The 130,775-nt window shown below is 41.7% G+C and overlaps 1 protein-coding gene across 7 annotated transcripts; it reads left to right on the top strand.

Moving 5' to 3' along the window:
• The first annotated feature begins 11,723 nt into the window (after positions 1-11,723).
• On the top strand, positions 11,724-78,964 carry SPRY1 (sprouty RTK signaling antagonist 1). 7 transcript variants are annotated; one of them, XR_012645421.1, is made up of 7 exons: positions 11,724-11,896; positions 12,628-13,093; positions 23,814-23,876; positions 39,691-39,798; positions 50,254-50,407; positions 76,689-76,865; positions 78,372-78,964. XR_012645421.1 is itself a non-coding variant. In XM_074993337.1 (3 exons), the coding sequence occupies exon 3, from the start codon at positions 16,450-16,452 to the stop codon at positions 17,410-17,412; it is 963 nt and encodes a 320-aa protein (XP_074849438.1). In that variant the 5' UTR covers positions 11,741-11,896; positions 12,628-13,093; positions 16,395-16,449; the 3' UTR covers positions 17,413-19,261. The 7 variants fall into 7 exon arrangements, 4 of the variants coding, with proteins under 4 accessions (XP_074849438.1, XP_074849440.1, XP_074849442.1 ...); XR_012645422.1 differs by lacking the exon at positions 50,254-50,407 and having other exon boundaries at positions 11,728-11,896; XM_074993337.1 differs by lacking the exons at positions 23,814-23,876; positions 39,691-39,798; positions 50,254-50,407; positions 76,689-76,865; positions 78,372-78,964 and adding an exon at positions 16,395-19,261 and having other exon boundaries at positions 11,741-11,896.
• The last annotated feature ends 51,811 nt before the right edge of the window (positions 78,965-130,775 follow it).

Raw genomic sequence — 130,775 nt, 5'->3', positions numbered from 1 at the left:
GCTTTGAAGTTTCCAGAGGAGATCAGGTCACATTCTTTAATTTAGACGTGACTGAGAATATCACAGGGCTCCAGTTCATTTCCTATGGAAGTTACTGAAAGTGTTCCTATTGCCTTCAGTGGAAGCAGGATCGGGCCCTTACTTTCTTAAGCTCTGTAAGAGGTAATTGCAGTTAAACAAAGAGCACCAGTTCAAGATGTGACTAGCATACTGTCATACAGTGTTCCTGAAAGCAGAGCACACCAAACCACATCAAACATGTAAGCAATATTTCAGCACTTAATACTTCCATTGCCAAAACACTATATAAAATATTTAGATGTCCCAGAGACAGAAGAAGTAAGAAAATACACATTAATAACAAAAGGGCATAAAATATTCTCTCATATGAGGACACAGGAAACTGGTACTGGGCACACCAATAAGAACAGAACTCACAGAAGTACTGATAAGAGTCTGGTCTTTAATACCTAATGCTAGCCATGTGGGTCAGTTACACAAGCTTATATCATTGTAATACGTCAGTAGCCAAACATTTATAAATCCAAGGAGCAGACCTAATGGCAGAGATGGGTGCCTCTCTGACTATCAGAATATGTCCCAGCATGTCTTTTGGAATTGGGCCAAATCCTAGCCCCAATTAAATCAATGATAAAAGTCACATTTATTTCAGGGTTTGTTCCCTGGATTATTGTCTTTTGTGATTTTTTTCACGTACTTCTGTGGGCCACAAAAGCTAGTATTTTCCTGCCATTATATTACATATTCCTCTCTATTATACAACGAAAGGGAGCATGATGATCTTCATTTTTGGGACAAGCTCCATGGAAAAGGGTTAAGAGTCAGAGAAACCCTGCTCCACTGCCTGAGATTCAAGATCATACTCAAAGGTCTTGCTGAACTTCTCTTTCACTCAATAAATCAGAACTGAGAATTAGTTTTGTCTGTGACATGGACCTCACTTTTAACTTCCCTATGGTAGCTGCTACTGCTGCCAAAACAGTACGGGAGCCTTGGGTCTTTAGTCGTTGACATACTATTCTTGAGAGCAACAAAAGGGATTGTATTCATTAGGCCAGACTTGTCATTCTTACTAAAAGCAGTCTCCAGTTTCCATGTATATTTTCAAATCAAATTAGCAACGGCGTGTCTGAGACTTCATTGATCTGACAATGACAGATTACACCACCTAATGAATGGTAAGCATTCCTCAAAGAGGCAAGATGCATTATAAAAGTCAATCATTTCATTTCAGCCGACCAGGTTAGAAGAGAGCTCCTAATACCCAGGTTTTTGCTAGTGCAGGGACAATATAAACATACACCTAGCAATCTATTTAAATTAGCACTGAGCTTTCCCACTTCCTTTGATTCCACACCCAGGGAGTGGCTGCTGCTTCAGGAGAAATGGGAAAGGTTTGCACTTCAGTTGCTTTGAAGTGCTATGCTGCTTATCAGTTATGGTAGATTTCCTCTGGCTGGTTTTTATCAGCTATAATTAAAACAGCTACCTTCTTTCACCCAACTTTCAGCACATACTTATGCAACTCATTTTACAGCACTTAACCCCACTATGAAAATTTCTGCAGCTCTAGCAGCGTGTTACTTAACTGTGCTGCAGAAGAAAGCAAAAGAAAATGAAAAACAGGTGAACAGACTTTAAAAAGGCCCTCATTTCTATTTGCAAGCTTACAGATAGATACAGTCCTGCTCCGCCCATTGAATCAGTACATGGTTTAAATTGATGTTATGGGGTTTGGGGGTTTTTGTTTTGTTTTGTTTTTACCATTTGTAACAGGACTGGATGTTGTCCGAGTACACGCTTATGGCCAGGAAGAGCGTCTTCAGTGCCCTGCCCTTCTTTTTCTCTTTCAACAGTCTCCATGCAGCCCTTCTTGAGCCTGAAACTTTTTTATCAAATTAACAAAGGTTTCAAAAGAAACACAAAACAATCTTCTCCATGGGCTCCAACTCAGCACAAGTGCTCCTCCTGAGGGACTGTCCTGTCCTTGACAGCTACAAGAGACCTTCTTTCCCTACAGCCTCACTCTGCAGTTCCCTCCCTGCAGCTTCCTGATGTCTTTTCACTGGATTTAAACCAAGTGTGGCTTGTTCTGTACTCAGGGCTGTCTTAGCCCCAGGCTCTCCAGACTATGCGTAAATCTATCTCTTGCCCATCTATATTTATACTTACGTATTTATATTTATACTTCATATAGACCCAACAAAAAAAATAACAGAACACTACATGCCATCAGCTATAGCTCTCAGCTTATAACCCTCCAGCATATCATTGACAATTGACAACCCATACTGGAACATGATTCCTCAATCTCACAGGCCTTGGGTGACAGGCTGTCCTCTCCTACAGGTAGCTGCCCAACCTCAGGAAAATACTCACTTGCAGCTGTAACCCCACACACCTAGGTGTGGTTCACTGTCCCATGTAGTGGTACCTAGACCACTTCACAGAGAAAGAATGTGTCCTCCACAGCCTAAGCTGAGAGCCAGCTGTCCTTTAGGCCAAGCTGTAGAGGCGCCTGTACTTGGCTCCAGATGTCTGGGGTTTGAGTCTGCCTGGGGGCAGTTACACAGACACACAGCGTACCACAGAAACACTAACTCAGGAACCTCTCCCTGCAACACACTCCATTACCAACTCCGTCCTCATATCTATACAAGCAACACCAGCATAGGACCTGATCACATCAGTCACCCCATCAGGGGCTCATACACCTGCAAACCCCCAATGGGATATATGCCATCATGTGCCAGCAATGCCTCACTGCCATAGTCAAACCAGACAGTCAGTGTGCCAAAGGATGAATAGACATAAATTGGACACCAGGAATTGGAATACACATAAACCAGGGGTACGTTTTAACCTCCTTGTGGACATTCAATAATGGATTTAAAAGCAGCCGTTCTACAAAAAGATTTTACCACAGGATTACAGAGGGAGCTGTCTGAATTGGAATTCATTTGCAAATTTGGCACTTTTAAATTAGGCCTGAACAGATATCTCAATTGTCTTATGCATTACAAGGACGATTTCTCCCCCCCCTCCATCTTTGATATTCACAGGAATAGCATAAATCCCACTTAACTTACTTTGCTTCATCTACTGGTCCTACTAGTGACAGGTAGCCTCCTTTTTCCTCCCTCCTTCCTCCTCCAGTATATAAATACTGGATTCCAATGGTCTGCTCCAATAATTTGAGGAAGTGGGTCTTACCCAGGAAAGCTCATTAATAAATTTGTTAGTGTCTAAGGTGCTACATGACTGCTATTTGTACAACTATATTATGTCATGCTGCGAGGGGTTTGTAGAGATGCAGAAAAAGGGGCCAATGCAATTTGGAGCAGGATGTCATGGCTTATACAGGACCAGATCTAGCATAGTTTTGAAACTTTCACAGATGTAGTCATGTATGATAAAGGATCTGCTGTAGGAAGGGGAAACAGGAACTACGTCATATTGCATAATCCTATGTTACGTCCTGTGCCATCAAAATGAGATTTCACATTCAAATGGCTCAGTCATATTTCTTCCTTTCTCGTAAGGAAAACATCTGGAGCTGGGAGTTGCTTAGTCATCTGCCTCTACATCTGGTAAGTCACTAGGTGGAAACTGATTGGACAAAGAATGGCTCTTGAGTCAGACAGCAGATACCGAAGAAGAGGTAGAGCAGAGTAGGCAACTGAGCTACTATTGTATTGCTGATCAATGAATAGATTGTTTATGTGGAGTTCCAGCAATTTGTCTATTTCCGCTCTCTGACCCCCATCTCAATTAATAACTAACTTTTAGAACCACTGTAGCACTTTTCATTTTGCAGTCCGTCTGTGAAGTAAGAAAGTAGTATCTCCTTATGATGAAGCTGGAGAACTGAGACAAAGAAGTTAGAAGAGTTGGTCCATGTTAAAAACTATAAATAAAAGAAATCCCCACTTCTGTCACTAATAGTCTCTCTGAAAACATTTTTAAAAGCTAATTAATTTTCCACTATTGCTGTTTTTTTTAATTGTGGCGTTTCACTCATGAGGCAATATCTACACTATGAGTGCTTTGGTAGGATAGCTGTACTGGTACACTCTACCAGCGAAGTGCTCCTGGTTTGGCCACCGTTTGTACTGGCACATCTGCTCTTCCAGGAGCCAGTCCTCAAGGTGTTGTCCACTCACAATACGGCTTTGGCTTTTTATACTCCATAGGCCTTCAGCTCAACACAGAGAAATCACCTTTGACACAAAACAGCTTGGAGAACTCCACTTACTGTATATGGTAAGAAACCTCTCTTTCTGTGAACATAACACTAATTCAATAATGGATTTAAAAGCAGCCGTTCTACAAAAAGATTTTACCACAGGATTACAGAGGGAGCTGTCTGAATTGGAATTCATTTGCAAATTTGGCACTTTTAAATTAGGCCTGAACAGATATCTCAATTGTCTTATGCATTACAAGGACGATTTCTCCCCCCCCTCCATCTTTGATATTCACAGGAATAGCATAAATCCCACTTAACTTACTTTGCTTCATCTACTGGTCCTACTAGTGACAGGTAGCCTCCTTTTTCCTCCCTCCTTCCTCCTCCAGTATATAAATACTGGATTCCAATGGTCTGCTCCAATAATTTGAGGAAGTGGGTCTTACCCAGGAAAGCTCATTAATAAATTTGTTAGTGTCTAAGGTGCTACATGACTGCTATTTGTACAACTATATTATGTCATGCTGCGAGGGGTTTGTAGAGATGCAGAAAAAGGGGCCAATGCAATTTGGAGCAGGATGTCATGGCTTATACAGGACCAGATCTAGCATAGTTTTGAAACTTTCACAGATGTAGTCATGTATGATAAAGGATCTGCTGTAGGAAGGGGAAACAGGAACTACGTCATATTGCATAATCCTATGTTACGTCCTGTGCCATCAAAATGAGATTTCACATTCAAATGGCTCAGTCATATTTCTTCCTTTCTCGTAAGGAAAACATCTGGAGCTGGGAGTTGCTTAGTCATCTGCCTCTACATCTGGTAAGTCACTAGGTGGAAACTGATTGGACAAAGAATGGCTCTTGAGTCAGACAGCAGATACCGAAGAAGAGGTAGAGCAGAGTAGGCAACTGAGCTACTATTGTATTGCTGATCAATGAATAGATTGTTTATGTGGAGTTCCAGCAATTTGTCTATTTCCGCTCTCTGACCCCCATCTCAATTAATAACTAACTTTTAGAACCACTGTAGCACTTTTCATTTTGCAGTCCGTCTGTGAAGTAAGAAAGTAGTATCTCCTTATGATGAAGCTGGAGAACTGAGACAAAGAAGTTAGAAGAGTTGGTCCATGTTAAAAACTATAAATAAAAGAAATCCCCACTTCTGTCACTAATAGTCTCTCTGAAAACATTTTTAAAAGCTAATTAATTTTCCACTATTGCTGTTTTTTTTAATTGTGGCGTTTCACTCATGAGGCAATATCTACACTATGAGTGCTTTGGTAGGATAGCTGTACTGGTACACTCTACCAGCGAAGTGCTCCTGGTTTGGCCACCGTTTGTACTGGCACATCTGCTCTTCCAGGAGCCAGTCCTCAAGGTGTTGTCCACTCACAATACGGCTTTGGCTTTTTATACTCCATAGGCCTTCAGCTCAACACAGAGAAATCACCTTTGACACAAAACAGCTTGGAGAACTCCACTTACTGTATATGGTAAGAAACCTCTCTTTCTGTGAACATAACACTATGGCGCAAATTTGTAGTAAAGTGATTTAGCATAGGATTACTGCGGGAGGTTATCTTGAGCCAAAGTCTGTCTTCCCATCTTCTCATAGCTTTGAGGATTTTACAAAGTGAGAGCAGAATATAGCTCCATCAGCACGAGTTTGCATCACTTTGCTGAGAGGGAAGGAGTGAATGAAGTGACACTGGTGATTTAGCAGTGCAATAAATGTGGATAAATAGTTATTTGTTTTAACTAAATATTTAGTACTGATAATCTTTCCACAATTATATGTAGGTAATAAAGTAATAGGAAATATTGATAATATTTAATAATTATTTAATAATAAGATTTAATGAATATTTATTTGCTAACTACTAATTACTTAATAAGATTTAATAAATATTTATTTGCTAACTAGTAAAGGGGAAAGGACAATTGAATATAGCACTGTGAAAATGTCATCTAGTAATTCAGTACAGCAGCTAGAGTAAAGCAAACCATGTAGCATTGCAATAACCTTAGAAAGGTGAACAGAAACCATGTAGTTTCACTGCAGAATTGTTATGGCAGGGGGAGGGAATACACGCTGAAGCAGTGTACCAACACACCTTCTGTGGTTTTAAAATGGGACACAACTATATAAATTTGACCTCCATTTATCAATTAATAGAGGCTTCAGTGTGTGTTTTTAGAATGGCAACCATTTGCAGAAAACTGAGCGGCCACTGACTTGCAAAAACCTAAAATAGCCAAACTGAAAATAAAATTCAGCACCTGTAGCCAACGAGCGTGTGGGGCAAACACTTTGAGAATACCCTGGTCCTTGTTCACTGAGTGCTCAAGAGAGTGAAGGGGAGCCAGGTCCAGCATTTATTGGGCCTGAACCAAAATTTCAGGTGTTGAATAGCCCTGTGCTTGGTGGAAGTTTGACTCCAAACTTCATGCTTGCATCGAGTTTTGCTTTCAGCTCTTCATTCTTGAACGTGTGCTGTGCTGCTATAACTTCCTTCCTATCTGTTCTGTTTCTACGAAAAAAAATGCTTCCTTCTTGAAGAACACTCAAAATTCTCTTGCAAGTGAGAATTTCCCATGCCCACTGCCCCTGCCCTGAGAGCAAGTTGTTGTATGCTGCTGCATTTCTTCATAGAAATTCAAGAATGCTCTTTGCACAGAAGCAGAAGAAATCCCCAGCCACTTGTCCTTTTGATCTCAGATAATGATCAATCTGTCTACAGAAAGTGTGACTGGAAACTCCACCTCACATCATCCTTCACTTTCCCTCCCTTGCACTAAAATGCTTCACTGTGACTTTAATGCTCAGCTTCCTTCCCTCCCCCTCAATGTTTGTTTTGTGATTTTTTTTCCCTCCAGCTATGCGTGACAGCTTTATTTCATCTCATCCACCACCATCAATTTTAGTCAAGCCCAGCCTGCCGCCAATCTCATTTTTTCTAATTAGAAAAATGTGTTTCCCTGCTCTTGCTATTAATAATAAATAAATAATGTAGTAACAATATGTAGGTAATCCTTTTTTAAAAAAAATCCACAGTCTCAAACCAACATATAATAATAGTTTGCATCCTTTCACTTGTCACCTAGGGATATCAAGGCATTTTACTAATGTTAGCCCTGATCCTGCAAAGAGATATATGCATGAGCAAGCCCACTGAGTTCAAAGTTAAAATTACTCATGTGCACACATGTTTATAGGATCAGGGTTCCAATTAATTCTCATTATTCCCCATAAGTGTATAATTGCACTGAAATTTATTGCTACAGCACAAGAGGTAAGTAAGCATTCTGCCCATTTTTCAGGGAAGGAAACTGGCACTGAGCAGCTGAATTCCTTCCCTGAGAATAATTTTTAAAATATTGATATGCTAATATAGCGTAGGTTGTTATTACTCAAACACTACATAGCTATAGTTAAACTATTTTGCCAGTCTTTAAAGTGCTACTTGACTGCTTTTTGTTTTATTTACGCAGCTATAGGTACTATAAAGAGGCTACAACAGAGGGTATAATGCACCCCCCCAATTCCTCTCTGTCAGCTACTAGTGTTGCAGCTAACAGCCCAGGTGTGAAAATGGGGATGGAATGCATAGAAATGTGACTTTACCCTGACCCTTTGTGACACAGCTAAACTATTAAAGCATTGATGCAGATTAGATTGGAGGTGGTGGCTAGGAAGTAAAGGGGAAACTGGAAACCAAACAGAAACAGCTGGTCCAGGTTCAGTCCTTGGGACTGCTCCTAGTGTCATGAAATGGAACCCAGGAGTCAGTTAAGCTGCGCCATACAGCAAATTCTTTTATATCCAGCATTCTATCATCTGGAAATCTCAAATAACCAGCATTTTAACCATAAATAAATTTTAGTTAAATTCTCCTTAAATACAGTATAGTGAAAATAAATACAAATAAATACAGCAAATACAATATAAGTTTACAATGCTACTGTTGGTAAATAAAGTACTCTGCACACATTTCTGTTTGTTTCTTAATATCTAATCTTGGTTTTTTTTAGTGTTATGCACTGCTAAGTATACCTCTCTATTCAGAATATTTGAACATCCAGCAACCTTCCAGTCCCAGGGCTGCTGGATATGAAAGAGTTTGCTGTAACAATACTCTCACTGAGTTCAGTGGGACCGGGATCATTTTCTAAATCCAAACAACTTCCAGTTTCTTTAAACAATGTTTTGCTTATAACAATTTTTTTCAGCTTGAAGTGAACCAGAGGTAATATTGGTGGGAGATCATATTTCCTCATTTCCCTTAGCAATATTGCATTTATTTTTGCGATGACAAGGCTTTTTCACTCCCTGGTTTATTACTGAATTAGGAGATTGTATTTATCACTTGTCAGTGACAGTACCACATTAACTTCAGCCTCAGAAACATTAACTTTCATTAGATGTGTTGGATGAATATCAGTGCACCAATGAAGTGTATGATGTTGTTCCACAAGGTCACAGATAAGGTTTTGCACTGTAGTGTTACAGTAAAAAAATATATTGTGTTACTGGATATGTTGAAGTTGTATGGGACATTTTTTTAGTGCATCAGTGAAGGTGGTGAATTTGATGTATGTTGGTTAGGGTATGTTAAAAGTAGATGCCTTTAACTGACAATATCCATGGAACGTCCACACTAAAAATGCATTCTGTCAACATATTGTTGACAGAACTTGGCACTTTTGTCTCCCCCATGAGGCATAACACCTTTTTCAACAGAATCTGTGAACAAAAAAGCCATCTGGATGCTACTGGGGGGCCTCTGTCGACAGACAGGACTTTCACGTCACCAGGCGGCTCTGTCTGCTGTGCTTCCGGTTAGGCATTCTGTCAACAGAGTAGCTGGGCAGTCTGGCCACTGTCTGGTGACAGAGCGAATCAACAGAGTGATCCGTTTGTGTGTGTGGCTGCAATGGAAAATGACAACGTTAGGAAAATATTGCATCTCCCACTAACTGGGAGAGTAAAACCAATTAAAAACTCCTTGATAGCAAATTTGTCAATCATATTAGTCATGCTGATGCAGAAGTAGCCCTGTAAAGTATATGTCCTTAAGTATAAAACAGATGCATATTGTAACAGGATGTTGTCACAGAAGACCCCTTTGGATGTTCCCCAGTGTGCTGATCAGGCCACTGACACCAGCCTTCTTGCTCCAGGGAAGTCCACACCACCTTGTCCTGATGAACCAGATCCTCCGGTCTCCCTCAGCCAAGCCATAGAGTTGGAAGTACTGCCTCCTGCAGAGTGATGCAGATGCTGATTAAGCACAGCTCTGGGAAAGTGAAGTTATAGAGCACAGCACCCAGGAAATCAGCTCCTGAAAGGGATCAAAAATCAAAATAAATCCATCTCTGTGCAGAATATTTGCATGGGAAGGGCTCATTAGGTAAGCCTCCTATATCAATGAAAGAGAAGATATGCACAGTGGTAGCACTCCTGAGGTAATACGAGTTTACACCTGGCTTGATTATCAACAAAGGAGGTTTTATTAAGCAAAATAGTAGGACTTCAGTGGTTATAAGATATTTATATTCATAACTCTTTTTCCATAAAGCGTGGATGGGGGTCCATCACACATACTTTGGGCTAATCCGTAGAAGCTGATAACCTCTTGCTCTCATTCCTATAGCTATATGAAAATCTTGACAGATACTGAGCACTCTCCACTCTTATCTTCTTCATTGCAAGTTGTGGACGCTCAGCACTGGTCAAGATTTGGCCTAAAATGGATAAGAGCGATAATATCAGCCTTGCAAAATTAATAATAGCAGCAGCAGCAGCAATAATTCCCCCATGTAGTCCACAACATGCTAGAAACTGTACAAACATAGAAGAAGGCATGGTTTCAATGCTTCAAAGAGCTCATATTCAGAAATCCCAATCATGCAAGTACTTATGCATCAGATTCACTTTATACATCTAAAGAGACTCATTGAGTAAGGTCTGATCTTGCAAGCTATTCTGTGAGAATGGACCTCTAGTCCCTGTGCTAAGTGCACTGATATCAATGGGATTGTACGGACACAGAGATCTGCTCACAAGGAACAGCGTGCAGGAATGGGTCCTAAGAAGAAGACAAACATGGAAGAATGGTGAGGTGAAATGGTAAAACACAAAGTCATTAGAACAGAAATTGGTCCCACCTTGAGAATACAGAGTTTGATAACAAGACTTTTTTTGTTTAGTGGTTTTTCTAAATTATATAGGCTGTTCAGTTACATCTCAACGTTGCCATCAGTTGTCCCTCTAATTTTCCTATTCATGGGCAGAATAAATTGTGTTATGTGCCCCAAGGCAGACATGGATATGCACCACCAGGAGAAGCACATGTTGCCCTGGGGGGGTGGGCACTTTGTTAATCTGCTGGATCTCACCTGACTCTCTCCTGGGTGGTGGCAGGGAACACTGCTTGTCATTATCAGGCATGTAGATTCTTTTCAGTGTTGCAGTACAAATCAATCCTTTTTTTAATGTGGAAAGCTTGATATCTTTGTGGACCATCTCAGATAAAAGCAGAGGGATGAATGTGGGCAGCAGAGCGTACAGATTTGCATGTTGTCATTTTTACAGGGATATTATTTTGTGGGGGAAGGGAGAGAAGGATGAACAGGTTTTATTCCAGTGTGGTTCTGACAGCATTACCAAGGCTAGCCTAGAAAATATACTTAATTTACAACAATGTTGGTCCTAATTAGTTCTATGGGACCATGTACAGTAACTGTTTGCAAGATCAGGACCTAGGCCCACTTAAGTTCTTGAGATACAGTTAACCCTTGATTTTACAGACCCTGATTTAGTGGACTTTGGGAACAATGGACACCCACCAGATCCCGCTTGTTCCCAAAGCCTGCTTAACTGGGGCCTGTAAAATCCTCAGCCCCACCCCCCAAACAGTAAAGGACTTACCAGCCACCACTGCCTGGATAGTCGCCACTGCCAGAGCCACCATAAGCTCTCCCTACCAGAGGTGAGGCATGAACTCGGGCTCAGGGCACTCGCACACGCCCCCCTCTGGAGAGGAGCATGTGGTGGCTCCAGTGGCCATGGCAGCTCCTGCAGTGGGCTCTGGAAATTCCAGCCTTGTGGCACGGGGTCCCGTGCAGCCAGACAGCTCCAGCAGCGAGAGGCACTGGGCTCTGGCGCCTCCAACATCAGGCATTTTGGTTTGGGATCTCAGTAAACCCTCTGATTTAACAGATGTTTGGGTTTAAGGAACACCCCTTCCCCATTATTAGTCTGTTAAATCTAGGGTTTGCTGTATTGGTATAGATGATAAGCCCAAGTCCATCTCATACTAATTTCCAGGAGGTTCAAACATTGTTATAGGGTAGCAAGTAAACCTTGACATTTGCACGTACAGCTGACTGAAGAAAGGGGCGCCGGGTTGTAGAAAACTCCGTCCCAGGATTTCAGGGAAGCTTTCTGAGTGACACATTGACATCATTGGAGGCGTGACTGAGGGGGAGGCGGGGGCTCAGCGCTGAAATGCTGCCGTGCAGAGCTGGGTTTACTGTGTAATAGCAACAGTAAAGCTCATAGCAGATTGCAAAGTGATAGGAGCAGAGAACAGCGAGCAACTGTTGTCTATACCGGTCGCGGGAATTAGCTCCAGTCACTTCAAATGTGCCTTGGAAAGCGGCTTTTGATCTGTGTTTTAGGTAAGCATAAGCAGCGTTTGCTTTGCCTTTTGAAGACATTTAAGAACAGATCAGGTGCTTCATGTTTGTTCTTGTACTGAAGGGTCTCTTTAAACTCTCGTTTTAAGGTCTAAGCGTAGTGGTGGGTTTGCCAGATGCAGCTAGCATTTATGTTCTGAATTGAAATGCTGTTTTGCTGCGAATGCTTTCATAGGAACCGCAGTGATACACTTTTATTTGCCTCTGTTTGTAGTTCATCTGCAACAAGTCCACTGCATGAAATGAGTATATACGTACTGTGCTGCATGATAGGCAGAAAACTAGTCTCTTGATTTTTCTAGTAATATAGGTAAAGCCACTTACAATTTGCTGGCAATTATACAACTTCAAGTTAAGTAATTGCATTGTCCGCCTTGCTTAATGCAGATTTTGTTCTTGCGTGTTGGAACGTGGTTTGCGCCACTTGAAATGCCAAGGAGATTTTAAAGCACTTCATGCGAGAAGCTGGTGCCTGGAGTTGCATTATATTTTAGTTTTCTGCCTGACATGCTGACCGTGCTCCAAGCCTGTCAATCAGTGTACAACAGCAACAAGCAAGCACATGGCAGTTTGCAGAGAGCTCAGGGGCACAGCCATTGCTTTCTGCCGCTCGCTTGTTTGGAACTTGCTCCAGTTATTGCAGAGGTGGCTTGAAAATAGGCGTCTGTCCATTATTAACTTGCGTTTAATTCTCTTTTTTTCTCCTACTCCAGTCAATCTCCTTGCACTTTGGCTGCACGGAGGGCAGGGGGCTTGCCACAGGGCCGTGCGGTGAAGCAGTGCTGGATCCGGGACGTTGTTGTGCATGCACCACGCAAGTTCAGTGTGGAAGACCCGTGTGACGACCCCAGTGAGAGAAGGGAAATAAACGTGGAAGTCGGTGGGAGAAAGGAGGAACCCTGTATTCCTTGTTGCGCTGTACCTTGCTGGAGGCTTTCACGTTGCTGCCCCTGCAAGTGACGTCTGTAGCTGCCTCTGCTCGTCTGCGGGCGGCAGTTGCGCCCGCATCTTGCGATGCTAGTAGTTTGCTAGCTCGAGACGAACCATTTGCAGCAGGGGCGTGATTGTCGTCACCTCTAGCTGCAGAGCGAGACGGACTGGCAGCCGGAGACATTGCTTTCTTCGGAGGCCCCCCGTGACTTACCTCCCGCGAGGGACGTGCGCCCGCTCCATGAACAAGTGAGTTCGGGTAAAGCACCACCGAGTGTTTGTTTCTTTGAACCAGGGTAACGAGATGGGGTGGGGTCAGAACTGGCTTTCCCTCCGCTCGCTAAATGGGATCTGGTGTGTGTGTGTGTGTGTGTGTGTGTCCTTTGCAGGAGAGAGAAGTACGGAAGAGTTTTCCTCTCCAACCCAAAGGGGGCGGGTTAAAAAAGCGGTGGGGGGGGGGCGAGTGTCCTCCGAGGGGGCAACGAAACCCACCCGCCCTCTCCGATATTTACGCTTTAACAATTGCGCTGCCCGCTGGATCCCAAGTGCGGTTCTTTAAAGGGCTCGATGTGCATTGGGGACTTGGGGGGAGTAGGTCAGCCCTGTATTCCTTGCACAGCTTTGCCGAGCTGGGCTAAAGCGGCGCGTGCAGCGCAGCCGCCGCCGTTTGCACGTGTCGAGTTGGAGGCGGTAGCAGGTGCCGCTTGCATCTCCCCCTTCGGTCTTTGGGGCAGGTGCGATTAGGCTGCTGCCCGCGGTGGGGCCGCCTTAGGACCGTGTGTGCCCGCCCGTCGGCTTCTTTTAACTGATGTTTTAAGCCGAGGGCGCTGGACTTGCTCTGGTGCGGAGAGCAGGCTGGCGTGCGCCGAGGGGCGGGCCGGCTAGAGTCGCTGGCTTAGAAATCCTGGCGAACCTGGGCTCTGCACTGCTCGCGTGGGTGAGAGCGAGCGCCAGAGCCGCGGTTAAAAAGCCCCTCTCAGAAGGCCTGGAGCAGGGCAGGAAAAGGGGCGCCCCAGGCCAGCCAGGCTGGGGCATTTATGAATGGCGGGGCGGGAGGGGGTGCTGGTTACAGTGAGCTTTTCCCTGCAGAACCCTCCAGCCTCCCGGCAGAGCTGTCTAACACCCCCGCCTGCCGTGCCCCACAAGTGGGGAGCGTCCCTCCAGGGCTGGGCCAGGCTTGGCGGGGCTGGAGGGGCTGAAGCTACGGGAGAAAGAGAGGGACGCTTCCCCTCCCCCGCTCTTTTCCTTCCTTTTAGGAAGCCCACAGGGAGAAAACATCTCCTGCACGCAGGCTAACGCGCCCAGCTCGCTGGCAGAGGCGAGCGGGGACGCTACAGCTTTAAGTCTGGCAAGTCCGCCCCCCTGAGGTAATGGTAACCTCCGTCTTCCCCTCCTCCTGCAAAAGGCGGGGGGACAAGCCCTTGTTTTCATTCATAACTTTTCCCTTTTCCTTCCTCTCCGCCAACTGTTTATTCATCGCTTCGCTCGGCTCGGATTGCAGAGGGCGCAGCTCTACCGCCGTAACTGGAAGCGGGGCGGTAGTGTGCTTCCTTCGCCCCCGCACCTTTCTGTGGGGCAGACAGGAGCCATCGCTCCGCAGCAGCACTGCCGAGTTGAGCCGGGTGGCGATTCTGCCTTGGGGAGGGGCCGGGGGGGCAGCCGGGGCAAGCCTGGAGAACTGGTTTGGAGGAAATGCAGACGTGCTGTGGGCACCGGGCTCGAATCGGCAGGGGACCTGTGCGCGGGCACCAAAAGTGGTACCTTACCCTTTTGTTGCCTTTGCCTTCGGGGGATGGGGGCGAGTAGAGATCTGACTGCGGGGGTTGCGGGGGGATCGGTTCTTTCCATCAGAAACACTTGGGTGCTGTGCAGCTGGCTTTTGGTCTGGCTTTTTGTGTCATGTGGCTTGTCAGTGGGCGTGTGCTAGTAATGTTGCCTGTTTTTCAGGCACTTGTTGCCCTCTTTAAAAATACTCTCATTATTCATCCCCCAAATGTCCCACTTCTCCTCTCTGCAGCTGTTACCTCTTCCCCCTTCTGGGTTCATTCATCCCTAGGATTTTGTGTGCCCAGGGTAAGGCTTAGGAAAAGGAGAGCTTGTTATGTGGGATAGGGGGAAAAAAAGAAGTGACTGAATAGGGATGGGGTTGTGTAATCTTAAAACCCTAGGCTCTACACAGGTGATACTAAGTATAAAGGGAGATCTTTGGCCTCTGGATTGTTTGATGCTTTTAATGGCCCAGTGTAAGTTTGAGATAAGTGGTTATTAATATTTTTTAATTCTATAACTGCCTATTGAAGTAGCGTACTTTTGCTCTTCTCCCCTGTCTATTCATCCTCTCCCTCCTTTTCCTTGAATTGGGAACATTGCAGTGTCAGGTACACTCTGGATGTGCAAGATAATTTTCCTAGGGTAATTGGGTGAGTTGATTTGGCATGTTTTACAGTCTGAAAAGGAATATAAAATCATGATCATATGCAGGTATACTTTTCTGTGAGACTGGGGGAAGTAAATCTTCCCTTAGCTGCTGGTGCAAGAAAGCAAATGTGTGTTTTCCCATCACACCCTGTGATCACTACCTTCCCCTCATTACGTTTTATATAGCTACAGAACTTGGAAAATTCTGCAGTGTCACTACGAATGTGTTAGTAATTTGGGACGAGAAATTATAAAAAAAAACAAAAAAAAAAAACAAAACAAAAATGTAATTTGAGCTATTTGTTTTTCCATGTTTTAAAGTGTAGTTTGTGAAAAGATACATTTTTTGTTTTATTTTTTCATGAGAAAAGGTACGTGACAAGTTTAAAAATGTCTGAAAATTGTTCTAGCTTTACTTTACTACCTCATCTCTACACACACCCTGCCCCGTAGTCTCAGATCACTTAAAAGAGCTGTTGTATAACAAGCTGTTATTTACATCTGGTGTCTTACTTTAATAATGAGTTTGCTACATTATTTGGAACATTTGAGCTGTTTATTGGAGAAAATGACCTTCGTTTTTAGACTGTTTTGCAGTGGATGTTTCATTTTAAAGATAGAGCATAAGTGTAAAACAAGGTAGATAATGGAGTGTAATACTGCATTCCCAGACTGACAAAAGTGAGAGTCTGTGAAAATTTCATTATGCAGAATATGAATCTGGTACTTAGTCAGGTATCTAATTTGATTTGGAATACTCAGCATTGCTGTTGCTGATTTGTTCAGTAACCAAGGGAGAAGCATTTATTTCCCATGTCTTGCCAAATAAACATACAGGTTAATACTTCCTTTATTTGTTTTTAATGGAAAAGCTCTGTATTTAAATGGCCCAGGGTCTCCTCTTACATTCCTCATCTGTCATGCCAGACTCAGACTCTCCCTCTCCTCCTTCCCCACCCCCTTCAGTTGGCCTTTGGCCAGGTCTTCAGAAGCATTGTAATCCACTGCCGAAGGAGATCATTACCAAGTGGTTAGGGCAATTTGTGGCTTGCCACGACATTTTTATTTCTAAAAGCTTCCTGCGACTAACTTCTCTTTCACTCTTGATATCTTTTTTTAATTTCTTTCTTAGGATTTCAGATGCATGCCAGGTTCCCACTGAATGCCAGAAGTAGAGATCCCTACTGATGGAGCCCCAAAGTCAACATGGCAGTGGAGGTTCATTAGTTGTGATCCAGCAACCTTCCTTGGACAGCAGGCAAAGGTTGGACTATGAAAGAGAAATTCAGCCACCAGCTATCTTGTCACTGGACCAGATTAAGGCCATCAGGGGCAGCAATGAATATACTGAAGGCCCATCTGTGGTGAAAAAGTCTGGTCCACGGACAGCACCAAGACAAGAAAAGCACGAACGGACTCATGAAATCATACCAATTAATGTGAATAATAATTATGAGCACAGACCCATCCAGCTGGGGTCCATGGCACACCAACATAACGTACAGGCTCCTGTGTTGAGCAGATCAACTAGCACTGGAAGTGCAGCTAGTTCTGGAAGCAACAGCAGTGCTTCTTCAGAGCAGGGGCTGTTGGGAAGATCACCACTGTCCAGGCCAGGTTCAAGCCACAGATCTGAAAGGACAATCCGGACGCAGCCCAAACAGTCATCTTTGCTGGTAGATGACCTGAAGGGTCCCTTGAAAGAGGACTTGACGCAGCACACATTTATCTGTGAACAGTGTGGAAAGTGCAAATGCGGCGAATGCACTGCCCCGAGGGCCTTACCTTCGTGTTTGGCCTGCAACAGGCAGTGCTTGTGCTCTGCAGAGAGCATGGTGGAGTACAGCACCTGCATGTGCCTAATCAAAGGGATCTTCTACCACTGTTCCAATGATGATGAAGGGGACTCGTATGCGGATAATCCCTGCTCTTGTTCCCAGGCACATTGCTGTTCTAGGTACTTGTGCATGGGAGCAATGTCCTTATTTTTGCCTTGTTTGCTCTGCTACCCTCCTGCTAAGGGATGCTTAAAGCTATGTCGAGGGTGTTATGACTGGATCAATCGTCCTGGTTGCCGATGTAAGAACTCCAACACTGTCTATTGTAAACTGGAGAGCTGCCCGTCTCGAAGTCAAGGGAAGCCCTCATAATTTTGGAAGGGAGATTTCACTTTTTCCAATGCTTGCTTTCAGGCTGTGGTCAGTTTCCTGTTGTGTGGGTTTTTCTCACCACCCTCCTTCCCATCCTTCTCCAGTTCACGTGTACAAGTTCTTTCCTTTGTGTGCACCCCTTCCCCTATATTCCTTCTCTTCACTCAGACAGGTGTGGAGTATTTTACTCAGTCCTGTTTATTTCAGTCTTTGGTAAGCATGGGCTGTGTGCCTGTATTTGGCTCCTCAAGCTTAACAGGGCCTCCTAGGTTTGTAAAATAATCCACTCATGAAAGAGGCAGTGAGGGCTAATGGGCTTTTCTTCAGCCTTTTCCTCTGCAAACAACTTCCCCAATGTGCCCTTTTTGTTCTCTGCAGCTGTCTCGCTCTTCGGTTCCAAGGGCTAGTTCCACCTTCTTTCGTGAGCAAGCTGGATTAATCTTGAGGGGTTGGAACCTTAGAAAATTAAAGACCTGGCTTTTACTCCATGGTGCAAAAAACCTGCTTTTCCCTCTGTTTACCAACCTTTCTTGGAATTGTCTCAGTCCAGGGACTTGCCTGACTGGTACACTCTTTTTTTTTTTTTTTTCCCCCTTTAAATGTAGTTTTTGGTTTTTGCTTCACTATATAGCTCTTCACATTGGAGACATTATGGCTGCATTTCTTTCTTTTGCTTTCAAATCTGTGAAGGACATCACCCGTTCCACCCGTCACCATGTTTCTGTGGTTATTGAGATCCTATTGATACTGATGTTAAAGTTGGTGGTGTGTGCATATCTTAGTAATCTTCAGGGGTCATTGAATTAAGTTACCTAAAAGCTCCTGGATCTTTAACACTTCTCTTATTCCCTTTGTTAGTGAATTTAGCTGTGCCTTGTGTTTCATAACTTTTAATCTATTCCATGTTTTATTGCCTTAGCCACAAATTGTGGTCTTTTTTGTATATTTTATGTATAAAACACAAAGTGGAATCCTGACTATTTTTAAGACAAAAGTCTGTTAAAACTTTTTTATTGTAAAGAATATTTATTATGTGAATCTCTATTATTTTATGATATTTATTGCCAAGGACTGTTTGAAAAATGTACTCGCCTGACTATAACAAAATATCAATACTTAACGAAAATAAGGGTGACACAAAGAAAGTACATATGTTAACTATAATGCAGAAAATATATTAATTAATGAAAATGTCTCTTGAGTTTTTCATTTTAATATACTGGTAGTTTGTGTTATGATTTCCATATTGCAAGTGTCTTCCTATTTTTTTGTTTCCTTGTCCTTTATTGGGGGGTTGAATAACCAATACTGTGAAGACACTACTATGTGTTCAAGTCATTTGCCTAATTTTGATGTTGAAAATTCATTATCAAATGAATTTTCACTGAGATATTTAATAAAATTGAATGTGTGTAATTTGCTTGATGTTGCCAAGAAGTTTAGGCCATGTTTATTTACCAGAGCATTCTGGAAATGCACCTGTAGACACGGATTCCTAACTTCATTGATTTTTGTGTGTTTTCTATTGAACATCAAATTACCCTGAATAAAAGGCAGGAAGTTAGAGGGTGAAAATAGTCTCAGTGTTGCTGAAATCTGTTATCTCAGGAATCCTAGGTTTTGTCTTGTCCTGCGGGAACTCTGACTTTCCCAACCACAACTGAACTCACCTATGTCTTATAATTTAAACTCTCTTGAAAGTAATATAAGTGTCACAGTCATTTGCTGAAACACATTCACATCTACATGCTCAGAAATCAGAAACAGGCTTTGGATTAGGATGAGTGGAGAATCTCCCATTTCTATTGGTGCAATGGTAACAACACATTTAAGAAAAGGTAATTTAAGAGTCAGGAGCCTACATCATTGTCTGCAAATGGGTTCTCAGATTTTGTTGGTTTGAATGCCCTCTAATTGTTTATCAGTAACCCCTCAGCATGAAGAATATTTGATTAGACTGGTCTCTTGTAAGTAAATGTTTCAGCACTGACTCCCCAAGTATATTTTTGTTGTTTGTTGGAGTTTGTGTAAAAGCTATAAGTCATTAAAATGTTGTGAGGAATTGCATCTCTTGTTGAAAGAAGTGTCCAGCTTTTATGACAATAAGGTATACAGAATTATAACTTCTTGTTGACACACACAAATATGCTCCTCTGATAGTAAAAGTGGTAGTCCACTTGAGTGCTCTAGTGTAACTTCATTATCATACTGAGAAGTGACCAGTTTAGAGGATCAGATTTTATGAGACATTTGTCTAGTGGCAATGTAGAAATACTAATATTCTTTCTTTTTTTCATGTGGTAGAGCTGATTTTAAAAAAAAAAAAAGCAGGTTTTTTGGGAAGAACTTAATGTTTTGTATTGCTACTTTTTCTTAGTAATTTGGTTCAACACCGAACTGCAAACATTTCTTAAGATATCAAAATCTTTGTCTAATAATCACTAGTGCTCAGATACAACTGCTTTCCCAATAATATGCCAACATTCAAGCCTAAAAGATGGAGCGGCTTCATTCCCATAATTGTGTGCCGCTCTTAATATATGTTGAACAGTTTATTGTATTTGTTATTCTGATTCCTTATGTGATCCCATTTATTTCACTAATCTATATCCGAATCCTTTGTTTTCCATAGCTGAAATTTCTTAGTGTTGTATCTCAATCCATTATTCTTTTCCAGTTTAATCATCACAGACTGTGGTTTCTGAAAGATTAGTTAAGGCTCTTAATAACTCTGGAGAAAATGGCAAGGAAAATTCTTCCTCAAACCTGACATCTCCCTCTTCAATGTCGGTCCCTTTATATTGAAGATAGAAAACATATGCGTAGTTGTGGTGCACTGTTAAATAGGTGTCACGTTTCATGAAAGTGGTGGCTATATTTAAGCAATTGGAGTAATAGCTTTTTGGTCTAGCTAATGTATATTTGACTTTCTAATGCACTGTGGAAGCCTTGAGAGTGTAAGGTTTTTTCATACGAAAATATCTGCAACATCTCAGTCTGACAGTGTCTGTGCTTTAGGCCAATTAGTAGTAGCATGTGGAGCTGGTGAAATGCCTTTTTAGTAGGGGGGAAAAGTGAGCAAATAGACAAAAGTGTGTTTAAACTCTGCACCTGAGAAGCTCCACAATTTGCATAACCTCTTGCAGTTAAGTATCGAAGGGGTAGCTGTGTTAGTCTGGATCTGTAACAGCAACAAAGGGTCTTGTGGCACCTTACAGACTAACAGAAAAGTTTTGAGCATGAGCTTTCGTGAGCACAGACTCACTTCATCAGATGCAGATCAGAGTACATCTGATGCAGTGAGTCTGTGCTCACGAAAACTCATGCTCAAAACTTTTCTGTTAGTCTATAAGGTGCCACAGGACCCTTCGTTGCTCTTGCAGTTAGTTCTTATTTTAAATCTGTCTGCACCAACTGCAATTTTCTGCTTGCTTAGTAGTTAATATTTTTGTTACATTCCAAGTATACTCTTCCTCTCGTAGATTGTAATTGTACAAAGTTTTTATTCAACTACGTGCATAACTTGTTGAAAAGGAGCCCAGGTTTGATGATGCTAAATACATTTGAGATTTTAATGATAAAATTAGAAGGAATATATTCAGCCCAGCCTTTTATTCCATGAAGTATTTGGGACAGGATCTGCCATTTTGTATATGTTTGTGCAGCACCCAGCATAATGAGGCCCCACCCATTTGGCCTCCAAGTGCTATTAAAGTATAAATAAATGATCCTGCTATCTGGATTAGGAAACCCAAGTTTCTTCTGATAGAGGTAATTTTACTTTGAAATATTATACTTTAGTCTTATGCAGGAAGTCTGGTAGGTGAGGGCCCAATAAAAGATGTTACCACTTCTGTCGGCAAAAGTGACAAGTTTTTGAGCTTCACTAGAGCTTTTCTTAGCCATTCCTCAAGAAGAATTGTCTGAAGCTATAACGCTTTTTTCTCTCTCAAAGAGAAAGTGGTCCAGTAAAAGATAATACCTCACTCACCCATCTTGACCCTCTAATAACTGGGACCAAAGAGCTATAATAGTACTGTTCATGTACTTAGTTTTGGCAGAACTTGATTTTTTTTTCTATACATTTGATGGATTGTATCTATTTTTAAGCATTTATTCTATTTATTTAAATGTTCAAAGTTGTTGGAAAGTATTTGGGGATTAGAGTTTTCCTGACAGGAAATGTAGGGATTTAAAATTTTAGTTTTTAACTGTTAAATCACTAGTATATACAAAGTAAATACCCTTAAACTGGTTCTAATAAATTTGCAAGCAGCAATTTCAATATCAAACTTTTTTTTCGTCAAGTGTATGGCAAAATCAATATTTACCAAGAGTTACTGATAAAAAATGTAATCTTTTTAATACTAATTCTGCTGAAAGACTATTCCTTCCATGACATTGAAATTTCAGTGTGTAAAATAATTCTGTTTATAAAGCAAATTCTATCATAAACTGATACACAATAAATAGATATAAAATTTGGCTGAATGACTATCCCAGACATGCTAGTTTGAATATATTCAAACTAGGCAACCTCCTGTTTGGCCTGGTGATATTCTGAAATGCGTGGCGTAATATCTGGGGTAATGAGATGAGAGGAGACTGTGTGTAACTAGGCATTCTAGCTTTGGTTTATCTGAAAATGTCCTGAAAGTCTTACGATGAGAGACAGACAGATTTTACAGAATTTTGCAAGCAGATGGTAAATGGAGAGCGAAGTATGCTATTGGCTGGAGTGCAGGAGGAGAAGGAGGAGGAGTATATTTTGAGGTGGGGGGGGCGGTGATACTGAAGCAATCTCATAACAATAATTCTAACATTGGCCAGTCAAACACTTGCCAAACTGGATAATTCTTAACAAGGCACTTGCTCTTGAGTCTGGATATATGTAGTAATAAAGAGAACCTGTTCGGTTTGTTTTACATTACTGGGGGATGATGTAAGTCAAGTATCTGATTTATTCTGGAGCAGTCAGGATTGTCCTATACTTTTCTATCCCCTACTTTGCTGTTTGTTGCCTCAGAACATTGAAGAATCTCAATGTTTGCTTACTTCCAGTTGGAATATTGTGTTGTAGTGATGGTCTCTCCCAAGAAACAGCAATAAAATCTGACTTAGTATTATATGACTACAGTTAGCATCCATTACACTGTAATGTTTACGGGATGCGAAGGGTTTTGAAAATATTCTTCCCATTGGCAGACCTCTTTAAGCAGCCTTTGTTTTTTGGGACTAATTTTAGAACTTTTCCCATTACTAGGCATGGTAGCTTCCCATTTTATTTCCTGTGCCGGAGCAGAGGTGACAAAGGCATGGCTTTTTACACTGAGGTTTGGTGGTGGTTGTCTACCACATTTGCTTTTTCAGGGGCTCCTCCCTTTGGAGGGGGATTCTTCTGAAAAACAGCAATTCACTTGCAGTTACTCCAGAGGCCTCTCTCACCCTGACTGGAGCATGGACTTTGGGTTATCAGTACATCGGTCTGATGTGGTACCTTCATCTGGAAGATGAAGCCATGAGGAGGCTAAAAGAACAGCTGTGGATAATGCATAGAACTGAAACAGAAGTACATTTAATTCTTGCTCCTACCCCCTTTCTGATTGGGACAGTGTGCTAGTAGCAGAACTACTATTATTGGAGAGATTTTTGGCACAAGTTCTGTCTATTTTTATCAAATTACAAGCACAAACTAAGAGCTATCCTACTTCCCATTTTCCCACATGCACTGTATACTGCTCAATTAAAAACACTCGCCTGTTGACTTTTCTTACTCCATCCACAACTGCATAGAGTACAAGCACTGATGGGCCACCCTCAGCTTTCAATTTAGCATGTCTCCACTAGATGCGCTAAATCAAACCCCAGAAGATGGCTCTCCACAGTGTGTAAGTTTAAATGTACCCTGGTTTCGACAGCTCTTAACACAATGGAATAGTCATTACTGAGTTCTTGGGGCATTACCATTGTATTACTGTTTTTATAGCCAATACAGAACTCATCTGCAGGATGGATTGAATTAATTTCTGGTATAATGCTGCTGGAATTGCTGGATTTACACCTGGGATGAATTTGGCTCTGTAACACTGAACTTGTATCTTATGTTAGTGTCTAATTCAACTATAGGCAGCTCTGAGTGGACTGTATAATGGTGATTTTTACTAAATATGATGTTTAAATTCAGTCTACTGTATGGAATGTATGTATACACTTAAATGTTTTTCTTGGTTATAATATTGAGTACTTAAGACACAATGGAAAATAAGTCATTATTAACTGCTGGAATACAGTGCATATAAGCTTGGAAAATGTATTTTATGCTAATTGTATACAATACCACTTCATAATCAATGAATCTAATCTCAGGCATTTTATTTTAAATACCCTTTTTTTTCCCCTAGGAAACCCTTCCATTAATCCTTGCAGTGCCTAGAAGATTTCCTCTTCCAGCTCCTGTTATTAAGGTAATTTGCCTTCTGTTTGAGGTCTGGGCAAGTCCCTCTTCAACATGCCATCATTCCTAATTCATCCACAAGGATTGATGTGTTTTCTCCATGCCATTGTATCTCCAAGCTCTGGAAGCAGCACTTGTGGAAGTTGAGCCAGAAGAGCCATGCAGCCTCTGGTAACATAGGAACCTTTTGGCAGAGATTATAGCCTGATGTCTTCTAAGAAATCTGGATATTGGATGATTTCTTTATTTTTTAATAGCGAAGTTTGTTAGCTGTCCTTGGGCACAATCCACCTACTCCTGCTTCTTTGTTCTGTATCTGTTGACTGACTCCTTCAGTCTGAGGGTAACTATTTCACTGTTACGTCTGTATCGCAGGCATAGTACTTCTGGAATCGTTTGGCTGAGAGGCACTATTAAAGGATAAGTATCTACCTTTGTGTGGCAGTGCAGATTCTTGCCTTAACCATGCTTGTTCTCTGAACTTCTAAATGTTTATATTATATTTGATGAATCACAATGAAAATGGCTCTGCACAGCCACAAAATCTTGGAGCTGTTTAGGATCTAGAGTTTTTGCTTTGGACCATTTATAAAGATAGCGCTAGGCGTAAAGTTTATCAGATCTGCCAAAGTTCAAGATCATTTGGATTTGGGGGTCTAAGTTTAATGATGGTAAGGAAATATCTTTTTATAGTTTAAAAACACTTTGCTGCCCTGCGAAGAGTCAAAAACCCTCTCTAAAAGTAGGTGCTGGTGTTAAAGAAGAAAATGGGAGATCTTGAAAGACATTTTCATGTGTGTGTTTTTCCATTTATAAAGTTGATGTTTTCATGCTGGAGCGAGAGCACTCACAAAGACAATTGCACAGACATCGGTCACTATTAACAGGTATGCGTAACAGAGTAAAAGTTGAGCTGGTTTGCAATTAGAGCTGAACAGCTTTCCGTAATTGGTTATGGATAACTTTACTCTTGAGGCTCCTAGAATGGCAGAAAATACAATGTTACCTAAACATCCTCCACCTGACAGTCTTCAAGCATTTTATGGATTCATTTCTTAATTAACTAAGCTTCATAACACTCCCGTGAGGTATAGATTTCCCTCTTACAGATGAGAAAACTGAATTTCAAGAATTTATGTGACTTGCCTGAAGTCATGTAGCAGAACCCACACCTTCTGACTTTCAGCCCTGTGTTTTAAGCACCACTTAGGTTATTCTTCCAAAAATACACTTGAAAGAATCGGAACCCGTTGAACCCTAAACTTTGTATTTTCCCCTAAAGTCTTAAGTTGTGTATAATAAAATGTCCTGTTCTTATTCATTTGATTATTGTGACTTAACATTAGTGCTTTTAATTAGAAAATATATAATCCAAACAAACTGAGGAAAATTTTAAATGCTTTTTGGAGTTCTAATCATATGGCACATTTGTACAGTATGATCTAGCTAAACCATCTAATGGACAGATGGCCTCCTATTAGCTTATTAAATACTATTTGAAAATGGCAATGATCCTGATCACTTGACTTTTACCTAGTTTCAAAGGATACTCGGAGCAGAGGTATAAATAATACATGTTACTTTCAGGGGAAGGAAAGAAAAGCCAGATCCCATTATGGTCTTCCAATTAAAAAAGCCCTTTTATTTCTACAGATTTATTCTGTGGTCCTTACTAAACAGATCTGCCTTGGATTTCTAATGGTGAATATTTTAGCAGGAATGTAGCCTTTGTTACTATGAATAGTTTAGTACAGATTAGCGGTATGCCAATTTCCTGTTGCCTTTCAAAGCTGCAATTTGAGCCCTATTTGCTCCTGGCTGTTGCACAATTGAAAACAATGGGTGGCTTCTTTTAGGTTTCACTTCAGAGCCCCTAAAACCAGGGGAAGTGACTAAAGCCCGACTTTACAGGTAATTAACAATAGATAATGTTTGCTCTGCACTTATTTTATTTTAGAGCCAGTGAATGTAGAAGTACACACTGACCTCCCAGTTTAGAAGCTGTGCTGTAGTTTTATGGATGTAATCATTGATTTAGCTTCAGCAAGTTGGCACTGAATATATGGGTCAAACATATGCCCGAGAGAATAAATCAACAGATGATTTTGAAAAACAAAGTCAATACTTTTTTGTTTTTCAAAACGTGGAAATCCAGGCTTCCTTTCAGTATAATATCTCAATAGGCACTGTCAAGAATCATGCTTTTTGATTTTTGAGGCACTTTTTAATATATCCTATATCTGTTTTATGATTGCCTTTTATACTTATTAAAGGCAATTAAATACTTTCTTATGTATTTTCTGTACTACAGAGCCACTTGTCCTTTTAAGTAACCATGTCAAATAGAAAAGTTTATATTTGCCACATAATGTTAGCCATTAGATACAGGTATCTTCCCTATTATATAAAGAACTACCAACATCTAGTAGAAAACTGATAGAATAATTCTCTTTCCATGTGTATAATTAGGATAGTTTCACTAAAAACATAAATGCAGAAACAATTCTGTTTGGTTGCCAGATCTCCTTATAAACAGTACTGGGAAGGCTTTAAGATGTTTCAGATGTTCACCCTCACTCCAAACACAGAAATGAATTCTGTCCTTGTATTTCTCAGGCCATAAACAAACATGTTGGCAAGTTGGACTTCCTACTAGAGAGAGGAAAAAAATTAAAAATCATTGAACAGAGTGCTGCAGGGAAGTCTGCCTATATTTGGTGCTAACTTGTCATTTGGTCTCAGATTTGATCTGGTTCAACAAGTGGGCAACTTTCTTTGCAAATGAGTATATATGTATGTACACATCAAGTATTTATTTGCTTGCTTGTGGAAGTACATTCTGCGCTTTTGAACTTTGCACATGACCAAATTGGAGGTCACATGGGAAACAGAGGTGTGTCCTAATAAACCCTCTTTCTTACATGAGTAGCCTTCCTGAAGTATTCACTGTAGATGTAATGAAGCTTTGTTAGAAAACCACATTTAAACTCTGGTCCCCTCTCTTCTTTTTGCCACTAAACCAGTTTTCAACAGTGTTGGATGACAGGGCTAAGCTGCTCAAAACAAGCCTGTAGTGTAGATGGCAACCTTACAGTATGTCATTTTTTTTTGGAGGGATGAGCATGAACATTGATTTGCACTGGTTACTCACCCACCTGAAGTCAGTTTTCTATTTGTAGTAGTTAAGCTATTGATAGCAGTGGAGAGTGTAGTAACATACAATTTTGATTGGGGAATTAGGAGCAGAAACAGAGGAACTCAAAAAATGTCTTTTGCAGACTTTCTAAGTAATGAAAAAGGTGTCAGGAACAATGTGTGACAGAAAAAGTTCTCAATATTTCCAAGTTTTTAAATGAGGCTCAGTACGCTTTGTTATATTTCGTAAAAATGAGATGTTCCACTAAGAGCTCCCTGCTCTTAAAATCTAAATGGCAAGTGGAAAATTGTCTAACTCGATTGCTCTTATGTCTCTTCCTTCCTGCTCTCACCCACACAATTACCTGATTAGAAGTGTTTTACACTTTGCAATAAAATACACCAAAAAGACACAGAAGGATGCAAAAGCTAGAATTGATCTTTTTAAATTTTGGGGCCTTACTCAATTTGAACAGCTGGTGGAGGCTGAGACTATAGACCTTCCCTGTTGGTTCTTGTTAGTACACCTGAAAGACAGAAGAGAGTGGCCTTAGCTAGAGGCTGAGTTCTAAAGTTGCCTACATCAGTGACGTTGCTTTGTGACTATTTGCCTTAGTTTTCCCACCTGTGAAAGAAGAATATTACCTGTGTATCTTACTTCCTTTCTGGAAAACTCCCATATAATTTAATAAGGATGGAATAATTGAGTTCTACAGAAATGGTCAGATTTCATGCAACTGAATGTATCCTGCTGTAGAACCCTAAGGTTAGTTTCAACATGCAATAATTCTCTGTTGTATTCTATAGTGTTACAGAGAAAGTTCTCAATACTCTTATTAGGTTCATGCTTATTAAATTCTGCAAAAGTTTTTCATCAGGGTGAAGGTCATCCCTAAGTATGTCTTATTGTGCAGCTGCACAGATCCCTGCTCTGTTTGCAGCCATTCCTAAGATGTATCTCTGACCTTCCCCACCTGTGGACTTGCAATAACTCTTCCACGTAACACTGTGAAGCCAGACCCTTCCCCTAAGCTCCCTAATGTTCTCTGTGTTGCAGATACCCTTATTAGGACCAAGCATCTTACTCCATTCTGTCAGGGTAAATGCTAAATTTTTGTCTTCTGGAACCTGCAAAAAATCTTATTTTTGAGAAATGTATGAGGTCACCATTAGTGAGCAGGGATCTGTGAAGAGATTGAACTATTCACCACATCTCAATAAGGTAGGTAAGTATTATTATTTTATTGTCCTAATTTCACAGATAGGGAAACAGACCCCCACGGGTCAAATTCAGCCATGGCATAAGTGAGTAAGCTTCTATTAATTTTATTCGGAGATACACCCACTTGCAAAATGGAATTTGATGCTGAGAGTAAATTAATTGCCCAAGGCTATACCTTGCCTTGATGTTGCATCTAATTTTAGAATCTAGGAGTTCCTGGATTCCTCTCTTGCTTTTTGTCCCCTCAACCATACTGCCTGACATAAGACCCTAGCTCAAGAACATGTAGCATTGTATTGTAGGCACTAGAAAATGAAAAGGGGAGATACTATGGGTTGGCTCTTCAGGTTTTTTGGCTTAAAGATTGCACAAAAATTGGATCCTAAAATTAAACTCCTAAATCCATTGTGACAAAGTCCTGAGCAATCCCTCGTGGTCCTGCGCTTTCGGGCGGTTAAGGTACTGCCTCAGAGGCTCGCTGTGTCCCCTTTTGCTCTGCCTCCCAGGGGGGTTACATACTCATCATAGGCACCGTTATGAATGGGGGAAGTCCCCACATGAATGTTGAGGCTCCCCCTGCTCCTTCTGAGCTGTCCTGGGGAATGTGGAGGGCAGCCTGGCGGGAACCCAGTCCCCTTTCACTTGATCTGGAGTCTGGCTCAGGGACCCCAGGCAGCTGCTGCTGGAGGGGCTGTCTCCCTCAGCTGAAAGGGCAACAGCTGCCTCCCTGAGCCACTTCCCCAGACCCTTTCCCTGTAGCTCCAGCAATCCTTTGCTCTTGCAGGGCTCTCCTTCCTGGTCCATCCCCTTTCTCCTTCCCCTCCTTACCTGAGGGGAAGCCTTTTCAAGGGCTCCACAGGCCTTGATTGCCTGCAGGTGCTTAATTAGCCCCCCAGTGTTGGTTTGACCTGGTGCTGCAAGCTGATCTTTAGTCCCAGGGGAGCATAAAAGCACAGATCCAACAGCTGTGGTCTGTCACACCATATATACACATTTAAATAAATGGTCCAATTTCCAACATGCTAGGAGCTTCTTTATCACTTAAAAAGCAACTCTGCTGGGACTGATGGATCCTGTGGAGTTAGCAGCCTGCATCTGAGCTCCTATTTTTGAAAATTTTGGCCCTAAACTTTTTTTTAATTCTTCTTCTGAAGCTCAAAAGTGAGCTGACCCACTTAATACAGGCTATGTGTCTACACTAGGCAACGCAATTCAACTGCAGATAGGCAATTCTAGCTACAGTAGTTGCGTAGCTAGAATTGACCTATCTGCACTTGGCTTACTTGGCTGTTCATACTAAGCAAGGTCAACCTGCTTTATTCCTTGCATCTTGCAAGGAGTACAGGGATCGACTATGACCCTGGCAAGATTGACCCTGAGTGGGTTGATCTTTCAGGTTGGTGTAGATGTAGCTAGCCATAGTCTGATATGATCAAGATAAAGCCAGGTTGTTCACATTAACATTCATAGGAATTTAAGTGAAAACACGGCTTAGAAAAATTACAATGATTAGAGGAACTACAGAGTGAGTGATTCGTCCCATAATGTTTGGCAAGAATACCCCCAAATCCAGGAGTTCTGGACGACAGGATCTTTTGGAATGCTCTTATATTTAATGGCCCTTCTGTTTGATTCCTTACATTTTATCCCTCTTCATAAATTTAACTTTAAAGACAGTGAAATCCCAACCTCCCTTCTTCGTTTAATACATAAATTCTGAACTGTTTTACTGCACTTACTCTGAATTTGAGTTCCTGTCCTGGAATCCTTTTCTGCCAATTCCTGAAGTACTTCAAAATAGCTGCAGAGAGAGACCTGTTTCATGGTAACTTATGGGGTGCTCTTGGCATCTGAAGAATAATGATACCAAATGATTGCCAAACAGCATTCCTCATTGTCTATGACTGATTTTGCTCAACTCACAGGCAAAGAGCCTCTTATTTGCTTGTTTTTAAGTGGAGGATTTCTGAAACGACTGTATTGGCCTAAATGCAAAGACACTCAGGCTATGTCTTATCCTGCTCCCCACAAGGAATAATGCCTCTGTCAATGGCCATCTGTTGCAGTTCTTCCAGTTGGCCATTTTGCCGATAGAGTGGCTGGGCCATCCAGCTGGTCCCTGTCCCTCTTATGATCTACTTGGCAGTTTGGGTGCGATCTTCTGACATAAACTGTTGACAGATTTCCAGTAATCTAGACATAGCCTCAGAGGAGAATTTGGATATTACAGTATGCTAGATCCTTGGCTGCATAAAGGACATATCTTTAGTGGCTAAATCTGGAAGTCTGTGCTACTTTTAAAAATGTATTAATGTGCTAAAATACTTTATGCTTGCGTGGACATTTCTTCATGTACCATCAAGGATAGTTAGAGAATAAATGGTGTCATATTTGAATGCAGTGGTGTTGGGCATGGAATATTTAGTCATTGTTATGAGAGAGAGAGAGAGAGTGTGTGTGTGTGTGTTTTAGAATGTGGAACATGCCCAGAGTTTAGGATTCTGTTCATCTGAAATAAAATTGAATATTTTCTTTTGAAATCTGAATTGAGCCAATGTAAACTACTAAAGATAAGCATCTTTATATTTTTGTATAAATGAAGCTCAAGGATATATTTTTTCTGCACTGCTCTCAATTAGTCAGGCTACAACATTCCACATACAGCTTGAAAAACTCCATAAAGTAGCAGAGTGTTTAACTTTTATAGAAGTTTTCTTCTGTATCTGGCTGTTTCTACACATGCCGCTTTCTCCGAAAGTGGCATGCTAATAAACGGACCAAAATATGCTAATGAGGCACATATTTTCAGGAAGAAGGGGCCTCCAGAAGAAGGACTTCCTTCTGGAAGATCCCCCATGGGCCGTGCTTCTAAACGGCATTTTGGAGTCTGGAAAAACGTCTTCCAGACTCCAGATCACGTGACATTATGCTAATGAGGTGCAGGGAATTTGCATCTGTGCCTTATTAGCATATTTTGGGCCGTTTATTAGCATGCCACTTTCAGAGAAAGTGTGTCTACGAACCATTATATTTCAAATAACTTCTTTTATATTTTCTTTTTTGAGGATGGTAATCTTCAGCACAGTCCATTGTACCAACTGGTTCTGACTTGCATAATATTCATGCCAATTTCATTGCAAACAGCACATTTTTCTTTAGATCATGTAGCAAACTTTGTAATTTGGTTGACTTTGCTAATAATTACTAGCTTAGCTCTTAGCATTCTGTGTATCCATATATGTCGAATTTAAATAAAAGTCTGCTACATATAGATTGAGAGCTATGATTATCTAGCTTGGCTGTTACACTCAGGTAAACCCTTTGACTATGGCTACACTAGGGAGTTTTGTCAACAAAACCCCAGTTTTGTTGACAAAACTTGTGGAGCGTCCACACACAAAATACTGTCAGCAAAAATCAGCACTTTTACTGACAACCTTCTCTCATGTAGGAGAGACAGAGAGTGCCTTTGTTGACAAATTCTGTCAACAAAAAAGCTCTGGGGGGCTTTTTTTTGACAAATGGCTTCCAGTTTGCTGGACAGCCCTGTTTGCTGAGCTTCTGGTCTGCCGTTCTGTCAAGAGGGGACTGGGCTGTCCATCCGCTCTCTGTTGATCGCTCTTTCAATCCACTTTAGTGTATGGCTGCATTCTGATGACAGACGTTTTCTTGGAAAATCTCCTCCAACAGAAAAGTCTGTTGACAGATGCTTCTAGTGTAACTGTAGCCTTTCTGTTTCTGTAAAGTGTCATGCCCATCAGTGGTGCTTATGTAACAATAATTGCTTCAGTAATAAGTTATTTTTGTTTTTATGGTCTAGGTATATACAAACGATATTTTATGTAATATATGTGTCTACAATGCCTAAAATAATGTCTACATGCCTAAAATATTCAGTCAGCCATTTTATATCAAAAATTTCCATAGAAATTCAGACTTGTTCATCTTGCAAGAGGCAGTGCTAATTTGTATAACATTCTTTTGTAAAACTGATGGCTCTCTCCTCCTTTCCAAAGCAAGTGTTCATCTGAAAAGCAAGTGATGCATGTAGGAATATTTTACTGCTTCCTTTCGATTTTATGTAACCTTGTCAGTATCATTTTACAATGACTTTTAGGTAGGTAGGTGTCATGCCAAAATATAGAATATTTAAAAACTGTAATGAGCTCCTCTGATTTTTCTATTTTAAACAAGGTGCTTTTTGATGGCTTACTAGACATGACATCACAGTTTCCTGTTTCATATTTTAGCTGTGCTGGAGAGAATCAGTTGCCCTAGACCCTGCAACTACGGGGGTTAACATCCCTTAGCAGTAAAATAGTTACTGTTTAATAAGGGGTAGAAGATGGGGAAGAGTGGATGAGGTCTGCAAGGATGTGCTATATCAAGAGCTAGAGGGGCACATTGTTTTCTAGGAGCACCAGCTGTGCTAAAAATTTGCTGATGTGCAAAATTGTTTTTGGCTTAGCTGGGGGAAAAGGAAATTTTAAAAGGATGGTGGCAGACTTTTAGGCCTCAAGGTTCTTCCACAGAAAGAACTTTCTTTTTTGAAAACATAAATATAAAGCTAAGTTATGTCTGGGTAGTTCATGTTCTTGCCTTTGGTGCAAAGAGGCTATGTCCTAGCCATATAAACATGTGCTACTGTTCTGCAGAGGTGTACAGGCCAGCATGAACTGAAGCATGAGTGCAGATTGGAAATCCTGAGTTCAAATCTTGGTTCTGCTATTGATTTGCTGTGTGGCCTTAAGCATGTCATTGCACCACTTTGCCTGAGTTTCCCCAAGTGTACAGTGGAAATAAAACCTACTTCACAGGCATGTTTTCGTGTGGGTTCTCTACTTAATGTTTATACACTACCTTAAACATATAACTCCACTTTCCTTTCAAAATTGCAAAATGTTACTCATATGAATTGTGCTAAATATTTTCCCTCTGCTTGCTGGAGAAATCAGAAGAGAGATTATTGAAAGTGAACTCTTCTCTTTATACCAATATTAAAAAGCAGCTCTTAAGGTGAGAGTTTTATTTTAAGGGACTTGACAGGTTGACTGTCACTTTAAAAGTTACTATCGCCTATTTGAGTGTTCAAAGATGCTGAGAAATTGCCTCCTGTTGCTTATGGACACAGCTGTCTTTGGCATTTCTAGACAGGCTTGTATAACTTTTAGTTTTTTCCTTTCTTTTTCCCATCACACCCCCATAGCTAACCATAACAAGTTTGTCATTTATTATCATGGTAATTTGCACAGGCCCAGAGTGAGGATCCAGTGGAGAGTTGACGAAGTGTTTCTTTGGGAATCACCTTAATCTTAACTCAGTTTTATATTACGACCCAAACCAAACCAACCCTATGTGTCATGGGATCTTTAAATCATTCGCTTGGTGCAGAAATGGAGCCAAGGTGCTATTCTTGGTGCCCCTTGCAATTGGTTTACATTTGCATATATGGCTTTATATTTGCAATTTATCTCTGCAGGGAGAAGGGCAATAATTTAGGTCCAAAATTGTCAAACTTGGGTGCGAAGCAATTAGGCATTTCCATGAGGTAAGTCAGTGGGACTTCTCAAATGTATAGCCACATGGGTATGGTCTGCATTGCCACAGACTCTGCCCCCGCCCCCCCCCCATTTCAGTGCACCACAAACTTAAACAGTGCCCTACAAGATAGGGGGCACAGGGCTGGGTGTGAAGACAGAGCTCCAGATTCTTTTGGCCTTTCTGTTTTAATATCCAGAGAGAGAAGGCCTTGGAGAGGGAGTCCTAGACACAGTGGGCTTTTTTGGAGAGAGGTTAAGGATTGCACAAGCTGATTAGGCTGCTATATTATTTACAGGTGGAGGAAGACTGGAGAAGAGCAGGCAATGAGCTGTTGAGCTTTTCACAGGCTAGATGGCTCCATTCTCTCGTCTCAAGCCCTTTGCGAAGAAAACGTAGAAGTCAAGATTGCTCCCCCCCAAAAAAACCACCCTGCAAACAACTGCCTGGAACCTGCTGCCCACGATATTAAGGGTGTCAGGGGTGTTCACAGAGCAGTAGCAAGGGCAGCAGCTGCTGAGCCTTGAAAAAAAGCAAGACTTTTCTTGATTAATGGTAGCTGGCATAGGCCAACCTGCTTTTCTCTGCCACCATGAGCAGCTGGGGCAGTATATAAAAGCTCAGCCTCTCCTGTGGAACAGATTGCAAGGGTGTGTCAGTTCATACAGGGAGGAAAAGATAGGGTCGACACTTCAGAAGTGAGGAAACAATCAGCTAAGGGAGTAGACAGAGCTTCTTTCTGCCTCTCTTGGCTGTGACCTATTCCTGCTTCATTCTCTTCTGCAGATCCCAGCCAAAGGAAGCCTCTCATTGGAAGGTAACAAAAACAGTGCAGTGGGAAATGGAGGTGTCCGTATTAAAATGGTACAGGGAACGCAGTCCAAAGCTTATTTACCTGCTTGCCTGATCTCTCTCTCTCTCTCTCTCTCTCTCTCTCTCTCCCTCTCCCCCTGAAGCCTGGTGTTGTCATGGGGTTGGGTGAAATAGCAACTTCTGTTACAGTCTGATTTGATGTTTTCGTTATGAACCTGAATCCCAGGCCAGCTTTCCTGCAAGATTCCCACAGGTTAAGGAACTTTTCAATGAAGCTGTCATGAATTTTGTGTGAATTCAGTCTGATCTATGAGTGGGGGGAAAAAGAACTTATTTGAGGTGGTAAGGATGGAAAATGATGTGAGTTTTTGCAGCTGTCCTACTGTCTGGGTGTAGTAGGGACACTGATGAGAACCAATTAGCTTAAGTTCAGGCTAGCCAAACAGACATGATGCTTATTGACAAGGAGGAACAATTTAGGGAGCACATAAAGTCTGTGACCATCTCCTCAGCTGATGGAATATGTCTCTTGCTTTTGTCAAATTAATGCATACATTAGGAGTCCAGGGCTACGTCTACACGTGCAGCCAACATCGAAATAGTCTATTTCGATGAATAACGTCTACACGTCCTCCAGGGCCAGCAACGTCGATGTTCAACTTCGACGTTGCTCAGCCCAACATCGAAATAGGCACAGCAAGGGAACGTCTACACGTCAAAGTAGCACACATCGAAATAGGGATGCCAGGCACAGCTGCAGACAGGGTCACAGGGCGGACTCAACAGCAAGCCGCTCCCTTAAAGGGCCCCTCCCAGACACAGTTGCACTAAACAACACAAGATACACAGAGCTGACAACTGGTTGCAGACCCTGTGCATGCAGCATAGATCCCCAGCTGCCGCAGAAGCAGCCAGAAGCCCTGGGCTAAGGGCTGCTGCCCACGGTGACCATAGAGCCCCGCAGGGGCTGGAGAGAGAGCATCTCTCAACCCCCCAGCTGATGGCCGCCATGGAGGACCCAGCAATTTCGACGTTGCGGGACGCGGATCGTCTACACGGTCCCTACTTCGAGGTTCAACGTCGAAGTAGGGCGCTATTCCTATCTCCTCATGAGGTTAGCGACTTCGATGTCTCGCCGCCTAACGTCGAAGTTAACTTCAAAATAGCGCCCGACGCGTGTAGACGCAACAGGCGCTATTTCGAAGTTGGTGCCGCTACTTCGAAGTAGCGTGCACGTGTAGACGCAGCTCAGGACTCCCAGAGTGACCAAAATACCTTCTTTATTTAGAGCTGGCCTTTTTTACTGAATGAGGAATGGTGATCTGACACCTTTCTAATCCCTGGGCTAGATTAATACAATATACTCTCCCTGATCTGATCATAAGCAGTCAGGGACCCTTGCATACTGGGAACCACCTCTGCCTTCAAGCCCAGAGCAGCTGTTTACCACTGGCCGTCCTTTTCTACAGCAGGTATTGGGTAACTCTAAGAGCGTAGGTTACAGTTGCGCAAGTCATGGAATGCAGGTTCCATCTTGGATTGCCTATTTTGTTTGATTCAGAGCAGAAAGTGGTATGTCAATGCTCTCTTTGTGCTCTTAAGGAAGTGTCCAAATGTGTAAATACACTCCTTTGCATATGTGTTTTCAATATTCTTTGAGATATTCTTTTCTGGCATCGTGTCCTATTACAATCTGAAGTAATAATCTAGGTAGGGCAGTGTTCACCAAACCTTATGGAATATACTCTAGCTATGTAAGAAAGTGAAGACAAAGCTATATGGAGAGGTAAGAAAAGGAGCATGCCACATGCAGAATTTTGCCAGATTTCATTGTTTTGTGACTTTTTAACATGGTCTATTTTAATGTCAGAATTTCTCTGTCTTTCACCTTATTTCTCCAAATGCCAGACTAACTGAAACTCAGGCAGAATTATGATGTAACAGTCTTAGATTAGTGGTCTCTTATAGGGTAAACTCATTTTGCAAATATTACAATATTTTTGTGCCCACTTAGGCTGATTGATCAAACTGGGGGTTTTCTACCTTGTACCTTGTAGTGTATAGACTGGATTCTGTCATGCTTGATATTACTAGCTACTTTTTAAGCAGAGGAAGTATACGTGTATAGGTACACGTGTTTAAAAAAAAAAAGGTGGGAGTGGATTAAATAGTGGACATTTGCTCAGGTCCATATTCTTGAACTTGCTGGGTCAAAAATTCAGGATGTTTATACTGTATTTAGAAACCAATTAATGTCAAGCTCAGTCTCGGAACTAAACCTTCTCTGAGATCAGCCATTGTGACTGGCAGCAAGTTGCAAGTAGCAGAGCAATGCCCCCTGCCAGTCTCTCCAGAAAAGGGAATATTGCCCAAAGCACCAGGGACACTCCTAACTTCCAGGTCTGTGAATTTTGGTTTAGTTTGATTTGGACTGAATTACTTCGCAAGTGAACTGAATATGTGCTAGGTTTTTGCATAGCTGCACTGATTCAGTTCCTACATACAGCGTGCCACATGCATCCAGTGCAAACCATGTATTGAAAGTAAGGACGTGTACTGCTACTGTGGAGGTCACTGCGTTTGTACTGTATTTGTACAGAAATGATTGTAATTCTGCTCTTCCACAGGCCATGGCAACTGGACTGAATGTAATCCTTCTCTTTTATTTTCTTGCTTCCATTCAAACAAGGCCTTATAACAAGTAGAGAGACAAGCAACACAGCATGAGAGATAAATAATACAGAAGACATTTGTCAAAGAATTGAAATTGATCTTTTTTTAAAACAAATTGCTTTAGAAAATATTCTGAATGGATATAAGATTAACTCGAGAAGGTTGAATTTTTATTATTTTTTTAAAAATAATCTGCTTTAACTAAAACAAACAAACAAAACCTGCCTAGTTACCCATGGGGCCTTCTTCATTGGTCTTATCAATCTATCATTGCTGAATTAAAATAGGGATGTGGCTTGTAGCCGGCATTCAATAAGACATGATGTCCCTCTGTTGGGAACGCTCTCTTTTTTTCTGTTTCTTGGTGCCTGGGAAAGCTGTTTTTAAAAGTTTGAATCATTGCATGGAGTCACTGGCCCCTCTGAGGCGGCTTTCTCTCTCTTCTTAAGAACAGACCACGCACAGAGCCAGATGGTTCCCGTCTGCTGGCTTTATTCAATGCACTTCCTCCCACAGACGGGAGCCCTTTTGCCCTCCTTCCAAGCCCCCCCACCTCCCCTTCAACCATCTACCACTGGGCCTTTCTGTTCTGTGGCTGGAAATAATCTTTTATTGCCCAGTTGTTCGGAAGTGACCTTTTGCCCTTGATTAGATAGCACCAGGCTCTATCACCGGATTGCTTTTGAGCTGGCAGTTGCTTTTTTGTGTTCACTGATCCGGTGTCAGGGAGAACAATGCAAGTCTTTGCAAAATTTTAGTACCGCTAAGGCCTCATGTGGGATAGCTGGGGGAAAGGGGGAATGGGATTGTATAAAGCAGCCTCACAGACCACGATTAATTATTTAAAAAAATACTTTAATAAACTGCAAAAAAAATTCGGTGTATTTTTATACCAGTCTTACACGTATTTACAAATCAACTTTCCCTCTTTGCCAAGCAGCTAGAGTTTGCAGTCAAAGCTAACAAAGAGAAATAGGAAACAGATTCTCTTACAGTGTATTGTATGTGTATGTACAGGCATGTGAGCTTCAGGGGTGGTGAGTGTCTGTGGCAGATTTGTGGTGAAAAAGGCTGTCCCAGCTGAGGTTAGACCTCAAAACCCAGTCTCTCTCTGCTTCAGGACTTGAAGAGCTCTGTGTGGCTCAAAAGCTTGTCTGTCTCCCCAGCCGACTTGGTCCAGTGAAAGATATCGTCTCTTTCACAACCTGGAACTGGTATGACCACGGCTACATGGATTATTATACCCAGGGGGCCAACAGAATGGGGGCCTCAGGGGGAAGTGGTGGGGCAACGGCAGGAGGGGCAATGAGACTTCAGTGTGGCAGGGACTACACTACACCCTTCTCTCACCAGCCAGCCCTTAGTGCTTCATAGAGCGAAGTACCCAGGGCTCCAGCAATGATTTTAACAGCCCGAGGCTCTGGCTGGCACTGGTGATGCAGCGGGCCCAGGCTCACGCGTGGGGGAGCAATTGCCTCAGGCCCTTTAAATGACCACCAGAGCAACAGGCAGTGCACTAGGCTGCTGCTGTGTGGGGTATGCTCAGGCAGCACTGAAGGCTGGCTGCCCCCAGTCTCACCCTTTCTGCCTGAGGACCTGCCCCTTCCAAGAGTACACCGCTCCCTCCCCCTGCACATTGCCCAGAGACCTGGCAAATCTGTCATCTGCCACTGCCCAGGGCCTTTTGGATCATCAAGCCCCAGGGCAATTGCCCCATCTGCTGCATGCTGTCTGCTGGTCTGATTATACCACAATTCACTCATGGACTGAAAAGCTGTGGTCAAGGAAGTTTTCAAAATGCGTTCAATATGACAATCTATAGCCCAGTAAAAAAAAAAAACATGCGTCTGGCTTCCGTTCCCAGGGAAGTTAATAAAAAAAAAAAGGTCACCTGTCTATAGAATCTTTGTACCAGCCTATAGGATTCTCTGGAAATGTTATGGAATGTTTAGACTAATTTTTATAGACTTGTGTTGTTTTCATTGCTACCAAATTTGATAGGACATTTATATATGGGATATTTGGCAGCCCAGACAAGTCCTTCAAAATTAGCTTACACTGTAGTAAACAGCTCAGAAGACTTTTTTTTTAAAGTTTTGAACAGTGCCAAAAATAAATATTTTTAAATGTTTGTTCGTACATTAAGTTGGGTGAACTCACACATCATTTGGCTTAGATTTTTAATTCAGAATACCAAGACAGTTTATTATATGTATTAGTGATCCTTTTTTCGTGACTCTGTACAAACACCAATAAGAAGCAGACCCACTGATATGAGCTTGCTAACTAAATAGGGACAAGATGTGACATGACATACAGCAGGAGACGAAGGAAGTGACAGATGACCGTCAACTCAATAATGGCAGTAACAGGACCACAATATTGCATATAATTGCCAAGTGTCAAATTTCGAGGCATTATATTTTTGTTTTTGTTGTTGTAGATGTGTTTGTTCTGAGAAGCAACGCAATGAAGAGTTAAAACTTCTCTGTCAAGCCAACTGGCTAGCCATTATCACGCAAGGCCATTTATCAGGGAAGTCATGGGAAAGGTGAGTCCACTGAATGGTTTGGAAGGAATAAAGAATAGTGGCTACACGCATCAAGCAAGGAAGCTGCTCCATGCTTAAGGGTAAGTCTGGAAGAAGGCAAAGATACTTGAGGGAGAAGCAGGCCAGTGGTGGTTGAGGCTGCTATTCCCAGCAGTGCAAAGCAGTGCTGTGAAATGAGATGAGACTAGAAATGGACATTGCACTGATGGAGATGAAAGAGGCAAAGGACCCAAAGAAGGTGGGATTTTAGTTAGCGAGCTAGAAAGATGATTTATGTACTGAATTGTGTGTACATTCATTTATTATAAGGGTTTCTAAGGTTGCGAGCGTTGTTACATAACGGAAAGTACAACGACATGTCAGAACGGACCAACGCAGCCTAGTAGCACTGTCCACGCCCACTTAATGGTAAAAACCTTATCAAACTTGAATATGTTTAAAAGGAAGTTTCTAACTGGAAACCCTAATAATTTAATGGAAGGCAATTTGAGTATGATTGCCATCCCTTCTCCACTAGGACACTCAGACTGTGTTTAAAAAAGAAATGGGAAGCCCAGGGTAATATTAGGTGGTCACTTAGAACCCAAATTGTCCATTTGATAAGGAGCCTCACTCTGATCTGTGCTGGTAAAGATTTGGAGAAAATTGAGTAAAAAAATGTGGAGTTTTCCTCTTTCCCTGTGTATATTATTTTCTCTGCAAAATTAACTAGCTGTATATGCTTATAGCCTTAACATCTTTCATCATATACAATCAATATAAGGGGTACTGCGTATTGTGTATATGGGATAGTGGTGTGAGAGCAGGACACCGGGGGCAGAGGAAGTTGATTGGGAGAAGAGGCCTAGTAGGAGTATAGAGAATTGGAAATTGGGACTGAAGTTGGATGGTGTGAGAGGTGACTGGGACTTTGTATGGGGAGAAGTCTGGAAGATAGACAGGGAAACGGGGTATAGGAACAATGATGGAGACTGGGACTGAGAGTCGGAGGGGAGGGACTGTGACTGGTTGTGCAAGGGGACTGTGAACCAGTGTGTATGGTAGGGATTGGAACTGACAAGATAAAGACATTGGGGGTGATTATTTGGGGGACAAAGAAAAGGGGGCCGGGGATAGGAAATATGTAATAAAGGAGGATGGTCAGGGTTCAAGGCTATAATGGGCAAGGAGACAGGTACAGGAAGCTAAAGGAATGGAGACGGGGTTGTTAGGTGAGGCAATAGGGGTGAGGAGCCAAGAGTGCTGAACAGACAGGGCTGGGGTAGGGACAGATTGGAAGGGGTTAAGCTTAGTGGGCGCTTGGAATGGAACCCAAGATCTGAGTCTGAGCAATTCCACTTCTGATAAAAATTTTCAGTGAAACCCCCTGTAACTGGTGGGAACTCCCTGACATTGAGCGATGATCCTAGCAGGGGACAGGGAGTTTCCACTATGTTCATACTGCCTGATCCAAACCTCTTTCAAATCAGTGACTCTTTTGCCACTGAGTTCAGTGGGCTTTGAGTCAGGTGCTGGAACTAAGAGTTCCTGGGGTGCTGCCACACCTCCTGGCTTGAAGTGGTTTCCATTATATACAGAGTTTTCTGTTGGCTTCAATGGCTTCCAACACCTACACTATACACATCGTTTCAGAACTCCTGGATCAGGTACTTGCCGCTGGGACACTTGTGTTGGTGAGCGATAAGACCAGTTGGTTTAATTTGCATGTAAAGCACCTTGTATGTTATATATGAGATGTTGCTAAATACTCTTGTAAGACAAAATGAAGAAGGAGGAGGAGAAATTTGGCTGAGATGGACTGTCATGACAGCTTAAAGTCACTGTCAGGTAATTAAAAAGGCCACTGAATTTGCATAAAAGCAGTACAAATGATTTCAGTTGTGGATATTGCTTCTGAATTCATCTGCACAACAATTGGCAGTAATGTGAAACGCGAACAAGGTTTTGGTGTACGCATAGAGGTAGGAAAAGCTCCTTTACAGAAGATATCTTAGTACTATGTGCAGTACAATATGAGGCACTAGCAGCAATAAAACATGAATTAAAATACTGTGTACAGTTCCAGTCATGGTGCCATAAACTTGTGAAGGTTGGACTGCTGGAGCCAATGGGAAGCTAAATGATCAAGGGCTTTGGACTTCTGAAAAAAGTTTGACTAAACTTAGTGTTAATTGCTTAGGAGTAAATGAAGAAAATTCATGAGATCTAGAATTGGTTGAGGTCAGTGGGCAAATACAATTTTCTTTCTTAAAATAACATTTTGAATATCTGGAGAGGTGGGAGACCAAGTAAGGGAACACCAACCATTTTCTCTTTTCTATGCAGCCTTGAAAGCACTGTAGGTGAGGTAATCAAAAAGACATCAATAAAATGTTTTAAAACATAACTTTATTTGCAAGCAAAACTACATAGACTGAGAAGAGCAGACCCAGTCACTGACTGGAAGCAGTTCAGGGGAAAGTTCTTTACTTGAAATTACTGACATATGGGAAGAAAACAAAGAAGGCCATATCTTGTGGCTGAAGAAATTGTAATTGTTTGTCCTTCTCTCACCACTCTGAATTAGTGTTATTACAAACTATTTAAATGATTTACTAATTCTGTCTTAGGTAATTTTTCTTTATTTTGTCATGGTTGGGATAGCTCAGAGCTCAGAACATTCTTGGGCGACCTGCACAGGAAAATTCTTGCTAGCGAATTATTTTTATTTCTTTCCATTTGTCATATCTTTTATGTGAGCTCAGTGATAACTCTATGATATTCATTAGTCAGTCAAGAACAAAATAGAATGTGATATTTGTGGAACAAATAGTATGAAAAGTAAATGATGACTTTTATACAGTGGAAGAATATTTCCCTGAATCAGACAACATACCATGCCTATTTCTCGTCATTAGATATAAGAACCCACAGAAGTGTATTTTAAGGCTATTTCCACCTATCAACAACCCTGTCATCATTAGTAACTAGTTAGACATGATAAAACTAAGCCATTTGTAGCATTTTTAGTGATGTGTGATTGAATATTGTACTTGCTGCACAGTGGACAAGAAGGGGGTAATCCCATACTCTGCAGAGGAAGCGAAACCCACTCCTCCCTGCTGGGCATTGTTGAACTGAAGCCTCAGTGTAAAAGGGAGCAGCTCAGTTCAGTCATGGTTGGTGCATTGTTTGGACTCCTGCCTAGAAGCTGATGGAGCCCCAAGTTGCTGAGGCCAGCCGCAGTAAGACCCAGGCGCATACCTGGCTACTTGTGGATGCCCTGGGGGACATTAGAACCATTGTGAGCTTCACTGGCTGGAGACCCAGGTGACCCATAGCCCATGTGCCTGGAAGACAGTATAAAAAGTAGTCAGGGGGATTAGTCATTGATTTGAATGTAAAACTGAAGAAGAAGTTAGATGGATCCAATATACTTGCCACCCACATGGCCATAGGCTGGGCACGGGTGGAGTAGGGAAGTCTGAGTCATGGCTTACACTCCTCTGGCCACCAGGCCACACAGCCCTGCTAAGGGGGGGCAGGTCAGCCATATTGACTCTTACCATAGGGCCACACAGCCCTGCTAAGGAAGACAACTGTAGTGACGTATCACTAGGCAATACTGCCCTGACGGTAAAGGCAGCCAAATGGACTCTGCTGCAGTACTGTAACACCCTTTTGCACACCTGTTGCAAAACTGTGTTTTCAGATATTTCCGTTCCAACTGTTTACTCACTGAATACACTTCAGAAAGGCAGATGCAAAACAAACAAGAGTGGATAACACTGGGAGGATTTTTGTTAGTTGATTAAATTGTCCAGCGTGGCAAACCTCTTTCTGTCCTTGCAGTTTGACTCTGAGAGGCATTTTCCTTTTGATTTCCTGCTTAATTATTCATTGATGCATCATGTGCAGCTCAGTGAATGTATCAACTACAATTTATTTTAAGAAAGCCCTAGGGAAATCTTAAACTTCCCATTTATTTTGCAACTTATGCCTGACAAAGCTGCAACTTGGAACCCTGCTCCAGACTGCACAAGGGGCTGATGGCTCTCAGGCCCACCCCTTCTGCCCGAGGCTCCATCCTTTCTGGGGGAACAGGGCCTCCCCACATCCTGCCCCCAGGCCTGTGGTAGTTGTCAGCCCCTCTGGGTGCATGAGACGGTATGGGGTCTGAGAGGGAGTTTGGGTGTTGTAGGGGGTTATGATCTGGGGCAGGGGATAAGGGGGCAGGGTCCAAGAGGATTTATGGATACAGGAGAGGGCATTTGCTTTGGGGAGGGATGTAGGAGAGGGTGCAGAGGGTTTGGGTGGTGACCTGGGATGGGGTATTGGGATGCAGTGTCTGGGAGTGGGTATGGGTGCAGGAGAGGATACTAACCTGGGGGAGGGACGTAGGAAGGTGGTGCATGGTCTGGAGGAAGTTGGGGTCTGGTGCTGGAGGAAGGCTGTGGTGTGGAAGTGCTTACCTAGGCAGCTCCTGGCTAGCAGTACTCTCAGGCAAGCTTCCCTGCCTTCCAGCAGCCCCACCCAATGGCTGTTCCATGTGTGTCTCTGCAATGGGGAGGGCAAGGACTTTGCATGCTGCCCCCAGAAGAATCTCTCACCTCCCATTGGCCGGTTTTTGGCCAATGGGAGCTGAGAGATTTTGCAGGAGGAGGGGCAGCACCTGAAGCTCTGCAGCCCTACGAGCCAGTTGCAGGTCTGATCAAAAGGCTTGGCAGGCCGTATATTGCCCACCCCTGCTCCAAGCACTGATTTCAGCTCTTGCTTCCCTTTAGCCCATGGACCATAGTGTTGTCCACCTGTTTCTTCTGTCTTACTCAAAATAGTCTTCTTATTCTGGCTTCTGTTGCAGCAATAGCTTTATGGATTGTGCAGTTCAGGGCCCGGGACCGACTGCTGCTACCGGACCCTGGGACTATGCGTACACTGAAATTGGGAGTGAGGCTCCCAGCCTGGGTCCACTGACTTGTGTAAATGGTGCTTGTGATAGTGCTCTGTAAATAGCTGTATACACACTATGTCTTCAGCTTTAGAACCTGGGGGTGATATCAGTCTTCAGAGGCTTCATGTCACCAAAGCTAGAGGCTGGGAGGCATGCTCACAGATGCAGTGTAGAGACATACTATTATTAGGTTTGCTGCGGATTAAACACCTCGCCAGGGGGACTCACAGAATCACAGGGCTGGAAGGGACCTCAGGAGGTCATCTAGTCCAGCCCCCTGCTTCAGGCAGGATCAACCGCCACCAAGTCATCCCAGCCAGGACCTTGTCCAGCTGGGACTTAAAAACCTCAAGGGCTGGAGAATCCACCACTTCTCTAGGCAACACATTCCAATGCTTCACCACCCACCTGGTGAAGTAGTTTTTCCCAATATCTAACCTACACCTCTCCCTCTTCAACTTCAGACCATTATTCCTTGTCTCATAGGGTAAGTCTGTAGAGTAAACTCTTGATTTAACGGACTCTGATCTAATGGACTTCAGCAATAATGGAGCTATCTGACAACCCCCTCCCTCTGCCGAAATAAATGCTGGCAACTCACCAAAGCCATTGCTGGGGCTGGAGGAGCTGCCAGAGTGGCTGGGGCTGGAGGGGCTACTGAAGCAGCTGGGGCCACTGGGGCCAGAGGAGGCGGGGGGCTTTGATGAGGTGCAGGAGCTCTCCTCCCGAAGCCCTGTGTGTGTTGAGCATATTGGCACCCAGCTGCCACTGCCTGCAATGTCACTGAGCAGCAGCCATGGTTTTGGAGGCTGCTGCCCACTGGCAGGGTGGGGCTGGCCATGCTCTACCTTCAAGTGGGTGGCTCAGAGCCTGAGCTGGAGAAGCCGCACCCTTGAGAGCTGCAGGAGGTGGAAGGAGCCAGGCTGGCGTTCAGCTCCTCTCCTGGTAATTGGGAGAGGGAGATGGAGGTGTGGGGAGAAGAAAGGGGCAGGAGAGGGGAAGGGAAGGTGGGGGCAGAGGGCAGGAGTGAGTGATGGGCTGGGATGGTCCGTGCATCACCATATGGTATAACCATTCGGATATAATAGACTTTTGGCATTAACAGACGCCCCTTCCCCACTATTAGTCCATTAAATTGAGGGTTTACTGTACTGCATTTAAGGATACGATGATGGTAGTCCTAGCTTGGAGCAGACCTAATCACAGTGAAGATCTCTACTGATGTCCAGAATGGGAGATTGAAGCACCTGGCCAGGAACTCTGTAGAAATCACCTAGAAAGAGAACTTCCTTCCCTACCTGGGAATCGTAAGAGAGTGGTAAGAGAGCACAGGCACTGCTTTCCTTGATTTCTGAATATTTAGTTTCACCTCATCAGTTTAGTCACAGTGGGTCTGTCCCATGAAAGCTCATCACCTAATAAATTATTTTGTTAGTCTTTAAAGTGCTACAGAACTGCTTTTTTGTTTTATCAGCAGTTTAGAAATTGTTAAGTGTGAGGTAGTGTTCTTTCTTTGTCTGAACATTTTCTCCTAGTATTTTTCTAGGTGTTTTGATAAAGAGAACATGTCTGAATAAATTACACTGAAGCCATAACACAATATAAATGACATATAAAAGTGTGTGGAAAATAGTTTATAAAAGTAAATGAAAAGAGTACTGAAATAATTTCACAAGTTTGAGGCTATTTTCACATCTGACAAAACTGCATTCTCTAAACTTCTTAGTTTTTTCTTATGCAGTACTACTTTCTTGAGAAACAAAGCATTTCTTTGCATCTTGTTTCTTCACTTAACTTGAAATTCAGACAGTGGGACAACGTGTGCAATACATTTGTCTCTGTGGATAAGTGCTTGTAGGCTTCTGATCTTACTTTTTATATTGCTGAAATCTCACTTATATTTTCCTGTTTTGAATGAACTTATCATTTAAACACAGTTTAAAAAAAATCTAGGCAGGTAACAAGTTTTAAGAAAATTAGCTAAGTGTTGATTTTGATTATTTAGATACAATGTGGCAAGTAGAACTTGTCTCTGCTTTAACAAGACATTCTTGTTGAGTAAATATGCAGGATGCACCTCTCAAATCCAGCATCTGCCCCACAGCAGAGGGACTGAGAGCCAGAACCCCTGCCTGACCTGCAACAGCATGGGGCCAGGAGCCACAGCCCCTTCCTGCCCCACAACAAAGCAGGGCTGGGAGCTAGAGCCATTATAACAGTGCGGGATGGGAGCAGGAGACCCCTGCCTGCCTTGCAGAGCCAAGGGACAGAGCTGGGGAGCACAGCCTGGGTCTAAAGTCCTGGAGGAGGAAGGCTGACAGCTGGGGCCATGGCAGCCCCAGGAGTGCAAGGCTGTATGGAGGCAGAAGCCCTGGACCATCCCTCATCCAGCAAATTCTCTCGTTCAGGACCCATCAGGGCCTGACCATGCCAGACAAGTGAGATTCAGTTTATATTAAAATTAGGAGCAAGATTCTGCTTTTTGTTGCGATAGGGAAGTCCTGTGGAATTTATAGATTAACAAATTTTCTGGAGCATAAGCTTTCGAGGGCAAAGACTCACTTTGTTAGATGCATGTTTTTGCGGAAACAGGCTAACATGGCTATCCCTTTGGTACCTGTTACAATAGTGTAACTCTTGTATATTTCCACTTTGAAGTCAAAGAGATTATTTTAGTGATTAAATACTGTTAACAAAGCAGGCTTGTAGGACTGTGCCCTTACACTGGTGAATCTTCAATCAGAAATTTTGCGGTGGGTATTTATTATTTCCAGTTTTTACATTTATAATATTATTGGCTCTGTCTCCTATTCTGAATATAGAGAACATTGCAAATACCATAATGGCAAATGCCACAATACAGTACAAATTCATTTTAATGACTCATGCTATAGTTACTTTTTCATTGTGAAAAAACACTGCCAGTCATCTTAGTATTTTCCATTTTCTTCCAACTCATCCAAACCATGTTATGTTCTATCTATTTCTGTGACGATGATTATGAAAAGGAAAGAGTAGTAACAGGAAACTTAGGCTTGGCAAGATGGAGAATAATTTAGAAATTGTTGTAATCACTTAGTGGCTTCATAGCAGTTATTTGAGTGCAGTGAGACATGACTTATTGCTCTTGTGAAAGCATCTCAGAATGGAGAAGATTTTGTCTCAGCACAATGATATTCCATTTTAATTTGGAATACTTATGTTTTAAGCATTCTACCTTAATATAAAATATACCTATTGCTCCAAAAGAGTCAGACTTTCTCCAATTCAAGTCTGGGGAAGATTGTTTTGTTCTAATCTTCCAGATCATTTGCAGAAGGCTTCAGTTAAGGTTCAAAAGTAGCTACTCTTTCCCAAGCCTTTTAAAAGACCCATTCAGTTTAGATTCTAAATTCCTTATCTGAAGTAAGCACTGCATCTCCTGGATGTCATGTAGTGTTGCACACTTTTCCAGAACTAAACAATCAACCATCCTATCAAAATAAACCAACTCCAAAATGGTAGTAAACAGAATAAAAGAATGCTATATAATATGGTGCGTTTTGGCTGAGAACATTTCTGTGAAGTCAGCCCTTAATGTTACTGGCTTACAAGATTTACATAAATTAGTCATCATGTTTTCTCATTTTCCTTTTACATATGTATGGCTATTAGATGTGTGTGAAAAAATGTCAGGGGTATCAGAGCTCTATTTGCATTAGAATTTCCAGTGGAAATGTCAAGTGTGACCTTTTTCTTGTTTGGGTGGCTAATCCCATTTGAAATTCTTGCCATGCTCCTACAGAGGGTCAGCCCACTTCTGAATCAAGCCACTGCACCTGCTGTAACTCCCCACTCCTCCTCTTCCTCCCTCATGTTATGACTGGAGGACCTTACAGCTTGCAAACAAAAGGAGTACTCTGTCTGAGTGCCTTGAATGGCCACATTTTACAACAGTTCATGCCTCTGAATTTTGTACTAAATCATTTTGTTTTTTAATGTTACTTATAGAAGTCAAAAATTATTTTAATTTTTCCCTTTAAAAGACTAACAATTTGTGGCTTTGCACATTCAAAGTGGAGGAATAACCATTTGCAACTGAAGCTTTAAAAAGGGACTAGTAAATGCCTTGCCCACCCTGAAAGGAAACAAGGAATAAAGAAGTCTTGTGGTTGATAGACCCTCTTGTATGTATAAGATAAAATATAGTAGACTGACTTCTTTGGCTGAGTCCTATAGGCAAATCAATGCAGGCAATGTAAACAGGTGCAGATAGGCAGGATATCCACACACGCTTAGGCTACTTAAAGACAATGCTGAAATAAACTTTAAATATGTTTTGCCAATGCTTGCCTATGCTGACAACTTCCCCTTATAGGAAACACTAGACTATTAACAGGAAAACTGGTTTTAAGACTATAACACTCTCTGTTCCTGCATACATATTTTAATAAGTTTCTATATTTCCATAGAATGAAGGAGTTTAGTTAGTTAAGCAAAAGAACTTGTACCACATAAGAAAACGTTTACAAATCCCCTTATCTCCAAATGGCATTTTGTTGTTTTTAAAATATCACTTTTTTTTAAATATTTACACTGGGAAATAATCAAAGATTAAGTTCTTGTTTCCTGTAGTGACTTCACTATTATCATATTGTAGCTCCTTGCTGAATCAGATGTCAGTCAAAGCTTTTCAGTTAGATCGCTGCTATATTTTCAGGGTTATACACAGCCAAAATCAGGGTGCCTTTGAAATGAGCTTTTGACATTAAAGAGTAAAGCAAACTTCTGAACCTCTGAGATTTAACATAAAACATGGTTTATAGAAAACACAGGACTGAGGGAAGTAGATTTTATTCCTGGCACTAGTGAGCAAGTAACAGACTTGTGTGTCTTAGATTTTTAAATCTGCACAATAAGAATAAAACACATTATGAAGATAAAAGGTGCCATGGAAATAGTCCATAGGAGCTTGCATGAGATTGGGAATAAAATACTACAGCCTATTTCATAATATAGTATGTGCTATATTATACTGCATAGTCTTACACCTAATATTATATGTACAGTAAACACTATGCTGTGTAATAGTTCTGTACTATAGGAGAGTTGTTTGTGTTGCTGAATAGCACGACGTTGTAACACTTGAACAGCTCTGCAACTTCCAGCTGATTTATTATTCATAATCTCTTTACTGGCTATAGAGGAAAGGTTTCATTAAAAAAAGGTGCAGAACATGTTGCTTGTATGTACTGAAAAATATTCCAAGTGCTAAGCCATTAAGACTGTTGTACTTTATCTTGGCTGAGAATGCAACGATTCAATCAACCACTGGGGATGGCAAACGACTAACAGCCCCCTACCCCCGATGCTGCATACACATCCTGCAACAACTGTGTAGCCGTGTAGCAGCAGCCCTCATCACTTTTTGCTATTTATTTTTTAGAGGCCCACCCCCACGCAACATTTAAATAAAATAGGACTTGTCGTGTACTAACTTCAGCCTTACTGTGCAGAGATCAACGTTTGTTTCCTGGTCCTTACAGTGTGCACGTCGGTGGAATGGATGACATTTTGATCACAGTACAACTTGCAACCCTTTGCCTGAGGAAGCGAGCTGCATCAACAAATTACTTCTGGTTAAAGAAAATAAACAAGCAAACAGGAAATACCCTACACTGGAAACTGATGCAGTGTGTGGTAGGAGAGTTTCTTGTCACAGGTTTTTTTTGTTTGTTTGTAAGCATGAGGTACAAACCCACAGTCACACCAGGGCTGCTCATGCAGGTGCTGTGACTCAAGACAGCAATGATTCATCACTCAGGCCAGGTCTACATTAGACCTGACAGTTGATTTCAGATACTCAATTCTAGCTACAGCAATTGAGTATCTAGAATCGACATATCAGAAATTCTGTTTTGACTGTCTTCGCTAAGGCAGGGCAACAGGAGCATTTCTCACTTCTACATTTCTTACCCCTTGTGATAGCAAGTACAGGGGTTAACTGCTGGCCCCAGGCAGATCAATTTCATGTGTCTTTACTAGAGGGGTAAAACTGAACTCTGGAAGATTGACCCGGTCAAGGTCGAGCCTCATGGAAATGTAGACAAGTCCCCAGGCATGTTGCAGCAACTCAGCTGTATTGCTCAGCCCTCGTGCATGCTGCAGCTACCAATCAGTAAGCACGTCTGGGTCAGATGACCACCAGGCACGGTTATTCCACTGATTCTGACAAAAGCTATAAGTTAGTCTCTGCAACAGCATTGCTCAGCCAGGATCCTGCCTGTTCTGTTAGAAATACCTTTTATGTTCAGCCTGCTCTTGCCTTCTTCCAGGCTGCTTCAGCCTTATCCATGCCCTATTCTGACCTTTTTCCAGCTTTGCCCCTTTCTCCTGATATCTAAACCCCTGGAGTGCCTCAAGCTTGGCTTTGATATTTAAGCTGCATTTGGATTGTCTATGTACTCTGAATATGGTTCAGATCCACAGCTTGTCCCCAGACCCTGCTTTCAAGTGATCCTAGGCCTGGGTCTCATTATAGCTGGCTCCCACCATTGGGCATGAGTGTCTATAACCCAGAGTCAAACAGTAAGGAATTATCTAAGATGACAGGAACCAATCTGTCATGACTTAAATTAAGGGGCTTGGGGAAGGGATCTGTGTGTCAGCAATGTGACATAGCCTTGCAGATATAGGCTTTTTAAATTTCATGATCAAAATCTGTTTCATACTATAGTTCATTTGGATTAATTACTTATTGACTGCTGTCTTCTGAGAGGGATGTTTAAAGGCAGCCTCCCTCTTAGTAGCTTTCATAAAAGTGATCCCATTGGACACCAATGGAGTTACTCTTGATTTACCTCTTTGCAAGTGAAATCAGAATCAAGCTCATTGGATACTTCTCTGGCCTTGTTAGAAATAACGCAGCATTTTCAAGCAACTGGTTTTGTGTAGTACCTTGGGTTTTGAAAACAGACTATGTTCATCACAAAGATTAATCTCCTTCATATTGTTATTCTGGTATGTGCTCTCCCTTCTGAAGCAGTGGAGCCTGATGCACATGGAACAACCTTGCAAAGTCTTTGCAGAGATGGGGTAAGACAATACAGCTAGCACTTTGTTTTGTTTCTGTGATCTCAGTGTGTAAGAATTTGCTAGCTAGCAACCTAAACTTCTACCTGTGCTAACTATAGGGCCGTGGCAGGCATCTTAGCTGAGAGTGGTATGTGACCTTAGTCCCAGTGAGAACTGAGTTTATGGTGGCTCTTTTGTAAATGGGCATTCTCCGTAAATGACTCTGAAGTTTATGCAGTTTTATGGCTGGAAAGTGTGTAAGTGTAATATTGCTGCATTCAAACTGCTTTTTATTATTATGCTTAAACTACTCATTGTCAATTGAATGTTCTATGATTCTATGATGTTTATTTATCATCTTTGCTGACCCACATATTTTAAGTAGGAAGAACAAAGGGAAATATCAACATTTATTTTTAAAATTTGAAAAGTAGTTTATGTCCAAGAATTTTCCAAGGAGGATGCATGAAGCTTTGGGCAAGGGTCATCTTGGGGCAAGTTCTCTTCATTGCAGGGATATGAAACAAAGGTGAGATTCCAAAGGGCACACTTCTTAAATGGCTTGTAGCATTGGTTTTATACACTGCTTCAGTTTCTTCCTTTAGGTGCCTTATTGATTGCTATAGGCTCTCTTGGGTTGAATGGCATGTCTTGGTGGGGGTTGGTTTATTAATATCCCAATTCAACATAAAACAGTCTTTCACAGTCTTGCCTTAAACAGTTGGCTGGACGCAATACTTAGTCCCACAGCCCAGGTCCTGTTATGCAGTGATTCCAAAAACCTTTTCTGCTTAAGACTCTCTTCCTCTCCTTGCCCCATTCCACTGGCCAGGTGGCTCCAGCCAGGCTTCTCCATTTGAATGGCAGGGAGAATGTGTTCCAAGGTCCTTTCTGACCCTGGGTCTTCTGCAAGTGCTTTCCAGCTCCTTGCTGGACTTCCTTCCTTCAGTTGAATAGGCTCCCTCTTGTAGGAAGTGCCATCTCCATAATGAAACCTTTCCATTTATTATTAAGGCCTGCATGTCGGCTCCATACAGAAGACTGGCACAAGCAAAGAGCAGCCCCTGTTACCAATTGCTAACGCTCCTTCCAGCAGGAGGCTTGGGTGGCTCAGGTCAAAGCTGAACTAGTCTTTGAAGCTTTACCTGAAAAGTATTTGCTAATAGCAGCTTGCCGGTAAGTATATTAAATATACTGGCTAGATCAGAATCATATATAATCCACATTCATCTGATGTGTTGTGACAAGCAAGAGAGGACTGTCTGAATGGTCCATTGGAAGCTGTTGGTGAGACCCCTGCTGAAGTTGCTTTAAGTTATTGGGTGAGGGGCCAGGAGAGGCTGAGATAGGATTGAGAGGCCTAAAAAAATGTCATTGGCAATGCTCCCTTCCCTCAACTAGCCTATTCAGCAGAGTTGGACGGATTTAGGCTTAGAGCCTTTCATTTTCAAATAACCTTTTGCACATGGGCTAACGAATCCTCAGAGCAGCCCTATGAGATCACTACTAGGTACAGTACACACGCATAATAATAATAAAAATGGTCCCTGTGCTGGGATTCTCCAAGAATTCAGTTCAACTTCACTTACTTTGATTGTATACCAGTAACTCAACCTAACTACAGTAAAACCCCAAGTTATGTGGGGGTTGTGTTCCTGCGACACCCATGTAACTCAAATTTTCAGGCAAGTTGGGGTGTGGAGCCAGGACCCGGGCTGCCGTTTGATTCCCAGGTCCCTGCCATTTGCCAGACTCAGGAAACTGATCAGCCCACCAGGACTGGTCAGTTTCCTGGCTGCTTTTCCCTGCCTCCCCAGGGAAGGCAGGGAGAAGGGTTTGTTAGCTTGCAGACAGCTAGGCAGGCTAAAAGCTGACAGCCACGTGGCTGGGGGAAGGCAGGGAGAAGGGGCTCTTAGCCTGTCTAGCTTCTGACAGCTGCGGACAGCTAGGCAGGCTAAGAGTCATAGAGCAGCTTCAACTTGTGCTTAACTTGCATTAAAGTGAGTTAAGCACAACTTGAAGCTATGTATTTCGAGGGTTTACTGTATGCTTATCAGTTAGACTCAAGAGGAGGGGTAGATGCCGAGGATACCATGCATCCAGAGTTGAATTAGGAGTGCTTAGTCTTGCTCACTTATTGAATGCTGTACTTTTCTTTTGCTGCAGTCTTCTGTTGAAATGCTTAATACAGATGTCTTTGCCCCAAACTGTTCAGAATCTAAGTTCTTTCCAGTTTACAAATGGAGAAAGTGAGACAAAGGTTAAGGGATTTGCCTGAGGTCACACCAAACAGTCAAGATCAGAGAGTGATGGAGTGCCACTCTAATGGAACCCCCTTACCCACCAGTCTACGTTTCCACTCACATTGCTAAGAGGGAGCCCAGGCTAGTGAGTCAGAGATACGCCAGTTCCAGGTGGCACCCCAGGAGGGAATCAATCACATAGAGATCTGTTAAACTTGAGTTCCTGTCATCCAGTACTTTCCTTACGCTATTAGAGACAACAATCATTCCAGCCTGATTCAGCATAATGCTTAAACGCATGCAGAACTTTAACCATGTGACTAGTTCCCTTGAGTACAGCAGAGGCTCTTCACATGGTTCAATACCTTCCTGAACTGGGACATCTCTGACATGTTGTAAAATCCTCCCTATTCAGGACAACAAGCACCCACGGGTTTTCAAAATTTAGATATAAAATATCTTAAAACACAACATATCAGATAAATGCCACTAAGTGCTGGATAAAATAAACATTAGATTGCTTGACAAGTAGTTTTTTTAAGTTTCAGTATTTTACATTATAGTGATTTCAAACATATGTGGTTATAAGCTTATCAGATTTCCAAAAATGAACTTTCTATAAAAATCACACTGGGCCTTTCAGCTGTGTTTTTCTCCATTATTTATAGACAAATTGAAAACAAATGTCTTTTTTTAAGGGGCACAATGAACTGGAAACAGCTGTCAGAATGTGCCTTTCCTCCAGAATTCATTTGCAGCGTGAATTTATATTAAAGCCAAATTATTTTCTTCTATCTGAAGTGCTAGGTTTCACTCTTTTAATGGTAGTCTCAGTGAATATATGAGTGGAAAATAAAAGGAAAAGTCGAATTATTGCAACAAGACTTATGATCATTTTCAAAAAGCACCAAGTGAGAACTTTCCATAAACAGGCTGTTTTTCTGTAGCCGGGATGTTTATTTCTTATTAGAGTTAACGTTGGCATCAAATTTTTGGGTTAAAATCTGTAGTCTATACTCAAAGTTAGTGGGTTTCTTCTCTTAAGTAAGCGTTGCTGCAGGACTAAGACTATTTGTGCGCATATATCATATTCTAGTCTGCTCTAATGTAGCAATAGTGGCTTTTTAAAAAAATCTAGTATACTTTTTTTTCTGAGAGTACTCACTGCCAGATATCAGAGGGGTAGCCGTGTTAGTCTGGATCTGTAGCAGCAACGAAGGGTCCTGTGGCACCTTATAGACTAACAGAAAAGTTTAGAGCACGAGCTTTCGTGAGTTAACTCTGAAACTCTGAGTGCATCTGAAGAAGTGAGTTAACTCACGAAAGCTCATGCTCTAAACTTTTCTGTTAGTCTATAAGGTGCCACAGGACCCTTCGTTGTCACTGCCAGATGTGTCACAGGAGAGCATAAAACCACCCAACTGAACTACCTTAACTTTACAGTATGAGAGGAAGCGTGGGGAGGATTCCCTGTTGAAGTTTACTGGTTATTAGCTTATGTCCAGAAGCATGTAATATGATTCTGTGGCACATCTGCATTTATGGGAATTGGTTTTCGTGAGTAGGGCCTTGGGTACACTACAGTCCTGGATGCTTGAAAATCCACACATGCTGAAGGGGATTTCAGCTCTGCAGGGTGAATTCTACTGAATAAAACTGAGTTTCTGTTGTGGATCTATCCTACATTCTTACTACACTGTTGTAAAAAGAATGAACGTATGGGATTAGAGAGCAGCATTTCTTGTGCCAAATTAAACCCTGTGGTAATATGCCATTGATGCCAACCAAATTAACTCAGAATGGATCTGGGCTTTTTTTGTCTGTTATGAAACATCTTATTGAGGCAAGTGTCTGTGTGACTGTCAGGGAGAAGTTAATGTCTGTTCTGTGTGCTGGTGTAAGGAAGCTCCCAGCACCTCTGAGGGAAGCCAGTGCAATCTGTCTGTTCTAAACAGCTGTTACGAGGTGAGGCACACTGTTCTCCCCGTCAGGGTAATGTTGCTTGTTCTCCTTACTCTGAAATCATGAGTGGCTGATGTGCTGTGCTCAGAGAACAGGGCATGTGCTTTACCACCACCAACAGTGTGCCCCAGGCAGGGGTGAAAATAACAAATTTCTTACAGGTACTGTCCTATCACAACCCACCCCTCTATGCGGGGGAGGTGGGGGTGGACTTTAAGACTGGGTGAGGGGGGGTTCAATATAACAGTACCGGTGAGAAATTTAAGTGTGGGCTGAAGTCTGGTGGGCTCAGGGCATGGAGTTGGGATATATAGGTAGGTGAAGGAATCAGGCCAGGGAGCTGGAGGTATGGGGTGTGCAGGTGTCAGGGGAGGGAGTAAAGTGTGGGGAGGGGACCTGGGGATGGATTACCATTCCTGTCTGGGACTGGGCTTCTGAAGCTTGGCAACCAAGGGTGGACAAGGAACAGGCCTGGATGGGGGCTACTGTGCCCAGACAGGGCCAGGCCCAGATTGCTGTGCCCAGATCATGGCCAATTCTGGCCTTCCTTGCTACCCCTGCTGCAGCAGGAGCCGGGCTGCTGCCAAGTCCTCCCACACCCAGATGAGGGTCAGGAATGGGGTGACTGTGATGAGCAGAATGGGGCCAATTTGGCCCCCTTCCCCCTCAAGCTGCAGCTAGAGCTGGGGCCACACTGCAGCGCCTACCTCAGGAGTGGGACATCTGGGGGACAGGCAGCATTAGCAGCCTCCTAGTAGCTCCTTTAGGAGCATGTATGTCACACTGACAGTGTGGTCCCAGCTGTCCTTTTTAAATGTGTCTGTCTTCTGAGCAGAGTGCCTCAGCTGGCTCTTACCAGACTGGTGCACTGGGGCATGCCACCTTACCTTCAACTTTACTCCCACATGACATGGAGAGGCCAACTCATTGAATGGGAGGGATATTTGGGTCCTATGCTTATACATTACAGACAGACCAATGACTGCACTCCAAGAAAGATGCATAGAGAAGAGGTGAGTAATGATGCACATGCAGCGATCTAGGAGGCTTGGTAAAATGGGAATATTCAAACAAAATGCAGCCCTGGGCCAGCAAGGGGCCTGACTTCCCACCTGTCTCCAGGCACGTGCCATGGGTGGAAAAGATGAAATGAGGAAAATTCCTGTACGAGCACACACAGATACACCCCTCTGAAAGAGAACTGGATGAAAATATTCACACCTGTTTTGGTCCTGCCATGAGGGCAGGGAACTGGACTCAATGACCTCTCGAGGTCCCTTCCAGTTCTAGTATTCTATGATTCTAATGGGGAACTGTAATCTGGAAATCAGAGACTGTGAAAAGCAGTTGGGGGAGTCATAGCAGACAAGCGATACGACATGAGTTCCCAGTGGGGTGCTATCACAAGACGGGCTAATGAATGTAATCCCTAAGGTGTACACGGAGGAGTAGTGAGTCAAGAAGGGTGCAGTATATTTCGTATATGACATTTGTGAGATGATTGTGGAATGCTGCATGCAGTTCTAACATACACATTTTTAAAAGGATGTTGAAAAATTGGAATAAGTGCAGAAGAGGGCTATAAAAATGAATTGAAGGCTGGGGAAAAGACCTGCTGGTGAGAGACTTAACGAGCTAATTGGATGACCTCTTTCAAAAAGAGACCGAGATGAATTAATTACAGTGAATAGCACCTTCGCTTGTGGAGTGGGGAAGGGGAGAAAACATTTCACTAAAGGTCTTTTTAATATAGCAGAAAAATGCACAAGAGGAATTAATGGCTAGAAGCTGAATTCAGGTAAACTCAAATTAGAAATTTAGGCATAACAATTTAACAGTGAGGGTGATTCACCACTGGAACTAACTACCAAGATAAGTGGTGGATTCTCCCATTTCTTGATGTCTCCCTATTAAGACTGGATGTCTTTCTGAAAGATATACTTCAGTCAAACACAAGTTATTTGGAGCAATACAAAGATAACTGTGTGAAATTTAATGGCCTGTGATGCACAGGAACTCAGGCTAGGTGATCTAATAGTGCCATTTGACCTTACACTCTATGAAATAGGATGACTTTTATTCTGTCAATGTCTGTGCAACAGACACTAGACTGAGAGTCTACGAAACATGTTATTTCACATAGGCCTTGGAACAGTTTGTGAAATCATTTAGATATAGTTCTAGAGGAGAACAGCAGTTATGATATAGCTTCTTGTTATATCACAAGACCAAAGTAGTTCTTCCGGATGCAGGTCCTGTTGGATCAGGTCCAGTTTGAATGTCTTTCATTTCCATAGTAACTCTAAATCTGCATGTTTAAACTTTCTCAGATAACTTTCCCTCTCATGCACAATTACATAAAAATAGGAAATTTCCTTTATTATTAGCCCTTTACAAAATAAATATATATAATCCACAACAGAAAAAGAATCTATTGCTCATATTGCTGTTCTTTCTGCCTGTCTGTGTGCAGGCAAATCTTCTATAAACCTGCGGAAACAGGGAAACAGTTCACAAGTTTGCAAAAGCTAGTAAAAACAGTCTTTACAATGAGGGGCTAAAAATGAAAATAGTGAATGAAGGCTTTGATAGTATAGAATGCTGTAAAATTTCTAATAGCTTAGAAGGGTTATTCAGGAAAAACGAGTCTTTAACCTTTGGTTTAAACTAAAGTGTCTGTCCCCCGCAAATTCTGAGTTTGAGACTTTGGAGAGATCAGTGTATAAACGTTACTTTTGGTTAGATCACATTTGAAAATGCTTCCTTTTCAGTTCTGTTCTAGCTCCTTAGCTCCCACTCCCTAAGGAAACACTCTCCCCCGTACCTTATATTCCAGCAAGAGATATGCATCACTGGCCACAGTCAACTAGCCTTTATCAGCCTTATCAACAGTTTTGGCATCCTTGGCTGGTGGGTTGGCATAAGAACCCTGCTACCCTCTAATACAGATGTAAGTGCCAATGGCCACACTCCTTCATTTATTGGTTGCTCAATTTAGGGCCAACATCATTTGTTTTATGATGCCTTTAGAAATGGGGAAACTGAACCACAGTTGCCAGGAGACTTCACGTAAATCACTGACTTCCTGAAATTGGAAGGATAAGTCTTACCCATTATTATGTGGGATTTATTTACATCATCCTAAGCATGTAGTTCAGGCTGTTAGTGGACGAGATGGACTATTGTTTTGATGCAATGTGTAAATTTCTGTGTTCCACAGAAGCAGCAGAATCAGGTCTAATGAAGACTTCCTGATTCTTAAGCCTGTCTGTGTATGCAGTCACATGTACTTATAAGTACCTGGAGTGTGTATGTATTACAGAAGAACTATAGTGTGCACTACTGTACATCAGTTGTTAAGATGCTAACTTGATCTTACATGTCTTCTCTCTGTGTACTCGGTCCACTGTCTCTAGAAAGAGAGAATGCATCCTTTATTATGTTACACACATCTATTTCTATCCTTCTGACTTACTGATCATGAATGCTAGATTTATGCTCTCTTTTTTCATGGTTTACATTTTACAAGCATTGAAATAATTAAGCAAGGATGTGGTATCTGTCAAGAGAAGACAGCTGAGAATTGCCTCTGTTTTTGTTTTTGATTCTCAACAGGCAGAAAATACTCTCAGCAACTGGAAATGATTGAAGTACAATTTATAAGAACAGGGCTACTGCCTGTAACACACTGTGTAGTCATTACTTTCAGAAATCACTGATTTCAAGGAACTCCATTGTCCCATCCAACCCTAAGATGTCTTATTAACAATGCTCTTTGTCTCCCATTGCAACGGATGATAAACAGGTGGATCTTTAGACACAGAACGAATTCTAGAGAGCCATTTGGGCACAGTGTGGTTTGTATTCCCACCCAGCTGCCTCCTGTTTCTCTCCTCTGGAAACCTCCTGAAAACTGAGTGCTTCTTATTATAATGTAAGTGAGATGACAAATATCTTTTTCTACGGCTTTAAACCCTTTTCCTACTCATGATTTATGTAGCATCTTTAAAAAATGCTAGTCTACCAAAAGATAAAGTTTTGCGAGATCAGTGATAGGTAGGAATTGGTATCTGTCAAGTGAAGAAAGTTGAGAGTCATGTTCACATGAAGTTTAATTCTTGTGTTTGTGTTAGGCAAGAAAACATTCTCCACTAAAATACAGGCAATCCTTGTAATGCTAACCATTCAATCTTTTATTTATATTTGATAGCCATACTGAAAATGACCCATACCAAGTGCTAAGCAAAATTAATCAAAATTAATTTAATGTTCAGATGGTTTAGGACCAGCTATCAGACACACATATATAGTAGATCATTGTCTGATGAGGTATGACGTCTGGATAATTGGAACATATTTTTCAAAGGGGGATTCTACTTGGACTCAGATATGGCATACATTGTCATTTGTGGATGCAGTTCTGTGTACATGTCTTTCTGAGCAAATGACTGTGCATGCAAAAACAAAAGTCTTAGGCCAGATTCAGGCTCCATTGAAATCAAAAGGAAGTATTTGGTTTGGGCCTATAGCTTTAAACATAGCAGGTGATATCCTTGTGTCATGAAATTCAGTGATAAACTCTTCCCTGACTCCCACAGAGCAAGATTTCACCTTTATTCTTAACATCTTAATTTAAAAAAAGAACAAAAAGGGAAATGAGTACTTTTGCGCATACTGTTGTTCAGATTGCTTGGAAGTGGCAGCATTTCTCTGTGTTTGTTTATATATTTGCTTGTGGAGTGCTTTTGAATTGAATGCATAAGAGAAATGTAAAACTCTTAGCATTCAATTGTATATGTTTTTCTAGTGCAAAACTCCAAACTCATTTGAAGTTTAGCTTTAGTAAGAGCTGTGTTAAAACTAACTAAGGGCGTGATGATATGGCACTTAATGAAGTACCTTCCTCACAGACCAATTTGGATGGCCTGGTGATTTCAAATGGAGTTTTGCACGGTCAAGATAGGCAGAATTGTGTTTTGGGAGTGTTCCATCATATTGTCCTTTGGTCGAGCTTGAAAGATCAGGTGGGTGTGCAAAATAGGGTGTAGTATTCCATGTCCTATACTGTACTCACTAACTACAAGAGATGGTTTTGTGTTTGAACTTACCCTATGCTATAGCATTTAAAAATGAAATTGAGTGATGTATAATATGAATTTTACATCAATTTTGGACTCTGCTTGTAATTAAGAGTACGTTTATTTTTTCCCTACAAAACTGATGGTTAATTTTCTTGCTATAATGACCTTCAGGAAAGACTGCAGCAATGTACTCATGAAATAATTATTTTTAGGACAGTGTCCTTCTGATTGAGGCCTCATGGAATCACTACTGTACAAACATAAACAAAAAGACAAGTTTAGCCCTCAAGCAATTACAATCTGAATGGTCTCAGAGAGGTAGCCGTGTCAGTCTGTATCTTCACAAAACAAAGGAAGTAGTTCTGTAGCACCTTGGAGACTAACAATATTATTTTTTAGGGTGATGAGCTTTTGTGGGACAGACCCACTTCTTCAGATCTGGAGAATAACTGGTAACTGAGAGAAAATAATGAAAAAAAATCCCTGATGAATCAGGTTGGGTTGGGGGAGAGAAAAAAAACCTTCGTAAGTGCGTGTTAAGTGAGATGCTTGCCATCTCTGCAACTATAAAAGGTGGGGAAATTGTCCTTGTAATGTGTAAGATAATTGAGGTTGTTGTTGAGTCCATGGTGATAGGTATCAAAAATGAATTCCAGTCCAGATGTCTCCCTTGGTAATGTGGTGTTAAAATTTCTTTGTTTTAAAATGCACACCATTAAATCATCTCTGTGATGAGAAATGATGTCTTTGTCAACAGTTTGTTAACAAAAAAAGGGTGTAGATGCTCCGGGCAGCCCTCTGTTGACAGACAGGGCTTACAGTTCACTGGGCAGCCCTGCTTGCTGAGCTTCTGGTTGGCTGTTCTGTTGAGAGAGTGGCTGCGCAATCTGGCAGCTCTCTGTTGACAGAGCAGATTGCTCTTTCGATCTGCTCTTATGTTTGGATGTGATATATCAACAGAAGTTTTGCCAGAATATCTCTTCCGATAGTAACTTCTGTCAACAGATCGCTGCAGTGTAGATGTAGCCCTAATATCTGATTTGTGTCCATTTGTTCTTTGGCAAATTGATTGTCCAGTTTGTCCAACATACATGGCGGAGAGGCACTTCTGGCACACGATGTTATATGTCACATTAGTGGAAGTGCAGGAATATGAGCCCCAATCATGTGTGTGATGTGGTTAGGTCCAGTGTTGGGGTCTTCAGTGTAAATATGTTGGACTTGGGGAGACAATTGGTGTGAAGGCAAACACACTGATACTGTTTTAGAAGCATCAACCTATGCTCCATGGTCACCTACAACTGGCCATGCACAACCCTCACCTACAGACCAGATTTTGACATTCTTATTCATAAAAAAGAGGTCCCATATTCAAGGAGCGGTTCTACTGATGTCTATAAAACTACTCAGTTAGGTACTATGTACAGTGAAGGAGATCAGAATCTGTCCTTTTTTACCAGGACCCAGGATAATATGTACGCATGTGTTTCTGGGGCCATGAACACTGAAACACCTGCAATAATGACCTCATAGAACCAGAAGGAAAGGCAAGAACAGGAAGCTCTCAATAGTTCCTGCTCTCTCTCTTTTTTTGGGGTGGGGTGCAGCAGTGGGAGTGGGCATCCTAGGCATCTCTAGTGCATACACTGGAACAGTTGATAGTCAGGAGTTGGCTGGATGGCCAACTTTAAAATTGAGTGCCTAATTATGACTTTAATGTCACAGGTTTGAACATTGTGTGTCAGTTAAAATGTATAAACAGTGAACAAATATACTTTTTGTTTAAGAACAGGGTTAAAGCTGGAAAAGTGGTGATTAGTACAATGGAGAAACTGTAATAAAGACCCCAACTGAACAATACAAACGCTATTATGCAAGTTTCAGAGGTGTGGCTGGGTTAGTTTGTAATTTCAAAAACAGCTAGTCCTGTGGCACCTTGGAGACTAACAAATTGATTAGGTCATGAGTTTTTGTGAGTAAACTCACAAATGTGCACGACCTAATCAATTTGTTAGTCTCCAGGGTGCTGCGGGAGTGTCTACTATTATCCAAGAAAACAGTAGGATACAAAAAGACAGAGGTCACTTTATCGTTGTTGCTTGTGCTGTGGGTTTTACCTGCAAACGCTTATGGCCCAATAAACTTGCTAACCTGGAAGTACCACAGGGCTGCTTGTTGCCTTTGCTGTTTCCCAAGTATAGATTTAAAAAAATGCAGCACAAAGAAGGCAGCAGGAAACTTATACTCCTCATTGGGCTGGCTTTATAAATGGAAACTGGCCTTAATTTTGCTCGAGTCCAATGCCCTATGTATTCAGCTTTGTTGTGACAGAGGTCTGAAGGGCTCTGCTGTGTCTGGCGAGAGAGCAGAGAAACACTGATTTGTCTCGTCCCCTACGGTGAACAATTAACAGGCTTCTAAGGCCATGGCAGCGTTGGACTAATGGGACTTTCAAAGGACCCGAGTGCTCGGCCATTCGAGTGGCCCCGCTGATGCTGGTTAATAATGGTTCCCCGGCTGGGGACTCATTAGGACCGCTGGCTGGCGGCGGGGGTTGAAAAGTTAAGGAGGCTGGAGGTGCTGCGGTGTCCAGCGCCTCATTTGCATTTCAATGCGACCTGCTTGTTGACTCAGCGCCCGGCGCTTCGGCAACCCGCAGCGGCATATGCCTTTGTTGGGTTTAGCTCCGGTCAAGTCCACGGGCTGCCGCAGGGGAGCCGGGCGCATTGAGAGCGGGCAGTCGGGCGGAACGCGCCCCGGAGCGGGAGGAAGGAAGGAAGGAAGAAGGGGGCTTCTCCGCTTGGCCATTGTCCGGGCAACGGGGCTTAAGCAGCCCGGTTGCGTCCGTCGCTCGTAAGGTGCATTGAACCCCTCCCCAATCCGCCCAGCGTGCAGCCGGCGGAGCCGGACGGGGACAGATGGTACAAGCGCCCTTTGTTGAGTTTATGGAAATAGTCTTCCCCCCTCCCCCCGCCTGCTCTTTTCACTGCTCCTCCCCGAGCTCAGCCGCTAACTCAGCGCCGGGCTCCTCCTGCAGGGCGGCCCCGCCTTGTATTGCTGCAGTGAGGCCGCTCTGCCCCGCCGCCCCGTACCGGGCCTGGGCTTTGCCTTTTGTCCTCCCGCAGCCCGGCCGCGGCACACGATGCCTGGGGGGCGGAGGGGGACCCCCCCCTTGAGTCTTCGCGGCTGTGCCCCGCACACTTCAGCTCCTGGGCTGGGGCTGCGGGGTTCCCCTGGCAGGAGGGGAGGGGAAGGCGGACTCGCTAGCAGGCCCAGGCTAGCTCCGCTCCGCGGGTTGGCCCCTCGCGTGCTCAGGGTTAGTTTGGGGGAAGTTCAAACATGCTGCCTGCCTGCCCTCCAATATCACAGCAAGGGGGAAAGCACCGCCCCGGGCTCCTGAAACCTGTTTAGTATTTCGCTTAACTCGACGTTCTGCCCTCTTTTGGATTTGAGCCGCACTGAGAAATTCCCCGTCCCCGAAGGATGCAGTGTCAGTTACCCCCAGACACCCCTCCTTCCTCACCCCTGAGAAACGAACAACCAACCAACCAAGCTCCTTCCAGAGAACCACTGGGGGGGGGCACATCCCTGCATTCAATCTGAAATGGGGTCAGTCAGCTGTCAGCTAGTGACCCATTTTCCCAGCTGTTGCTGAATGCCATGCCCCTGCCTGAATTCTAACGGCGTTGCTCAAAAGAAGTGTTAGCAAACGAAAAGAAAAATGAGGATCAAAATGAGTCTGTATTTAGCAAGCAGATGAATGTCTAGCCTCATCAGATGGTTTAAAAAAATAAACCAAAAACCACACCTTAACTCTCTGCAAAAGAGAGGTGTATTTCAATAGTGTTTCAAAAGCAAAACGTTTTGTCCAATTTATATAATGTAACCGTAGAAATTCAGTAGTGGAAGAGTGAGATTAGATTTCCTTCTTGATTTCTCTTCTATTGTTCCTGATTGTAAATTTCTCAGTATTTTGACATGGCTAGTTTTAAATGTCTAAAAGGTTTCAAAGTAGTTTTAGACATTTAGGTCTTGACAATCTTAAGCTAATTTCTGTATACCTATGATTGTTTTTGAAATCAGCTTTGCAGAACACTCTGAGAACCAGATCCTTTCTCTTTGACTCCCTTTACCATGGTTAGTTATTAGCAAATGCTATTTATATAATAAGGAATTATATAAATAAATACTGTGTGAAGTACATGGCCATGCTGCCCTTTTTATTTATGGCCTATTTTATCTCACACAGGAATATTTTTAATATTATGGTTTTCTTAACTGCTTCTGAACAGCCGTGATTAAAAAGGATCCCAAACAGCCTGTTACCAAAATGTTTTCCTTTCTCACTGTAAAATTGACTTTATCCCTTAAAATATACCGGTACACAGTTTGGGATTAAAGATTTTCAGTCCTTTACCCAGATATGTTTATTATCCTATATGTCCTCAACCATCACAGCTAGAAATGCATGCTTTGTTCAACAGGGAAATCTTCCTTTCTAATAATGTAACATAACATTTATCTTTGATTCCTATAGTTTGCAGAAAATTAGCCTTCTAAGTTGTGACCAAGGCAGTCTTTACAGGTGGAGAAGGAATGAAGTATCACCAATAAAATTGTATCGAATGCTCATTTTTTAATTCTAAAAAAAAATCTGTAAAATGTACCATAAAAAGTCATGCTATTGTGGTGTAAAAGTCTTAGTGGCATGCCTTCGTGTATGGCTTTGCCAATCATAAATAATGTGGCTAACTTAGAGCTAATAAAACCTTTATTGTACTTTACTGTGCATCAGGTATTAACATAGCCCGCCTATGAAAAGAATGAAGAAAAGGGTTGTGCGTGGGATGCTTGGTGGAAGTCAGCCATAACCATGCTGGGAATGAGAGGAAGAAGAAAGTTGGATGTGTTACTGCAAGTGGACTGAAGAAGAATGTAGTTGTCCTAGGGAGGGGAATCAAAAAGGGGACTAGCGGTGTAGTCACAGGAAGTGTGCTGTAGGCCTCACTGTGGCTTCCCAGATTCACACGTAGGGCTTGTGGTATTATCATTATTTGGTTCATTATGCTTTAAAACCTTTCAAAGCTAAAAGCTAGAACAAAAACAAGGAAGCTCAAAGTGAAGCTAGCAGTCCATCCTTGGCTGCTCTCATTGTCTCCAAGGATTTTCAGATCACTGAAGGATGTTAGCAATTATGTGGTGAAATAAACAGGCACAATGGGATGAGCAAAGGGAAGTGTTTTAGCCTTGAATTTAAATTTCTTTGCTTTTGTCAGCTCATGCCACAACTCCAGTGGTGCTTAAAATGCTGCTGTGTGCATTTTAGGTGACTACATTGCCCTATGGCAAATACAGGACACTGGCCTGCAGGGATGGGGGGGCTGCTGTTCCATGTTAGGGCTCCTTGGTGATGGGGGCTGCTGTCCATGGTGACGCACCCGGTATGGGGGGCTCTGCCGCCTCCAGATGGGGGACAGATGAGAATTAGAGCTCTGCAATCTGCAGCTGCCCTACAGAGGCTCTCCCCTGCAGCAGGAGCTGCTGCCCCGAGGTGCAGGGCACTAGGAAAGAGGCAGTCACCCCATGGATGACCTTCCTGGCAGTGGAGACTGCTGCCCTGAGGCACAACGTGTCAAGGAAATAGGCAGCTGCCCTGCAGCAGGGTTTCCCAGCAGCGGAGCTGTTTCCCCAAGATACCAGGTGCCAGGGAACAAGAGGCCCAAAAATATGGGACAATTTGCCCATTTTCTTAAAAAAGTTGGGATACCTGTGAGACAGCTTGAATAAGGGATTGCCCCTTATGTATGGATGGTCACCCTATGTATTGTTCAATCCTAGAAGACACAGGCACCAATTTCTGTCCCTAAATTTCACACGAGTGACTCAGGGACGCTACCCTATTTACTGCCGTTTCCCCAATGCCCTTGAGAGCCTATTTTGTGGGCACCACATGGATGGTGTCTTTTGACATTGGTCCCTGTTTTTTGGCAAAGTTGCCTTCGGCGTATTTGTAGACCCATAGACATAGTTACCTAGTCTGCCCTTAAGCAGACCTCACTATCAAATATCATGGAGTAATTCCTGAATTGAGCCTAATAATAAACATTCTTCCCTTGGTCAACATCCATTGTTCTCACTGATGTATGCAATGAGACTGAAATAGTGCAGAGCCTCAAGGACCAAATCGAGGATCCTTTCCCTGTCCTGAGTAGTTCAGCCCCAGAACAGCCTCACCATGGGGAAAGGAGCAGAAGTCCTCCACTCAAAGTTGTGGAATGGCTGTGGCACCAGTGGATGCAATCTCCAGGAGCTCATGGTGACAGCCACAGAAAATCCCATTATAAGCATTGTTTCTTAAATCTCAGAACACACTCTTGAGTTTGGAGTCTGACTTCTAGTCAGAACAGTTAGTTAATCAAAATGTTAACCGTGTATTGTATGAGCGCCTTCATAGTTGATGCCTATATTTTTAAACATCTGCAAAACAGCATTGGCTGTATAAATTTCCATTACTCCACTGGGATGTTATTGTCTCTTTGGAATGAGTGAAGAGGAGCCAGATAACATAAAGAGCAGACAAAATCAAAGCTTTCAACTCTTAGATCCTTGCAGATGGACTTTCTGATGAAATGGCTAAAAACTGTTGCCAGATCAGCAACAAGCAATTAGAAAGCACACATATTTATTTAACTCTTCTAAATTTGCATTAATCAGGTAACCTGTCTATAGACAGAACATAACTCTCAGGGCCCTCTTTATTTTCTCACCAACACAAGTGTAAATTGGGAGTAGTGCTACTGAAATGAATAGAACTGTGAGATCAGAATCAGGCTCATGCCCACTAGAAAAAGAGACCCTTTCACACTTAATGTGAAACAACTGAATCTACATATTCAAGCATGAAGTCATTTGAGCATACATCTCAGTAATTTAAGTGTAAAAATCTTAAGGATGCTCTGGTTGTTGTTAAAAATAATTAACTATCAGGAGTCTGATATAGAATGTGGGTGAGGTAATATCTTTTATGGGACCACATGAAAGAGACAAGCTTTCAAGTCACAAAGAGTTGCTTTTCAGGTCTGGAAAAGGTACTGAGAGTCACAACTAAATACAAGATCCAACAGGTTGGCATAAGTAGCTAGTACATATTCAAACGGCCCATTCAAAGTGAATACCTTTGCTAAACACTAAACATCATGGGCTTAATTAAGATACTGGATTCAGGCTTTATTCCAATAATCTTCCAAAAATTGTCCTATGAGTACAGAAATGTTAACAGGGCACTTCACTTGAATGGTCCCTTAGAACATGCACTAACTACTTAACACATCAAATCCTAGGACTGGATGGGTCCTCAAGAGTCCCCTGCACTCCTGGCAGGACTACTTATTATAGACCATGCCTGACACGTGTGTGTCCAACAGGCTCTTGAAATCTCCAGTGATGGAGATGCCACAACTTTCACAGGCAATTTATGCCAGTGCTTAACCACCCTGACAGGAAGTTTTGTGTCATCTCTAAAATACATCTGTCTTGCTGTAGTTTAAGCTCATTGCTTCTTGTCCTGTCCTCAGTGTTGAAGAAGAACATTTTTCCTCCTGCCTCCTTGTAACAACATTTTATGTATTTGAAAACTGTTATGTCCCCACCTCAGTCTTCTCTTTTCCAGACTAAACCAGCCCATTTTTTTTCTATTTTCCCTTTAGGTCATGTTTTCTAGCTTTTCCAATAATTTTTGTTGTTCTTTGGACGTTCTTCAATTCTCCAAAGCTTTCCTGTAATGTGACACCCAGGCCTGTACACAATACTCTAGATGAGGCCTAATCAGCATACAGTAGAGGGGAAGAACTATTTCTTGTGACTTGCTCATAGCAGTCCTGCTAATAGATCCCAGAATGATTTTTTTTTCAGCAGCGTTACACCACTGGCAGGTATTTAGCTTGTGCTCCGCTGTGCCTGCAGGGCTAACACCCATGCTAGAAGGCGGGGTCCTGCTCTGCACCCTCAGAAAGAGTGAGGCTGGGGCAGCCAGACACTGCCTGGACTACAGCCCCTGTCCTTCTCCACAGCCATCAGCTTTGCCCTGAGTGCACAGCGCAGTATTCCAACAGTGTAAAGAGCTCATGGCTCAGGGCCCTTTTGTATCACTGGGTCCCAGGACAATTGTCTCCTCTGTCCCCTGCTCAGTGGGCCTGTAGCCCCCAGATCCCATTCTGCTGTACTCCTGAGCAAGCAGTCGTATCTTCATTTTGTATGTGTGCATTGGTTTGTTCCTTCTTAAGTGGAGTACTTTGCATTTGTCTTTGCATTGAATTTCATCCTGTTAACCTCAGACACTTTTTCCAGTGTGTCCAGATTGTTTTTAATTTTCATCCTGGTCTCCAAAGCAGTTGCAACCCCTCCTATGTTGGTATCATCTGAAAACTTAATAGGTGTACTCTTTATGCCATTCTCAGTCACGGGTGCGAAGAATGCTACACAAGCCAATTTTCATTGGTGTGCAAAGCGGGAGCTCAGCCTTGCCACTCCTCCCCCCCTGCAGCTGGGAGCTTGGTCAAAGCCATGCCTGCTGACGACCAGTTAATGCTACCAACCACCATCTAAACGGTAAAGCTTTATTTTTAATTTGGTTATTTGTTTGTTTGTTTATTAGTGAAGCTGTTGTAAGTAGGACTCTTGGTGACTTCAAAAAGTATCACTGGCATTTGGACTGTACATAGAAGTCAAAAGGTCAGATTTTGGAACTCTGCCTTGGGAAGGTTGCTGACCCTGATCTAAATCATTGATGAAAATATTGAACAGCACTGGACCCAGAATTGATCCCCGAGGAACCCCACTTAATGTGCTCTTCCAGCTTGACTGTTAACCAGTGGTAATTACTCATTGGAAATGGTTTTCCAACCAGCTATGCATCTACCTTATAGCAGCTCTAGGTTGCATTTCCCTAGTTTACTATGAGAAGGTCATGCGAGACAGTATCAAAAGCCTCACAAAAATTGAGATATACCACATTTACCTCTTCCTCTCTCTGTCCACAAGGCTTGCTAGCTTCTCAAGGAAAGTTATTAGGCTAGTTTGATGTAATTTTTTGATGACAAACACTTTCTGACTGTTACTTATAATATCCGAGGTGACTGCAAATTGAATGCTTAATGATTTTCTCCATTATCTTTCCCTTTACTGGAATTAAGTTGCCTTGCCTGTTTTGACCTTATTTTCCCCATTTTTATAGATTGGCACTATATTTGTCCTTTTACAGTGTTCTGGAATCTCTCCTGTCATTCATAATGATAGTCATTAATGGCTCTAATATTTCTTCAGTCAACAATTTTAGTATTTTGGGTTGTATTTCATCTCGACAAAGACATTTGACTTGTCTCATTAATTTTTAATTGTTTTTTCCCCTATTTTAGCCTCTGATCCTACTTCATTTTTACTGGCATTCACTACATTAGATGTCCAATGACTACTAAGCTTTTTGATGAAAATCAAAACCAAAATCATTTAACTCTGCTGACATTTCCACATTTTCTGTTACCTCATGAGGGATTAAAAACAGTAATGGGCCTATTCTGTCCTTCGTCTTCCTTTGGCTTTTAATATATTTAATTATGCTTTCTTATTGTCTCTGGATAGTATGATCTCGTTTTCTCGCTTGACTTTTCTAATTTTATCCCTATATGGCTATGTCTACGCTAGCTCCCCTGCTTTTGAAAGGGGGATGCTAATGAGATGCTGCAGGATATACTAATGAGGCACTACAATGAATATGCAGTGCCTCATTAGCATCATGGTGGCTGTGGCACTTCGAAAGTGCTGCTTTCGATGGCGCGTGGCTCGTCTACATGGGGTCCTTTCAAAAAGGATCCCGTGTAGATGAGTCAGGCATGATCGAAAGTGGCACTTTCAAAGTGCCACAGCCACCATGATGCTAATGAGGCACTGCATATTCATTGCAGTCCCTCATTAGTATATCCCGAAGTGTCTCATTAGCATCCCCCTTTCGAAGGGGAGGGGCTAGTGTAGACGCAGCCTGTACTTTTTTGGATTATTATTCATTCTTTGTCATTTAACTTAGTTCTCACTTTTTCTAGAATTTTTTTTTTAAAGTTTCAAATCATTGAACGTCTCCTGGTTAAGCCAAGGTGGTCTCTTGCCATGTTTCCTATCTTTCCTATGCAGTGCAATAATTTCCTCTTGTGCCCTTAATGTCTCTTTGAAAAATTGCCAACTCTCTCCAACTCTTTTTCTCCTTAGATACTGTGGGATCTTACCAACCAACTTCTCAAGTGTGGTAAAGTCCATCTTCTTGTAATCCATTATCGTTTTTGTGGTGATTTGTCTTTTACCATTTCATAATCATTTAATGCTGTACTATCCATGACATCTTGTATTTAGCTGGACCTTTCTGTGCTTTGAAGAATTGTTCTGTGTAGCTCAACAGTTTTTCTCACTGACAGAAGTTGATCCAACAAAATATATTACCTCACCCACCATGCCTCTCTAATATTGTGGGACCAAATAGAGCTATAACAATTGATGTTAGAAAGCTGGAAAATTCAGAGTTATAGTTAAACTCACAAGTGTGGAAATTCACAGTCAAGGTCCAGAAGCTAAGTTCAGCCTGCCCTTACTGAGACCCTACCCTGCCAGTTTCTCTTCTTGACAAGTAGATCATACCACAGAACACCGCCCTTTTTTCAGATGTGATGTGTGGTGAATTTGATTGCTTCTATTTTTGAGTGTCCAAATGGAGACAAATGAGACTGGCTTTTGTGGGGGGAGGTGCTTAGCAATTTCTGAAAGTCAGGCAGCTTTGAGGTGGCTTAAGTTAGACACCCAAAAATGTAAACTCCCAAAGTCACAAGTCACTTTAGTACACCGGAGCCACTGGTATATAACTGATCTCTCACATACATGTTTTTGATATCATGGTGCTGTTACCCCACTCATTTAAGTGACTGTTTTCCAAACTGGGAACTGCACAGTTGGGTCTACAAGCACATGAGGTCTATGACTATCCTCTAGTTTAGAGTTATAGAACAGGTATGCGGCAGAATCCTGTAGATCTTTGGCAAGGCATGTGGAGTATACTTGTCTCCTCATTTCTCTTCTTTTGCTACAACATGATTAAAAAAACCAAACTTCAGCAGACTTCCTGGATGTTGGTAAACATCAACTTAAGTTAAACCGTTACTCTTTAGACATCCCTTTACAATTCTCTTCAGACTGTTGGCAAATATTTTTATCAGAAAATGGAAATTTCCACTCATCCCCCAACTTCTGAACTTGAGAAAGTCTGATACGTTTGTAGGGAAAATCATCATCTCCCATCAATGTTCATTTTGAGTTGCAGTGTGCTACCTGTACTCAATCCGAGCAGAATTTTCCTCCAAAAATATTTCCAATGAAATCAAAAGGAGCTGGGGCAAGTCAGCCAGTGTGACAACCATTCCTGCAGAAGACTTGGGCTCTGTCTTCTCACAGGTAGCAAGTCTCACGGGGTTAGCTGTGTTAGTCTCTGTCTGCAAAAACAAGGAGTCCTGTGGCACCTTAAAGACTACAAGATTTATTTGAGCATAAGTTTATACCCAAATAAATGTTAGTCTTTAGGGTGTCACAGGATTACTTGTCATTTTCCCACAAGCAGGAAGGTTGTTCAGATGGCTAACTATGGGAGCGGTCAGCAATCTCTTTCTCCAGAGCCATCTGTCACTGGTATTATTCCACCTTGAATTTACAAAAATATACACTTTTTGAATGGCGTGTTGCATTTTTGAGACTTGTGTGTGATCATGAAATGAAAATGCATGTTTCATTCAAAGCAGGTGGAACTAAGGTTAACTATGGCTGTTTCACCTTTGTTAGTTTAAAATGTCAAATTTTGTGTTAGCATCATGTTTCAAAATTGAACTTCCTTGTGTGTTTATAAAATAAACGGAAATTAGAAATACTATTTACTGTCTGTGGAAAGAAATGGTCAGGCCAGTTTTTGGTTCAACTTCGTTAGAATGAGTAAACAAAATCCCTCTATTTGGTTATAAACTGGTGTGCGGTTTCAACTGGAAAGGATTTTCTTTTAAAGTATGTCAGATTTAGACGTAAACATTATCTCAATGTTATACTGTACAGGTTGAACTGCTCTAGTCCTGCACCCTTGGGAGCTGATGGATGTCAAACCATGGGAGGTTGGTATTGTCCAAAAGCATTACCAAACATTTTCACTGCTTACTGGGCTCTTAGAAGACATATATGGGCAAATTAGAGATAAATAACAGCACAGAACACTGACAGCCAGAACTGGTGGTGGTCAGCAAATTTCATGGGATTTCAGGAAACTTTGCCACATTCATGATAAATGGACATCTGGTTAACTAAAATCATGCTGGACCATGGATGTTGCTGGACCAGAAAGTGCCAGACTAGAGAGGTTTGACCTGTATAACATTGCTAGTGTACAGCGGATATGTTTTCAGATACTTAATCAGTAACAATATTGTCTCAGGACATTTCCTAAGGATTAATGATTTGCTGCAAGGAGTTGATGGTCAAAATTATGCCTGGGAGCTAACAATAAAAGACAGACACAAGGCCCTGGGAAATGTCCTACTCTGTGACTGTACTTTTGACATCCTGGTTGAAATGAAAATTAAACCATAGGCATATGATTGATCTTGTTTTTATGGATGATGCTGTTTCAATTGAGTTGTAGAGGGCATGTCTAGAAAATCAATGATCTGTACATCAGCTAGTTGGACCGTAAATGAGATGTTGAAAGAGAATTGATCCAGTCTACCATGCTGTAATCAGCTATATGAAAGATAACTTACAAAATTATAAATTAAAACCATTGGGTTAGATTTTGGCATACCTTTGCTTGGGTTGCCAAGAAGGGGAAGAGATCTCAAGGAACTTTCTTCTCTTCGGCAGATGAGCAACCCGTAGCTATTGCAAGAGAGAGGACCTGGGAATTAGTTGAGTACCAATGGCAGCTCTGAACTTGCATAGGGCAGATGTTCTCAGATTGTAGTCTGCAGATTATTTTCTGGTGGTTTGTTCAGAGTTTATTGGTCATCACATGTGGTTGGCTACCCTTCTATGGTTCCAGCACATAAATTGTATTAAAGTATACATCAGATACGTCCTTAAGGTTAACTTTTCTATCTATGCTGTTGCCGTGGTTGTCCAACAGATGTTATTGAATGGTGAATAAGAAGGAGAAATGGTGTGCTTGATAATGAGTGAATGGAAAGAGAAGTGCCTAAGGCTATGTCTACACTAGGCAAGGTAAGTCGACTGCAGATACGCAATTCTAGCTACAACAGTTGCATAGTTAGAATTGACATATGTGTGCTCGGCTTACCCCTCACATCTCGTAAGGAGTACAGGGCTTGGCTGAGCTCAATTTCATGCAGCTCTATCAGATGCAAGAAATCGAAACCTGGAAGAATGACCATCAGTGGGTTGATCTTCCAAGCTAGTATAGACATAGCGTATGAGTCACTCAGGTTGTTAAAATGTTCACATTATAAAGAAGCATGGGGATAAGAGATGAGGCCATGTTCCCAACTTTGTTCCACACCAGCCAGTAGAGAAATGGTGATGGGATGACAGCTCATGTTGCGCTTTTTTAAAAAAGTCAATGCACCTCCTTCAGCACACTCCTTCCTGTGGTACCTGCAAGCATTCTTGGTGTCTCAGTGACTCAGTGCTGCATGGGAACTTTATCACGTGTAACTTAATTTATATTGGGTGCAAGGACATGGGGCTATGATTTAAGACCCTGGAGGATTTCAGTGTATCGTCTGTTTTCATTGAAATGTTGTCCACTGGCTTCTAAGGCATAATGTGACCTTTGTTGCCACCTGTCTCTTAGCTGATCGCACAACACCATTTCCATTATCTTGCCAGTAATTGTTGTTGCTTTGGACTTTGTGATAAAAAAGGGTCTATCCAAGCTTCCGCTTTCTGTGTCATGAGCAGCTGCTGGTTTTACAAAATACCTTACATTTATCAAGCAATTCAGGAAATGTTTTGCCTGTTTCAGTGTTTCCCCCGCCTTCCTTGAAGGAGACTTTCCCCCTCCGCTTGTTACTAGGTAACAGGATTCCATTTGCCAATTGCCACCATTTCCGTCTCACCATACTCCAACCCTTACTATTAACATTTAATTCAGAGAAATTGCTGTCATTATGTGAAGTAACTTCCTTCAGAGGTTACTCATTAACCTTAGGTATTTTACTGTGTGATTATAATTGCCAAATGCCATAGGCATGGAAAACCTTTGAACTCCTCCAGGTATTAGAGTATGAGAGGGGAAAAATATCCATTGTGACTTTTATATGCTTCACTGTATCCTTGTTCCACCTCCTCCAATGGTCCCCAATTAAACAACCAAATGACTGTGAATTGCTGGATGCGAACATGCTGCCTACTAACAAGCACCATATCTATCCTTGGCTATCTTTGCAGTGGAGATACTTCAGATTTATCACTCAGTGAAGTTACCGTACATTATATTTACACTGGTGTAAATGAGGACTGAATTTGGCACAGTGTCTTTGTATCCAATCTGCATAATTGGGAAGCTAATAACCCCGTTTGTGTATGGTTCAGAATAACTTATTATACATATCTATTTGCTGTTCACTGTTTTAAGCATCTATAATAAAGTGGCTCGTGTGTGCACACTCCTTATTAGGGCAGATTTGCAATCAACCCTAATCTGACTGGCAATGACTGGTATTCAGTTGAAGGCTTGGAAGGCTTCAGGCAGGAACACAGTTTCTTTTGTTTTTCTTATTAGTTTTTTTTAAAATCTCCATTTTCCATGTAAAGAGAATCAGCTGTAATTTGCTCTGTACCTCAGGGTTTGTCTCAGTGCAGCATGTGCTCTCTGGAAAAGTCTTACAAAACATATTTGTACTTTTCCCCCACCCCACTTCTCCTTTAGAAATGCATCAACATTCTTGGTAACTTGATTCCCCTGACAGGATAGAGCAGGCTGCTGTAGCTGTGGTGTAAGCTGGACTGCCACATGACTTTGGTAGGGAAATGTGTACCAAATTCAGGAAATTAAGGGAAAAGTGAGATATATGTATTGTACTTATACTGAATAAAGAAAAAGTGGATGCCATCCATAGGCACATTTAACATGCAGCCAGTCCTAAGTTTGATTATAGGAAGTGAAAAGCTAGTTATGGGCAGAGGAACTGTTATCTACTAAATCTTTAAGAGCACAAAGGCAAAATGAGTACTCTAAGGAGAAAGGAGGAAAACTGGGGAACTAATTTATTGTTGCCACTCTGCAGGTCTGAACTGGGGAGCAGAACACGACAGGGAAAGTACAAGTAAATCTTGGCTGTGTTGATCAACCCTTGATTAAAAACTGTTCTTTTATTCCATCTCATATTATTATCTTAGTTTTCTATGTCCTCTAAATCTTTGCATAATTTAGAAAATTTCATTTAAAAAAAAGAAACCTGTACGTGTAGCACAATGAGGTTCTGATCCTTGACTAGGTCCACAAGGCACTGCCACAATTCTGCTGTTACTAAATTAATTATTACCTGGGAAAGAAGTGTTTGTAACTACAGTGCTAACTCCTCTGATCTCTTCTAGGACAAAGTTCCATGGATTTCAGTAGCTTTTCCAGTTTTCTGAATGTCCCAAAGTGCGTCTCCTGTGATATCAAATGTACTGTGAGTTGACTAATGGTATAATATGATGCCATATGATTGTGCATTCTGAGGTAACTTAAATGAGCCAGGAAGTCCAAACAGGATTCCAGGGAAGAAGGTGGGTACTGAGGTTTATTTATTTATGTATTTTGTTTAGTTAAAACTTAGTGCTTTGATTTGTTCTTGATTGGCCCATCCCTTTTGCCCCATCTCCTTCCAAGTTTGGTATTAGCACTGAAGTGTGGGATTAACTCAAGTTTCATTTTAGATTTTAGACCTGCAATAAACAAACCAAACGTAATTAAATGTAAATTTTCCAAAATAGGTGAACAGCCAGCATTTTACTGAACTTTTGTAGCACACCCAACATGATAGAACACTGCTAATGAAAATTACTTATACAAAATGAGATGGGTATTGGTAGAATGTGATGTGATGGGTGAAATGAAAAGTGCGTCAGATGACACATTTTAAAATCTGGTATGTCATTGCCCCCTGCGGCATGCCTTTCACTTCAGACATGCATGCTACTTAAGGTGGAGACTGCCTTTTTTGTTTTGTTAGGATGGCCATCTATCCTGTAGTAGGTAGGATGGTCCCGTTCAACTTAGTTTTTAAAAGAGACAAATTGTCCTGTATTTAGGCCCTTGGGGACTGGCAGTGGAGGCAGGAGCGCCGGCAGCTGCTGCTTTCCAGGGGCTCTGGGAGCAGAGCACCTGCAGCTGCCACTGCTTTCCCAGGGCTCCGGGCGGGGACCACCCATGGCTGCCACTTCCCCCCCGGGGCTGGAGGTGAGGGGTGCCAGCTCCCCAGAGCTTGATGCAGCTGGAAGGAGCCACCCCTCTTCCCTGTATCTCCCTATCCCATATTTGGAACAGGGAGATATGGTCGCCTATCAGGTAATGCACTTAGGAATGTGGAGCCAGAAGTCCATAGGTAGGCCTCCTAGGTGCCATGAGGGCATAAATAACAAATCTTATAATAAAATGCCATGAAGCTGACAGCATTTTTGACAAATCTAACCTTTTGGTACCTGTAATGACATGACACATACATTATATAATATTTGGCCTTATTGTGATACACAACACTTAGCCTAGGCTGACTTACCATGGAATAATACTTTGTACTATGCACTGGGGATCCTGGGCTTTTTTGCAAAAGTATAAGTGGGGGACAGGAGTGCTTTTTCCATTTGCAGAACATGCAAAGGCAGATGAAGTTTTAGATGGATAGTTGGAGGAAGAGAAGTGTTAGGAGCTTTGTTCACAGAAAGGTGTGAACAAAATAAATAATATAATGAACAGTGTATGTAGAGCACTGACCGTATCATCTGGATAACATCTTATGGGGGAAAACCAGATAGCAGCCTTTGCAACAAATACACTGCAGACCAAAAGGTCCAGAGTGCGATATAAGTTCTGTTACCTTTATAGCACACCACAATAGTCTGAAATTGTCATGTGCATATTTTATGTAATAGGGTTCAGGTTTGTGCTTGAGTAAGACTTTTTAGAAAAAAAAGTTGGTAAAAGTCAATGTTTGGGTATTTCTTGCCTTCTGCACATCTCTGCCATGCACCTATCTTTTTTGCTTTCCCTTCCTCATCACCCCCAAAATGTAGAAATCTGCCTGGAAGAAAATCCTGTAAGCAACAAATAGTTAAATGGAGGAACACATGAATACTACTTGGCCCTTCAGAAAATCTGAGTGATGGCAGAGGAAAAAAAACAGCTGTGCAATGTAGTTTATTGGACTTCTGACCACAGCACTGGTTTTTGTATTTGACTAATTTTGTCTAAATGAAAATCCAGATCTATTATTTCCAAGAATGTATGTGGTAAGCTGCATGCTTTTAATGTATATGTAATATTTCCTTTCCCTTCCCCCATCATTCCCCACCCTCCAGCATGGAAGCTGTGGATCTGTGGGGATTTACCACTTCCTCCTAGAATCACCTGTGCGATAGCTTAAATAAAAGTTTATTTCTTCAGCTGTCTAACTTTTGGGGGTTTATCTGACTTGGGTTGACCCCTTAGTTTTAAAATGAGCCTGTTTATTTGCTTGTGCAAATTGGGGTTTTCTTAGACAGAAATATATCAGACCTGTAAAGAAGCCAATGTTTTGATCATTTCCCCTTTGGAAAGGAGAGAGCTGTGGTATCTTTCTGCACTCGCTGGGCACCCTATTGGTTCCGAATAAAATTAAGTTACTGCTCCTGCATACTTAGTGTTTTTTTTTAATACCATTCTGTAAAGTCTGGTGCATAGAAAAATATTGTTTCTTATGTCTGCGGTAGAAATATTGACAGGGTTTACAAGCTAATTACTCTTCTATTGACAGGAAATCAAGAGACTTTGCTTAGCAACCAAGCTAATCATTTCAGTTCTTCTTTAAATATGCCTCGTATATTGCACCTACCACTCTGCTGACTAGGAGTTCTAACAACTTATTAGAATCCTTGGAAGAAAACAAGCAGTAAACAGTTTGTGAAAATGGTGCCAAGTTTTTTTCTCGATGGGACCTGAGCCTGTAACGTAGTCCAATAAAGCAGGGCACGATGTGCCAAAAAACCCTTTTTAATAAACAACACAGGCAGTAGGAAATAAAGCTGGTCGGGGCTTGTTTGTCTGGCTTAAGGCCTCATTTCATCCTGTTGCAACCAGCTATAGAACATCTATAGGGACACCCCCCATACAGGAGGCCCCCATAGAGGAAGGGAACTTCTACATTTTTGTTTAACTGGGATCCTTGCCAGTGGCTAAGTTCAAAGTGCAGTTTCCAGTAATTTGCTGTTACTACTCTGTGCGTTTGATAGGCCAGGACAGAAGCATGCAAGCCAAAGTAATATTTCCTGATTTCTGTCATTTTTCAAGACATGAATGAAGGTTGCTGTGGGACTGAGATTTAGAAAAGTTTTCTTGGCTTCAAAGTCTTCAGTGCTTTTCCCTTGCCCAGCTCCCATTTCTTACCCTCAAATCACATCCCATGTCATTGTCAGTACTGCACTTGCATGAAATTCATGCTGATTGTTTCCCTATGCAAACATTGTGAGCCTGTCCTTATGCAACCAACAAAAATCCTATTGATTTACTGAGTGTGAGGATTATTTAGATTTATAAATTGTGTAGTGATAACACTTTCCCCTCTTCCTCCTCAGAATTACTATTAACCTTTGTACATAATTTGTGGGGAAGGTGCCACTCTCCCTTCAGCCCACTAGATCTGGATGTTTAGCTTTTAAAGAGATTATGGAAAGATTAAAGAAAAAGACTAATCTAGTAGCCACTGTTCTGTCATATACAATATTCTAGGCATATGTATAGTGTTAAAACTGTGGTAAAAGCATCCACTAAAGTTAAAGTTACATAAGCATTTATATTCTAATCCCTGTATATTCAGACACTTAGGCTATGTCTACACAGCAGCTTTATTCCTGAATAAGCTATTCTGGAAGAATAGACATACCCTTACGGTTCTACAATGTTTACCTTTCAGGCTGATGTTGTTCAGGCTTGGTCTTTGCCTTATGGTGAATTTTTAGTTTTTAAAGGTGGAACACAAATATTTCTGATATATTTGAGCTGAAAAGCAGGGGAAGTACATTTTCACTAATTTTACCAAGACGTTTAATTTTTTTTTTTCCAAACAGGTCCAAAGTCAAGATGGGTTTGGGTAGAAAGGTTTGGAATTTGGCTTGGGTGACCATATCTTCCTATCCCAAATACAGGACAGGGAGTGATGGGTGGGGGTGGAGGGGCAGGAAGGGACGGCTCCTCCCAGCTCCACCAAGCCCCAGGGAGCCGGGAATGAGGCAATGACTGCCGGCCCACCCTGAGCCCCAGGGAAGCAGCAGCTCCAGTGCTCCCCAGGAGCCCTGGGGAAGTGGCAGCCACCAGCGCTCCCTGGGAGCCCTGGGAAAGTAGCAGCTGCTGGGCCTCCACCAGGGAAGTGGCAGGGATGTGGCAGCCGCCCATGCTCCCCCAAGGTTCGGGGAAGTGACTCCCGCCAGCAGCTGCGCTTGCTCAGCTGCTGGCAGAAAAGATCAGCGGGGGAAGGCCCAAATATGGGACAATTAGTCCCTTTTAAAAAAATAAGTAGGGACGCATTTTTGGCATCCCAAATATGGGACTGCCCTGCCTAATATGGGATGGATGGTCATCCTAAATTTGGCATGGAGACAGCTCTGAAAACAGAAAAACGTCTTTCATGGCATCACAAAGATTAGGGTTGGAAGAGACCTTATGAGTTTATTTCGTCCAACCTCAACTAAATCATTTAAAGCCTTAAAAACCTCTAAGAATGGGGATTCCATCATCTTCCTAGATAAACCATTCCAGAGCTTCAGCACTGTCTTAAGTGATGTAGTTTTCCTGAAACAGCCAACTTAGACCTCGCCCTCTGCAGCTTGAGACCATTGCTTCTTGTTCTGTCATCTGTCACCACTGAGAACAGCCCGGCTCCATCTTCTTTGGAATCCTCCTTCAGGTAGTTAAAGGCTGCTATTAAATACCCCCATAGTCTTCTTTTCTGCAGACTAAATAAGCCTAGTTCACTCAACCTCTCCTCATAAGTCATGTGCCCCAGTCCCCTAATCATTTTCATTGCACTCTGCTGGACTCTCTCCAGTTTGTCATTTTTGTAGTGGGAGCTCCAGAACTAGATGCTACACTCCAGATGTGATTTCCACAAGTGCCAAATAAAGGGGAATAATCACTTCTCTAAGTCCGCAGGCTGTGCTCCTACTAATTCAGCCCAATATGATATTAGTTTTCTTGCCAACAAGGGTGCACTGTTGACTCATATCCAGCTTCTCATGCACTGTAATCCTCAGGTCCTTCTCTGTAGAGCTGATGCTTAGCCCATCAGTTCCAAGCCTGTATCAGTTCATGGGTTTCTCCCATCTTAAGTGCAAGACTGTTACTGTTGGACCTCATCAGATTTGGCCTGCTAAACCCCCATTTGTGAGTTCAGTCCTTAAGGGGGCCATTTAGGGATCTGGGTCAAATAGATTCTATTTAAAAATAAAATCTGTCAGGAATGGTGATAGGTCTTGCTGTGAGTACAGGGGACTAGAACTGATGACCTCTGAAGGTCCCTGCCAGTTCTATGAGATATGTATATCTCCATAAATTAATTAAGATAGGTATAAGTTTCTTTTGGCTCATTCCTCCAATTTGTTTAGGTCACATTGCACCCTGTCCCTAGATTCGTATACATCTATCTCTGCCTCCAAGCTTAACTGTCATCTGTGAACTTGCTGAGGGTGCAGTCCATCCTGCCATCCAGATCATATGGAACAAAGCACGACCCCAGGATCTACCCACCTGCGGCACTCCACTTGATATTGGCTGCCAACTAGACACTGAGCCATTGATAACTACCTGTTGAGCCTGATGATCTAGTCAACTTTCTAGCCACTTTATAATCCCTTCATACAATTCATACTACTTCACATTGCTGTCTAGAATACATAGGGAGACTGTATCAAAGCTTTGCTAAAGCGAAGGTATGTCACATCCACCACTTTCCCAATACCCACAGAACCAGTTGTCTCATCACATAAGTGCTTTGGTAAAAATAAATTTTGATTTGACAGATATTGCACAGTTCAAATGATTGATATTGTACTATTATTTGATAATATGAAAAAAATTGTAACGTGGGGTTGAGTTAAGGTTGTGAGTGCAAATAGAATGCCTTCATTTATATTTTAAGTGCTTAATTGTGCAGACATAACATGCACATGCAAAGAATGTGTGTGTGATATGTTCACACATGCACAATGTGCACATAAGTAGAAATATATAAATGCCAGAGTATTGGAAAGAGCTGTAAATATTAGTACAAGAGCAAAATTTCTAGAATATTGGTAAACTTACTGTAGTTTTTTGAGAAAGAACAGGCAGGATGAAAAGGCATGATGTTTACATTATAGATCACAAATATACATACTTGTTCTAAGGTCCAGAAGTAGGTTAGAAGCAGAATAGTTGTAAGTCTCTGGGTGAAGATACAAGGGGTTGAAAATAAGGGTGATGTCATGGTAGGGTCTATTACAGATCACCAAGTCAGCAAGAGGGGGTGAATGAAGCATTTCTAAAGCAAATAACAAGAAATATCCAAAATACAAAACTTGCAAGTAATGAGGGAATTTAATTCTCCAGACATCTGATCAGAAAGCAATACAGCAAAAGAGAAAATGTTCATTAAGTTCCTAGGATGTATTGAGGACAACGTTTTATTCAGAAAGAGGAGGAAATAGCCAAGGGGGTGTCTATTGTAGATTTGATTCTAACAGAGAGGAATTGGTAGTGAATCTGAAGGTGGAAGACAATTTGGGTGAAAGTAATCATGAAATGGTGATTTTATTATTCTAAGGAAAAGAAGCATTGAGAGCAAAAGAATAAGGACAATGGACTTCAAAAAGGACAATGGATTTCAAAAAAGCATTCTCAGGGAACTGCTAAATAAAGTCCCCTAGAAAGAAAATCTAAGGGCCAAAGTTGTTCAGGAGAGCTGGCATTGAGACAGTATCAAGTAGCAACTGCAAACTATCCTGATGTAAAGGAAAGACAGGAAAAGGCCAGCTTGCCTGCATCAGGAGATCACAACTAGAGCATCAAAGAGTAATCCTACAGAAAAAGTGGAAACATGGATTAATTGCTAAGGAAGTGTACAAAAGAATAGCATAAGCATGTAGAAACAAAATAAGAAAGGCTAAGGCACACTTAGCAAGTGACACAGTTATCAATAAAAGTGAAATGATGTCAATAAAAGAGGTTCTTAAATACATCAGGAGTAGGAGAAAGATGAAGGAAAGTATTCCCTGCTTAGTGGGGAAGGAAAGCTAATAATTGAAGACATTTAAGGTGAGGATGAAAAAGAGGTAAAAGAAAGTTTAGATAAGCCAAATATATTCAGGTTGACAGGGTGTGATGAAATTCATCCTAGGATATATGAGGAGGTAGCTGAAGCAATTAGCTTTGAGAACTTCTGGAGGATGGATGAGGTCCTACAGGCTTAGAGAATGGGAAACATAGTACCTGTCCTTAAAAAAAAGAGGAACAAAAAGAACCAAGGGATTTAGAGACCACACTGCTGAGTCCTCATCAGGAGTAATGGGTCCAATCCTGCATGCCACACTTCAGGAAAGATGCGGGCAAACTGGCAAGTGTCAAGAAAAAATCAGCAAACATAATAAAAGATGTAAAAAAACAGACCTATGAGGATAGATTAAAGAAATTGGGCATGTTTGTCTCTGAGAAAAGACCAATAGGGGACCTGATAAGCCTTGAAATATGTTCAGAGCGGTTACAAAGAAGATGGGTGTCAACTATTCTTCAAGTGCACTGAAGGTAGGCAAAGTAGTAATGGGCTTAATCTGCAGAAAGGAAGATTGACGTTGGATGTTAGGAAAATTCTTTCCAACTATAAGGATAGTGAAGCTCTTGAATAAGCATCCAAGGGAAGTTGTGGAAGCCACAAACTGAGGATTTTAAGAACAGTTTGGAGAGGTACCTATTAGGAATGCTGTAGGTTTACTTGGTCCTGCCATAGCAAGCAAACTGGATTTGCTGCCCTCTCACTGTTTCTTCCAGCCTTGTATTGCCATGCTTGCATACCACAACGTATATATGTAAAGCAAAAGTTAAGTTTCCAAACTGAAAACTGTGTATAAGTCTCTTTTATAACTGGCGACACCAACTCTGAGGACAAAATATCAGCTGCCTGAACAGACCAATTCCTTAGGAATTTGACAGTACATGCAAGACTTGATAGTCAAGGTTTTGGCCCTAAAATTATAGTCTCCGATGCATTAAGCTCCTCTTTTCTCTTTCTTCAGAAACTAATTTCAAATTTATTTGAATAAAATTTAGGCTTAATTAATTCAAACAAAGATTTTGTGTTCTGAGTGTCAAGGCAGATGTTCATGTAATTTAAGGCTCTTACTATTAATCGTGAAAGTAGTATAGAGATTTGGTGTTAATTCTGACCACACTGATTTCACTTCACATTCAAGACAGTATGTTTGTTTTTTCATATACCTGCACATGGTGCAGTCAAAGAAGCTGGAGTGATGTGGTTGTCAGAGAAGAAAGCAGAGAGACCAAAAAGGAAAGTGCAGCAGGCTTGAAGAGCTAGTAGTATGCTAATTTCATCCTCTGACCCTGTACCTTATGTCTGCACTGTTCGTGGCCACGAATTGGAATTGGACTTCTTAATTACTTATGATTTTGGAGCAGGCATCCATTATCTGAACTGTTGTGGCACTTACACCATCATTTTTGAAAATGGACTGTTGACTTGTATACATGTATATGGGCTGAAGGTAGTAAGAAGATTGCATTTTGTTGGGTGAATATTTTGGTATGTTTCAAGTAATCTGATTGTATTTGCATTATAAATGATTAATGCCATTTCCCTAGCATTCTATTTGGTCAGTAGTATCTTGGTGGGGGAAAAAGCATGAATACCAAATAGGCATAGAATTAATCTTTTACCTCAGCAACTAATTTGTGCATCAGTAAAATGCTGCTAATGTTGGAGACTGGGGTGCAGGAAAGGGTGTGTGGTTTGAGGGGGAGTTTGTGTGAAGGAGGGGGGTGTGACGTGAGGCAGGGTATTGGGGTGCAGGAGAGAATTTAGGTTGGGGGAGAGGGGTAGGACAGGGTGCAGTGTCTGGGAGTGCTGGGCAAGGGGTGCAGAGGATGGGGTGGGGGTGAGGACCTGGGGCAGGAAGTTGGGGAGTTGGAGGGGGCGGGATGCCAGAGGCAGGCTGAGACTGGGAGGTGCTTACTTTGCTGGCTCTCAGCCAGCAGCCCAGGAGGATCCTCAGGTAGGCTCCTTGTTTGCTGCAGCCCCAGGCCTCTGTAAGTGGCTAGCAGTATCATGCTTTTCTGCACCATATGCTGGACGGTGGATAACAGACAATGGGACATTGGGGGCAGGGGCAGGATGCAAAGTCTCCCTACACCTGACACCCGTCAAGCAGTGCGTGGCCTCTAGAAGTACATGGTCCCAGAAACTGGCTGCTTCGAGCAGCCTACCTGAAGGTCATGACAGGGTTGGCTGTTGGCTGGATCCAAAGGCTTGGCAGGCCAGATCCATCCTGAGATCCGAGGTGGAAAAAGTACCCAAGAGTTATTTGAGTAGAAGTGCAGCTGTTTTCACTTCTGAGTCATTGACTACAATAAAGATGTGACGTGTGTGTTTGTGTGAGTGCATGTGGGTGTGTAGACTTTAACTCAAGTAGTTTCCTAGAGGGACAATGGTGACTTGTACTTAAGTACACCCCCTCCTCCCAAAGCTGCTGCACTTTTATGCAAGTACCTTTTTGGGTACTTTTTCCACCTCTGCCTGAGATCCTGCTCTTGCCCCCACTGCCCCACCCCCTGGTTTAGATGGTGCTTGGTCTTGCTTGAATACAGGTCCTTCCTGAGGTCTCTTCCAGTCCTACAGTTCTATGATTTCATTGACTTCAGTGAGATGTATAGACCATTGGCACCTTAGTAAAAGTGGTCAGAACCTCCCAGAATATTGAATAAAATATGTAATCTAATAAATTATTTGGATCCATTGTAATAATGTTGCAAGGCAATAAGTAATTAGGGTTAGACTGTGGTCTTGTCATTTTCCACCAAGCAGGGTAGTAAGGGGATTAAGCTGCTCTTCCCCTGGCATAGGCTACCTGAATGGGGACCCGTGGATTACAAGGCCAGAGGCGACTATTGTGATCATCGTGTTTGACCTCTGGTATAACTCAAGACACAGTACTTCGTAGAGCAGTGATCAGCAACCCCCAGCACTGGCAAGCGAGCTCATTTTCATCGGCGTATCAGGTGAGAACCCAGCCCTGTCTTGTCCCAGCTCCCCCATGCAACCAGGAGCTTGCTTAGAGCCATGCTGCCTGTGGATTAACAAATGAACAGTGAATGCTAGCAACCACCCCCTAAATGGTAGAGCGCTGCATCTTAATGTATTTATTAATGAAGCTGTTAAAAGTAGGACTATTAGTGACTTTAAAAAGAATCACAGGTGTTTGGATTGTACTATGACAAGGTCAGGCCAGAGGCATCTCTAAAAAAGCAGAAACAGTCATGTCAAATCAGATATCATCATAGGCAGAGTGGGAGCAGTGAGGAAGAGGCTATTATAGATAAATTAAGGGCCAGCTGTCCCCGCTTGAGGATGCCACAATCCTTTTAAAAAACCTTCCTCCAGCAGGGAAGGGGAGAGAGAGTGGAGGAGGAGGTTGGAGAGAAGTGAGCAGATTACAGAGTACAAAGAAAGTGTTAGAGAGTGACCAAGGAGATCACCAAGAGGATCAGAGACAGCGGAGGCAGTGAGGAGTTCCTGCAGGGAATATTTTGGCTCCCTACCCTGGTAAACCCTAGGGCTCAGCTGGAGGCTGGGAGGGACTGGCCGCTGTGCCTGGTCAGACCCAGGAGCTCTTACCTGTTGTCCTTTGGGCCAAAGGACCAAAGCCAGAACCCCGGTGTGGGCAAGCAAGTCCCATACCACAGGACTGTGGACTGAGCAGAGGTCTTGGGCTCAGGAATGACACTGATTCTGCCACAGTACATAGAGGTCAAAAGGTGAAATTTTGGCACTCTGCCTCAGAAAGGTTGCTGAACCCTGTCATAGAGCATATCTATTAGAAAAAAAGTTAAAAACATCTCATCTTGATTTAAAAATTGTCAGTGCTGGAGAATCCACCATGACCTTGGATTAATCATTCAATAGTTTATTATTCACCAAAGAAATTTGTACTTTAATTTCAGTTCTCATAGCTCCAACTCTCCAGAATCCTTTCCTGTGAGTAGTGGCCCATGTGAAAGGGGACTTTCAGGAGCTGCATTTACTTATTGCTCACGTGAATGAGAGGGGGAGAAATTGTGACAATTCCTTCTCAGGATTAATCTTGGGGTAGAACCTGTAGGCTCCATCAATTGCTCATGGCTATTATTTGGGACTTAGATACTGCAAGCTAGGTGCAAAACAGCTTCTGTAATTGGTTGCTCAGAACTCCAAAACACAGTTCCCATGAAGCAACTTAGCCTTGGTCTCCCATCCAGACAACCAAGTCAAATATGATGAGCCTTATTGACAATTTTGTTTATCATATAAAAGTTCTACCATTCCCAAGGAATTGGATACATTACAAATATTTTAACTTTTACCCAAAACATGCATATGGCCAATTCTTATTAACTAGACTAAAATTTTCTTTTAAAGAAGACAGAGTATTGGATAATATATCATTATACATACAGACATGAATAGAGTTTTATAATAATTTAAATTCAGAATTGTATGAATAGTCACCGTCAGTGCTTTTTTTGTTTAAAAAAAAAAAAGAAAGAGAGAAGAGCCAGTACTCAGCCAGGCCCCTCTCTCCTGCCAGCCAGTCCCATGGCTGGGGCTACTGAGGTGCTGGTACTCGGTAACAGCCCAAAAAGATCACTTGTTGCCACTAATTTAAATTCAGACCATTGCACCTGCAAAATAGACTCTGCCTTTCACAATTAAAACCAAAGTTTCCATTAAAAAATTTGTGTGTGTGACAATCAAGGCAAACTCCCACTAGCATCTTGCCAAAACCCTTGCATATTTTAGTCCATGATTGCTAACAGAAGTTTGACTATTCAACTAATAGTTCACACAGTGAAAGCAGTGAAGTTATACTATACTATACTATACTATTTTAGGTTAATTTAGAGCTTTAAAAGATATTTATACTAGCCGAACTGTGTAATAATTTGATAGTTGTGCTAATAATTAACAATTTGACGTCAGTGGGAGTTCTAGATGCAGTGAGCTTACAAGTTTGGCCCCTTATGGCACTGATAAAAAGATGTGCAGAAATTTGTGCTAAATTTAAAAAGTTTCTTCACATTTATATTTATCTTAGTTTTCTTGTGTTTATTATAACCTTATTTAGCTGAGTAGCAAATGTGCAATGCCATCTCATCACTTCTGGATTTAGACCAGTTCAACTTCATTCTCTCATTGCACGTGACGAGGTAGCAAACACAGCATTAGACGGGTGCAAACAAAATCCCTCTCTATACTCGTAATTACAGTGGAGAGGTGTGTAGGGGTGGGAGGAGTGAAATAAGAAAGAAGAGAGAATGGCTGCCTGAATTAAGGGATACATGAGAGCATTTCTCTCTTGTCTCTCCTGGTGCCAGTCCAGCCCGAGGTCTTGCATCAAGCAGCTTTGATGCTCTAGCTTTACAGAAGTCCATAAACACAATTTGGTACAACCTAAGCAGGACTGAACTAGTTTGGAAATTAAATTACCATGTATGCCTTCAGTGTTCTCTTCCAGCTCTGGTTGAATATCCCAGCTTTGTATACCAAAGACTACACTGCAGCTGGCTGTGCAAAGAAGATAGGTGAACTCATCTTTTTCCAATACTGCCTGTCCTTTATGCTTTGCTTTTTACAAAGAACACAGTTTGTTCTGGTCTTACTTTGGCCAGTGGATTCCCAAATGAAACAGAAAGCAGTGGATTATTTGTTTCATAACTATGAGGTCTGAGAAAAATGAAAAGTGATGGGTGTAACCCATTCAATAGCTGTTAATCTGTTTAGTACCTGGATGCAATGAAAGCTCCAACTATCACTGGTGGCTTTTTGGCTGATGTACAACTACAAAGAGAAGTAGCACAACAGTAGGAATGTGTTGGGAAGCTAATTATCAATTAAGCAAAATTAAGGAACAACAGGGAGGGCAGTTAGTAAACACTTGGAGCGGGTGAGGCCCTAAGAGAAAATATCTTAATACCGAAATTGCACTGTTCTGATGTGTGAAAATATCCTGAGGGAACTTTTCACATCTCTTTAATGAATAGGCATGTAATATGCAAAATAATGAAAGAGAACTGTGTGATGACTGGCTGTGATACCTTTGATGTCACAATCCCATTCATTCTCAGACAATACGGTAAATTTAAAAGAATTCTGAAGTGGGTTTTTTAATTTTTTTTCAGTATTTTTGATATTACTCTGTCTTATTCAGAAAAGCAGAGGAACATTTTAGTAATGCTTTTTATTTAGCATAATATTATTTGAAATGTAGAAGAGTAATTATTAGGGGCTGAATCCTGAAGATTTTTAATTTGTAGGCTGGGGTCAGAGCTGTTGATAATCTACGGGTAACTGATCTCCTATTTTCCTCATGTCAGCAGCCTTAGGAGCAATAATCTCCCCTTGTCCCCAAATCTGTTACTGCTTCTAATAATGTCATAAAAGTGCGTATGCTGCATATATCTGCTAAAGTGATCTACAGTGAAGTAATGGTGACATTTGTACTGCAATCTGTGGGCTCCAGAATCAACACCCCTTTAACATAAAAGAGGCAGATCTGGTGTCTTAGAGAGCAGTTGTATAAGGCTGCCTGTTTGCAGTTTGAGGAAGATGACACTGTATTGGTTTACATTCACGTTCGGAAGATTACCCTTTCAATTGTTCATGGGTGAAATGTTTTCTTCAAAGCCATAAGGGCTAGAAATTCAGTTGGTCTTTTTTTCAGGGAAATCTTAGATTTTTCATGATATAATCTGCAGTGAATTCCATGGCCACAGGCTTACAGAGCACAGAGGACTCTGAGTACGCATTGTACAATAAAGTTTTCAAAAAGAGCATGTACCAGTCAGCCAAGTGGAGGCGTTGCAGCAACTGACATATGCTTGGTGTTACCTGTTAGAGAGATGTACCTTTCTCACACAGAATGGCTACATCTACACGTGCATTCCTCTTTTGAGAGAGGAATGTAAATGAGGGAAATTGAAAATAAAAATGATGCAATGATTTACATATCTTGTGCTTCATTTGCATAATGTCTTTTGGGAAGAGATTCTTTTAAAAGAAAAAAGTAGTGTAGACAGGGATCTTTCAAAAATAAACCCCATCTTTGAAAGAGCCCTTCTTCCTGAAACAAAATAGGAGGAAGGTTTCTTTTAAAGATGGGGTTTATTTTTGAAAGAGCCCCTATATACACTACTTTTTACTATTGAAAGAATCTCTTCTGAAAAGAGATTATGCAAATTAAGTGCAAAATAGATAAATCAGTACATCATTTGCATTTTTGATTTCCCTCATTTGCATTCCACTTTCAAAAGAGTAATGCAAGTGTAGACGTAGCTGATATGTCTATACAGCAAAGTTATTTTGAAATAACAACTGTATTTCAAAGTAACTTTCCTAGCATCTACGCAACACAACCACCATTTTGAAATAATTTTGAAATAGCAATTGGTTTATTTCAAAATAGGCAAACTTCATTGTACAAAGAAAAGTGCCTATTTCAAAATAAGTGATAGTGTATGCAATGGCTCTATTTCAGAATAGGCTCTATTGGGTATAGACAAAGTGTTTCAAAACAGTTAAGTGCTATTTTGTCTATAATGCATTTTGACTATGTCCACATTAGCCCTTTCCTTTCAGAAGGGGCATGGTAATGAGCAAGTTGGAAAGATGCTAATGAGGCGCTACCATGAATATGTAGCACCTAATTAGCATAATTGCAGCTGTGCACGATTTGAAAGTGCCACATTCAAATTGTGCGCCGCCCATGTAGATGGGGGCCTTTCGAAAGGACTCCCCAGACTTCAAAAGCCCCTTCTTCCTAAAACCAAATAGGAAGAAGGGACTTTCGAAGTCCAGGTGGTCCTTTTGAAAGGCCCCCCTCTACATGGGCGGCATGCGATTCTAAAGCGGCACTTTCAAATTGTGAGTGGCTGCCATTATGCTAACGAGGCACCGCATACTCATGGCAGCGCATCATTAGCATCTTCCCAACTCACTTATTACCATGCCCCTTCTGAAAGGAAGGGGCTAGTGTAGATGTAGACTTCGTGCGCAGCAGCATTATTTCAAAATAAGTTCTTCCAAAATAACTCTTCTGGAATAGCTGATTTTGAAATAACAATGCTGCGTAGACGTACCCATAGATAATGATACCAATGGGACATAGGTTAACATTTCCATAGTTAAACTACTGGCATTGATTCTGTTCCCTTCAGACCCACTTTAATAAACTGTGGTTTATCGGAAATATTTTTGTCTGTTTTTTTTTCCCCCCCCCCTCACCGGGTGCTATGTGACACAGCATGCTGTCATACTACCTGGTGAGATGTTTTGAGATACCGTGAGCTGACTCTCACAGCCTTTATTACCTATGGGAAGCCTGAAATTGTGGTTTCCTGAAAGGGGGTAAAATATGTACTTTTTCTTTTGAAGAGGGTATTATTTGAAACTCCCTGAGCAATCAAACACTTACAGATTTGCCATTTGCTCATAGGGCACCTGGGCCTAAATTGACCAATGGACTTATGTACCCAGTGACTCTGGAACAATTTTTTCAGTGCAGAAGCTGAAGGTGGAAACCATGTATTTGGCTTATTATTACTATTTCAGGCCAGGGAGTAAGGAAGCACCTCCACACTTCTAGTTCCATCACCTGTGTATGATCTTGGCTAGCTTTATATACTTTGCCTTCAGCAGGACTACACAATTAGCTGTTTGAGAGAGTGATGCGCTATATTTTGTCTTTGGATTTAATAGGAACACACAATCTAGGTTATTTTGAAATATCAAACATCAGCTTTTTAGTGTGACAGGCCTAATAAATTATGGCCACATCAGCCACTTGAATAGCATACACAACACAATTTTCTTTTTACAAAGTGTGTTTTTGGTGATGTAAAAATAGCAAACCAGTTTTTTTAGCTGGTATAAAGTGGCAGGTGTTTGAATTATTTATGTGATATTCAGACGACAATCTGCTTCAGTAACTTCAGGGTAATGAGTTGCTTGCCTGAAATATGCACTTTCCAGAATGCCATAAGAATCGGTGTTTAGTGGCACCACATTCAGGTTGCTAACTGGATAGCGATGATGCTGTACTTCATTTTGTCCAGACCAGTTAGGGAAAGTTGTAGAGCATAAAGCTGTAAATGTCAGTGTCTTGAATTTGAGGCCTACCTTGAACCAGTGTGATTTTAAGTGCTGTGTGTGTGTGTGTGTGTGTGTGTGTGTGTGTGTGTTATGAAAATCAAAATACAAGAGAATTTGTCTCTGTAGTCTGTGCATGTAGTTTTTAAATATACTTCTGATTGATTCACTTGTGATCTTTTTCATTATTTTTATGGTGTTTCAATACTGAATTTGGAATCTTCAGATGTCACGTAAAGATGTGTTTCCATTTAAGAATGATTCTTGGCTTCCTTCCTTCCACTGTGTGAAGCCTGGATGAAGCTGTAAGACGCTATTCTGCTCTGCAAATACAAAATATTACTTATTTGTATGTGATGTCTCCAACTTAGTGAGGAAGACTGCAGGCAGGTCTATGTTATGGGGCAATGTCTCCCTAAGAGATACAGTCCTAGCTATGTGAATACTGTAGCTGGAGTTGATGTACCTTAGGTTGAGTTTCTGTGGGGTTTCCACTGTGAGGGGTGGGGTTGACAGGAGAAACTTTCCCATCACAGTGGAGTATCAGAATTGATGGAGAGTAATCAGCAGTCAATTTAGAGGATCTGTATTCGATCCACAAAATTGACCCCCATGTGATTGATTGCTGGAGCACCAATCTCCTGGTAAGTATAGACATGCCCTGTGACTGCCACCTGGCCGTAAAAGCTTGTGTCCAGCCCAGGACAGAACACAGGACTCCACCACAAGGGCCCTGTCACAGAGGAACTTAAAGAGGACTGAAGATGGAGCTACTGGATGACAGTTGAGGCCTGGCTTATGTACAAAGCTGCATTAGTTTAGCTGAAGTGGTGATTATTTTTGTGTTATTTTAGTTAAACTAATGCAACTTACTGTGTGGATGATGTCCTTAAATTAGTTGAAATTTACAGGTGCAAACTAAACTGAAATAGCCATTTTTAAATGAATATGAGAGTTTCAACACAGTTCCACCAGTTTAACAAAATGTATTGTCAATTTAAGATAAAAACAGTGCAACTTCTGTACATAGCAAAGCCCTTAGAAATACACGTTGAACCTCTCTAATCCAGCAGCCTCAGGACCTGACCAGTTCTGAACAAGAGAATTTGCCAGACTGTGGGAAGTCAATATTGTCCAGCGGCATTACCAACACTTCCTGAGAGCCAGGAGTGGTGGCTGGAAACAAACTTTCTGGCACTGCGAGAAACTTGGCCATACACATAAGAATTGGTCAATCCAGCTCACTGAAATCATGGCGGCTTACAGATGTTGCGAGACAAGAGAGTTCCAGGTTTGAGAGTTTAAATTGTAAACATATCAGCCAGTGAAGCTGGAGGCAGCTTCGAAATAAGCCCCTCACTTTGGCATTCTCTTACTCCTGAAAAACTAGATTTGGAGTAAAGGAATGTCGAAGTGGGGTGCATATTTCAAAGCTGCCCCCATCTTCACTGTTAATCTGCAATTCAAAGTCTGTACTTCAAAATTCATGTGGCTGCCATTATGCTAGTGAGGCACTGACTATGCACGTTAACACCTCATGAGACTGCTTCAAATTGCCTAATTACAATGCCACCTCTGATGGGAGAGTGAAAGTGAAAGCCTAAGTTGTTCTGCACCTTCCTTTTTGCAGAGCTGCTTTTGACCTCAGCTCCAACCTGTGTAAAAGTAGTCAGCAGATTGCATAGCAAGGATCTCAACTCCTAGGTAAACATGAACAGGAACTGGGCTTTTATAAAATCTTGACATTTGGATTCCCAAGTAAACTTGAGTATATGGGTGTGTAAAAAAAATAAGAAAATATGCTCTTATCACAATTCAGCCTCCCCTGTGTAACTTAAGCATAATGATGCACCTATAGGTGGGGCTGAACCATACTGCTCCTGGGGAAATTCAGCTCTGTGTTCCACGTCAGCAAGGCAGAATTTCTCCGCGAATTCCCTGGTTTACAAGTGGCGCATGACCACTATTACTTCTGCCTCAACTTGTCATCAGTGATGAACTTCTGGAAAATGTTGAGCATTTCTCTTAGCCACCTTTCCCAGACAGGTAGTCTTGATGTGAAGTTCCAACATAGGATCGGTTGCACTGTAGTATCCTTCAGAAAGTTGCTTTTATTGTTTCGTTATTGACTGAGATCTGTGGCTGCAAATTAAGATCTTGGTCTGCCTTGCAGTCGTCATCCCCATCCTTCTTTATGAGTGTGAGTATAGGTGACAGACCAAAGCTATCAGTGTCTGGAGTGGTATCACCAGCACTGCCTTAGGAAGCTTCTCCATATCAGATGGGAAGATCATCACACTAATGCCAGCATTGTTTCAATGGCTAACATTGCCAGGAAACATCAGTTTTGCTGGGCTGGCTGTTGTTTGCAGACGGCTGATCTTTCGAAGGAAATCCTTGTTTCACAACTTGCTCATGGTAAGAGGACTCATGGGGGCAGAGGAAATGCTACAATGTACTGAAAATGTACAATGTACTATTAAAATATCTTAAGAAGGGAAGTGTTGACCTCACAAATTGGGAAGAGCTGGCCTGCAACAGACTGCAATGGTATTCCATCAACTATCAAGTCTCAGCCTGTTTTGAAGGCACCTTCTTACTCAAGAGGCTGAGAAACAGAAGAGAAAGGAAAACGTACAGCATCTTGGCCAGCAGCTGTTCTTTCTCCAAGCAACCACCTATGAAATGTGGAAAATATTGTAGAGCATGGATTGGACTCCTCAGCCCTCTTAGTCTTCTCAATGACTTTTTCTCTTGGCAGGCATGTTCCATGTACTGAGGCTCTGCAGCAACAGCACTTGCCAATACTTATACATATGAGTAGCTTCACTTTGTAGGAACAGACCCACTTAAACCAGTGTTGCAGATGCAAGATCAGGCCTTTAAAATGTGATATGTGTGTTGGCGAGGATTTTATAATTCTTCACTCAGAGGACCATCGACCTTACATAAACTCAGGAATGTATATTGCTTTTGTGAAGTGCACATGCATGCACACACATGCAAGCATACCGGCCAAAGTATTCATTATAGTGGATATGTATATTAATCCATTGAAGTGAATGTCTAGTGCTTCCCATTTGTGTACAGCATGTAGTGTATATAATAAATACTGACGTCATTTGCAATAATTCATATAAACATCTAAATTTCACTCCATAGTTTGTGTGGGAATCCTGCCCAAGTAGAGTGACTGAGAAACTTTTGCAAGTCTTTTTGCCACAGACTATCAACAGATGCATGAAGCATAGAATTAGTGTTGACAGTTCAACACTTTATTATATGACAGAAGATCCTCTTAGGAAGACAAGGTCAACAGTCCTCTGAAGTGCAGAATTTCTTAGGCATATCAACACGCCAGTGTTTGTTGTCTAATCCTTACATATGATTTCAGTGGGAAATCAGTGGGAATTCAGAGGCAGGTTTTCACTAGCAGAACAACTTGCTAGATAAGAACTTTAAGATATGTATTCAAACTGACCATGTTCTAATTCTGTTAACTTTGTGATGATGTCATGGTGGACCAAATTCTGTAGCCCTACACTTTTTCTCCTCTTTACTCCTGTTTGATCCAGTTAATTACTTTTTAGCTATGTAACAACCTACTGCATTTTCCAATAAATACAATGTTTTTCATTTGCATGAAATATTCATTAATGACCCAAAATATTAAAATTTTTGCATTGTATTTACATTATTGTGACATGCATAGGTATATATAGTAATACAGAATTAACAGTATTAAGCAATATATTGACCATTTCATGTTATATTATTTTCCGTCCTCCCCACCCCAACAACATTAATATGGCATGTGTCTGTGTGCATATGTACATATGTAACTATATTAATTTTTTTGGGTGGGAAGCTCAATCTTTGGAGATGGGAAGAAGAAGGTGTAAGAGAATAGACAAGAAACCTAAGCAGGGGAGAGGCAATTCAGTTATCCTCTGTATATATTCTTTTTTGACTATACAATAAGTTATTCTTTTTATGTAGTTCCTTACCTTGATTTGGAGTGTAGCTGGGTGCTGTAAAAAAGCTGCCCCCTTTCTCTCTCTCCAGCTGATTATATTTTAGTACTGGATGAACTTTATGTGATTGTTTATTAAAGTGATTTTTGGAATACTGCATAATTAACTGTACTAGTCACATGCAAGTTTCCTATTTCATTTTAAGTGGCTAAATATATTTGTAAACATCTGCTGGAGATTGCTTTGTCTTGTTGTTGTCCATATTTTGTAAGTGTTTAGATAAACATAGTACTAAATCTTTATACATCAAATACAACATTCCAACATCATTTTCATCAGAGGTTACTCTTTTTCTCTTTCTCTCCTTCCAAACCAAATGAGGAAAAACCCATTCCAAATTCAGTATCTAATGAGTGCACACTCATGAAAAGAATCTTTATTGTCAAAATATATAATTGTGTGAGCAGTGCCTTTTCTGGGGATGTTGAGGTGCCAGTACTCAGTACCGGCAAGTATGGCACCAAGAGAGCACTTTGTATGAACATATATGAAGAAATTGAAACTGACATTTGCTGCGGTTTCTGTTTCTTGGTGTGTACGTTCAACACCATGCAGTCATGGGCTTGTATTGATTTCAAGACCCTAATAACTTCTCTTTTGGCAATATCTTTGTGGGTAGATACCTAGTGAGCATATGGACCTTTCAGAATGTCGTGGAGGGAAAAATCCAGTAAGGGATGTGACCAATTTAATCAATTTTCCAAAGTTTCACCATGCTGTGGGTTTCATGGTCTTTATTATACAAATTTTCAAACACTTTCATGCTTTAAAGGAAAGTATGTGGTTATGTTTGCTGGTGGAAATGGCCTCTTACATCCCATTCATTGTAAGGCATTGGTGAAAAGTGATTTTTAAAGACCTTTTCCACAAACAAAAATGTGCTTTCTATGCTTTTGATGTGAATTTTTTCACACACTATTTCTTGCCTGAGTTACCTAAGCTTTGGGCAACATGAACCTGCTTTATTTCAGATTTTTTTTGGTCAGAGAATACATCAAAATTCACTAATATACGGAAATTAAAGTTGTTAGACATTTAAACTCAGACAAGATAAAGGACGAGGGAAAACTGTAAACTGTAAAGAGTAATCAATAACCAGATTAACTTCCCAGGTCTTTTCCTTCCCTGATTCCCATGGGCATCTAAAACATACTTAGAGATATTTGGGATCAGCTCAAATACTCATGGTGGAAGGATTAATGCTGTGTTAAGAAAGTTCCTTGTCTTTGATCCAGTGGAAGAAAAATGTATTTGCAGAGCTTTGCAGAAGACATCTTTAGTTGAAGTTGTAGGAGGCCTTGAGGACTGTGGAACTCTGCATTGAAAGGGTTATCTGCCTTCTTGCGCGTGAGAGCACAACCTGCACAGCCGAGAGGTACAGAGATGATAACAGTGCAGCCTGCACTCTGGAACGGTTTATGAGGAGGAAGTCCGCAATTACATATTTCTGGACAAACATTAACCAAGACTAAAGCTCAGCTTTGAAGAAGAAAAACAGGACTGGAACCGTCAGTAACACAGCTGTTAGGTGAACTGAAAAGGTAAAAGCAAAGGTAACAATGTGCAAGGAACAAAGCACAAGGCTTAGTAGTATTTAGCAACCTTGCAGAAGGCATCTCTTGCATGTCTCTACTATATAGTGGATATTGCAGAGAACTAAGAGATTTCTGAAGTATTGTCAGACAGACCAAAGCCAGAGCAATGAAACTATTGTTTGGTACATTCATGATCTAATCTATTTATGCCTGTGGTTTCAGAGCTAGCAACTAAGCGATGATACCTCTCTCCTTAAAAAAAAGTTACTATGGGCATTTCTTAATCATTGTGGTTGCCGTATTGGGAACAATTGCTGTTCTGTGCTGTGGTTTTGTAAAGCAATATTCTTATTTAGAGCTTTATGTGCTACATTTGTATGTACCCATTTTATCATTGACTATGTACCTAAAAGTGGAACTGTTACATTAAATTAGGTAAGCATCTGAATGATACACATTTCCCTTCCTTTGTTTTCATAGTAGGTCACAACCCTTGCAGAGAAATTGTCCACTCATTACTATGTACCCTGAGGAAAGGGAGGAGTGGCAGGATATACACACGAAAAAAAAAAAAAAAAGGAGGGAGAGCTACCCCAAAAGAAACACTTAGTGCAGTAAGAACAGTACGGACATTCCAAAGTTAAATGCTTTGAAAAATGTCCAAGCAATGAAGAGGCACAAATTACTTATGGAGGAGGGGAGCAGGAGATGGAAGGGGAGGAAAAGAACAAATGTCTCTGTAAGGAATATTTGCTTCACCATTACTTCTAAGTGAACAGATAATGGAAATAATGGCAAGAGAGTTGAAAATGAGAAGTCTAAACTTGGATTAAACTGTTAAAACCTAGCAAAAATTACCATGTTTTGGCAGCTCATTTTTTGCTAGGATAAGGCTGTCCTTTCTAGGTCTGTTTAGTGCTGGCCTGCACGTGACCTTCAAACTCAGTCATTAACATCTGATAGCTGTTATGAAACAAAGGTACTGTAAGAGATGAGTTTTTAGTGGGGAGGTATTCTTATAATAAAATACAACCTCACAATTAATACTAATTAGTACTCACCTGCACAGGCTTAAAAGAGAGATTGAATGGGAATGTGGACTTAAGTCACCTTCAAATATGGTTGGTGTTTGGAGAAGCTTATGTTGGAAGGATTCTGCTGATGCTGCTATACCTTTTACAAGGATGAACAGAGATTTTCAGTCTCCATGACTTTTTAACATTAACTTTTTTTACAAAATAGTCTAGTAAAAGTATGCTGTGGAAGCCTGCTACAATACAATGTACTCTATTTTCATGAAATGCATAGCAGGGATTGTGATCACTGCAGAGGAATGCTCTGTCATATGTTTGCATTTTTGAAAGTATAGCATAGTAGTGGGCCAGTGTCATTTTGAAGTTTAATGTGCACTGATTGATTTCTCATTACAACCCAATTAAGAAATGTTGTTGAAGATCTTGTATCCCAACATTTGAGCTTGTTTGAGTCTGATGGACACTCAGTGGCAGTATTTCCAGTTTACTTCAATATGTTTTGCCTCTATGTATGTTATGATTTGGTGCTTAATGGGTTCATGCAAGGACTATTGCTGTAGTATAACCAGTGCCGATATGGCCTTTCCCCTCCCTCCCTCCCTCCCTGCTGGGCTCCCATGTCTGGGGCTTCAACTTCCGCCCCCCTCCTGCTGCAGGGCAAGCAGGGGCCCTGACTCCCAGCCTCATGAACTGCTGCGGGGCTGGTGGGAACTGAATTTCACACAGAGCAGAATCATTTTTCACAAGCATGTATACTTTAGTTACTGATCTGCGCTCGGTCAACTTTAATTTCATCTCAGTACTTAGGAGTATATGAAGGATTAAATTAGTTAGAACATTTAAAATACACTTCTTCTAAAAGGTTGGAGTTAGAAGCTCCATCAGGCCATGTTTAGGCTTTGTGTACTCATCATCTCAAGCTCAGGCTGTACTGTCTTTCACAGGACCAAGGAGCCAAAATGCTAGTTAGTTTGGTTGGGCTTGTAAGGAAACAGGAGCTGTATGAATCTGGCACTGCATATAGCTAGGTAGTCATGACAATATGGTGATGTCAATGTTCTTAATACTACAGTATTACTTTTCGCTCTTTCTTGCACTTTTCAGGTTCCCTGCCCTCTCACTGTGAGCTGGGAAGGGAGGTTGCACTCAGCCCTCCTGGCTACCCAGTGATCTATTTCCACTGGGTCCAACACGACGCCTCTTTTTTCCGACTCTCACACAGCCCTGTTAAGACTTGAGGAGAGAAAACATAGTACAGAGGGTCTGACCAGCCTCCTGGGTCCCAAAGGAGCTCTGCCCTCTTGTGGATGTGTCTTTTGGTTTCCTCACTCCACCCCTGAGGGGGCATAATATATGTTTTTATTCATAATGTCAATAGGTAAAAGTTGTAAAAGGATATCCCTCACACTCCTGTATTCTCACCCTCAAAGCACCATATTGTCAAGAAAATACTCTGCTCTGTTGGTTCTACTGAACTAAAATGACGTATACCAGAGCTGAGGGTTGTAACAGAAAGATCCTTTACCCAAGAACTTGAACAAAATAAAGTGACCACTAAAAACTGTACAAAATATGGCAAATCTTAAACAAATAACCTCGGTGATAAATCCCTCTGCTAGAGGCAGAACACTGACTCCTTAACTCCAGTGTTTCAGATTGTAAAACTCAACAATACCTAGTGTGAGAGGAGAAAGCCAGTTTATGAAGACAGAATAGTATTGAGAAGAGGCTTGTACCTTCTGCTTCTTCATCCACAAATCTATCCGCATCCACCCAGCAGCTTGACCACCATAAGAGAATGGAAAGAAAATATTCTTGGGATTAAGCATTAGCAAATATCGCTGGACTCTTTTTTCCATTCCCTGTCTGAGTTTAATTCCAACAGAGTGAGTACGGTGATATATTTCTGCCTTCAGGTATAATTACCTCAAGATAGATCGACCATTTTAAGCACGTATGACACTGCTTAGCTTTAATTAGAGTAAACTGAGAATTAGAGAATTTATGACATAATTTTCGGGGACTGTCAGGTGCATGAAAGCATATTTTGCATATCATTTCCTGCTGAGGCAACAACCCCAGTACTAGCTGAGAACTTGTAATTAGGGTTAAATTTTATAATTGTATTCTGTCATGCTTATGGACATGAAATAACTGGATTGGGGGAACTAGTGATGCTCAGGCTGGAACAAACAAACAAACAAACACACACTCCATACCAAAACTACACACATAACATGAAGCAGAAACTTCACATCCACACATGTAGATTTTTAATTTTTTTGGCAAAGATGTGATTTGACACAAGTAATGAAAGTGCATGCAATACAGGACACGAATACTCATTTCTCACTTAGTCCAAAAATAACTGTAGGAAATTAGTCTCTCCATTGCAAATAGCGCAGAGGTGTGGTGTGCATGAGAGAGACAGTGAGGGAATATGTGGAGATGTGGGTAGGTGTGTGGATCATTAAAAGGACTTAGGCACCTTACTGCTATTTTAATACCATGAATCCAAACGCTGAAAGTGTGCAGGAGAAATATTTTTGCAACTTTTGTTGTTGTTCCGCTGCTGTAGACCATTCCTTTTCTGAATCAGCCTCCTAAACCAGTACAAGCACTTGGGATTGTGCAGCAATGTGAGCACTGATGTACATTACCTGTGCTACATCAGATATTTGCTGGTTTGTCAGCAATGAGAATATATCTTATGAGTGTGAAAGGTGAGTGGTCCCCAGCTCTTTGTAAGAAAGAGGCTGTAAGGGCAGAGGGTAAGTTTAAACATGTAGCTGATTTTGGGTTCACTAACCAGAGTACCCTGAATGGAAGCTGGATGAATAGCTCTTGCTGAGAACTGCAATTTTTGCTGGAGCTGTGTAAAAGTATTAGGTCTCAGTGTAGTAAACAAGATTGATTGGTGCCTGCATCGCAACATCATGTTCACTGATAAACATACAGATTCTGCATCTACAATAGTTTGAAAGACAGCAATTCCAACACCTTTCAATGACTAGAGTTATCAGGGTATGTTTTGGAAACGCTGAAGGTTACAGTGGTGCTAGAGCAACGGCTTTCCTTTCTCTTTTGCATTTTCCCTTGCCACTGGCTTGAATGGTGGAGCTGGGAGTAGGGACTAAGTTATGTGTTTCAATTCATGAAAGCAACCTGAAATCTGCTTGAGACTGGAATGTGATATTAGCTCTGCCATGGGGACTTGGACACAGAAATCCTGTGAGCACATTCCAAATATTCCAGTGAGTTTAACATTTACTGATAGTTTCTTCCTCCAGGGTTTGATGACAGTTTAGAGCTGCTCTTTAGTAGTGGGTCTGAAGCAGTACTAGCACTTGAATACAATGGAGATAGGCACCATTTAAACAGATGATTCCTGTTGACCCCTAGAAGAGGCAGATAGTCTGGCTTTTCTTTATTTCTAGCCACTTTCACAGACTTCCTGACTCTTCTTTCCAGTTAAAAACCTGGATGTCTGTATAATCAGTTCACAACAAGAGAAAGCATGATGTAACTACCGTCAAAAACCATATCTTGAATTACAAAATACTACGTAATCTGCATTATTACAGTAGTGATGCTATTTTGCAATTGTAAAGCGTCCTTCCTCTGGTGATTTAAAGTGTTCTACAAATACTGATAAGTTAAGAACTTTATATTTAAAAACTCTCTTGGGAAGGCCCTGGTATCTTTACTGTAGAATATCAACAATTCAAACCTTAATTACTCTAATGCCTCTTTCGCAAAAAGGGGTTTTGCTGCTCCACAGTTTATTAATTCTATTGAAAATGTGTTGAGATTATGGATAATCAAGCCATCATACTATATTCAGAGAATCAAAGATGTAACATGTACCTAGATAGCCTAAATTACATAGACAAGGTCACACAACAAGTAAATGGAAGAATTAAAATAAGAACTTGAGACTTAATTTACAAATTTCTTTTCTAATCCCTGCCCTTCCCTTTAAGGTAAACTTTGGAGGTGCAATTTGTACTAGTAAACATTTTACCTGGTCTTTTGTGCACAGAACTTTAATTGTAGTAGGAGAATGTTGTTTCAGATTTTGTGAGTATAATTTGTGCCCACAGAAATAATAACTTACCTCTAAATAATTATTTTTATCAGCTGCTGTTTTAGTGTAACTTCTGAAACAGGAGAATATCAGTCAGTGAAACATTGACGTTTGTACTTTGACTAATTGATTGAAGTTTTCAGAAGAGAAACCACAGAACTGTATTTTTCAATGAGACATATGTCATAAATTTAGAGCTCATTTGGTAACTATTAATAATTGCCCAAATTCTACTCTTCAGGGAGCTTTTCCTCAAGAGAGCTGTTAGTTTTAATCTGGCTGAATCCAAATGTTTCCCTTTCTTATTTATTCTTCTTGAAGGTGGCTACAGTTCATTTATGTTTACTGAAGTAACAAGTGGTATTTGCGACAGTTTCTTGCAAGGAAACATGCGGAACTCATTTACATATTCCTTGTTACAAAGGCAGACCACATCCTGACTAAAACAAAGTGCAGTCTGATCAACAAACTTCATATACCAGTGTCTGCCTGGAGGAAAGCCAGGATGTGGTCAGCCTTTGTAACAAGGTGCTGTTTATTTTGTGTGGAAGTCAGGGGAAGGGACAAACTAATTAAATCTTTCTTTCCATTGCTGGAAGAACGTTCATGGTCAAAACATATGTATGAATCTCTTTAGGCAGTACTATAACTAGGCATGGCAGAAAATTTTTTTTTAAAAAAATGGTTTTGATGGATAATAACATTCATGCATTTTCAGTTTTTATTTAATTAAATATTGTCGCAGAAAGCTATGGGGACAGCCATACAATAATTATTTAACGATGGCAGATATTGAGATTCAAAAAGTTAAAGTTTTATAACAGTTAAAACACAAACTGTAGACTTCATATGTCAAAATATACACAAAAAAAAATCCTTAATTCATAATCTAAGTTCTCAAGCAATATTGTCTTTGCCTATCTGTAAAATTATCAGTTTTCATCAGCGGAAATACTTTTTCATCAGTTTGTGTGTGTGCAGTTAAATTGATGTATGCCTGTAAAAACCTAATCCTGACACTATGCATATGCATGGATATTTTCCGATAGAAAGTTTTTGGCTTGCTGACATCTAGGAGAAAAATATACCCCACTGCTTTCTGGGCTGACAAATGTTTATGGAAACTTGGAGACATCCATTCAAATAAATGTGTTATTCAGAAGTTCCTGTTCCTTAGATGGATAATTATAATAATGCTTTACACAGCTATCATTTTTGTCCAAGAAATTCAAAGCACTTTTCAAGTACTTATGAGTTAAATTTCATTGCACCTTTGTGAAGAAAGTTGATAAATCTAGGTTGTAAGCTCATATGGGGTGGGACTTGATCTTCTGTATAAAGCACACAGTAAACAAGCACAGGGGGACCAGAATTGTGGGTTCTGTGTGCCATGTAAATAATACTAAATATTACCTCCTCTCTTGCCCCCAATGTCACCTATGGGACTTTATCTGGTAGGCCTGCTCAGAGACAATTGGATCAGGCCTCACATAAAACCACCACAGGTGTCTTACACTGGGAATCCCTATCTGTGTGGTTAGAGCAGCTGCCCAAGCGGTAGGTGGTCAGTGTTCAAATCCATGAGGTGTATAAAACTTCGATTACAAACAGTTTTAGAGTAGGAAAAACACCTTCATCTGTGTTTTTATAAAAGTCTAATACAGTAGGGCCTGTGATGGGGTATACTAGCCCCTGAAGCCCCTTGGTGGAGGCCTGGTAGTCCTGCTGCAACCTGCCCCAGGCAAAGGGCAGTAGAAAGGTCCTCCAAGTAACCTAGAGTGGCTGCAGGGGCATGGGCAGGCTGTATGCAGGCTATCAGGGCTTAGGAGGGCCATACAAAAGGAGTTCTGGAATAGAGTTGCAGTCAATTGCTGGGTGGAGCCCAAGGAATTCCTATTGTAAGAGTAACAGTGCCACGGACAGCTCCATGCGGAAAGCTCACAGAAAACAAGACTGAGCTCGAAGGTAAGGTCAAAGATGACATAGCACCGGGGGGAGGTGTCTAGAGAATTAGAGCAGTGGTAGAATGGACATAGCAGACAGCTGTTGTCTACAGGGTCTCTGGGCTAGGACCCAGAGTAGAGTGTGGGGCCAAGTTCCCCAGTGGTTAATGGGGGATTGGGGGGTGAAGTGGCCTGGATCTTGAGGCATCCCAGAGGTGGTGATGGGGTTGGGGGTTGGACTATAGTGACCCAGCTGAAAGGCTGCAACTAGAAGGGCCCTGAGAGAGTGAAAAAAGTTGCTTCTAGGAAGGAAGCCCTGGGGCACTGCTCTTTTCCAGAGTGAGAACAAACTGAGAGACAGTAAAGAGAGCACTGGGAGAGGCACTGTTTGACTGGCACCCTGGAAAGGGTATGTTTCATTTTGCACTCATACTGTGTGAGAGTTGGCCAGAGGACGGAATCGTGGAAGAGCCTACATAAACAAAGAACGAGTGCAGGCATACACATTTTGTCTCGGGGGTGCTTGCGAGAGATGAGTGCAACCCAGGGCCCTGCTCTACATTGCTGCTTCTGGCCACCATTGCCATATAAAAATTTAGAGGCATTATCTACAAATACCATCGCTGGCTGAGTACATTTGGTAGAGAGAACTTTATTAAAATCTCTGCAAGGTCTTCTGCAGAGGGATCTGACGTCCTTCCTAGCAGATATCTAGCACACCGATGGACACTACAAAAATCTAGTGATGTTTTGCTTATTCACAAGAAAAAAAACTGCTGAGCAGTAACACTCCTTCTCACCCTCAAATCTTTTTTCTCCTGCGTGACCTGTTTGGTTTAGAGTAATAAATACTGTGGCAGACTAGAAGTGGCAGCCAGCAAATGTCTGAAAGAGGGAGAACATTTTGGGTGCTGGCAGAAAGCCTTTTTGTTCCCCTCCTAAGTTCCCAGCGGGTGCAGACCTGCAGGCTGGATAGGCAGCTGGAGCTCCTTTGGAGTCAGCCAGCCACTGCTTGCAATCAAGCACCTGCTACCAGTTAAGGCCTCCAAGCTCCCTATAAAAGGCAGCAGGGAGAGAGCAGTGTCCAGGGCTGGAGGGCTGCGAAAAGTACGGAGCGGGACAGGCTGAGTGAAGCCAAGGGAAGTGAGCCACCAGATACAGAAGGGAGGTGGTGGGTGCAGAGGCCTGGGGAAAGGTCACTGCTGTGGGGCAGGGGTGAAAGCCCTGCTAGCTCCTTTCCTTCCTAGGGTCCCTGGGCCAGATTCCAGGGCAGTGGGTGGGAGTGGACTTCCCTCACCCTTCCCCTAGAGGGGTCCCCAACTTGGGCCAAACTGGGGCAGCCCGAGTCTTGTGGGGAGGATCATACTCCATCCTCACTCAAGACTGGCCTATGATGAAAATGGCTCGGTAAAGGGAGGCCGATGCCCTTGGGAAGCCCCAGGGCAATGAAAGGCCCTCTCTGAGTCTCTGAGGTGCACAAGGAGCTGCCTGGAAGCATGGGACCCCTAAAGGATAGTCGAGGGTTTGTCACAATACCGAACATGTTGGTGTGCTATATAGGTGATACATTACAGTGACTAGAAGCAAGCTGGTATAAGTCACACATGCTTGAAGGCATAAGGGTTCTCATTTTGAGAACAAGTGAACTCTGGCATGATGGGTCTCTGTCCAGCTTTGTTTACATGTAGCAGATTAAATTCTATCTCTTGGAGGCAGAGGCATGCTGGTGGGTTGCTGAGGGAGTTCTTTTCAGTTGGGATCCCTAAAGTATTCTGGTTAACTCAGCTAGAACTGGGGATCTCTGGTGAATGAACATCAGAGATTGGGGTGCACTATTACTTTTGGAGAGCTTACAGAGTGACCAGTTGTGCTCCCCTCCACCTCCATAGGTTGGTGCAGAAAAAGGGTTGGATCATGATAGTGCCCCAACCCATCCCTTGCTATCTCTTGTGAGGAAATAGTAAGGTCTGCACTTCCCAGACACAGCATGAAAATACTGGGAGTTCTGGCTGAGGAGAATGTCAGTATTTTCTCCTGCACATGTGCATTATGATATTCTTATTATTGGAGCACATTATTTTGTTCTGCATCATTCAGGCTGGTTCTTTATTGGCTGGTCTGGGCCTGGATGGCTCTTCCATTTTACTGAAGAAGTTGTGTGGTGCATAGTGGTTCAGATACAGGTCTGATGGAAAGGAGATCCAGACTTCTGAGGTTAAGATACCAGCTCTGGGACCCTACGAAATCCCTCTCTGAAATTTGTGGCTCAGGTCCATTTCTGCTTGAAGTTAATTCTGTAACAGTGAAACTGTAAGAAAATTCTGTATAAGAAGACAATGGGACAGAGAACCAGTAGAGATCTGCAACCCTGAGGTCCTATTTCAGTCCTCAGGGTATAAGTGATGCCGAGCATTTGTGCAGTTTCCATGCACATCAACGTTCTTCTCCCTCTGTGCACAAGATAGGTGTTGGTCAGTGAGAGAGATGTTCATTGTATCATCATCCTCTGCTAGACAGCGTTCAAAACCTGAACTGCATACAATGTTTTGCTTTGTTTGGAAATACTTCCTTTTGTTCGTTTTAAAGGTATGAACTATTAATTGCATTTGGTGGCCCCTAGTTCTTGCATTGTGGGAACAAGTAAATAACTTTTCCTTATTTACTTTATCCACAGCAGTCCTAATTTTCTAAACACCCCGAATTCTAGATAGGTATGTTTCCTCCAGCAGGGAAGCTCTGTGGCACTGCTTTATTCCAGAGTGGAAGTAACCTGAGAGACATTAAAGAGGATAGGTGTGATTTAATCCACTGTTAATTGTGTACATCAATTGAGTAGCCATGCCTGGAAACTAAAAGGGTTTCTACATAGTTACCCTGGTGTAACTGAATCAGAATCTAGTCAAAAGTGCCATAGCCACATTTTCATTGTCTCCTTACTAACTGGCAGTGTTCTGTTCACTTGTGTGATGACCAGTATTCACACAATGTTAGGAACCAAATAAAAAACTAAGTTAAAGCTTTAAGATGATGTGATTATTTTTTTTTTAAAAGTATATATTCAATCCAATTCTAATATAGTTTGCTTCAAGACTAATGCACCTGTCCAGGTTTGTCTCCTCCATACATACTCAGGATAAAAATTAAGGATGCCTTTGCGGTACTTTTGAAAACTAGATCCTTCCCTGCTGTCTGTAATGGCACTGACAACATTAACTTTTAAAATCTTGTTTAAGGGGTATGGAGCATCACACAAGCTTTCCAAAACTGTAGGATTAAGGTTTTGGGAAGCATTTATACCTGGATTATTTCAGTTATCTGTGATGATTTGGAAGTCAAAAAACACATAGCAAATTTGTTAGTATATACTCTCTGTAAATCCTGTCAAGTTTATCTGGTGCACCATCCTCACCATAAAAAGTGTACATTTGACTACAAAAATTTACAAAAACTCAAGTACAACTCATGGCTTAGAAAATAGGGGCTTTGTATGAGTCGCAGAGTGCATTATGTTTCTGCTTGACTGGCAATGCTTTAGAAATACTCAGCTGACAAACAGTACTAAACTGAGTTATTGCAGCTTGTACCAGTATCTATAAAATGTATGAGTAGAATAAACAACCACCTTTGGGATTATGTTGGTGTTATGGAGTTACATTAATTATGGAACAACTCAATACATACAACATGTAAATCCTTCAAAGACTAAATTATATGGACCTGATTCTGATTTTTGCCTCACACCAATTTTATATTGGTGTGATTCCATTGTCTTCAGTAGAAGTACACTGGGCTAGTCATAGCTATTCTCTTGTATACTCTGCAATACTCTGACCAGCTGGATATCCCCCTTGTAGTAGGGGGCACTCTGTTGGCATCAGGCTGACAGGCAACCACTCTTTCTGTCCCCTGACATGGGTTGAACTTGAGCAGTGGGGAAGGCTGGAGCTTGGTGGAGTGCAGCTCTGATATAACAATTTTCTGTGGCCAATTATGTGCCAAAAATGGGGTTGGTGGGGAGAGCAGAAAGGGAGAAAGAAAGGGGTCATTCATCTTCCATGCAGCAAAAATAGCCTGCCAGTCAACATACAGCTCTTCTCCTGCTCCTACCCACCAAACTAAGCAGCACAGTGATTCAGCACCAAATAGGAGCTGCTGCAGTAGATGTAGGGCTACGATAAAACCAGGGCTGGAAGACACAGAATTGCAGAGTTTTGACTGGCTCCCTGATGATTCTGCCTCCATTGCTCTGAAGAGCTGAGCTGAGCTTTGGTGTGGGGAGGTCCGTCTCCTTCGATGGAGTCAAACCAATGGAATTCCCAAGTCTCACCTTTTTGAAATCGGAGCCAAGTCCTACATTTCAGGAATACGTATTTCTAGGTTCATATCGGAACTTCATTAATTAAATCAACCTGAGTGAAATGTATCTTTGTGCAGAGGGCAGCTTAATACCAGTTCACATTTTTTAGCCCTGCACGTGGATGAGTATCACCAATAGAAATAGGTATAGTAGAATCTTTACAACACTTTTGTGAAGTAGGTACAGACAGGCATGATTTAATCCACTGCTGAAATGCAGTCAAAGGAACTAAATTTACACTTCCAAAAGCAAGTGAAGAAGAGTATGTCAACAGTTTCAAGTGGCACGCATAATTTAAATATATAAATACCAATGGTGGAATTTCAGCCATGACACATTTTTTCACATAAAATGTGCCATGGAATTGTAGGGCTAGAAGGGATCTCGAGACATCTATTAATACAGCCCCTTTGCTGAGGCACTGCTATGTATGCCTAGACCATGGCTGACAAGTGTTTGTCCAACCTGTTTTTTTAAAACCCTCAATGATATGGATTTTACAACCTTCTTTTGAGGTGTATGTCAGAGTTCCACTATACTTACAGTTAGAAACTTTTTCCTCATATATAACCTAAATCTTTGCTGCAGATTAGGGCTCATTATTTCTTGTTCTATCTTCAATGGACATGGAAAATGATTACTGTCCTTTTTATAAGAGCCTTAGCATATTTCAAGACTATCAGTTTTCCTCCTCAGTCTTCTATTTTCGAAACTAAACATGCCAAGTTTTTTAAACTTTCCTTATAGGTCGGGGTTCCTAAACCTATTTGTAGGTCACCTCTGGACTTTCTCCTGCTTTTTTACATCTTTACTCAAGTGAGGTGCCCAGAGTTGGACACAACTCTAGCTCTGGTCTCCCCACTGCTGAGCAGAGATCACCTCCTGTGTCTTATGCTATGTCTAGATTACAGCAATTTGTCGACAGAAGTTTTTGTCGGAAGATATCTTCCAACAAAACTTCTGTCAACAGATTGTGGCCAAATTGCCAAGTAGATTGCAAGAGCGATCTGCTCTTTCAACAGAGAGCAGCTGTGCTACCTGGCTGCTCTCTTGACAAAACAACCAACCAGAAGCACAGCAAAGAGGACTGCCCAGTGTCTCACAAGCCCTATCTGTCAACAGAGGGCCCCCTGGAGCAGCCAGACGAGCTTTCTGTCAACAGATCTTTGTCAACGGAGGCATTAAGACTCATGGTGAGTGGAATAAGACCGTTGACAAAAGTGCTGCATTCTGCTGATTTACCGTCAACAGAACGCCTTTGGAATCTGGACACCCCTCAGGTTTTGTCAACAAAACACCAGTTTTGTCTACAAAACCCTCTAGTGTAGACATACACTAATATAGGACAATTCTGTTAATACACCCAAGATATTACCTTTTTTGCAACTGCATCACATTGTTGACTCCCATTCAGTTTGTGATCCATTGTAACACCCAGATTATCGTCAGCAGTATCACCACTTAATCTGTATTTGGCCATTTGGTATTTATTCATTTGATTTCCGTTTTCTTTTCTAAGTATAGTACCTTTTTGAATTTCATCTTGTTGATTTTTAAACCTCTTCTCCAATTGGTCAAGGTTATTTTCAGTTTTAATCTTGTTCTCCAAATTGCTTGCAACCCTTTCCAGGTTGGCATCATCAGCAAATTTTATAAGAAGACTCTACCACATTATCTTAATGAAAATATTGATTAATACTCAACCGGTGGCAGATCCCTGTGGGATCCCACTAGATTTACTTTCCCACTTTTTAGCAATTAATTATTGATAAATACTCTTTGAGTAATTTTTTTCTACCAGTTGTTCACATGCTTCATGGTAACTAGACTGTTTTCTTAGTTTGCTTATGAGAGTGTGTTATGGGACTGTCTCAAAAACCTTATTAAAATGTATACTGCTTTCTCCATCCAGTAGGCCAGTAAATCATGAAAGAAGGAATTAAGTTGATTTAGCATGATTCATTCTTGATAAATCCATATCGGCTATTTATAACCATATTACCCTCTAAGTGATTACAAACTCATTGTTTAATCATTTGCTCCTATATCTTTCTAGATATCAAAGTTAGGCTGACTTGTTCATAATACCTTGAGTACTCTTTGTTCCCCCTTTGAAAGATATGTGCTATGATTGACTTTTTGGAGTCTCGCCAATCCTGCACGAGTTCTCCAAGGTAATTTTTTGAGATTGTTTCCGATTGGCTATGGTTATACTACCGTGTTCTGTCAACAGAAGTCACTGTCAGAATAGATTTCCTGACAAAACTTCCGTTGACTGAGTGTGGCCACACAAAAGCCAATCGGGAGAGTGCTCTGCTCTGTCGACAGAGCAGCTGGACTGCTTGGTTGCTCTCTCAAAAAAACAGGCACCCGAAAGCACAGCAGACAGGGCTGTTCATTGTCCTTGATGTCCTGTCTGTTGAGAGAGGCCCCGTGGAGGTGTTTACACAGTGGTTTTGTCGACGGAATATGTCAACAGCAGCATTGTGCCTCAAAGCTTTGATGCAGAATGCTGCCAGCAAAAGCTGTGTTTTGTCAAGATACTGTTGACACATCCCATTTTGTGTGTGTGTTCGCTCCATGAGTTTTGTTGACAAAACCAGGGTTTTGTCTGCAAAACTTGCTTGTGTAACTAGCCATAGTTCTGTAAGTGTGTGAGGATGAATTCCATCAGGACTTGCCTATCAGAATATACTTGTTAAAGAGTATTTAGATCTGTTTTTTTCTTTGTCTGCCTTCAATTCCTTCCTGTTTGTTTTTCATATGTATTGTATAAGAGTATCGGGTTACTATTAACCTTTTTAATGAAGTAATATAGATATAGAACACCTCACCCTTCCTGATGTAATCTGTTATTCATGCTCTTCTCCTGCCAAACAATTGACTGCATGTTCCTTTACTTTTCTTTTTCGCCTAACGTATTTGTAAAACCGATTGTCCCTTACTAAGTATAACTCATTTTGTGCCTTAGCTTTTCTGATTCTGTCCCTACTTGTTTGTGGTATTCTTTTGTAGTGATCTGTAGCAATTCATTTTTGTAGGATTCCTTTTTTAATTTAATGTAATTAAAGTGCTCATAATGAAGCAATATTGTCTTACTATTCTTCTGATATTTCCTTTGCAGTTGTGTCTCTAACATTTTGTCTTAAGAAACTGCCAGCTTTCCTGAACTCCTTTTTCCTTTGTATTTCCTTTCCAGGGGATCCTAGCTACTGAATTGGTCAATCTGCTTTTATAAACCCTTTTTTTTCCGTCCTTATTCTGCTTCTCTTGTAACTTTCCTACTTAGAATAATGAATTTATTATTTATTATTTCATGATCACATTCTCCCAAATTGCCTTATACCTTGAGATCTGCTGCTAATTCATCCCTGCCAGTCAGAATCAAGCCTAAAAGTCACTCCCAATTCATTTCAGAAATTCATTGGACATTTATTTTTTTCCGTATTACTTTTCAGACAGGTATCTAGGCAGTTCAAGTCCCTCATTACTACCAGTCTTTGTATTTTGGATATTAGTTTTTTATTCTAAAAATGCCATTGCCCCCTTCTGATTTGGTCATCTGCAGTGTAGACTCCCTACCAAGACATTACCCTTATTTTCCCTCTTTTATTTCACTCCTAAAAGGAGACTCAGCTTTTAGAAGTTAGGGGAACACTGATCTGACCAATTCTGACAATTATTTAGGTTGCTGAATGTAACTGTTTATGGCAGTCGTATTTCTTAAAAAAAAACAAAAAACAAAAAAAAACTTTAGTATATGTTGCACTTGTAGAAGTATTCTTTTATTAAAAGAAAACCTAAATTATTATAGACCTCAGGGTTTATTTTGGAGTAGACACTGGCTATCAAACACTTTCCAAATACCGTGCACTTTGGGAAACACTAGCTTAGCTCTTGCAGATTCATGACATACCTTACTTTAGGAAGAAAGTGTGGCCTAATGGCTAGTCTTGGGTTAGGTGTCTCTTTCTGCTACCACTGACTCATTGGATGATCTTGGACAGATCCCCTAAGCTCTTTGTGCCTCATTTGAACCATCTGTAAACCAGATATAAAACCACAGCCCTTAGCTAGGGAAAGTGAGAACTAGAACCACCACAGTAAGAACACATGGTACTCGGTAAGGCTGGTATTTTTTCTAGGGTGTTTCCCCCATCACTATTGTCTTGCAAGAGGACAGAAATGAGCCCTTAGGGGGAATGTCAGTGGGGCAAGGGAAGAGACATAGTGTAGGTTCTCTCAACTGGAGAAACAATTATCTGCAAACAAGTATATAGGCTTGCACAGTGCAGCTGTTTGGTGGTGGTGATGATGGCCCCAAAATGGGCTAGGTGCCTCTCGTGGACAAGTGAAGAGGCAGGTCCTACAGCAAAGAGCCCACAATCTAAATTTGAAATGACACAATAAGCAGGAGCCAAACCAAATAGAAAGGTGGAGGGCAAAGGAGAACAGAGTGTGACAAGAATAAGCTCACACCATTATGCCAAACTGTGTTTCAGTCTTGGTGATTCAGTTGAAACAAAAAACACGTCACCTCTCCTTCCCCAGGCTTCCTGCAGTATGGCAGTCCTTGGAGAGTCAAATAAGGGGAGGGAGGTGACTAATTTTTAAAGTATTTTGGCCCCACCATTTGTGCTTGGGTGTACTACTGTACTACTTGGGTGTGCTTGGACTGTCAGGGGACTCCTTTTGGTTCTGTTGTTGTTTAGAAAGGCCAAGGCTTGAAAACAGCCACCTAAAGGACAATCAAGTACTGAGCATGACAGGCTTGGGAACAAAAATAAGTCTTTTGAAACTCAGTGTGAACAATCCTTCTGCCCAGTTAAGAAAAGGGGAGAGAACGTTGTGAAAATACTAACAACTTCTCATCTAGTCATGCATCAGCTTTTTACGTTTTTAATTATTTAACATATAATACTTTCTGGGGCTTTTGGTTTTGATTTATTTTGTTGTTTTTCAAGAGGCAGGGAACAAAAATAAATGAGAAACATTAACAGCTCTGGAAGGTCACTAGAACCTGAGTAGAATTACTAACTGTTTCCCTCTCGCGCTCTCTCAAGCACTCTGTATTCACTGTATCACAAGCTTAGAGCCAGACCTTTATTTTACTGAGCAAAAAAATGGTCCTTTTGTTACTGGTTTTCCCCCTAGTGTCATCTCCCATGGTTGCCAAGGAAACCAGTGTGTATCCTTTCAGCATAGGTTATTGGGCCTCAGGAAGGAAGTGCTCCAGTGCTGGCCTGCTATTTTTATAGAACTGTTACATAATATAATCTATTAGAGCTTCCTCCTGGTGCTTTATTGCACAAAGGGGAAATTAAGTTTGATGGCTCCTAAATGTTTGATGGAGGATATCAGGTGACTTCTGGATTGTTTTATGCTGGCTGCATAGCAACAATATTTCTGTATGCAATTTAAGAAGAACAAATACATTAGTGCCATTGGCAATATTTGTCCATATGCAAATAGCCAGAGGAAGCTGAATTCTAAGCACTGCAGGGACAAACACTGTGAAAGCACACAGCACTTTCAGTCTGGCCAGATGGGATGGCAAAGGAAATTGATGTTTTATTGACAGAATGAGGTAAAGGATTTTTAAAGGGAAAGCACATCTCCACATTTCAGAAGAATGACATTTGGAAGCATTGTATTAAATCTGTGGCCACATATGCTATAATGTCTGTCTCTCATATGGACATTCAGAACTTAGATTTCCCTTCTCCAAAAGCATAGGCCTCTACTAATTAAGAGAATCGCAATCCTCCTTGTGGAGTTTGCAGTTTTGGCTGTATGACATATTTGAATGGTTCTGTTCCCATCCTGATGAGGGCATTATGATATGCACACCAATATGTTAGGATACATTTTCAAAATGAATTGCTGAAATTAAGAGCAATATAAAGGCATCTGATCTGACTGTAATAAGTCTTTCAGATCCTGCACAGTAAGCTCCCTATGTAGACTATTTGATGCCCTACTTATTCCTCTAAATTGCAGAGATGCTACATTGAAGGGCACAATATAATCAGTACACCACTGATTCTCAATGTCAAGGATCAGTATGTAGAGGTAGTACTGTCATTTACATTCTTATAGGAAAGCATTTTGTTGGTTTATATTTTATATTGAGGATAGTTAGCTTTGTGTCTGTTGGAATTTCTTGTGGAAGATGGTTCCAAAGCCCTGGTCCAGCAGCTGACAAAGGTTTGTGTTCTGTAAAGGGGAAATTCCATTGTTTCTATGGACTGCATTCACTGCAGAGAAGTTTTTGTAACTGACAGTGGCAATCGTTGAGGTAACCAGAATCACTGTGGGCTTTGAAGGACCAGAATCTTTCATTTGCTGTGTGTTTGAGATGGAAAACTGGTATAGTACTTGGTGGCATGGATGGGATACTTTATAGCTGGGCTGCAGCATTTCAGCCTGCTGTAGATAGTTAGCATGGTGGCAGTTCTTTCTTGGCAAGGCCTGGAGGTGAAAAGTATGTGGATCACTGCGACCAAAGCAGCAACCAATAGGGTAAGGCACAGTTTTCAGGCTGACACTGTAATTGGAAGATGGCATTTCTGAGGACTGTTGCTATTTTAGGTTCCTATAATATTTGATACCCTAGGAGAGTGTTGAGTCTTCAGACTGTATTGAGAAACAGAAGGTAGACCACAGTGACTGATGAGAATCATGACAGCCTTATCAGAGAATTTTCCCCCTCATAGCCACTTCTTCCTAGGTTAGACTTAACTCCAGTGACCAGCTTTTATTCCTGATCTTGCCATAGCCCTGTATAAAAAGTTGGGTGATATCTGCATAGTGTGGTTAAGTGATGTCATATATTTGAAGACCTGTAGTGGTGGTTTTATGCAAAGCCTTGTGGTGCTCCAGAGACGGAGCAGATGCTCATCACAATTATTTGGAGAGTGGGAAGCCTGGCTCTGCACCCCTGGAAAGGCTGGAGCCCTGGGTGGATTGGGTAGGGCTTAGCACAGTCATCCCTTATTGCTGCTCAGCCTGTGGTGCTGGCCTTCCCAGAGGCGTGCAGAGCAAGCGTAGTAGTGTTGCTGCAGCATTTTCAAAGGGGTCCAGAGCTCCAGCTGCCACCACTGCCAGCAGGGTGAAAACAACTGAAGTCAGGAAAGTCAAAAATGTATGTCTGAAATTATCTGTTTTTTGTCCTGTCAAACGTTAAACTCAGCAGGAAGCATGTAGGGATTTTCTTGTTCCTGGCAAATGCTTCTTCAAACTTCCTGTGGGTGAAATGGGCAATTAATAGCAGGGCCTATGGCCTAATTCCAGCCTCCCAGCCACTGGTGTAAACATGGTCCTTTTCTTTTTTTTCTTATTTTTGGAGTCCTGAGTTTTCAGTGGGTGGGTGGAGGGAGGGATTGCCATTGTGAGAGAGGGAGTTAAACTGGAGTGGCTGGCTTCTGCAGCCCCCTTACCTCCCTACTGCATTGGTGGAAGTTGAGCTTATTATTCACACCACTAGTCATTTTGCCTTTCAAGTGAGACTTCCTTTAAATGAAAATAGATGTGCATGAACCTGTAATACAACAGAACTGTGCATCCTCCTTAGATTCTCTTTTAAGGGTATTTACATTTTCCCCTTTGAGCCTCCCCCTGTCTGCTCAGTTTAAAAATGCTTTCTTGAAAGTTTAATCACAGTATTGCTCTTAGAAAAAGAGAGTGAACACACAAGTAGAAAAATCTTCCTTGTGTTTTAATAAACACATGCTAAAAAGTGATATTTATGAAAGCTTCATTCTGTGTGCAGTATTTCTATAGGTTTCTCTCATTTGTACAGTAATAAGAATAGTAGAAACTGCAGTTAGATCTGAGCAGAATTAAATGGTTTTGCTTTTCAAGGGTGTGTGTAAACACTCTGGGTTAACATCAAAACCACACTTTTTGCACATTTTCAATATAATCCCACAAATCAGCCCCAGTTCATTCAAAACTGGAACCAGATTTACGTGAGAGTTTTGCATTTGACATTTGAACATAGGGGAATCTGTAAAATGAGACAGTGTAGTTTGTTTTTGGATTTGGATGTAAACATTTCATGCTGTGTTATTGGCAATATGATTTCAGATCCACACAAGCCCATCACGTCTGTTGTTTGTTTGCTCTATGGCACGTTTCTTAGGCAGGGCAATCCATGCCAATATTCAGTGGTTTAAAAATGAGATTTTTCTTGCTGACTTCCTTTTCCAGCTGTTGGTCTTAATGGTGACTTTAATGCTCAGCTTGTGGTAAGTGATGGCAAAAAGATGCACTACAATAATGCCTGGGTATGTTGTGCTAGTATATCTCTGGCAAACATGTTGCCTCTAGAAGCACATAGGGAGAGTATTCGTGATTGTTCTAAGTGGTCTGAATTTCAGCAATAGTACTTGTCAAAGTAATTATTATAGGGCAGAAGGTAGCACCACCTATTAAGGTTGCCTGATGCTTCCCGCTATAGACCTTGTTTTCAGCTGCTTATAACTTCCAAAATTTGGGCTGAAATTTTCTGTATTGGGCATCTAAGACTGAACTTACCCTGAAAACTTTCAGTCAGAGCACTTCACTATTTCTCAGAGCAAGGGTAAGGAAACATTGTTAAACAATGTTAAAAATATTCCAGGGACCTTGTGTCCAAAATGTTCTCAGTCCCCCTTCCCATGCTGTGCAGCAGGAATATGAAATTTCGCATGTGGGTAGGTGGCCTGTGTCAGAGTATGTCTGGCTCTCCTGGTGAACCCCCTCCATTCCAAAAGTTAGAAGTGTTTTTGCGAATTCTGAGTTGGGACTTACTCAGAGACTCCTTCAATGTTAACAGCTAAAACCTCTCAGATAACCTCTAACCATCCTCACTGGGCTTGCCTGAGCCCCTCAGAGCTCTGAGTACTGACCAGACAAGGGGTGCTCCATCCTCACAGAGCAGCATAGTACTTCCTCCAGTCCAAAGCTTTGGAAGCTTATAAGAATTTTCCCTGTGATGGCTGCTCTGCATGGGACTGCGTAGGAGAACTGAGACCAGTGAATCTTACTCTCCTCTATGTTGAAGGAGGAAAGTACTTGATTTGACTGCAGAAGGGAAAAGAGATGGACTTAGGAGTGTGTGTGTGTGGCGGTGGCAGGGAAGTGGGAAGAAGAGGAAGCACAGACTTGGATGAGGAGCCTAGTAAGAGCTTTGAACTGGAATCTGGCACTGAGGAGAAGAAGGGACCTGGAATTTTTGAGGGAGAGATGGTCTACATAAAGAGACCACGACTGGGAGACAGAGCTTCAAGCTAGTGAAAGAAGCAGACACTGCATCTGGATGGGAAGCCAGTGAGAGAGACTGGGACTGGCTTGGAAGAGAAACAGACTGGGAATCAATGGGGAGGAATTAGGTCTGAGAAAAGAGAGAAGGTGGGGCAGGAGAATAAGTGGACTGCACAGGCCAGAGCTATGGTGGTAGAGGCTGGGAATGAGAGAATTTGGTGGTGATTAGTGTGTCGGGGTGTGTGTGAGGCTAGTTCTTGCTGGGCAAGAAGACTAGGGATGGGGTGAGGAGATAGGAGCAGGAGGGGTGAAGCTTGTGGGAGGGGGGGCAAATGGGCAAAGTGTGTGGCCACTGAAACCGAACATTCCTGTGTCTCAGTTTTTCACTGCTAGAGTTTCACAGATGGTTGCTCATCGTCCTGTACTGCTGGCCTACACAGAGGATTACAACCTACTGATGCCTCTTATTCTGCTAGCTCAAAGAGGTATACATGACAGATGTAGAGCTTACAACCCTACTAATGACCCACATGGGTGTCAAGATAACTGAATTTCAGGTTTTTTCCATTTTCTTTTTTAAATTAGGAAATTACACACACACAAGTGTTAAAAAAAAAAGCATTGTCAGGGCTGCTAAGTCAAGTGTTTGAAGATATAGGAGACATCACAATTCAGAAATGCCAGGAACCTCTCTATGCCAGTGATGAATCAAGGTTGTGTAGTAACAGGCTGATCTTTGTAGGACCCTCTGCTTCATTTTTAAAAGAGAAATCAGAAATTAGTGTAGTGAATGAAACAAGCGATTTCAGGAAGAGAGAGGATGCCTCCACGATTCAGGCACTTGAAAGCTGCCACAGTGTTTCTACATAATATTCAAATCACTTAAAACCAAACTGTTCAGAGGTGGTATTTCACTTTTTGTTCCTCATTTCTGGGTGTCTGATAGGTGCTGCTTAGGTCTGATTTGCTCACGTCCTGAGCACTTATGGCTGTAACTGAAATTAACAAGAGCTGTACTTTGAACACAGCGGGAGCTATGTAATGCTAAGTACTTCGAAAAATTAGGTTTAAGCATCTCAGAGTGAGTGAGCAGTTTTGCCCGTAATCTTGCTGTACCTCAGTTCCATGTCTATCAAATAAGAATAAGACTTATCATCTTATAGGGATTTTATTAAGATAAATGTGTGACACCCGCAATTTTATGGTGATGAGGGCCATAGGAAAGCCAATAAGGAAATGAATTATTATATTTTAAGAGAAGAGTTCAAATGGTATGCAGTAAGCTAAGCCACTAAATCATGATAAGACAAGAAGATATTAAATAGTTGATCACTAAGTTAGCATCATTTTATCTATGCACTGAAGGAAGCAACAGTACTGTGGAAAAAAAAGTGATCACGTCATCAAAGATAGTATCAGAAATAGAGATAGTTGGAAAAATTCTGAGTGTTTGTTCATCAGAATTTACTGATTCATTGAAACTGAAATGTTTCATGGAGGCAGTTTGATTTTTTTGAGGGAGGTCTGAGAGAACTCTGCCTGCAAGGCAAGTTTCTGTTGGAAGCGTGCTTGGTTTTCTGTCAGTTCAGCAGCCTGGCTCTTTCACAGCTTGCTAGGTGGCCTGCACCAGAGTTGGGAATTCCAGAACTTCCAGGGTTCATGGCTCCATTCTCTTTGATATTAAATACCAGGTTTTAATCTGAAGTGGAATGAAACTAAATTTCAAAAGAAATCCTTGTACTAGCACAGTTCTAATTATAATGTGTACATGCAAAGAAGTCAAATTATGGTTGCACAGGAAGTAGTAATTCTGACATTATCTAATTTTTGAATATTTGATGTTGCTACTGTACTATTCTTCTAATCTTGTTTTGTGCATAACCTTTACAGGAGGGCCTCAACCTGATATGGGACTCATTGGCAAATACATAATTGGATAAAAAACAAGCAGTCCTGTAGCACCTTAAAGAGCAACATATTTATTTTTTAGGTAATGAGCTATCATGGGTAAGGCCCACTTCCTGAGAGATTTGCAGTCTAAACTACATTTTGACTTTACGTGGAGCCCAGTGCAGGAGGCAAAACCTGGCTGTGTCAGCCAAGGAGCAGACTAAGGCTACGTCTGCACTACAAGATAAATTCAAATGTATTAAAATCCCTTTTGCAATGCTTGGTTTTATAAATTCGAATTGGTGTGTCCTCACCTCCCCACAAATTCCCTGCAAAGTCGATTTATTGCTTCCACACTCAATCACCAAACATTGGCCGTGTCTACACGTGCCCCAAACTTCAAAATGGCCATGCAAATGGCCATTTCGAAGTTTACTAATGAAGCGCTGAAATGCATATTCAGCGCTTCATTAGCATGCGGGCGGCAGCAGCGCTTCGAAATTGACGCGCCTTGCCGCCGCGCGGCGCGTCCAGACGGGGCTCCTTTTCGAAAGGACGCCACCTTCTTCGAAGTCCCCTTATTCCCAGGGAATAAGGGGACTTCGAAGTAGGTGGGGCCCTTTCGAAAAGGAACCCCGTCTGGACGCGCCGCGCGGCGGCAAGGCGCGTCAATTTCGAAGCGCTGCTGCCGCCCGCATGCTAATGAAGCGCTGAATATGCATTTCAGCGCTTCATTAGTAAACTTCGAAATGGCCATTTGCATGGCCATTTTGAAGTTTGGGGCACGTGTAGACGTAGCCATCGACTGTTGCTGCAGTGCATTGTTTGAACCTATCCTACAGTTCCCTCAGCCCTGTGGCATTCTGGGTATTTTTGCTGGTGCAGGATAGTAAAAAAATGCCCCACAAGTGGTTGTGGGTATGTGATGTCATCTTCCTACATTACATTGCCCGCATTCTTCTCCCATAGAAAGCAAACAGCCATTTTTCCAGAAGGAAAGAAGGAAAAGTAGAACATCAACAAAAATCACCAAATTAACTGAAATCTCTTGCTTCTATAACCGATTTGCTTTTTATAAATGAATTATCAAAGATTTTACAAAAAGCAGCAGGTGTCTGAGTCTTCTCAACTGGCCCTCCACCTATCTTAAGAGGGCCATTTTATTTAAGGAATTTGCCAAAGCTTGAAAGAAAATGAAGGCTAGAAGAGGTTAGGAAAAAGTTTTGGCTCCCCACTGCACTACACATGTCCAGTATGGGGAATGGAGCTTGCCAAATTTCAACAAGCAGTGTTGCTCAGGTGAGCAGGGGCAGCCCTGATTGACTGTTAGGTGTCCAGCCCCCCTCATCCCATGGTCGAGGGATCAGATGGTGAAGGGCCAGTTGAAATGGTCCCTTCAGTGCTGCTCAGGTGGAGGGAGGGCAAGCCCCCAAAAATCTTAGCTGCTGGGGGAGACTTCCCCTGGTGGTAGCAAGCCCCCAAAAAATCTTTCCCACCTTTGGAGCTCTCACTGAGTGCAAGCCAGGACGTGGTGCTGCCTGGCCGCGTGCTCCACACTGAACAGCAGGTGTGTCCTTTTATTGGGTTGGAGGCTACCCACGTGATGTGTTTGGATGTGGGAGAGACCCTGACGGCCTGCTGCCCATGAGAGAGGAAGGGCAGGCCCTGCACGAATGTAAACTGCAGAACAGAAGTTTCTTAGACTTTCGTACAAGCACAAACCCCCTGCCCCCAACAACCTAGCTACCACGTGGTGTCTTGGGGCAGGGGCTGGCACCAGTGCTGGAAAAAAAAATCTCAGTGTTTAGTTTGCAGAGGTAGAGACCTAACCATGAACTCCGTTTTGGGGCTATTTTGAATGGGTAGATGCACTCACCATGTTGATAGCAAAGAAAGAAAAGTTTGTCAGCCTCTCATACAAGCATGACTCCACAGCCATGGGCTTCCTGGTGCCAAATTCTAATTTGTGGGCTTCCTGTTACCTAATTCCTGCACACCTGGACAGCAGTGGAGAGGGAAGCGGCCAGAGTGGACAACTGTGGGACATTGTGGGATACATACAGGACACCTCTGGAGGCTAATAAAGTCTATTAGAAGGCATGGTATTTCCACACTAACCTTAATTCGAACTTGACCCTACGTCTAGTAGCTTCCCCTGGTGTTATAATACCGAACTTAGCACTGCCTAAAAGTGACCTAATGGTATTTACCATGAAGAGAGTGACATTGTAAAATTGAGCTAACAGCTTTAAATGTGACTTTATCATGTACTGTAGACATAGCCTTAGGGAGCATGTTCATATGCTCTCTCAAATTCAAATCCTGGGAAATGCAGACACAGCTGATGTGCCATGGTGCAGTTCCATTATATATGTTTGGTTTATCTATGTTCTGAGAGATAACGCCACTTTATGCCATCAGAGCATTTAAATAGCCCTTGGAGAATACCTTGGGAAGAAAGGGCTCTTCTAGCTGGCTTAACAGATCTATGCTGGTTTACTTCCTTGACCTGTAGTGTTGGTGGCAGGTTGGGACTGGGAAGGAAAAAAAGAAAGTTGTCAGAATTCACTGTGCTCCAGCCATTTCTGATGGTATAATGATCCATAGAAGGCTGCCCAGAATTTTGCCTAGGCTGGTGAAACATAGAGCTGCTCTGCATTGTATATGGAGCTGGGTAGGTACCTAAATGTCCCAGTTTGAAGGGGGGGCACAAAGGTTAATTAAAGCCACTTCCCCTCCATTTGCACTTGGTACAGGAAGGGGGCCTGCAGAAGCTCTCTTGAATTTAGTGATGTTTGTACTTTTGATATGTGGTATTACTTTTGTATTACCCCCCAGCTGTGAGTTTAGTGAGGTATTTACCAAACAAAAGCCTCAGCACTGAATGAATAGGGCTGTCTCTTAGGAAGATTTTACCCATTGAAAAATATCCAAAAGACACTAGAGCAATTGACTCAAGAATTCAAATAGTCTGTTCATCATTAAATACAAAATGTTCATGGACACTCTTCACTGTCTATACAGCCAAATATCATGTACATTTAAGTGAGAAGGTAGAAATATGCCTCTTGATTGTGGAGAGAATATGTTTTAATGAGTATCTGTTTTTAAAGTAAATACATGTTGTTCTTTGGATCTCCCACATTTCAAATACATCTCTCAGAACAGTTTGCTCCTGTAAAATTATATCACTGAATTCAGACTTCTTATATACTGCCACTTAACTACAACGAGCCCCTTTATATACTTGGTTTACCTTTTACTTAAAGTGGTCTGCTCTTTAGACTACATTAAGGCCAGGGTTTAATAGCCTTCTATACTTAATTATCATCCTTATCCACTGTATAATAGGATTTTGGAGTGTGCAAATTGCTTGTTATAACAAAGCATGCAGTGTATCTACTGAAATATTTCTATCAAAGGCCTATTTATGACTGCAAGCTGCTTGATAGAGATTTGTGTCAAATATCTGGAAATCCTTTTCTGGATTTATAAGAACCCAGTCTGCAGTGGACTAAGACATGTCATTTTCTAAGCTGTAACACAAATATATGTATCTCCAATTGGTGCACATTAATCAATCCTATCATACAGCAGTATTTCCCGAAGTGTCTAATAAATCTCTATTCTGAACATGAGTGCTGAAAAGAGCAACTCAGACTAAACCACATTTTACATACTAAATATGACTGAATGCATATCTTTGGCATCAGTGGATTCCATGGTATGGGAACTTTCTGAGATGCAGTAAATCTGTGAAGTGGCTACCTGGCTTTTTGCATGCATACATGTATTTTTGAATATATATCTTTGGATGTAAGCTAAATCCACAGTCTTTTAGGCTATGTCTACACTGTCAAGTTCTTTCAAAAGATCTCTGTAGCGTGGACATAGCCTTAGTGAAAATGATGTTACGTTTGTTATATAGCTTCATAATTGGAAGATAAAGCTCAGCACATGTGATTTGAATAAATATACATGTTTTCGGTTTTATAAAAGTTTTCATGACCTTCAGGCTAAAACATTTCCCCCCAGGAAAATTTAAGATGAATGTGTTTCATTCTTTATTTGTATGCATGTCTGTAAACTGAAACCTGTGAATAATCTGCAACAAATTTAACTCTTTCCTTTGTCATGCACAAATCACTGGCAGCAATTTGATTTTTAAAAACTCATTTGCCTTTCGAAGTAATTCATTCAAATTACAGCTGACAGATTGAAGCTCACAGGTTGTTCATGTTCCCTTCAGCATTTTGCTACTTGTAGTGTGGGATTGGCTTTCTGAGACATCAGATATGGTTTTCCATTTTGGGGCTATGTCTACACTAGCACACTATGTCCAAGTAGCTTATTTCAAAGTAAGAACATCGAAATAGACTACTTCGACGCGTATCGTCTACACATCCTCCAGGGCTCGTGCATCAATGTTCAAGGTCGAAGTAGCAACGGGGGACATCGAAAGGAGCTGCCCTGGAAGGAAATGTGGAGCGTCCACACACACACGTGCTCTGAATCGAAATAAGGGGCCAGCAAAGCCTGTGGACGGGGTCACAGGCTGGACTAACCCTTCTGGGGCAACAGCAAGCCACTCCATTAAAGGGTCCCTCCCAGACACACTCAGTCTGCACAGCACGAGGTCCACAGAGCCGACAACCAGTTGCAGACCCCGAGCACACAGCATGGACCCCCAGCTGCTGCAGCAGCAGCCAGAAGCCCTGGGCTAAGGGCTGCTGCAAACGGCAACCACAGAGCCCAGCAGGGGCTGGGCAGAGCATCTCTCAACCTCTCAGCTGATGGCCACCATGGAGGACCCCGCTATTTCGATGTAGCAGGACGCGGATCATTTACACATGCCCTGCCTCAACATTGAACATCGAAGTAGGGCGCTATTCCCATCTTTGGATAGGAATAGTGATTTCGATGTCTCACCGCCTAACGTCGATTTCAACGTCAAAATAGTGCACGGCGCGTGTAGACGCAATGCGTGCTATTTCGACGTTGTGCCAGCTACTTCGAAGTAGCCAGCTAGTGTAGACACACCCAGGGAGGAAAATATCTCAAACTGACTTGGTTCGCAAGTAACTGAAATAAAGGAAAGAAGGTGAACCTCAAAAGAACTGATGAGGAAGTAGAGAAAGAGCAAGTGCCAAATGCCCCTTTTTGATAAACCTCTTTGGTCATAATATCAATACAGATGTTGCACTCTGAGGGGCAACTCTTTTAAACTGGAACAGTTTATTAAACCTGTTTTGAGTAATGCAACAAACATGCAACTTACAAAATCCCTCTGTTGGACAGTCCTTCTAGGAGCTCTGCACTTTTCTGTGATGCCACGCATCTCACAAGAGTTGTTCTCCTGACTGGTCCAGTACTTAAAGGGACAGGACACAGGAAAATAGAGCCATGGCATTCCAGCCACTTCTTACATCAAAATGTCATCTAAATTTATATGGACATATGTATAAAATAAGACATGAGTACTATTTTGACCTTTCATGGGAGCATGCATGTGCATGACTTTGTGTTAACAGGGCAAGAGTGATGGTTGTTCAGCTTACTGAGTCTTTAGTTCACCAAGAACTCTCCCCATTCATATCAATTTTTTTTTTGTTTTAGCCTATTGCAGAAGCGATAGCTACTGCCCTGTCATGGATACTTTGTTTTTGTTCTTTCTTGTTAATCCTAAAGTAAAGCATTTGAACTGAAAGCTCATTCTTTGCCATGTAATGTTTCTACATGCATACATTATAATTTTTCAGCCTAGAGCTTATGGCTCCAAGGTAGTAGCAGAAGGCACAATCTCTCTCTGGTTTGAAAGGAAACATCTGGGGGAAATTACAACAATGAAAGGTGTTTGCTTTCTGAACATGTAACTGATAGTTTGCTGCTTTGTGCATGACCACTGCAGTTTGGTGGTATACCTGCTAAATAGTGCATGCAGTCACACACCTGTGTTAGATGTGCCCACTGGAGTGTGTCTGAACTGGTGAGATCACATCTCTTGTAGCTGCTGGTTTGCTGTTTCTTCAAGGAGCTTGCTTGCTGGTCTGTTCCTGTATAATCACAACTCTCCCGATGCCCAGGCAAGCTGTTGTACCATGTGAATTGTAGCTGCTGTTGCCACTCTTCCCTTCTCTTTAACAGGACTAGCTAAGGGAGGCAAAAGCTTGAGAGAAGCCAACAGTGGGGAATGGAGAGTTGAAACCTTCAGCATTAGGCCAATTTTGTACTTGATATAGCGCCACTGAAATCAGTGGAATCAGACTCAAGTTCACTGAAGTTCATGTTCAAAATTCTGATGGTCTCAAGGCCCATCCAGTTCTCTTTAAAGTCAGAGTGTTTTTATTGACTTCCGTGGGGGATGGATCAAGCCCTACATACAAAAGGGAGGCAGGGTGGCACAGAATACGCAGTGTGTTTGAATGCTGAAGTAAAGCAAACATCTTGGCTGTAAAGGTTTTGTTCTACCCACCTTCCCTGTTTCAATGTCAGTCTTTCAATCATTATTAGAAGGACCTACCCAATTCATGGTCATACTATTTTTAAAGATAATAATTTTAATGATTTCAGCTATTTAAACAGGAATTTTAATGGTATCATAATTTACCTATAAAGAGTGTGGGGATTGCACGGTTATTGTGGGCAGTGTTTGTGGTACTGCTCCCTTACTTCTGTGCTGCTGGCAGTGGCATTGCTTTGAAAGCAGGGTGGCTGGAGCAGCAGCACCGAAGTGAGGATGGCAGAGTACAGTATAGCCACCCTCAGTCATGCAGAAGTAATTGGATGTGGCATGGCATTGCAACCTTTGCATTTGCACTGCTGTTGGCAAGGCACTGCTTTCAGAGCTGAGCATCCAGCCAACAGCTCCTGCTCTTCAGCTGCCCAGCAATGAAGGCAGTACAAAAGTAATGGTGGTAATATCACAACCCTCCTGAAATGACCTTGCAACCGCCCTGTAAGCCTCTTTTGGGTCAGCACATATCATTTGGGGCACACTACCCTACCCTGTAAAATCTATATAAAATAGAATAAAAGCCCACAAAAGATCAGATTTCTTGAGAGTCAACCGGATTTCATTGTCTGTGATGTGCTTTCCATATCTGAATTCGGTAGGGCCCTAGTTATTAAAATAATGCAGGCAAGGAAATGCTGGGAGAATGTGGTGTGATTACTTGCATCCCAGACTTTCAAGATAGTAACTTCTAAATAAACCTAGCCACTGAAGTTACCTTTGAATAAATGTGGACAACTAGTGAAGTATTTGATAAATGAAGAAAAGGCAAACGTGATATTGATTTTCAGACAGGAAAATGATCTGGTAATTACTCCTATGTCTAACTTCTATTTCTAGTAAAATCTACTATATTTTAGAGTGCGTCTGTCTCTGTCAGTGCTACGTTTGTTCAAGAACTCCTTTTAAACTGTAAGAGCTACGACCACAGAATTTGGTATGCAGCTTCCTCTTACCCTAATGTAAACCAAGGTTAGGGATGCGTTGTGCCAGGAAAATGGGAAATGCCTGAAATCCCAGGATATCCCAGAACATGGAAAGGGAGGGGCATCTACAGGTGGGATGATGTACTTCAGACTCACTACTGGGAGTCAATGAGCACAGGGAACGGTGGTAGGGCAGAATGACCACTGGGTCAGGGGGCAGCCACAGCAGGAAAACAGTGGCCACATGGAGAGAGGGCTCTCCACTGTGCTGAGACAGGTAAACCCCTCTCTCTGTTCTAGCCCCCACCCCACCACTTGGTCACCGTGCCATGCAGGGGGAGTCCTGGAGCCTGCCTGCAACTCCCACACACAATAAGCCCCCTAGTCATTTGCATAAAACATATCCATTTGCCTCTTCTTTTCCATACAGGGAAAAAAAAGTTTCACTTAAATTCCCAATCAGTGCCGGGTCAATTGGCTAGTAATAAAATAAGTACTCAAACACAAGGCGCTTCAAAGAGGAAACAAAAATATTAATTTTTTTTTAACATTTACGGTGGCAGGGTCGGTTCAAAGGTAGGGGAGAATCAGTCCTGCTCTTACTTCACATAGCTTTCCATGTCCAGCTATCTTCTCCCCTCCCACACCATGAAGTGTAAATTAATTAAACCTTGCTTATACTAAAGTGAATGTTTTTGTATATTTGGAAACTGCAACAAGCATGCAGATTTATAAAGGTGTTTATAGAAGAATTGACTAAAGAAGGCAGAAAGCCATTATATCTGAGGTGCTTCTTTAAATGTTAGTGTGCTGCAATAGTAAAGGATTGGCACTGTGTCAGTTTCTTTGAAGCCTTGTCGTCTGCCTCTAATTTTTCAGTGGGCTGCTAATCTCATTAGATTTTGTGCATTGAGTGTTTGCACTTGCACAAAAGCTGTTCAAACAAAGCCAAAATGTTGACACCATTATCCTCTGACAACATTGACAATGAATATTAAACACATTTGGACTGGTTTTGAATACATTTTAGAAATAGACTTCAGACTCTGCAATTGGTGCTTAAAAGGTTGGGATTTTGGCTTTTTAAAAACAAAAGCACCTGCATTGTTGAGCAATGTGTAATGGCATTGCATATGCAATGATTATATAAGAAGGCAGAAGTCAGTCAGATGTATTAAAAATAGAGCCACTGAATTTTTTTTGTCAGCTTGGGAAAAAAACCCCAAAATAAAATGAATTTTTGACAAAATGGAAACATCCCTGAGAATTTCCATTTACTTCAAATTTTTGCTTTTCTTCAAAATACTGATTTTTTTCTATGCATAGACTGCTCTTTTTTAATTGTCAAAAACCTAAAAACTTTTAGTGAAAACACTTGGTTTTCCTCAAAGTTTTTCATAGGAAACAAACAACTTCCCAGCCAAGCACCAATTAAAATTGTTCAAGAACTTTGTCTCCTTTATGCAGCCAAACAGATGCCCAGAAGGATTCTCTGGCATTGCAAAATCTCTAAGCATAGGATGGCACTGTTTCTCAAATATCTCAGTTCAATGTTATGAGTGAGAGCACTGTGAAGTTGAAGGTGGGTAGAAGAGAAGGGAAGTGATAGAGTTCAGTCTCCTTTTTTTTTTCCTTGTGCACAGGTGCATCAAAACGTCTTCTTGTTGTTCTCTAACGCCTTTTGTCCTTCAGAAGTGGTGGCGAATCCCTAAGTGCTATGAGATATGGAAACGAGTCAATGACAACCAGAATTGAATCTCAGTAGTACAGATGACAATCTGTAATAACTGTATGTGTGGCTCTGGATACTGAGACATGTTCATGGTTATCTAATGATTAGCTACGTCCATGACCCCTCAACCTTTCCTGGATACTAATCCCTGGAAGAACACTTATATACAGCGACATCTGTTGAGCTGCGGAAAGGGAGGGATGTAAAAGAAACCACTTCCTGACTCCCCACTGCAGTTCTTTCCCTCCTCTTTCAGCATCTGGTTTTCCTATACTCACAAGCGGATGGGATTAGTGGACTCAAAGGTAAAAATGGTGACATTTCAATTCATATGAAGATTTTAATTTATATATAAAACATTAAAAAACATAAATATTTAAAATACTAATGGGTTCAGTTAATTGTAGACAAAAATCCAAATTTTGGGGCTTAACTGCTTAGCAATGTTTCCCTTTAACATTTGATGCACTGTTTCTTCCCAGGAGGAGCAAGTGTCTTTTCCATATAATGTAAAATTGTTTCCTTTTCAAGGAGTTATTATTTATTCTTGCCTTTAAAAAGGCTGGATGTGATGGAGAATTTCAATGCAGTGCTGCAGAAGAAGAGAGGTAACAATGGCTGTGTGTAACTGGATTCCAGCCTGATGGACTTCAGTGACCGCGGCTGAGGTGAATGACGTGTGTGGTTTAAGGGCATGAGGGGAAACCTGGGTCGTTGTGATCGTTAATCTCCGTTAGTATCAACCTGGCACCTTTTCAACTATTGGAATG

This window comes from Carettochelys insculpta, chromosome 4 (genome assembly GCF_033958435.1).
Source record: "Carettochelys insculpta isolate YL-2023 chromosome 4, ASM3395843v1, whole genome shotgun sequence".
Lineage (NCBI taxonomy): Eukaryota > Metazoa > Chordata > Testudines > Carettochelyidae > Carettochelys > Carettochelys insculpta.
This window is presented reverse-complemented; position numbering and strand designations above follow the sequence as displayed.

Coding starts and splice junctions, on each gene's coding strand:
- SPRY1 (XM_074993339.1), top strand. CDS start 16,450: ATGGAGCCCCAAAGTCAACATGGCAGTGGAGGTTCATTAGTTGTGATC.